Below are 141,437 nucleotides of genomic sequence, written 5' to 3' on the forward strand. Positions count from 1 at the left end.
TTCTTATCACGTCTAAGAGCGATATCAGGTCACCCGTTAGAGTTTTCATTTCTTCTCCTGTGTGTTAATTAAGGTAATGACCGATGTATATAATTATAACGTTTAAAGACTTTGAAAACCCAAGTTAATGTGATAAAATCATTTGCATCCGCTATCTATTGTACGTGATTGTTTAATTTCACGTTTTCTTTATGCATCATTGTTTTTTTTTTTAGATTCGAACAAAGTATAACTTTTGCTGTGAAATCAAAGTAAAATGGTACTTCATTTGTTTGTATTGAACGTGTATTTCTGCAAAACCCTTTTGGGAAACTAACCAAACGTTTATGCTGATACAGAGAGATAAGATAATTAGAACCTTAAAAATAACCAAACAGATTTGTTTAGTTTTGTTTAAATATGTTACATCCCAGTATATTGTACTGTCATGTACATATTAATAAATATTACAGTGACAAAAATTCCAAATAATTATATCTAATTGCATAGGTTTAACCGTGATATGAATGCAACTATTGCGACCGTTGCTTGTATAAAAGACCACAGGAACGATCCTTACAGTTGTCTTAATTGGTACATGTAATTCTTTGTCATTTAATATCTTATTTTGGAGAATTTACACCTGTTTTTAATCAATCGTATTCAGTTGACCATTCATTACATAGACATGTTTGCTATCAATTTTTTTTTCTTTTCTTTCAATTTAAAAAAAAGGATTGGAAGATGTAGTACAAATAAAACATTCGACGTTTTTTTAAGATTCCTTCATCTGCTGTAATATTATTTTCAAAATATGATAACCCTTCAACTTTGATTGAATAAATATTAAGAAATATTTGTCTCGACTTTATCTTTCCTGCTTTCTTAAATGTTCAAAAAAGTATTTTTAAATTGTTCACATATATTTGTTAAATCAAATGCAACAGTAATCTAACAATGTTGAAATATTGTAAAATCTGTTTATGCTAAAATATAATAGTTGTAGACATCTTATAAATTCCAAACTAAACAAGACTGTGTGTGTATACAAGGGTAACGTCTCCAAGTATCCACCATCACCCGGCATAGGACGTGTCAAAATAAAGGAATAGGACGCAAATAGTAAATATTTGTTCGAATAAGGTATGTTTGAATTTGCCGAATGCCATGCATTACTTCAATGTGTAATTTCTGATGAACACGACTTTTTTCTGGATTGCCGTGATCTAGCCTCAAACATATACACACACAACAGGACTGTTGCTGTGACGTATACAGTCACTGGGGAATAGTTAGAATTACTAGCTTCCTTGCACGAGACGTGGGGAAAAATATTATCTAAGGGGGGATATTAGTAGTGTTCCTACTGTTCAGACATCTAAGATTATTTTAGCGAATTATAAATGCAGAAGAATAACCTCAAACGCAAATGATTAAAAATCCAAAACCAAACGTATGGCGCTTTCTGCATTAAAATTTAGAAACTACCAACATGAGTGTTCAATCACCTTGATACAGTACTTAATAACATTAATACAAATAAAATCATCAAAGTTATTCTAAAAGAAGTAATTCTTAAAGAAACAATCTATACCACATAGCAAAACCTACCAAAAACATAAGCAAAATATACGACTTTCTAGAAGAAGTAAAAAGACAGATCAGGAAAATTGAATGGATATCTATGAACGAAATTTAAAAATAGGCTTGGAAGCAAATAATTCCAATCCATTCTGGAAATACATTTAATCCATGGTGAGTGACTACTTCTGAATGTCTCCGTTAAGGTAAGGTAACGAAATGTTCTCACCGACAAAATAGAAAGATGGAAACTGGAACAGGATATTAAAAGAATTGGCATGCCGATTACAAGAACAGGACTGACAGATACTTTTCAAACATCTGAATAAATTGGTTCTCTGTCACTTATTGACTGTCCCTTTGGTATCTTTCACCCCTCTTTTATTGGATAAACGCAAACATGTGATGCGTATTTAAGAAAGTCAATACACATGCTGTCTGGAATAAAAGACCTGTATAAATAACAGCAGTACCATGCAAACTTTTAAAACACATCATAGTTCTCCAAAGCGTCGGATACAGTTCCTCATAGGAAATGACTATCAAATATTAGCTAATATGGATTAAAGAATCAACCAAATAAACAAATGCCTACACATTTTCTTAACAAACAGGATAATGACAGTTGTAGTAAAGGCAAAACAATCAGAAAAAGAAAAAGTTGACAGTGAGCATTACATAAGTTTTAATCTTATGACCGTTACTCTTCATGTGTCACAAAAATGAATTTAAGGTGTTGTCAAATCTTGATCAAGAGATTACGACGATGAGTGACTGTCTACTCTATAGAACCACCAAGCTACAAAAAGATCATGATATTCTCCAAGAAAACCTCAAGAAATGTGTGTTAACAACTAGAAGTTATGTTCAATGCAAAGAAATGCTACATTAAAGGAATGACAAATTTAGAAGTTTTAACATTTAAACGGATCTATTAAAAGATCACTTATACATTCATCAAATGTAATGAAAAGGGGAGTATCAATTTTCTGAGAATAAATTCCAGATACTGTAACAATAATACAAGAACGGGCATAAATTAAGCTTTGGTGGCAGGTACCAGTTTTGGTGTACCAGAACATGTGTCCCACGCAGAAATTTTGTTATAGTTAGGCATTAAGGTATATAATTGCATCATGTGGACTAAAAAAATAAATGAATGTAAATTCTAGGCTAGTGTACTACACAAGTAAGTAGTCGCATACACAGGTTGGGGATTTCCTTCACACATGGGTCCAATCAGATGTCAAAATTATGGTCTCCTCACTGGACGGCATTCAATTAAAGTGGGGAAAATATTCATATTTTTGTAAACAAAAATATCTTTTTTGATGGTAAGGATAGTTTCGGACAAGGCTCTAATTCACTAAATATTCTTTATCTCTTGAATTTTGCCTAAAATTCTTGTCGGCTTTTAGCAGGATTCTGCAGGTGAGCATTGGATTGGTATCTGAGCATCACATTTTTTGCCTTATTTGCAATGCATTTATAAATTTTAAAATCTCCATGCTGGACAGACACCCACATTTAAAGATTTTCTATATATTTACATAAGCACGCACACATCTTAGTTCCTTGAAACCATACATTTTATTTGTATACAAGCTTGAATGAATTTTAAAGAAAATATAATCATAAATTCATGAAATTCTAAAGATTTATTGTAAAATAAGTGGTTTCTGCCACCTTTCCGATCAATAATGAAGTATGAAAATAAGTAAAAGAATGAAAATATCGAACTCCGAGGAAAATACAAAACGGAAAGTCCGTAATCAAATAGCAAAATCAAAAGTTCAACACATCAAAACGAACGGATAACAACCGTCATATTGCTGACTTGATACAGGCATTTTCGCACGAATGGAGCATGTGCATGGGACTCATACACAACAAATAAACAAGCCGGAACGATGCACCAAGACATCAAAGGAGACCAGCAATAAAGAGAAGAATATATCTTGCAAACCTTCAAATGTGACCCTACAAAAACTCCAGACTTCATTATGAAGACAAAACTTATTTGTTTGCACAAAATGTTGACGGATAATTTTCTGCTATAGAACCAAATGAATAACACAAGAAATAACGTTTAAATAGACTGATAACTTCTCAAAACCTTATTTTCGACAGATATTGTGGACTTTTCGAAAATCATTATAGAATTATAAAAAAAACCTAAGAAATGGAAGTGTTTTGACATTCCAACAAGCTAAGCATCACAATATTCGAACTAAATCTTTTGGTAATAGTAAGAAACCGGCCTGAAAACATTACAGTGCACACACAAAATGATGCGATTTAAAAAAAAAAACCATTCGAACGCATAATGAACATATCGACAGCGCTCTCCCAACTATTGTTTTAAAGCAAGTATGTGTTTCAACCACCTGCTTTTGCAGATACAGATATAATATAAAAAGTATTCGTGATCATTTTCAAGTTTTGATATTTCAATATATCGGCGCTGCTTTAAAATCAGACAACATTCCTGTACTCGTGCACACGACCATAGCATGCTTTCAATTACATACCGAGCTAATGCCTATCTTATGATCTACTACTTGGACACTAGATTTAAAGCCTCTCATTAAATTAACTGTGAGCATTTTACTATTCTACCTATTTACTTATTTCTAATTAATATGTTATATAAAGAGTATATGTTCTTTTGGGCCGAAGGATTTGTTTACATTTACTGTTCAGCATCTTATCTTTGGAACAATTTTTAAACCCAACACACAAGGAAACTCACTGAATCTCGTGATTTTTTTTATGAATATTTGTTATTTATAACATCAGTGCTTTGATATTATAGGATTTAAAACAAATCTTCCTCAATTATAGTTTTGTCCTCATTTGACTTTAAATTGCATTTTAAGCTTTATGTGATATGGTCTACGCTCATCTATGAAAATCATGCTGCTGTGTGGTGCATGTAGTTGTTTGTTTCCTTTTATATTATATAAATGGTTTATTGTCTGGGATGAACATCTACATTAAATTTTAAAAACTTTAATGTTTTATTATCTACTCTAAAAGGTCAATATCTTCAATTTTTCACACTTCTAATAAGCGTTTTCCTTATTCTAAATAAAGTATTGTATTTCTTGTCAAGTGTTGCATTACTCATATTGAGTCAATACTTTTCTGATAAATGTGTTATTAACGTCTTTATCCTCTTTTGACGCAACATGTAAATCTAGCGTCTTGTGCATGCCCAATACAAGCAATGTGTCTTGTCTGAAAAAAATACCCACAAAAATATATAAAAAAACAAACTTACCCCAAATTTTATCTTATGAATTTGAAAATTCCACATCAACAAACAATGAAACAGCTAAATTTCTTCATTTTGCTGTGTCACAGTCCAGTCAGACTGTTTGCACTAATTATATAAATTGTGCGAACAACTTATAACATAGTTTCAGTTGATCTCTCAATTAAAATTATTATTTATTGAGCAAAATTTCATCTCGTCTCAATCCATTTTATTTAAATAAATGTAAGTGTCACATTTAGGTGTTACTTGATAACCGGTGGTTACATTTTTTTGTCAGTGAAAATTATGTTTAATATATACTAACTAAATAACTGTGGAATTTGTGATGCATATATTGACGACTTAACTTAAGTAACATTTTTGTAGTGTGCAAATGATTATTTACTTACTTCATTCATTGAATAGGATAAACGTGTGTGATGAAGTAAAAAAAAATAATCTCTAGTTTCAGATCACATTATAAAGTGGACGGTATTAAACGACTTATGAAAAAAGGGTTGCCTACTTTTCAGGTACTTTTTGATAGAATTATGAACCTTCGACTTACTAAACGCCAAGGAATTTTATGGATAACTGCTCTGTACGCGAACTATTGATAGTTTTCTTCCTCCATTTCCTCTAATACTCATAAGCACTTAATTTACTTTCAGTCTAGCGATTGTCAATAACTATTTTTAATTTGTAAGCACTGGTCCATTCATGGGCCAACTATCAATATACGTGTGCAAGTAACAGCAGAACCAACAAAATATCAAATTGTTTAAACCATATGATAGTATCCATACGATTAACAAGTATTTCTACAATAGCCTATAAAGCAATGTGCATATCATATGTTTATGAGCAAAATAATATCACAGAAGAAAGACAAGAAATAAAAAATTGACAAAAACGAAAAATATCAAATAGTATAATACCTCAACAATAATGGCTGGTAGAGTATTATTATTCATAAATAAGAAATATGACATAGCGGACACGTCCAAAGTAAGTTGAGAACGTATGGATTTCCTCAGCTACCGAAGGGCATAAAATGTGATACATGACCATTAACAGGTAAAAACGGATCACTAAACATCCGGGTAAACTAAAAACTTCTTAAGCATTTGCTTCATAACAATGATGAATGAAATCTTACAATAGGTTTTTAAATCCCATTACTATGACCATGTCCAAATTATCATTGTCTTAAAAAATATAGAAATTCATTTTCATTTACTAGTATTGAAAATAAGAAGAATAAAAAAGAATACCCTGTTTCAAATACATATGTATCAATATTCTTTTTACTAAATCCTAGTACCAGAAATGTAACAAGATTTAAATTTAACAAAAAGAAAAAAAAGACATATGTGACGTGATTGATTCATATAAACTGCTGTGAGAATATGGTCAAATAATTGTAGTATAAATGAACTCAATACAAGCAGAATGTTGTTGTATACGCCTTACCGTTATGAAAGAATAAATGTAGAGAGATTTTCTCATATATAATAGTTTGGCCTTTTATACAAGAAAAAGTATCAGTTATTACATTTTTTTTAAAAATTGCTATATATTTTTTTTAATTTAAGTATGTAAATATATAAGCGTGACACGTTTAGATGTTGTGATGAATATGATGATGTCGACGATGACGGTTTATATAAATTTGATGGTAAAAGACTCTCCTATAGTTAATATGATTTACATAATAATGATCGCACAATAATAGCGGAAACGGCACCTTCGCCTACAATATCATTATTTACGAAATAGAAAATTACCCCTTAGTAAGTAAATGAATTCATCGACAAAATAAAACAAAGATCAGTTTCGTGTGGATTTCTAATAATAAAATTAAGAATTGGAACGGGGATTGTGTCAAAGGGAAAATAACCTGACCAAGGAGTAGAAGAAAAACCCAATGCCACCAATGAGATGAGTCTTTAACAAAGTGAGCAAATGCCACACTGGAATGCAGGCCTTAGCATGTCCCTTAAAAGTATGTAATATATCTATTTCCGCGATAATGGACGTATTTACACTGAACTCCAAAACATGTAAATGATTAAAAAAACAACATACAAGAATAACAAAACATTACTAAAACTGCAATGATAATATTAATATACAAAACATAATTGTTTACATCTACAATAACATTTTGCAATATGTAAAAAAAAAACTAAAAAAACAGTCGTAGTTTTTTTAACTTGATTTCTGAAAAATTCTTAGACGTCACGATTTTGTCCATTCTGTTAATCTTCCAAGAAACTAAACTAGATTTAGTGATAATAACATTATTTTAATGGGATTAGCTGTACACGGGATATGTAGTCTCAGAATAGTTATTGAGTTCTATAAAAATCTAAATTACGACAGTGTACTGCCAACCTTAGTATAAAGTAAAATAACAAACATACCAAACTCCGAGGAAAATTCAAAACAAAAAGTCACTATTCAAATGGCAAAATCTAAAGCTCAAACACGTCAAACGGGTGGATTTCAACTATAATATTCCTGACTATGTACAGAATTTTTTATGTAAAAAAAGGTGGATTAAACCTCCTGGTTTTATAGTTAGCCTAACCTCTCACTTGTATAGGATCGCATTTATAGATTCCATTATATTTACAACAATGCGTAAACAAAACGTACAGACATAATTAGATAAGACGTTTTAGATCATCAGGGGATAGTTTGGATTAGAGAGAGTATCTTCTCACATGGACTAGATTTTAGTCCTACTTTTACAAATATCAAAGTCTTCTAAGAAAAACTACTTGCACGACAATACCTTTACTTTTGTTTAAAAATTATTAAACTTAAACATCTCAAAATCTGTTCTTACGTAATAATTCTTTATGTCAGAGATATAAATATCACAAATTATACCTTTTAGCAATGAACCCAAATAAATTAATAATTTGGTGATAATCTGCGTAAATAGAGTTTTGATGAATGGGTAGATTTCAGATGGTTATCAAATACATTCCGTTGATCTTTTTTTCAATTTTGCGAAAAAAAATAAAAAAAATAATTCAACAAAAATCGGTGGTGCCTATAAATTTCTTGATATTTTCAATGTAATACAAAGATATTTTTGTTGTAATTAATGTGAAAGTTGAAAAATGAAATAGCCTACTAGCCAGTGACAGCTATAAATCATAAATATCGTAGTTTTTCATTCGATTAGGTTTAAAGTTACATTTTTAATACCAAAAGTTTTGAAATAGATATAATAATCTGATAATAAGAATTTAAAATTATGTCAAACTATTTATAAAAAAAGAAGAAATAAGTTATGTTATAGTTTACTGGGTATAAATTACTGATTGAAGTCCGTTTATTCTATTCATTTCAAAAAAGCAGGTAATTATAGCACGTGATTAATTTGTTCTTTTCCATTTTCATTGCAAGGTTAAGACCAAACATTAGAACATAAGTCGCCATCAAAAGCATACCAATTCAGATGAAAACAAAACGTGCTAATAACTTGATTGGATGAAAAATGAACATTCAAAATGATTGATAATTCATTTTTACAGCTTTAAGAAGGAACATATTTTTCAACTTCTTATCCATTCAAGTTCTCTTTTTCTCTCAATAATATGATGTACGTAGTTTAAATAACAGTATACGATTTCGGGTGGTCCATTAAACGTGTAAACGAAATTTTAGGTATGATATAACTAATGTGTCGTTTTAATTATAATTATAGGTTTACTGTAGAAAATATATTTATCATTTCGTAAGTAAATTAGACTTAAGGATATTACTTAGGTGTAAAATTTCATTTTTTCTTAAGGTACTGTAAAAGAAAAATTAACCTCGCACAACTATGCCATTATTCTATTTAAACGTCCTCGCAGCTTAATAGTAGTGAAATTCTATCTTTAACCATAATATATATTATAGCCGATATAATAAATGTGAAATCTTAAAGATAGACTGGGATTTGTTTAATTCTTTGATTAACTGCAGTGCATTTAGGCATTGTTCGGTTTGTGCATGAACTAAGTCAACTATAAGGGGAAAACAGTGATAAATTGGGTACACGGGAACGAGAAGTCGTGAAGCGACAGTCAAGGGGGACAGGGACAGAGGGAAGGTATTTAACGATATTTTTTCGGGGGAAGTGGGGCCGGTCGTTTGAACCTAACAGAAATATTAACCGGACTATATATGATCGAGATATATGTATTACGAAATTGAAGATGTCAGTGATCACACTGAATTATCAGCGCATTTGAATGCCACAACTACTATACAAGTTGGCGAAATGTGCAACGACTAGCTAAATCTCTCACTTGTATAACAATTGCATAAAATTCCATTATATTGAAAAACATTTGAGAACAAATCGAACAGACATTGCCTTGAAAGGTCTCACCATTGTGATAGCTTAATCATTATCTCTCACTTGAGTTATTTATTGCATTGACTTTTATTGGCTTTTATCAAACACTTCTAAAATCTCCATATGCTTAACGCCAGTTTAAAGCCATCTAGGCACATATTGGTTATGTCGAAACGTGAGCAAAATTTCCAACATCACAATTGTTCAAATAAGTTATTTTCTTTTAGCTAAGAATATGTCACTATTCGCCATAAACAAAATGAAAACAACACTTTTGGTGCATTCAACGCGCTTTTCTTTGGGGCCCTGTTTGGATATTCAGGATGTAAAAATATGCACCAAAGTCAACAGGGATGAAGACTTTTATATTTTTTTCACGTTGTAAAATATTTTACCAAGAGATCTGAAGGTGACATGTTGCAAGGAAAGTCTTCTGTCCTTAGCCAACATAGTCTCATTTATGTGGCAGTGCAAATTTCCGGCCATTTATTTCGTAGGGCTTACAATGCAGAACTTATCTTTTGTATAATGGTTAAAATGTGTTCTCGTTATGAATATCCTTGAAATACTTACCACCTGACAAAAATAAGTATCAACCAAACATTTTCGTTTTTTGGGGTAAACAAAATTTCACGTTTTCTATATAAATTATATACAGCAGAATATCAATTAAAAGTGATTCAATAAATCATAAATGGTTTTAGATGTGATAACATTCAATGATATACCTGTTATTTTTTTTTATATGAAGTCCTGCTGAAATGATTGGTGTTTGTATTATTGTTCGTCCTCCTTGTGGCCAAACGGCAGAAGTCTTTAGGCTTTAGTTAAGACTGAAATTCTCTTATTTTGTGTACCTTAATGAATTTTCTTATGTAAATCCGATCTTATGTCTGCTTTTTGGTGTAGGTTTTAGAGCTTATGCTCTTCATAGGGAGAAATGTCGCTTTCGAAAGAAAGAATATGAAAAGTCCATGATTAGCTTTGGGAAACAACAATGAGAATGAACATGAAACGGGGTCAATCACCATCATGAAGCGTTTATGCATATGGTTCTGTAAAATTTTCAAAAGCAAATCAAGAGAGTTATCAATACAAAATGGAAATATGAATATGGATTTATCGAACGAATAACTCCTGACCCTACATATTTGTTGCTTTTTAAATCTAGGGTACAAGCAATAATAGAATTAGCTTGACATATATTGTTCAAGACACAGAACACCGTATATTGCCACGAGTTTTTCCGGGAGGGTGGGTAGGGGGTATTGTGTCGTTGGTTGCTGTTTTTATTCACCTACATCCTACATATCTACGGAAGCGTATTAGCGCCACACATTTTTTTTTTCTATGTTTGCGTTATAACGCAAATGTTTGCGTTAAACGCAAAGGTTTGCGTTATAACGCAAAGGTTTGTGTTATAACGCAAAGGTTTGCGTTATAACGCAAACATAAAAAAAAATGTGTGGTGCTAATACGCTTCCGTACATATCATAAAATTCATAATTATGATGATTTCAAATGTAATATGCTTGTCAACATCACTAAAATTTGAGAAATAATGATCAAGGCTCACAGCAATACAAAAAGGTAATATGATCCTTAGATTTGCCAAGGAAACACAAGTGATTTTTTAATCTATTTTGACAAATTATGATGTTTAAAGATTGACAAGACACAACCTTACATATACCAGGTCTTGTTTGTCACCAAATCAACTATAGTAAATAACTAAAGCTGTCGGCCATTTTATGTACAGCGAAGCGACAGTCTCCTATTATACAGCCTTATTATTAGCATGATTTCGCACCTCTTTATGACAAGTTTTATGAATTATTTTTGATAGGTCAAGAAAGGTCACAATTGCAGTTTATTTAGGTACCAAGCACGATATTATTATACTCGCCTTGTGTCAACAGTATGTACTGTTGGGTCAATGGTACTCTCTCGTTAGTCAAATGGTCTTACGAGCTATAAAGCTGTCAAATTACTATACCTGTTAACCATATGGATAAGTATCTTACTACTGTTAACTTGATTCAGATTTTATGTTGAAGGATCAAAATTAAAATGTTATAAAGTTCTATTATATGTTTAATAGTACACTGGAGTTTTCAAATATTCATAATTTTAGTATGGTTACTTAAATGGATTCGTAATTTTAAGTTGCAAATGCTGGCTATGTGTGAATCTTAAAAAAGGAATTCGCTTAATATTTTAAAGTGAAAATTGAAATTTTATTTTCGTTAAATGGATCAACGATATGCTCAATATCAAAGATGAACTGGATTATATCAATAACCTTGTTATGGATGTAAAAATTAGAGAAGATAATTATATCCAGTAATAAGGTCTCTCATAATGTGACGTGGATTTCATCAACATTAATTTTCAGTCGGCATTCTATCTCTATATGTCTGGAGAAATATTCTAGTGAATTGAAAAGCTTATTCATGATTGAATTGGGATTTGTTTGAAAAAATGTCAAATAGAAATTTGATATTTGTAGCTATGAACTTGTGAAACATAAAGACTCTCAACGGGAATAACGATTGTCAATGTTGTTTAATTTGGTTTAAAAAGATGTGAAATTTTGGCACGTAGCGCACTGACCTTACCTTCATATAAAAATATTCTGAATACAATGAACATAAAAATAATAAAGAGAAAGAAATTAACACCTTGTTATGAGAATATCTGAACATTTTAAACAGTATCAATTTAATTGCTTTTAATTTGAATTAGAAAAGAATGTTCAAATAAACTTCAAAATAATGTAAACCGTTATAAACAAATTAAGACTTCAAAATTAAATAGACGACCCCAGAAAAATATCAACGAAACCATTAATTAAGACCGTCACCTACAAAGAATATACAAACGATTACTCAGGAACGTTTCAATTAGTTGCACTCATTTAACACCAGAATCGTGACTTTGATCTATAGATAATAATTATTTTTTTTCAAAAATTCAAAATTTGGAAAAATTCAAAGTAAAATTTGTAACATTGAGTTGTGCACTATCATCCTTGAGAAATTATACTGGCTCTTAAATGCTGACACCAGACTTCCTTTGATCAAGACTTAAAAGATTGTTCTTTTTTCACCGAAGGGGGTGCAAACTGGAGATGTGATAGAAATCGTAATCAATAAGCGGATGTTTAACAGTAGATTAAGTTGACATAAATTAGGCACACCTCTTCTGTTAGTTATATCTTTAATGCAATTGGTATTATCAAACGAATTAATTCAATTCGTCATCTAGAAGTGTTGTATAAATTGTAGATGAATGGTCATTCAATTATATCACTGTTTATCAATATTTACTGGGACGCGATTGTCAACAACGAGGAGGTCTATATTTCGTGATTTTTTGTTATATTATGCATAAACTTCAACTATAGAAAAGGGTCCTGGTTTGAGAACGACATGTTTAAATAAATAAAATTAAGCTGTAACAATTTATCGGTCCCATTTAATGGCGTTTGATTTTTTTTTTTTATCAAAAATCTTGTCAATTATCTTAATCAGTTAATTTGTAGAGTGATACAGTAAAGATATAGGGGGCATTACATTTCATTTAAGTTCTAAAACAGTGTTTCAAACATTTTTATTACGATACAAATCTCTACTAAAACATCTCGATTTACGCCCCAAATGACATATTTAAAATTAATCTTAATATGACCTGGGACTATTATACTATATAAAGTATGATAGCCCCAGATATGTCTTAGGTATAAACTATTTTTTAGTTTTTAATAATTACTTTCATCGCAACTTGTTACAGCGTTAACGTATTACATGTATGATAGTTTTCCTATACGACATTTTCGACCAAATTGTAATTTGATAGAGAATAAACAGTACAAAAGGTTGACGATTATAGTTCATTTTATAAATATTTTACAAGTATATAACACCTTTGGGAAAGAATAAATGTTGCTTTGTTTAAAATAAAACTATTTTCAAAATCTGAAATTTTACACAACAAGATTTTTTTACTTATTGCTACTGGACTCTAAAAGCTTACTTACTTACTTGCCTGCTTTCAGTAATTGCATGCGAGTACTCTCATCCTTTTTTTTTTAATGTTTTTTTTTGTGTGCTTTGTTTCGATCTGATGAGTCCAACCTTAACTTTTTTTCTGATACATTACTGTCTCATGTTAGTGCTTTTCATAGATTATATGTAATTTTGACTGACATTTTAAAATATAATTACTTGTGATACAAACATTTTTTCTTATTGATGGAGGCTTAGGCGAGGCACATTCTGTATGAGCCTGAAACAAGTCATGCACCTGAAATTCAGTGGTTGTCGCTTTTTGTTGTATACCAAACATATATGTTTCTTGTTTTGTTTATGGGTGTATCTAGTTTGTGTTACAGTTTGTTAAGTATGGACATTTTAAAGCTTGCTGAAGGCCTTAAATTTGTAAAATCCAATTTGTCTACTCCATGATTTTATCACTTGTGGATAGCTGTTCCATTGACAATCACTTAATATCTTATTTTTATAATGTTTTTTTCAACTTCATATGTTTAACTCATTCGCCCTCAAGAGATTTTTGGAAAATCAGGCATTTTCGAAAATTTGCAATCATATGAAAATTATATGCAAATTAGCAGACTCTAGATGCTCGAACTGTTGCTCATCTATTAAACTATATATTGAGATTTGGGGGCGGATGTCATGGGTGGGGTGGGAGATGGAAAATTTTCTCGTGGGTTTGAACCCACCCCCACTGAAAACTTGTCATTTTCTGTCTATTTTCCGATTTTAAAACGACCTTGAGAGGTGAACATTGACCAGACTGTGTTTCTCTGTCAATCAAGTCTTACCCTATAGTTACTACAGTCCATTCATGCTTAATGGGAGTATATGGGACTTTAGTGTCTTGCTGGCGAATTATTATTGTCAAGTCAGGTCTGCATTAATGTGTGTTTTTACGGATTTTTGACAAAACGGTGACCTAGATTTTACAGACTAGTTTTCTATTGGCCATATTATGCCTCTTTGTGTTCCTATACCATATATGCATGCATTTACGATAATAGTTTATACCTACAGCGACTACCAGTCACGTAGTGGCAATCAAAAGATGCCCACCCCACCTGATTTTTGGCTTCTTTTCACGTTTTTCCGATTTTTAACTCTTAAACAGCTTTCAAAGTGCCATATTTTCATAAACAGCTTTCAAAGTGCCATATTTCCATAAACAGACATCTGAGAAGAGTTTTTGGACCATGCACTACTTGGTTGAAGTCCCTGCTATCATGACAGTTCAGGTGGGGGCAGTTCCAAAAAGGAATGGAGGGTCATCAAAGAATGGTTGTCGCCATCACGACTACAGGCGGGATTGGGGGTTAAAGGGTTAATGCGTGTTCTTGTAACAAAGTTTGATATGCATTTAATTATGTGTGGGAACAAACTGTGCTACCCTCTTTGCCAACCGATTATCTTTAATCGTATAAAAATAAACTTAGTATGTACATGTTTTTCAAACTATATCTTACCTTTTTTTAACCACAGATCATACATGAAGTCAACAAGAAAACAAGCCAAGAGTGCACACGAATTAAAATGTCTTGAATGATCAAAACTTCATTTATGATGATTGAATTTATATTGATTTTCTGTAATTCATTATGGCTTTACTTCATTATCACATACATTTAACATTCTCAAACAACAATGATCCATATAAACGAGGTCAAGGTCAGATAAACCTTGTCAGACAGTCATGTACACCTGACAAATAGCATAACCCCTAAACTTATTCTATTGCGTATACTATACAAGTAATTAACCAAATTATGATGATTGTTTGATTGATTGCTAGTAGTTAAACTTCCAGTTGAAACTATGCTATGCAAGTTCAGGAGGAGAACACATTAACAATAACTAGGTCATGTAGAAGATGCCATACGGGATAAAATTAGCACTGATAGGGAAATTGTTTATTCGAGAATGACAAACAATTTGCCTTGCAACATAGCCTTCAAAGAGGAAGAGTTTTTTAACATGCAGGAAACTGGACAACATGTTCACATGTCTAGTTTTCTGCATGTTAAAAAACTTTTGTCTTTCCTGTGAAGAAAGTTAGGCATAAGGTCAGATGCAATTAGAAAGACAAACATATACATCTTGAAATTGTTCCAAATATAGTAGCCTTATTGCTTCTGGACCAGAATCAGAGAAATATACCAAGCAGGAATAAACTTAACATTTCCTAATGAACCAATATTATCAGGCCACGGTTAGTTGAAACCTGCCTAACTAACATGTACACCTTGCACCAAATTAGTCCACCTATTGTTCATCATAAATAAGATAGGGTTGGTCCACGACAAACTACATTGAGTACAAATGAATCCTGATGGACGTGTATATCTAAATAAGATCCCATAAACTAAATATAATTTTTCTATTGCTCATGAGTTTTTCATGACAAAACCAGATGCTCCGCAGGGCGTAGCTTTATACGACCGCAGAGGTTGAACCCTGAACGGTTGGGGCAAGTATGGACACAACATTCAAGCTGGATTCAGCTCTAAATTTGGATTGTGATTAAATAGTTGACACAGCATAGGTTTCTGACACAGAATGAATGTGTTCTAATGAACTTAAAAATTTTGTTTTCTCTTAGAGCAATTCACTATGCTGTTGAATATTAATCCTCTCAAAAAAATGTTTGAAGAAATTTTCTTTTTATTTATGAAATTTCAAATGAGCAAAAATTGAACCCAATTTTTTTAATCACATCCCCCTTTCCCTTATTCCAAAACTAATCTCAATTAAAATTTCTAATGGAGTTTGCAACAATAACTACTCATTTAAATACATCATTAAATATTAAGATGTAAAAAAAAAACTGCTTGTTATCACTGAATGGTAAAGATTATTTTAATTTATCAGTTGGTAGTAAAAAGTGAACATACATTGTATATTGTATATAACAAAGATTTAAGTTGATTCTGGACAAAGAAAGATAACTCCAATTAAAAAAAATTATTGTTATTGCACAATATTTTGCAATTAGATATTTCTTGCTTACTATTCTGGACAAAGAAAGATAACTCTAATTAAAAAAAAAATGGCTATTTCACAATATTGTGCAATTAGATATTTCTTGCCATTGTGCAATACTTTGCAATTGAAAAGACTTCCTATTGCACAATACTTAATATAATAATTTTAGATCCTGATTTGGACCAACTTGAAAACTGGGCCCATAATCAAAAATCTAAGTACATGTTTGGATTCAGCATATCAAAGAACCCCAAGATTTCAATTTTTGTTAAAATCAAACTAAGTTTTATTTTGAACCCTTTGGACTTTAATGTAGACCAATTTGAAAACAGGACCAAAAATGAAGAATCTACATACACAGTTAGATTTGGCATATCAAAGAACCCCATTTATTGAATTTTTGATGAAATCAAACAAATTTTAATTTTGGACCCCAATTTGGACCAACTTGAAAACTGGGCCAATAATCAAGAATCTAAGTACATTTTTAGATTCAGCATATAAAAAAACCCAACCAATTCATTTTTTTGTCAAAATCAAACTAAGTTTAATTTTGGACCCTTTGAACCTTAATGTAGACCAATATGAAAACTGGACCAAAAGTTAAGAATCTACATACACAGTTAGAATCGGCATATCAAAGAACCCCGATTATTCAATTTTGATGAAATCAAACAAAGTTTAATTTTGGACCCTTTGGGCCCCTTATTCCTTAACTGTTGGGACCAAAACTCCCAAAATCAATACCAACCTTCCTTTTATGGTCATAAACCTTGAGTTTAAATTTCATAGATTTCTATTTACTTATACTAACGTTATGGTGCGAAAACCAAGAAAAATGCTTATTTGGGTCCCTTTTTGGCCCTTAATTCCTAAACTGTTGGGACCTTAACTCCCAAAATCAATACAAACCTTCCTTTTGTGGTCATAAACATTGTGTTTAATTTTCATTGATTTCTATTTACTTAAACTCAAGTTATTGTGCGAAAACCAAGAATAATGCTTATTTGGGCCCTTTTTTGGCCCCTAATTCCTAAACTGCTGAAACCAAAACTCCCAAAATCAATCCCAACCTTTCTTTTGTGGTCATAAACCTTGTGTCAAAATTTCATAGATTTCTATTAACATAAACTAAAGTTATAGTGCGAAAACCAAGAAAATGCTTATTTGGGCCCTTTTTGGCCCCTAATTCCTAAAATATTGGGACCAAAACTCCCAAAATCAATACCAACCTTCCTTTTGTGGTCATAAACCTTGTGTTAAAATTTCATAGATTTCTATTCACTTTTACTAAAGTTAGAGTGCGAAAACTAAAAGTATTCGGACGCCGACGACGACGCCAACGTGATAGCAATATACGACGAAAAATTTTCAAATTTTGCTGTCGTATAAAAATAATGTTGTCAGAACCAGAACCATGAAAATGAGGTTAAGGATATTATATAATGGACATATTACAGACTGAAACTTTGTAACATAAGGCATCTGTATACTAGTAATGAATTATCCAGGTCATCTACCATATGAAATATAAAGTCTTATACCAAGTTAACGTTGCCACCGGAAAGAACCTGGATCTCTTGTTTTAATCATGTAAAATTCATGGTTTATCCTTGCAGTTTAAGCAACAGAATCCTTATCAAAGCATGTAATTCCTGGCAGTTTTATGACATGGATCAACCTTTCTGGACTTTCCAGATTGTAACAAAATTTTCTAATGTCATGGAAAAACATAACAAACTGAAGCCAGAACAAAGATTACAATATACAAGATTAATTTTCAATACATGATTTCCAGTTAATTATATACAGTAAACTTAAATCCTAGTTATAAATGAAATTCTTAGCACAGACAGTGAATATTTTCCAATAAGCTTAACTGTGTAAAAACACAAAATTTATCTTCTGAACAAGTCAGTTATAAAAAATCATCTTGTTTTTTATACTGTTGTTTTGTAATTTATTTCTGTTCTTTTATGTTGGAATTAAAATTTCTTCAAGTTATATTGAAAGAAAATGTCTTTTCATATGTTTTATCTAAACCATTTTTACTATCTTTTCTTTTGAGTTTCAACCAATCTGAAAGTATTATTTATTGAACAAAATGTTACGTAAACTTAAAACCAGAAATCAAAGACACATCGAGTATTTTTTTCTTATTATCTGTGTCCATATAAATAAGATGTGGTACGAGTGTCCATGAAACAACTGTCATCCAAATCCAACTGTATAAATAATTATAGGTCAAAGTACAGCCTCGACTCACACTCGATAGCAAACTACAAAGGGCATCATAATGAGTAGTGTGAAACAAATTAAACAGGAAAACCAATCTATATAAAGAATGAAAAACAATAAACACTTATGAACCACACCAACAATGACAACCATTAAACAGCAGGCTCCTGACAGGTGAATAAAAATGCAGTGGGTTTAAGTTTTGAAGATGTACTTTTTACGATGATCTTCATCAGGTAGTGTAAAATAACATTACATGACTTCTTAAACAACTTTCAAGTGCTTGTGAAATGTGTATGTGATGGTTTTTTTTAATGTCCAACTAAACATAGCAAACATAGCAAGTTTGAAATTCATGGAACAGTACTGTAAATTCAGAAATCAATGCATAAATTCATAATGCTATAATTGGACAGTAGACACAAATTCCTGTTTAACCTAACACTACAGGGAGATAACTCTGTAAAGTCAGCTAAACTTTTAAATTATGTTTATGTTGTAAAAGGAATATTAAGCTTCTCAATGATCAAAATTGGTGTTTGTCAAACTGCTTTATAACCAGTGTAATTTTTCTGACAAAATGGTTGGTTCAAAATTTTTGATTTTTTTATATTTTGTTAAAGGGTCAAAGTAAGTACTTAGTATAAGTGTTGGGTACCATCAGAGCACCTTAAACAACTTTCAAGTGCATGTGAAATGTGTATGTGATGTTTTTTTTTAAGTCAAATCAAACACGTCATACATAGCAAGATTAAAATTCACGGAGCAGTACTGTAAATTCAGAAATCAATACATATATTCATAATGCTCTAATTGGACAGTAGACAGAAATTCCTGTTTAATTATTGTAATTTTAGAAAAATTTACATAAAACAAATGCTACAGAAATCTAATAATTTGTTTGAACACCTATCTGGTATGGTTTTTTGTTTGTTTGCAATAATGAAAACAATGCAAATATTTCAGAATTGACAGTTACTAAAATAATGCTTGTTATACTGATTCTTTCAAGTGATCTTTATTTCATCTAAAAAAGATCTGTAAATGGTCTTAAATTCACCCAAATGTACATTAAATATAATTCTTGAACAAATTATTCCATAATCATTAATAATTTAGCACTTCATTGAATCTGTCCAATTTCATCTCCATAGTCTGTTAATTAAAATCTATCTGTGATCTTGTGACCTAAAAAATAAAAGAGTCTTAAAAATACTGAACAAATATTTTTTTTAAACATACCACTAAAAACAAGAATGTGTCCCCAAGTACAAGGATGCCCCACTTGCACTATCATTTTCTATGTTCAGTGGACTGTGAAATTGGGGTCATAACTCTTGTTTGGAATTAAAGTAAGAAAGATCATATCATAGGGAACATGCGTCCCAAATTTGAAGTTGTTTGGACTTCCAACATCATCAAAAACTACCTCAACCAAAAACTTTAACCTGAAGCGGGACAGATTGTCTGACAGATGCAAACCAGAAAACAATGCCCAGAAATGTTTTATATTCCTCCATCCTCCAAAAACAACAAGTTGATATATTGTAATGAAGGTTAATAAATGGTAAAGTACTATAATGTAGATTCTCCACATATTTGAAGTCATTTCCAGATGGCAAAAACAATTTGGTATCATCAGCATAAACATTTATGTTGCCATGATTTAAATGAGACTATCATCTTTAAAAAACTACATGGTGATGTTTAGAGAAACAGTATTAAAGGGAAATAACACATTAAAACCATGAGAGAAGGAGTATGGAAATAAATCTAACTAAGGACAGATAATCTGGTCTTGTTATCTCATACTTGCTAATCAAATTAAATTACAGTTCCAAGAACTTTCCTGCTATTATGTGATATTAACTTAACTAACTTATGTCATGAAACAAATGATTAAAGATCATGAAACAGGAATCAGATGGAAATTCACCACCAAACTAGAAGACCTTGATTTTGCTGACGACCTAGCACTACTGTCTTCCAAATTCCAACACATACAACTGAAAACAGATTAGCTACAAGAGAATGCCAGCAAAATAGGACTTAAGATCAACACCTCTAAAACAAATGTAATGCAGATGAACACCACAAATAACGACCCAGTGAAGTTAAATAAGAAAGACCTAGATATTAGGGCCTTAAATGCCGACCAGCATGAAGAGGATAAGTGAGGTGAGGTAATGTTAAAAAGTTTAACTCATATGTTCATCAAACATCTTAAACAAGTTCAAATATTTTTGTTGTCAAACTATGAGTTTATTAACAAGGGCCATTTTCTAAGTCGTTCAATCTTTGCTAAAATTTACTAGATTTATGTAGGCTCTATTACAATTTTTCAATTTTCCTGACTTGTGACCAAATTATAAATGCTTAATGTCAATGACATATTAAAACAGCAATTATGATAGAATTTAGAAAAAAATTAGTTACCATCAAACAAGTGCATAAGAAAAAATTCTTAACCAAAAAAAAACCAAAACTTAAAATTGAGAGTTATTCCTTATATAATCTTTTTAGATTTAAATTAATTTATTTTGGTTAAAAACATTTCCTTCAAACCAAAATTTTAAAAATACATGACATCAGAAAAAGATTATGTACAAATACTTTCTTTTTTCTTTCAAAATGCCTACATTTTATTTTTCTTTCTCATCACCGCTATCATCATCTTCGCTGTCATCGTCATCATCATCGTCACTGTCATCATCATCGTTATCTTCATCTGATTCAAAGGTATCATCAGGAATATCATAAATTCTTATGACAGGCTACAAAATACAATAAAACATTTCATCACTACAAAGATTATTACATACAACAATTAAAATAAGTCATAGAAATTTTTAAATAAACTTTCAAAAGAAACACATATTTTTATCAAATAACATCATAACTGTGTTTGTATAATTTAATTCAGGGATTAGGCAGTAGAAAGTTTCTATAAGTTAGATAATGAACACTTCAGCTTTCAATTCATGAATCTCAGTGGACTGTAAATACAGCAATTTACTAAGGACAGTTCTTTAAATAAATGCAGTTTTAATAAATAATTTGCGATAGCTTAAACATTTCAAACAATAGTTAACATCTTGGATGGTAACAATGATGTGTAGTTTCATATCATCCATTAAAAAGTTAAATGCATATTCAGGACAAACATGAGAAAACTTTACTTGCTTTGTACAACAACAAAATGCCTGATTTTTAATCTTCTAGTTAACAAGGCAACAATCAGCATGAAAAAATGTCATCTTACCCAGCCACATTGAATATGTGCTGACCACTCTTTGCTTACTCCTATTGAATGCTACACGGTGTGCAGAGAAACAGCAAATACAAACTTGAAAGTCTACGGTTTTACTGACCATGGATTGAACCCACAACCATCAGCAATCAAGGCAAGCAAGCTACCAAGAGACCATCTATAAATCGCAACTTGAAATGTTGGGGAATCAAGCAAACATCATGTGGATACCAGTTTTTCCCCCCTGATAAATAATCTCCACTCTGACCTTAAAATTAGCTGAAGTTAAAGGCAAATTTGACAATTGAAATGATCAATTGTATGATTGATGTGTAAAACAAATGACAAAACCAATTGACAAACCTTAGTTTAGAAAATTTTCCTGTAGTCATTAAAGCATATTCTCCTTCTTACCTTGTTTGGATCTTTCATAATGAGATATTTTCCTTGTTTCAGTTTCATACATGTGTCTATGATACATCTTAATATACCCCAAGCATTGTCCATATTCAGATTTATTTGGTTGGCAAATTCTGTAGGTTTAAATTGTTGGGTACCTAAGATTATATGTTTTGATGTATCTCTGACACTTAATCGAGAAACATATCTGAAAAATAAAATAAAATAATTATCAAATGGTAAATCAGTAATAATTTTCAAAAATATAACATTATATCATTTGAAGTGCAGTCTTGTATAAAAATAAAATAAAGAAACATGTCTCTATTAGTCACCAAAACTTTTCTGAGAGATCTTGAATCAAAATAATAAGACTTTTTTTTCATTGGATGCAAATATTGGCACCAAAATAGACTTTTGATGTATGAAATACAACTACAAAAGTATCTACCATGTTCTTGACCATTTAACGTTACATTTATTAATTTTCCAATCTTATCTACCACTTCAACACAAATAGTGTGAGAAATGATAGGATTCAAATATTAATAATGTTTTGTTTATTAATTTAATTTAACATCTTTATAAAATTAAATAAAAAAAAGGTTGAAAGAAAACTGAAACAAAATATCCAATGTGACCTTAAATTATCACAAATAAATTAGACACTAACCCAAATTTAATTTGGTCAGATCCAGCTAACATTGAACACACAGTCCACTTTGCCAGTTTACAGCTGTTATTTTTCAGTTCAGTAGCCAATACAGCACCACGTTGTGTGTCCAACTTACTTCTCCAATCTACTCCTCCACAGTACTGAAATTGACATAATCATTTAGGTCAGTGTTAATAAGGTGCAATATTCCGATTTAGGAAGTAAAAAAATCTGTCCTTTCTTAACAAATAGAGCTTAAATATTATCTACTTGTACAATTTGCAATGTGTGAAAGAGTGAATTTTTTTTTAAGAAAAAAAAGGTATTTTTTTGTTATTTTGTGGTGAGGAATCTAAATTTGTCATCAAATATCTTTACTAATGATACTGTATGTCTCTTTAAAGTACATGTGTGTTTTTGCCCAAAATAAATGTTGATTACTTTAAGGTGGTACCAAACACCTTGACTAAAATAAATTTGGCTAGTTTAATTTTCATAAAATTTTGACAAAAAAAAATGATTTGATTCTTTGACAAAAATATAAAAATTTCAAAAAACATGAACCAATCGCTTTCTTGGAAAAAGGAGTATGTCCGGGTAAGAGCCAATTTTGGCCTCAAATTTCAGGTTAATCTGAGGACAGATATTGGACACTTTTTAATCTCTTGAGTGTCCATTTTAATTGATTCAATTAGTTTATGTGAAAGATTTTAATTGATTCACTCATAAAAAACGCTTAAATATGAAAAACTATTAAATCTGCCAAAAAATGTCTCTTTTCAGATGGTTTTTGTCAAAAATGAAAGTGACTCTATCCGTGTTCATCCTCATCCTTTAAATATGTAACCTATTATCATCAAATACAACTTACATTTCAATATTAAGAATGAACACAAATGCGGCCACTTTCATTTAAGACGGAAACCGTCTAAATTTAACGAAAATGCAATAAATTTGAAAATTTTAGTAATTAAGTATGACTTAATGATGATAGTACTCGATATATGTCAAAAACAGCTCATATTTATGTAGCAGAAGCATTATAATTCCTAATAAATACATAAAAGATTACATTTTAACAATTTTGTAAAACTGATAAATTTTGGGACCAGAAAAGGGTGTTACTGGAACTTCTCCTTTCATTGGATATATAGCAGTTTGACAAATACTAATTTTGATCATTGAGAAGCTTAATACTTCCTTATCAGTACATGTACAACATGATTAAAACTTTCAGCAGATTTTACAGAGTTATCTCCCTGTAGTGTTATGGACCACCTTAATCAATGGGAAACATTTTTTTTATTCAGAAAGAAAGTTGTGTTAGAAATATTCTTTTTATGGTCTAAACATTATACAAAATCTAAATCCTGAAAGGGAAACTTACCCGAGAGTCCCATTCATTAAGAGTTTTTATATTGCAGAATTGTACTTCTCCTGATGTTCCCGTCATCACAGCATCATGTTCACATCGACATATCAACTCTATATCATTTCCTAATTTATAACATCTATACCTAAACATAACAATAAAAAATTAATTAATACCTGTACCTGAAAATAGGTCACAACATATGCGACTGATTTGAACGAAAATAATCATGACAATATTAAAGAAGGTTTAGCTTCATGTATATTGTTTTGGATTACAATGTAATTCAACATTTATAAATATAAAGAACAAATGCAATGACATTAATGTATGAACTGTGAGAAATTACACTGTCCTTAGAATTTTTTGAGAATAATAATTAAATTGTAGCTTCATTTTATGGGTGATTTGGGTAAAAAAATATTATCTCCCATGCATTCTATTTTTACTTTAAAACCTGGCAGTTGTAAAATGTTAATTTTTGCTAGTGAAGAAACCAAATTAGTTTATTATTCACAAGCAAACATTCAGATTAAAACAAATAATTGTAAATTTTTGTCCTTATAAAAAATCTTTTTTCTTTTGAACACTTCAGCATGTTTGGATTCGAGCGTCACTGATGAGTTTTTTGTAGACGAAACGCGCGTCTGGCGTTTACTAAATTTAGTCCTGGTATTTATGAAAGTTTATATTCATCTAGTTTTAATGTGTTAGAGTTTACCTACCTATAACCTACAGATGCTACATTGGCATCTTCATCAGTAGCGAATGGATTGGGATTATCAAATTCATGCTTTTCCTCTCCCTGTTAAAACACAATTATTTCACAAATCAATAAACAGACATGTATGTTTAATAGTTCAATAAGGGCCACTTAAGTAAACTTGTTAAAATTTTACACAACTATTTTATTCTTAACCTGGAGGGGAATACATGGCGATTTAAAATCCAATGAATGATTCGGAAACACAATTTTCAAAGGTATGGTCTATTATATGTGTTCTAATTCTATTTTATCCAATTTGTCATCCTATGAAATTGCTTGTTCTTCTACAAAGCTGAAGATATTTCATAATTCAAATGTATTTAATAGAGAAACCAAACATTTCAGGATTTTTACATCTGTTTTTTCTTCTTCTAGATTTTTAAAGAGAAACCACACATTTCATATCTAACATCCGTTAAATTAGAATTTCTATTTCTAAACACTCACCTGTTTTAAGACTTGTTGAGAAAAGTTATGATTAATAAAAGTAGCTTCTAATGCCAGGTTTCTTGGTGTATTTATACTGTTGCCCTCATCCTGTGGTGGTTCAGTAGCAGTCTCACTCACAGACAATAAGTCAAATTCAGAGTCATCTCTTTTGTCAAAGAAAAGTTTCTTTCCTACTCTCTGTACTATAATATCCCACGAGTATGTAGATCTTGTACAACACATGAGGGTAGCAAGGATAGCATCTGTAGCAAATACATTTCCCTTGGTCTTTGCCAACTGAAATTAAATTATTCACATTAAATACTTGTATGAGCTACCACCAATTCAATTATTTTTGTGAACTCAATTTTTATGGATATTTTATTTCATGGTTTTACCAGTCGTACAAGTCAACCTTGAATAAATTTTGTCTTCCTTTAAAGTTTACATTCGTGGTTAACCTAAAACCATGAACTCCACTTTAATTAGTATCCAACAAATAATAAGGAATCAACAGAATATCAATTTTGTTTACTATTGTATTTTTTTTCTTTTCAAAACTAAACATGTTGATATTCATTTATTTTTTTATCTATTCTTCTGCCAACAACACGCACAACTCTATACTGAGCATAGACATTTAATCTCAACTAAAATGTATTTTTATAAAATAATCTGATTCTGTAGACTCAGTTCAATTATTTAAAAACGTAATTTACAATGTTTAATTTTTGCAGTGAGTTTCTGGCAGTGCTGGAATTTTTACTTTCCAAACAGTTATTTGTTTTTAAGTTATCAACGGCTGTATATTACCTGTCTTATGATTGGATCATCAGTTGTAGTAACTTTATGGAAGATACGATCAACTCGTTTCAATTTCTTCTCATTCTTAGTTGTAACTCTATCGTAAACTTTGTCATAAAATTCCATTTTACCACACTTAACCCTGTAAATATAAAATGGATTAGCCTAAAACAGGAGAAGATAACTAACTGCTTGACTTCACACAATACACAGCAGTTTGGATAAACTTTTTTCTTTACATTTAAATTCAATTGACATAATTCTATAGAAAAATAAAGTATATAATAAATATTACTTAAAATCTAAAAGGACCATGAATTTATTTAAAGTAAAACCTAAATAAATCAATAAATATACCAAAACTCAGCTCAATATTTCCATCAAAAACTGAAAAATTCTAAAGAAATACATGTACTAACAGATCTTCAGGTTCATCCAATGTTGGCAAACTGAGTTTGGTAAGACGTGGGAAGTCCATGTCCTCAACAACAGCCCAATTATCTTTCACTTGGACAGATGCATCTCTGTGTCTGATAGGAGCCTAAAAATAATAACATATGTCTTGACATGATAGAAGAAAGGTTTGATATTATTGGGTCAGTCACTTAGTCAGCCATTAAAAAATAATATTTGAATAAAACGTTCAAAACTTTTGACATATATTTTATGCTAAAATATTAAAATATAATTATTTTTTCATGCTTGAACTGGACAATTAATTTTCTTTCAAATAAACTGAAACATTTCTTCTTTTTCAATACCTTTTGTCTATTTTCTTGTTGTTTACCAAACTGTTTCTGCCATTTCCTCAACAGACGTTGACGATCCCTGTAAAAGTATTATTATTGTCATCATTCAGTTTTACTTGCATATTTAAACATTCAGTGTATATCGAGGAAAGAATATTAAAAAATCCTTTAACATATATCCTAAATTGAAACAAAGCGGCTAGCAAAGTATCTTTTCCTTGAAATGCTTAATTTGCCCCTATTCAAATGCATTGGTATAGAAAGACAAGATGAAGATTTCAGGATACTTTAAATTGTGAATGGCATTTACTCCTTTGTTTTTCCAGTATTTGGTCAGCTGTTTACTTTCTGTTACGTACATAAAATTGAGAATGGAAATGGGTAATGTGTCAAAGAGACAACAACCCGACCATAGAAAAAACAACAACAGCAGAAGGTCACCAACAGGTCTTCAATGTAGCGAGAAATTCCCGCACCCGGAGGCATGTATGTTAGTTTTTAGAACTTGCTGCAAATTATTTTTTGGTTTTAGTTGGTTTACGAAAAATTCCTTTATACATTTATCAATCTATATAATTTCCTCCAATCTTAGTAATTTAATCCGAAGAAAAATCTAATTTTAATTATTAGAAAGAAAGCATTATAGGACAAATAACCCTCAAGTGTAAGCAATATCTGTACCTTTCTCTACTTTTCTGTGTTTTAGACAACACCTGCATACTAGCTTGAGCTTGTTGTTGCCTTCTTTCTCTTTCTTTTCTTTGTTTATTCTGCAAATTCAAATAAAAAAACATATTCATAATTTCAAACTTTGTGCAACAAATTTCAGGTTCTTTCACTGTACAGTATTTAAACAAACTGTGTCAGTGGATTATAATAAAGTATTTGTTTGTTTACTTAGAAGAATATAATCAATACCAGATGGTTTGCAACTTGAAATAAAAGATATGAGGATAAATTTTTATTTGTAGGACTTCAGATAAAAAGTCTGAAGATTGAATATTATCACGATGATGTTACATCATTGAATGACCGTCCACTTATACCGTATTATTGTTGTCTCATAATGATTTCATCATTTTTTTATTTTCAGATTAAACTCAGATAGAATTATTAAGCTATTGATGTCTTAAAAAACACAATGATTAGGACTACATGTGCTCTTTATAACAATGTGAGGAAAAATTTATAAAAAAAACCTCTGCAAATCTGTGACATGACTGCATTATACTGAGGGGTTTTGTTTCAGCAATATTCTTTTAACCTTGTAAGTAAAGCCAAATTTTGTTGTCTGATTCATGATTTGTTTTATAATATAAAAAAGAAGATGTGGAATGATTGCAAATGAGACAACTATCCACAAAAGACCAAAATGACACAGACATTAACAACTAACGGTAACCGTACGGCCTTCAAAAATTAGCAAAGCCCATACCTCATAGTCAGTTATAAAAGGCCCTGATTTAATATGCTTTCATACCTGTTGATAAACTCTTCTTCCTCTCTGGTACACTGGTTTCTGAACCTTTGCTGTATCAACAAGTTGGAAGCTGTTCTCATCCTCTTCATGGTAGTAAGCATACTGGCTTCCTAATCCTCCAAATGCAGAACTGTATTTCCCTGTGCAATACAAATATTTAGAGCTGTTGTTTATACATATCAACATAAATCTGCATTGTCTAAAAGACTTTTAATACACACATCATTCATTGTCATTACTTACATATAGATAAAATATTAGGGCTATTCCAGAAAAAAAATATTGGGGGGGGGGGGGGGGGTCGGAAGGCAAGTTGAATTAATAATACATGGGTGATGGGTATCAGAGCAACTTTTCTCACTATAATCATGATAATGCACTATAATTCTCAATTACAATTGTCTTGGTGGCGGGTGCTGACAAAAACTGCCTTCCAACCCCCCATACATTTTTTTATGGAATAGCCCTTAGTGAAGATGTCGTTTTCTACCTCCATATCAACACAAATAAAACGCGGAGAAGATGGAATCCATTGTAGACTTTACATACAAAAGGAATGTTTGACAAATACAGTTACTGATTCTTCTAAAAAACTGATACTGAACTAAATGCATCAATTGATTTTTACCTAAAAGATTTTACATATAATAATAAAGTAAAGAGAGAAAACCTGAATTTTTAACGATGCCTATAGAAATTCTTCTCTCTACCAAATTAAAGCTTTTATTTCGAAACTACAAATTTGAAAAAATCAACAAATGCTTACCTCAACTTATTGCATGTATATGTTAACCATAGTACTTTGTAATTTTTTTATTATCTGATTATTTAACTGCTACTTATATAGATTCTAATTGAAATTTAGCTGTCAGAACACCTGCACTCCAAATACTGCATTAAAAATAGGTGCAAATCTGATAAATACATGAAGGACGCCTCCGGGTGAGGGAATTTCTCGCTACATTGAAGAACTATTGGTGACCTTCTGCTGCTGTTTTTTCTTTGGTCGGGTTGCTGTCTCTTTGACACATTCCCCATTTACATTCTCAATTTTATGTAGCATTATATAAAACATAACCTTTCTACTAAAATAAATTAATACCTAGATATCTTTTATCTTGATAGGTTGCTCCAGTCCAATCAGAAACCTAAAAATAAAGTACCATGAGAGATTATATTATTCATGTATAATATAATTATTATACAAACTGCAGCTTTAGATATAAATGACATTAGTGACATTACAGAAATTTTGTAACCCACCTTCCTTAATCAGATGATGGAATGTTTAAAGTGACCTCATCATGCACCTTTTTTTCGTGATGTCATATTAGAGAAATTCAAAAACCAAAAATATTTGATGTCATAATTAAATTTCAACCATTTATTTGCAGAGAACGGACATTCAGAAGCAAAGAGAAATATTAATGTCACCAAATCATTCATATTATGTGTATTGTCATTGACAAACTATGCATGGCCTATATTTGCAATAAACAATGTAATTTGTGAGTACTAGTGCCACCTAAACCAAGGTCTCAAATACTGAAGCTTTAAAACAGAGACAAACAACATTACTCTGACTTCCAACTACTGTTTCACCAGACAAGTTTGGGCCATGGGACGTCAGACCTCATCCTATTACAAAAAGTGAATATTTGCCCATCCAAAATATAGGCGCGTCTTTGTCGCTTCTGCTGCTGACTAACAACTTGAATTTATATAAATGTGGTATTAATTTGTTCATTTTTCTCTTCATTTATGTAAGTTTCATATACCCGGCACAACTTTATTTTCTCATATATAGACAGTTTTCAAAGTGGCCCATAAATTCAGGCATTTTTTACTATTTTGAACCACGAAATATCCACATCCACATTTTGATGTGGGAAAAGCTTTGATATCTCACCGCCCCATGACTGGCAAAACAGCTGTTGGACTTCAGAGTAATCTTGGACTATGTTTTAGTTTGCAATTGTCACACCATATCATAATGTGATAAATAACCTTAATTCAAAGGCTCTAGATTGACAAAAGGCCAAGTGATAGTTCTAAACTGATTATTTAACACATCTCCAAAACAGTTCATCAGAGAGACCAAAACTGATCTGCTATTAGATACCCAAAGATTTTTCCTAAATGATTGTACCCTCCACACACACTTGTTTCTATCCACGGGAATATACGTTGATAGTGGGTCTTCCCATCATGGATAGAAACAAGTGCCTGTAGTACCCTCCCCCTTTTTTATAGTTACAATATGTTGACCACTTATTCGTTATTTTACCTTTCCAAGCCGATCTCCCTTTGAAAAGGGCTGATATGGCATGTCCTTAAATTGTTCAGGAATAGCACAAGGGCCCCATCCAACGGGGTTGTCTTGAATTTGTGGGGGATTAAAATATGCCATATTTCTACCGGCAAAACGTGATCGTCTTTCAGCCTCGTTTTCGGAATAAACTAATAACCGAAAATTTCGTTAACAACTATAAACAACAATGGTCCCCAATCAAAATGTCGAGGTTAACAACCAGTTAGTTACCTTCCCTGCAATTTATTATTGTAAAGACACATTTGAGCTATGCAACGACAGAATAGGAAATGGAGAAGCCCAATATTACTCACTAATATATATCTTGACTCAGCACCCCGTGCCGCTTGAAATCATTACCAGGAACATATAAATTATATATACAGTTTACTTGATATATATGTTGTGCCCAGGTGAAATTCTAGGCTGACTGAATGGCTGACCGTCAACATTATTATATCAAAATAATCTTGCAAGAAAAACATCACTATATAGGAAGCTGCTACTGTCCACCTGGCACCCCTTTGTGTAGTTGTATTTGATTCCTTTGTGAAATCTGATTGATGATCATTGAACGTTCAAACTATTCAGCGGGTTTAACCCGAAAGTTAACTATAAGATAGTAGTCTCAGATTTAACTATATGATATATGTTAAAAACATAGTTCTTTTCTTCACACATCATAGTATCATGATGGTCTTGCATTGCTTCAAAATGTTTTCCTTTTTTTAAAGGTTCACTGAGTACCGGCATGATCTCACTGCGTTCTTGTAAACCAATCCTAAGTAATCCTCAAAAAGTTTATGATATTCCGTAACTAAAGAAGAAGAAGAAGAAAAAGAAGTAATACGTGCTATAGCTGAATAAATTGTTTTGGTTTTGAATTTAATGTTATGTGTTGATCAGCAATATTTACAGGTAAATCACAAGGTCTTTAGTTCTTTTGTGCTTGCTTTTTTTTTTTTTTTTAAGTTTTCTGAATTTTCTGGATTTGTCTTTTTCTACTCATAAATATGCCGCAGTTTATTTTTTTGGTTTTTATACGTTTTTGTAATTAATTTTGTTTGTCGCCCAAGCTTAAGGTAATCTGTATTATTTTGATTTTTTTTTCGATTCAGATGTTACTGTAAGGCCTACTCTGAAGTTAGGACAGGCTTTATTTGAATCATAATCGTAATTGCCTGATATCTATAGTGTCATAAGTGTATTTATTCTTCTAAATAATATATCTTTATTTACCAAAGTCGTAACAACTATAGGAATACAACACATAAACTAAACAAAGTATACATAGATAGCAGGTATTTATGTTATCCCAGTTAGCGTTATAAAGTTCAGTGAGAACTTCCCCCTCCCCCGCCCCCGTCTGTGATCATGACCCGTTTGAACCATGATGATGTATCTATTTCTATATTTAGACTTGTCATGGTCTGATTGACCATCTAGTGGTACTGTTGTGATCTTATTTTTTATATTTGTCCGATTTGTAGGGAAAAGGACCTATTGAATTGTGCCTTTACGTGGAGCTATATATGTCAATTGATGTAGGTTGTGATTATTTGTAATGTCTAGTAAATGCCAGTTGATCCCGAAGTTGCCACTGACCCTGATATTTGATGTTGAAGTATTTCTAATTCTATTTAATGATGGATGAATTATATTCAATGATATGTTTAAGTATTCAATAATGGTTTACTTTTTTTAAATTGTTATTTGATTTGGATGGAGAGTTGTCTCACTGGCACTAGCTCACAACACGTCTTCCTATATCTATATAAGAGATATGTCGTCATCAGAAGTAGGACGGACGGTAAACCAATCTAACAAAAATATAAATCCCTAGCTGATTTCGTTATACTATACATGAGCTCATGCCTTATACAATACAGTAAACTTCATCTATAATCTACAACCCTAAAAGGTGTCATTATTCAAGTAGAGAACTTGTGGATAGTTGTCTTATTGGCTATCATGCCACATCTTCTTTTTTATATTGCCAAATCAAAGAAAGCAGTTAATCTCAACTGGAATTTTAACCTTGACAACAAAATGTCAAATTTGGACAACTCTACATTTTAGGAATAATTCACTCAACAACCAAATCAAAATCAGATACACTATAAAATATAGAAAAATTATCACAAAAGCTCACAGAACACCCCACAGTTTACTATCAGCCGGTTTTTATGGGAATAACGGTCTAGATAAAGTAACAGCAATATCAACTTGATATATAAGACATCATCCAATGTTCAATGACGTATATATGCAGACAAAATAATTTTTCGAAAGAAAAACAACTTGCATATAGACAGCTTCTTGTTAAACCAGACAATAGCAATAGTTGGTATATAGCCATCAAGAAATTATTATATAAATAATTTTTTTTTTCTGGTATCATTCAATTCCTTAACATTCCACCGAAAAATATCGACAAACAATGATGATTACAACTGAATTCAGATTTTTTTCATATCGATATAAAGATGCACCTGAGAGACTAGTGCACCTCAAAATCATAACACATGTAGGATAATGTAGGTTTTGCTGTGGTGCTCGGCAATATCTAAATACATCCTTATATGAAATGCTTTGTCTTTCCAAGTACAGTCCAGAATAAGTTAAATGCGTTTACCGTCTATCAGGTTATTTTATTTTTTTTATTATTCATAATGACAGTTTCTGCAAATCCAGTATGTTGTTTTGTAGCTTGTTTTAGTCCGACGCATTTTTTATGAAACAACTACAAGCAGAAACCAGTGACGCGGCATTGTGCACGTCTGTATTGCATACTGAACAAATGGATTCTAAACTCTTTAAAGTTAAATATGTTGGTCTTGATATTGTTTTAGTTTCGATTCAAACGCATCCCAAGTTTTGAATTTTTCACAGAAAACAAATTTGGTAATATGAATTACTTCATCCATTGTTGAAAGTATAGTGACAGTAATAAGGATATGTGTGCAGTTAACTACATATAAGTGAACAATTTCTCAGTCTAAGTTCTCAGTTAAAAACGAATCATTGAACTATATATTTTGCCTCCGGTGCAGTATCTTTACGAACATCAAAACAATTAATACTTAAGGAGGCTCGCGGGTATAAAATTTTCAAAAAAAAATCAAACATTTATTTTTCATTACAAATTTTATTAATTACCTTGAGAAGTTGTTACTTTATCATATGGTACAAAAATCATTCCAAAAAATCAATACGTGTTGGCCCAAGGTGACTTTTAAGATGTAAATATCATTGAAAAAGCTCCAAATTATCTCCCTTTGTTGCAAAAATGCCATTTTTGGAATAAAAATTGAAATATCTTTTCTTAACTCATCGGTGACGTATATTTTTTATTGTTGTTTTCAAATAAGCTGCACATAAACAAAAGAATTGTAAAATTTAAGCGATTTCCGTAATATAAGTTCTTTTTTTATTTCGATATTACCGCTATTTCTCCTATTAGTTCAACAGAAAAAAAGGACATTAACAAAAATGTATGCTTCTTTCGAAGGCAGATTGTGAGCGTAAATGAACGGTGACCCCATTTTTTTATTTCATTTTTCTATTAGGTATAAGATAAAGTTCATTTATAGAAAAAATATAGCGAAATCTTATATTAAATAAAAAAAAAAATGATTTAGACCCGCGAGCCCCCTTAAAAAATGTAAACCCTATTTGTTGAATATATATAATAATATGAGTATGGTTATCTAGTACATATCAAAGAATAATTAAGCAACAAAACTTTAGAAAGTTTAAGTTTAATAAATCTGGCTTACATGTACAATGTACTGTATACGCAATGTAATCGTGGATACAGAGTATTATTATTGTTACATTCGTATCTAATCGTTTTCTTAACCAGCCCTGTATTCAGGCAATTAGACTCCGATGTAAAAATAATTATTTTGTTATTGTTACATTTCCATGATACATGTACCGTAGACAGTGCCTTTGTTTTATTTTAACGCAAATAATATATATCTAAGGGGTAGCTGTGCTCTTTTTATCATCTTTTTATTGTTGGTACTTGTATGCACCTTTTTTATATTACGTCCCTTGAATATACTCTTATGTAATTTTTGGCGCGAAATGGATGAGATCGCCAACTTTGAGGAAAGTGACTGGCAAAAGCTGAAAGATCAATACAAATCTGCACTGAAAGCAAAATCAGAAAGATTGAATGACAAAAAGAAAAAAGATCTGATTCAGCTCGATGTATGGTAAGAGGGGACTTTCAGGAGTGCCCACACAGGCACTTGTTATCCATAATTGGAAGACCCACTATCAACGTATATTTACATAAGAAATGCTATTTACTTCAACGTATATTTACATAAGAAATGATATTTACTCGAATATTTCAGGATATTATTTTCAATGATAATCTGTGAAATTATTTCCCATTATAACACATTATGTAAACAATTAAGCTTTAATTTGAATACACTATTATTATATCAATATATGTCATATATATATATAGTATTTGCTGAGACTACTATAACACAGAGATTGGTCACTACCGATTTATCGTGTAGTGTGAGTCTCCACCTTTTCAGCTACGTTAATATAACGTAGTTTCGTATTCAATCGTAGTTTCGTATTTATCAGTAGCAGACGACAAATTTCATCATCTAATCACCGAGACTACTAATTGTTTATTTCAGTATCGGATATAATTAAAAATAAATCATAAAAAAAATTGAATTAGAGGGAAAAAGAAAATAAATTATTAATATTTTCGTTTAACTATTCATATCTAGATATTTTTAATCAGTTTATAGTTCGTTAATAAATTTTAATTATGCGGCGAAAATGCAAATGTGATTAATCTTATCCATCTTAAAGTTTGGTACATTGTTTTGCTACAGGTCCGTTAATTGTATCTAATAAACAAGTATTTTACCTGTAAAGACAGGTAGTCTCAATAGCATGGGAGGTGAATTTGTTTCACAGCTGGGTGCCCTCAAGATACACGAGGCTCCGTTAATTGCAATAAACTTGTATACTTGTACAAGGTATTTTTACAGCTCACTACGAGTACCCATGTTACATATTTATTGCAGTAAACCTTGTCAATTACCATCGTTGCACTGGAGGTAGGATTCAGGAGGGTATACCTGGGGTTTTATAATATTCAAAAAACATGTAGAGAATGGAGAAAAATGGACCGTCAAATAAAGAATAGAGACTAGAAACTAACTCGGTGTTACAATTTAAAGAATAGAGAATAATTACACAGAAATAATCAAATCAAATATTTTATTATAGTAAATAAAGAAACCCCACCAAGAACCTCATTCAGATTATCTTACGTAAATTTTATTTTTGAACCCATATTTTTTTCGGTTTCAACCCCTTTCTCTTATGTCTTTTTTTTAAATTTTCAGTTTGATAATTAGGTGGTGCGGTTTATTTCTGATCACATATAGCCATTGCTTTCTATTAAAGATTCAGGTAATAAGGATGCCTTTCATAGTCAGTAATAAATGATAAATCAAAGATTCCTTATTCAATCAATTTAGATAAAGATTTTGCAAACAATGTATTTTGCGGCAAATACATTAGAAACACAAAATTTCATTATAAAAGTCAAATGAATAATTTACTTGGGTAATAGATCAGTAAAGAGTTAGAACTTCACATAAGCTAAACTGGACCCCTGCTGTTGTTTCAATCTTCGATCATGTCGAAGTATCAATCAGTATGTGGCCAGTTTACACATAAGCCATAAAAATTAAAATTATGAATAAATGTTCCCCCAAAATCGTCGTCATTTTTATTTTCAAATTCACAATGATTTTTTAGCTCACCTGGCCCGAAGGGCCAAGTGAGCTTTTCTCATCACTTGGCGTCCGGCGTCCGGCGTCCGTCGTCGTCCGTCGTCGTCCGTCGTCCGTCGTCGTCGTCGTCCGTCGTCGTTAACTTTTACAAAAATCTTCTCCTCTGAAACTACTGGGCCAAATCAAACCAAACTTGGCCACAATCATCATTGGGGTATCTAGTTTAAAAAATGTGTGGCGTGACCCGGTCAACCAACCAAGATGGCCGCCACGGCTAAAAATAGAACATAGGGGTAAAATGCAGTTTTTGGCTTATAACTCAAAAACCAAAGCATTTAGAGCAAATCTGACATGGGGTAAAAATGTTTATCAGGTCAAGATCTATCTGCCCTGAAATTTTCAGATGAATCGGTCAATCGGTTGTTGGGTTGCTGCCCCTGAATTGGTAATTTTGAAGAAATTTTGCTGTTTTTGGTTATTATCTTGAATATTATTATAGTTATAGATAAACTGTAAACAGCAATAATGTTCAGCAAAGTAAGATCTACAAATAAGTCAACATGACCAAAATGGTCAGTTGACCCGTTTAGGAGTTATTGCCCTTTATAGTCAATTTTTAACCATTTTTCGTTAATTAAAGTAATCTTTTACAAAAATCTTCTCCTCTGAAACTACTTGGCCAAATTAATCCAAACTTGGCCACAATCATCTTTGGGGTATCTAGTTTAAAAAATGTGTGGCGTGACCTGGTCAACCAACCAAGATGGCCGCCACGGCTAAAAATAGAACAAAGGGGTAAAATGCAGTTTTGGGCTTATAACTCAAAAACCAAAGCATTTTGAGGAAATCTGACATGGGATAAAAATGTTTATCAGGTCAAGATCTATCTGCCTTAAAATTTTCAGATGAATCGGTCAATCGGTTGTTGGGTTGCTGCCCCTGAATTGGTAATTTTGAGGAAATTTGCTGTTTTTGGTTATTATCTTGAATATTATTATAGATAGAGATAAACTGTAAACAGCAATAATGTTCAGCAAAGTAAGATCTACAAATAAGTCAACATGACCAAAATGGTCAGTTGACCCGTTTAGGAGTTATTGCCCTTTATAGTCAATTTTTAACCATTTTTCGTAAATTAAAGTAATCTTTTACAAAAATCTTCTCCTCTGAAACTACTTGGCCACAATCATCTTTGGGATATCTAGTTTAAAAAATGTGTGGCGTGACCTGGTCAACCAACCAAGATGGCCGCCACCGCTAAAAATAGAACATAGGGGTAAAATGCAGTTTTTGGCTTATAACTCAAAAACCAAAGCATTTTGAGGAAATCTGACATGGGATAAAAATGTTTATCAGGTCAAGAACTATCTGCCCTGAAATTTTCAGATGAATCGGTCAATCGGTTGTTGGGTTGCTGCCCCTGAATTCGTAATTTTGAGGAAATTTTGCTGTTTTTGGTTATTATCTTGAATATTATTATAGATAGAGATAAATTGTAAACAGCAATAATGTTCAGCAAAGTAAGATCTACAAATAAGTCAACATGACCAAAATGGTCAGTTGACCCCTTTAGGAGTTATTGCCCTTTATAGTCAATCTTTAACCATTTTTCGTAAATCTAAGTAATCTTTTACAAAATCTCCACTGAAACTACTAGGCCACAATCATCTTTGGGGTATCTAGTTTGAAAAATGTGTCCGATGACCTGGCCATTCAACCAAGATGGCCGCCACGGCTAAAAATAGAACATAGGGGTAAAATGCAGTTTTTTGCTTATAACTATAAAACCAAAGCATCTAGAGCAAATCTGACAAGAAGTTAAATTTTTAATCAAGGCAATATCTATCTGCCCTGAATTTTTCAGATGAATTGGACAACTGGTTGTTGGGTTGCTGCCCTCCAATTGGTAATTTTTAAAGAAATTTTGCCGTTTTTGGTTATCTTGAATACTATTATAGATAGCGATAAACTGTAAACAGCAATAATGTTCAGCAAAGTAAGATCTACAAATAAGTCAACATGACCTAAATGGTCAATTGACCCCTTAAGGAGTTATTGCCCTTTATAGTCAATTTTTAACAATTTTCATTAATTTGGTAAATTTATGTAAATTTTTACCAAATATAGTTCTCTGTTACTAATGGGCAAAGTTCATGATAGATATAATTGTAAGAAGCAAAATCGTTCAGTAAAGTAAGAACTTCAAACACATCACCATCACCAAAATACAATTTTGTCATGAATCCATTTGTGTCCTTTGTTTAATATGCACATAGACCAAGGTGAGCGACACAGGCTCTTTAGAGCCTCTAGTTTTATCTTGGGATGATTGAAATCGATCTCAATTCTTGATCTTTAACGGAGTGATTATACTGCATCAGATATTGAATATGACAGGGATAAAGTTTCTGCTGCAAAGACTGCAAAAAACTACATAAGAAGCAGCAACCGCAGTTGCTTGTCAATCGAAACGACAAGCTATATATCAGTGGCCCGAGTGTGACAATACTTAATGTTGAAGGCCGTACAGTGACCTATAGTGGTATATGTCTGTGTCATTTTGGTCTCTTGTGGTGACAGTTGTCTCATTGGCAATTATACCACATCTTCTTTTTTATATTATTCTTCCGTTTCTGGTTTCCATGGCTATTTAAGAAGAAAAAACATTCTAATCAAGATAAAAGGTAAGTAATAAGTCTCTCCTCAGAGACCAAACAACACAGAAGTAAACTTCAGGAATTCCGAAATCGACCTGCCTAGAACAATGGCCAAAACCAATACCATAATGAACTATATAAATAGATGAAATGGTATATTTTTGTTTCAAAATCTTATGTTTAATGGCGACATTTCCAACGAAATGCTTTTTATTTAACAGGAATTGTCTAGAACAAAAACAACATTTTTGAATTAATAATGAAAATCCTGTTTTCAATTTGATCAGTGAAAAGTATGGTGAAGGATTGTCAAATTTCAATTTCTAAGCTACATGAGAGCACCAGTGGCAAATATTTCTCGAATATGGGGTTTATTGCGTTTTTACAAAATCTTTATGAGATCTTATGACGTACATTATAATTTTTTGTACCCTAGTGATTGAGGTTGTATGAAGTATCTAAAACTCAATTAAATTTGTAATATCACATTGTTTTCGTTGACAATTTCCAAATATTACCACGCCTCAACTGAAGAAGTATTTTTGGTGAATTGTATTTCTTGGTGTAACAAATCTAGTTATATACCATTTAATGTATAGTGCAGTTCCAGGTTTAATGACACAAGATGTTCTATATGAAGAAAGCTTCCAGGTTGCATGACTAAATGATCAAAATATCATACAAATTATATGTGTGAGCAAAAACATTGCAGAATGTATAAAGATGAAGCAGGGTCAGATCTAAACAAGACTATAAAATATGATAGTATATGATGATGTCACTCTTTCTGTCAATCAAAATTCAATTCACAACTCATCTGTCAATGATGAATATTTTATGTACAGTCAGTCTGATGATCCCGCAATGAAACATTTTTCAACATGTTTAAAGTTAGTTCTGATTGTGTTGTTTCACCTATGTCTCAAGTCAGCATACTGTATTTCAGTGGTTGGGTGTGGTTCATGTCTGTCATATCTGATTTTTTGGTAAATTGCTTTGTTAATGTAGACTATTCGTTTTCTCTACTGTAATATACCAACATCTCCTCTTTAAATAGGATTAGTATTGCTTAAAGTCGCTTTCCCTTTAATATATCAAGATGTGTGGTTACTTGTGTGTTTTTTAATTGACCTGTCATTCAGACTAAGCATGTATGTAAATTTCTGCAACTCAGTTGTAGAAATCATCGACATATAAATTAACATGTATATCAAAATTCATAAATATTTATTTCTCCATATACTGAGACAAGCATAACAATATGACAATGAAATTTTAAAATAATAATTATTTTTTTTCACTTTGTCCAGTAGACTTCAACGTTCTTCCAAATCCAATGCATGATTTCTTTCTGGGATAATCCTACAATAAAGAATATATTATCAATGAAAATGTATAGAACCTTTATCATTATAAGATCTCATAATTTAAAAAGAAGATGTGGTATGATTGCCAATGAGACAACTGTTCACAAAAGACCAAAATGACACAGAAATTAACAACTATAGGTCACAGTACGGCTTTCAACAATGAGCAAAGCCCATACCTCGTATCCCAGCCTCGTATTCAGCTAAAAAAAGGCCCCGATAAGACAATGTAAAACAACTCAAACGAGAAAACGAACGGCCTTATTTATGTAAAAAAAAAATGAACGAAAAACAAATTTGTGTAACACATAAACAAACTACAACCACTAAATTACAGGCTCCTGACTTAGCTAGGACAGACACATACATAATTAATTACTCCGAGATTACTCTGACGTCCGACTGCTGTTTTGCAAGACAAGCTGGGGCGGTAGGATGTCAGAGCTCTCCAAATTATCTATTTTGGGTAGGCAAATATCCACTTTTTGATATAATATCAAAAAGTGGATATTTGCCTACCCAAAATAGATGCGCTGCTTCATCGCTTCTGGAGCCGACTGGGGACATTGGAATTTTATAAATAGGGCATCCATCTCTTCATTTTTCATTAATCTCTTCATTTATGTAAGTTCTACCTGCCAACCTTTATTTTTCTATATTTTAAAAGTTTTCATAGTGACCCCTCCATTTCAGCATTTTATATAATGTGGCTGGGTTAAACATGTTTATAGAAGGATCCCAACCCTCCCCCTGCTTTTAAAAGACTGCTTTTATTTTATTAACAGATCCAAATATAAGTCTGAATTTCTTAAACTAACAATATAAATGAACCTTTCATTCGTTATCAGACCTCATGTTGTTTATTCACCTTGTCACTCGAACTTGTCACGTGTGATTCTTAATTATGAATCGGAAATGTCACGATCACAAAAAAACGGTATTTCGTAAAATTACAAATTTTACATGAGTACAAAGGATTATAACCAAGGCTTGTACTTAAATATCAGGGAAACAGATTGTGCATCTGAACTATAAGTGATGATCGAATTTCTCATTGACCCAGTCCCATACACTGGTGAAAAATGGAGATTACCTTCCGATTTAGTCAGTAAATTCAAGTATATAACTGCATTTTTTTTCTATTTTAAGTGATTATAAGCAAGCAATAATGATTATTTCAATGTTATATTCACACTTACCGAAATATAAACCTCTTTAAACATACACATTCGCTAAATAATTATTTTTCTTCAGCAGTCAAAGATGGTGGATTTTTCCATCTTGTCGAACCCATCAAGTCACGTGACTCAGATGTTATCGATGACACAAAAATAATCACGATTTGACTGGTCAGTACAGGAAGTGACCAATCTCTGTGTTATAGTAGTCTCAGGTATTTGTAAAGATTAAAAAAAGAAGATGTGGTATGATTGCCAATGAGACAACTATCCACAAAAGACCAAAATGACACAGACGTTAACAACTACATGTCACCGTGCGGCCTTCAACAATGAGCAAAGCTTAATCGCATAATCAGCTTTAAAAGGCCCTGATAAGACAATGTAAAACAATTCATTAAGTTTTTTTTAATAACTTTTCAATAGTTTGACTATCCAGGCATGCCAGATAGAATTTCATGGCAAAGGAAAAAATATCCTAGGGAAATATTTTTCTCTGGATAAAAAAATAACAACTGCTGTGACATTTTTTCCACCGGATCAAATTTTGCCTGGATATAATTTTGCTTTACATAATTATATGGAAAAAATAAATAAAAAATAAAATTAAAAATAAGAAAAACTATATGACTATTCAACAGATTATCTGCAGAGCATCAGATAAGCTGCGTATTTGCGTGATCATGCAATACAAATAATAAAAAACCCAATGCAATTGCCCATTACAGGGTTCAATAACCCAATTTATTTAAAGGAAAACTCAATTATATGCCAAAACCATGAGTTCTCAACCCTTTTATTGGCTACCGTTTGCGTTATTTACCCTTATCTGTTTACAGTCGTCACGTAAACTATTTTTATAATATTTATAATTGGAAATTTCCTTTTGTTCTAAAAATAGATCCATTTCGATCCTCTCGCCGTTTATCCAATTAGCATGTGTCATGTAGTCATATTTTTTTCGTATTGCTCGGGATTTATCCATAACATACATTGAATTAGAACGAAAGTAAATGTCCGGTAAAAATATTGAATAGATGCATGTTTTCTGCTTCTTTTGAAAAGCAGAGGGAAAGTAATGATGATAACAAGACTCCTCAGCAAGACTCAGCCAGTGCATTTAGGAAGCTTCCATCGAACGCACGGGCGTGTACGCGTACCTTAACGAGAACATTGCTAATAAACACGGGGTTTCGTCAAAAAGGTTATCAGTTCAACAGTTGGAAAAGTGAACGGCAAAATCAATAATGATAAAGCACCAGAAACCAAAAGTCCTAATTAAAGACAACCAAACCCAGATTTATATAAATTGAATATAACAAAATCATTCAAGTATAATTAGAGTTTATATTCTTTTTGTGTTCTTCATTTTACGGTTAATTAATGAATACACACTCAGACACTGGTGTCAGAATTTATATATATAAAGGTATAAGACCTCGAGTATAAGACGAATACACATATCCGTTTTTGTGTGAAAATACAAAACTGGCAGAAGGTTTGAAACGGGACACAAATTAAACCTACAATTGCTCCTCATTGCATAAACCAAATAAAACAGCTTGCAAATAACCATAACCTTAAACCAAATAAAACAGCTTAACAAACATGACAAAGAAAGAAACCTGTTAATTTAAGATGGGAAAAACATCTGGGGTTGATATTGCATAAATGTTCAATATTGTGTTGATGAAAAAACCCAATACATTAAGGAGCTTGGTGGTGTCGTGAAAAACCCAATTTGATATTAACCTGAGGGGTGAATTGGAATTGATAATGCAATTAAAAAACTTTATCACCCAATTATATAAGAAAATGGTGGGTAAAAACCTCAATTTGTGAATTCTTATCTGGAGCTCTGGAATCTGTCAACTGCAAGGAGTTGCTAATCTTTAGTATTATATTTCTCTGCTATTCAAGAATCCTACAAATTGTGAAAATGATTGGCATGATTTGTTCAATGTTCATAATGTCAAGTACATGAATAGCAGTTATAAATAGTCAATAGTAACATGATATCATATAATCATTTTAGGTTTCAGGAAGAACTGCCAAAGAACATACAAGGACGTAAAGAAAAACATATTACACATGAAGAATTGTGTAAACTAATGAAATGGAAATTGACGGTAAGCATATAAGTCTATATATCATATATATATCGACATAAGAAGATGTGATATGTCAGAGTGCCAACCTTCTATCTCATCCAAGTATCAATTTTGTCAAAGTTAACCATTATAGGTCAAAGTACGATCTTCAACACACATTCCACCTGGCTTAAGAAGGCAAATACTAAGAGTAAGACAACTCTGACAGTCCTATTATATGTTGAACAGTTCAGAAAATGAAAATTGAACAAAATGTCACAAAATTAAAAAAATTACACAGGTAATTTAGAAAATAATTTTGTGGTATATTTCTATGCATTTCTTATCAAAGGTTACACATTACAGAAACCAGCAATTGGTTGATGCTATTATCAATTTATGATTTGATGACAATTAGATTTAATTGACTTTCATAATGAATAGAGACATTAAAAATAAAAATAAAAATTCAAAATACACAGTTAAGGCTGTAGACTTTGGACAGACAATTGTAAGAATCTTCCAAATCAAAGTCCTTATACACTGTACTTATTTTTTTTAGATTTTAAAGGTCTTTGTGTAAAGTATTCTACCATTATATTTTCTAGAGGAGAAACACTTTCAAGTGCAGGTATTTTTTTGCAAAGTTTATTTTGTGTATTTCAGAGGGGAAAATTTCGACCACGTCTTGAACAAATGGTGCAGGAAAACTCTGAAGAAGATGTACTGAATGCAAGCAAGAAAGCCTTTAGTTTATTACCTAATGTTTCTGAAGCTATCAAGGCTTTATCAGTTTTAAGGGCTATTGGTCCAGCAACTGCATCAGGTATGTATGTAGAAGCTTGCTGAAGAACTGGCCTGTTTTATAGTATAATTTTTAATATTTGCTGTTGATAAAAAATACTTTAGACATTTTAAAACTCCAATTTCATCAGTCAAAATTGATAATTTAAGCTGAATTAAGCTACTATTTTAAGTGACCTTTAGCTCATAATTATCAAGTAATGAGTCCTTAAGAATTTTGGTAAAAATGTATGACTTTTGAAATATGTTTGGTTTTTAAAAATCAGTAAAGATTGCAAATTATCAGGTGATATTATTTTCTCAAAAAGTAAAACTCAATGCAAGCTGTGTTGTCTTTTAAGGATGTAGATATCATTGTATCTGTTTGCCTAAAATATTTTTTTAAAGCAATCTATTGCTTGAGAAAATTGGACATTTTTGTGACTTATTAACGTCAGGCCAAAAAAAAATATATGTCTTTTTCCTGCTTCCAACGTAAATAAATCAGGGTCGGTAGGTCAGGATATTTTTTTTTTTTTTTTTTTTTTTTTTTTTTTTTGCACTCCCTGTCAGATTTGCATTCTGTTAAATGTCATTTTTGGTTAGAGTCCTGTACCCCAAAATGATTTAATCTCTTTAAAGAAGCTTTAATTGAATAATTCTCGCAGTGCTGACATTTTAAAATCTTAGTTGTAGCACTTTTGTGCTGGGAGCAGCCATTTTGATTGTTTGGGCATTGTAAGATACAGATTGAGATCGTCCGCAAACGATTTTTTTCCGGAATTGAATAAAAAGATCTAGGGTCGGGGGGTTTGAGTTAGGGTCGGTTGGAAACAGGAAACAGACATATATTTTTTTTTGGCCTCATGACATACAATTTTACAAGCAAATTATAGAACACTTTTTAGTAACTGTCCTTTGTTCTTTTTTATTTTCAGCTGTTTTGACAGCAGGTGCACCTAAACATGCAGCATTCATGGCAGATGAGAGTATGCTAGCTCTGCCGGGACTTAAACCTCTGGCATATACACCTGCCTTCTATACCAGGTATATGGACCAAGTAAAGGGCATTGTCACACAGTTAAACAAAGGTATTTATAACTCTAAAAAAAAATATGACATAAAAACTGAACTCTAAAAACTAACAAAATCAAAAGATGCATGTATCAATAAAGGAAACAGGTGAAAGACAATTTCGATATTCTTTACTTGGTACAGGCAAAAAAAAATTCGAGGTATATGCCGAGTTACAATAAATAGGAAAAATCCAACTTGACACAACACAGATATAGCTTAGTTTGTCAAAACAGGATCTGCCATACAAAATAATATCTTATTCTGTTGATTTCCATTTGGAGGAAAAAACAGACAAGGCACACCCTGTCAATAGAATTTCACATTTCTGCATGAAAGAAATTGGAAATTGAAAGGAATGGAAATCAAAAATATATATTTTGCAATAATTAGGGAAAATATACAAACTTTAAAATGAACAATAAACAGTCTCCGGGACAAGTTTGCAATTCCGCTGAGTGCAAAAGTTGTCACCTTAATTTTTGGAGTTTAGTCAAAACAAAGTTGATAACTTGGTTGGAATTGGTTCCCTGATATTTGTCCTAAATTTTTTTGGCTCTAGCACCACTGTTGAAAAAGTTATGCCCCTTTTTTCAACAATTTCCTCAGAGGAAAAGTACTTTTCCTCAAGGGAAATCAAATTTCCCTGCAGGAAAAAAAAATTCCTCAAGGGAAATTGTTATTTCCTCAAGGGAAAAAGATTTCCCTTAGGGAATTTGCTGCATAATTATTTCCTTCGAGGAAATTCTATTTCCTTAAAGGAAATTATTTTTCCTTAGAGGAAATGAGGAAATTTGCAGCTTCAAATTTTCCTTTGAGGAAATTTGCAGCTTCAAATTTTCCTTTGAGGAAATACTTTTTCCTGTGAGGAAATTTATAGTTTCACATTTTCCTTGGAGGAAATACTTTTTCCTGTGAGGAAATTTTTGACAAACACTTTTCCTTGGAGGAAAATTCAAGACAATAAATTTCCTCTAAGGAAATCATTGTTCTTCAAATTTCCTCTAAGGAAATTTTTGAGCATCAAATTTCCCTTAAGGAAATGTTTTCCCTTATTTTTACTTGTTAAACATTTCTTCACTACACCATGTATACAGACAGTATGAATATAATTATAACAAGACTGTTTAATTGATGCAAATAATATTTAAAACTTTAATAAATGTTTGACTCAACATTTTAATGACATTGAAAATAATACAGTCTGACTATTTAGATCTAGGTATTGTTTATACTTTTTATATAAATTTAACTTTAATTTATAATTTTTTTTCTTTGTAATTGTTTCAATGCAATACATTAATAAGCAACCAATTTGAATGTCATTATATCATTTGTGGTGTTCTAAAGAATTTGTTTATATATTTGCAGATTAAATAATAAAATAAACACTTTTCTTGTTATTTTAAATTAGAACTTCTTCTGTTTCAGCTTGTGTACAGTTGTATTCAATCCACTACGTAAGAATTCAGTGAATACATTATTCCATTCACTAAACAATTCCCTTCAATTCTAAGAGAAATCATTTTTGCAAATTGTTCTTCAATGATCTTCTTCTGTATATTTGATATGAGGGAGCGATGTAAATGAGTGGATAAAACTGGTGTTCCTTTTTTCAACTACAAAATAGTATTTGTTCTGCATTCTCCTTTCTTTTGATTAAGATATGTTGTTGCTTTTATGCAATAGTGTTTTTGTGTATCTATGATAGAACTCCATTCTGTTTTATATGGTCATTATCATGTGATAATGTTGAAATTTCCTATTTCTTTTTTGCAGGAAAGCACACATTCCATTTCAAATTAATCCAATTATGCACTATGTAAATAAATTTCAACTTTAAGTTTCCTCTTCAGTAATGACCTATTGATCATGAAAACCAAGATGTCTGATCACCTATAAATACACAAAATAAACAAATAAAATGTTATAAATGGATAAATGGAGAGAGAAACAGCAATAAATGTTTTTCATGTGTATCTTTCCTTATTAAAATACATTAAGTAAACTTGAACTCGAGAAAAATAAATAACTGCGATGTAGAATAGAAAGTATAAAATGCCAAATAAAGTATTCACGAACAATTAGTTGATTTACAGTAGTCAAGTCCATGTTTGCAGGAAATTTACATCATTGGTTGTCTGGTGGAGAGTTGTCTTGTTGGCAATCATACCACATCTTATTTTTATATAACCTTGCCATATTCCTATTGTGCCTGTCCAAAGTTCAGAGCCTGTAGCTTTTGTCAGTTTAGTCTGACACTAAAATTTAGTGGTTGTTGTTTCATACCGGTCATATTTATTTTTTGTAATTTATTTTGTTATAAACTAGGCAATTAGCATGATTAGTTTTACAGTTTGATTGTTTCAATGTTTCATCTTTAGGTCTTTTATAGCTGCCTACTTTGACTATAGTATAGGGTATGGATTTTCTCATTATTGAAGGACGTAACAGGCCTACAAATGCTTTCTCAAAGCCATCATAGTTTTCATATTCAATATACCACATCTTTGAATTTTTATAGTAATCATGATACTAATAATCATCTTTCAAGTTCAATAACTTTTTAAAATTAAAAGGTGCCTTACCATTTAGGTTTAGTTGGCTTCTGCAAATTTTACATTGCCTATCATTTCTGCTGTATATTATTTCTCTGTATCTTCTATAGTTCTTGTCCTATACATAAAAGAGTAAAAGTTGAATGACATATTGCATCAATTTTTTTTTCTGTTTAATGTACATTTATATGTATATTAATGTGTGTTTAATAAAAACCTAAACCATGAGTGCTTGATAAGCTTCTTGTCCTTATAGGTGGTCTTTAAGCTTTAAATGTATTTTATGATCGACTAAAAAACTATGAGCACTGTGCAAATAAGACCCCCGCCCTCCAAAAAAAACAACATGCACAAACAGTGGTATTCATTGACTTAAAACATGTATATAATTTGGCTCAATTTATAGATATCTCAAGTGACTATAAGTTTAAGGCAGCAATTTTTTTAACAAATAGTCAAATACATTTCTAAAACCTTTCAAAGTTTTTGAAAATGGACAAATTTTAAATAACTTTGCAAAACTAAAGTTCCTTAACTCCATGAACTCTGCATCTTATAAAAAAATATACATGATAAATAGGGAATGATACTCAAGCTTGCATATTATTCAAAGTTTTAAAGGAACATAACTGAAGAACGGTAAAAGTTTTACTACCAAAATTTGAAATTGATCTGATTAAAATTGTGATAAAAAGTATTGTTTTAAAGTTTAATAAAATTTGGTTGAGGGAAACTTAAGTTAGAAGGCCAAAACAATTTTTTCCATTTTTAAAGAACATAACTATAGAATTTATTAAAAGAGACACTACCAAAATTCAAACTTAATCTGTATTTTGTGGTGATAAGCATTGTGTATTGATTTCATAACATTTGGTTGAGACAAACTAAAGTTTAGAGAACAGGAAACCAAAAATTCAGCATATTTTCCCCATTTCTAAAGGGGCATAACTCTGATACTCTAGTACAGTAACACTGACATCACCAAAATTCAAACTTGATCTGAGTATTGCGATAACAAGCTTTTGTAAAAGTTTAATTGAATTTGGTTGAGGCAAACTAAAGTACTGTAAGAGAACAAAAAACAACTTTGGGACAGACGGACAAACGATCAAGTGTTAAACATTATGCCCCTCCACTTTGGGTCATAATAATAAAAAGGGTGTTTATGTCAAGATATAAAAACAATTCACCAAATATTCATAAAAATATCTATAATAACTATCCTAATCCCAAGTCGTGATAGTACAATGACATAAATCAGATTTTTTTTTAAATTAAAAAGAATTATCATGTTTATGTTATACAAAAATAATTCACCAAGTTTCATGAAAATTGCTGAAAGCATTATTAATAGTATACATACTGGAAAATCCCCCCTTTTATGAATAAAATCCCTAACTTTTAATTAAAAATTTAAAATCCCTAAAAATAAAAAAGGAGCTTAATTATCATGATTATATCAATAGATAATTCACCAAAGTATTATGAAAATTTTATGATTAATGTATTCTAATTCCAAGACTATCTAAGACATGGTTTGTTTGAATAAAACAAGTTGGAATAAAGTACCTGCTAGAATTCAGGAGAATTAGACCAAATCAGGCTATCTTCTAGATTATCAGACAATTGACTTTAGAAAAGGAATTTCTTTTTTCTTATTTAGCTATTTGCTATCTCTGTCCTTAATATATATACTGAACTAAGCCATTTTTTCACATATTTTTTTTTGTCTTTTCTCTCTTGTGACTTGTTATTTAACATAACAAAAAAACAAAGGCAATGAAAGAGAAACTGACAATGCCAAGGCAAAACATAAGATGCAGAAAAGAAAAACAAAACAAAACACTAAGCAACACCAACATCACCAAAAAACTAGGTGTTGAATTCATGTGCTCAGTCAGTCAGTGAGAGTTTGCAGATCCTGACCTACTACATGTATATCTATGCTTAAAAACCTAAAAATCATATAGTTCTAAACATATTTTGTAAATTTATACTTGATTAGCAAGTGAAACTGTGAGCTACTGCTCACTGATGATACCCCCGCCGCAAGTGGATAATATAAATAGTGTAAAAATATGCAAGTGTTTGGTAAACAGGAAGTTGTCGAGTGATGAATCTGAAAACGCATCACACGGTATAGCTGACTTATATAAATCCTGAAACAAAATTTCAGAAATCTTTGTATTGTAGTTCCTGAGAAAAATGTGACGAAAATTTTCAACTTGGCTATCATGTGTAAAATCATACAAGTGTTTCGGTAAACAGGATGTTGTCAAGTGATCAATCTGAAAATGCATCACATGGTATAAATGACTTAGATAAACCCAGGCTGAAACCAAATTTCAGAAATCCTTGTATTGTAGTTCCTGAGAAAAATGCAACGAAAAATATTCATGGGACGGACTGACTGACGGACGGACGGACGGACTGACAGAAAGAGGTAAAACAGTATAACCCCCTTTTTTGAAAGCGGGGGTATAAAAAGTTGTCATAAATAGCATAGACACCTTTGAGTTTTGAGAACCACATGTGTTAAATGTGCGAGTATAATCATTGATAATCATGCACAAGATTGACTTTTAAAAGCTTATATATATTGAAATTTTCTGAAAATATTGCATGCATTTATTAATGTGACCAATTTCAAGAAATGCACAAAGATGCGAGATGCTTTATATAATTGTAATTTCAGGAATTTACAGTAATTAAAGGCTTTTATCCCCACTGCATTTTGCACTTTTTCTAATTCAGGAGCCAGAAGTTATGGCCTTTGTGACCTTTGTATGATTTTTATTTTAGTTTTTTTTTTTTGTATTGAAGAGTTTAGTATGACGTCCATTATCACTCAACTAGTATACATTTTTGTTTAATGGCAAGCTAAAGCATGCTTCACAGGCACGGATCCCGGGGGCTGAGGGTTGGACATGTATGAACCCCCCTTTCTTTACTGGATGATCAATGCATTTGAATGTGGACATGTAGTTTGACCCCCCCCCCCCCAATTTATCCTGGGTTAGGAACCCCTTTATATGACTCAGGATCCACCCCAGTCTCAGGTTGTGGGATTTTCTCGTTGCAATGAAGACCCATTGGTGACCTATGGCTGTTATCTGCTCTTTGGTCATGTTGTTATCTCTTTGATACATTCCCCATTTCCATTTCAATTTTGTTTTCAGTTCTATTATAAATATTAGAAACGAGTTAGGCGCGTTTACAAAAATATAATTGTCTGTGCTGACAGGGGAGTATGTGTGCATACCAATATTTAAATTTTCTAGGCCTTCCTTTTTGAATATTTTGTGCATTTCTTCATGTTCTTGGTAAAATACTGTCAGACCTCGAGTGCTGTTGTTTTACAAAAACGGTCAAGTAATGTAGGGGAAAGAAACGAGCTAAAAAGACCAAAATAAGCCACAACTAATGGGGGTCTCATTGGGGGTTCTGTTCACGGATCCCGCTTAGTTACTATTTATTTTTTTAGATTCCCGCCTGATGCCATCACGCTTACACTATGTAAGTGAACAATTCTGATATTTTTGTAATATCCCATGTCCCGCTTAACTTCATTTCGCGTTTTCATGGCACAATAATTTGAGGGAGGATATAGGACCTTTATCGGGACTCCGGGATCGGGTGTTTTTAAGCTCTGGATTTCGGGATTGAAACCTTTCGGGATCCGATAATTCTTTTTTCGAATTTCGGGACTTCGGGATTTAGTGTTTTTAAGCCCGGGATTTCGGGATTTCATGTTTTTAAGCTCGGGATTTCGGAATCAGTACTCCTCTTACCCTCCCTCATAATTTGACTTTCATGTGTCACGTTTACTAAAAATATGCCTCGACAATCCCGAGTCCCGCTCAGACCCCCCTTATATGTACATAATGAATAGTTTACTATATGTAGTCAGTAGTCGGGTTAAATACACATGTATATACTTTTAGCCGACCCTAGATTAATTTCACAGCGAAAATACTCATTAATATTGAACATTTTAGATCACTTCACATTTAGATTTTATAACTTTTGAAATTAAGACCATATAGATTTAAGATCATATAATCGAAAGATGATAATTTGTCAATGAGCAACTGTAACCAGGTACTGCATTTTTTTGCATGCGTCAAGAAACCGTTAAAAGTGCCGGGAATAGAAAAGCAAGTGAAACTTCTCATCTGGACTTTTTAATTAGTCTGTATACCGGACCTCTTCTCTATTTTGGGATTGAAAAAAATCTAAAGTTAAAAATGCGGTTTTGAGCCTATTTCTTCTTTTTAATTTGGTAACACGTTAAGCCATTAGTGACAATACTATGGTATATTACCAATAATAAGGCCATATATTTCGGTGTGTAGAAATACCGCAAAAGATTTCTTAGTGCACTAAGAAGAAAGTTTTTGCATTAAGAACACTAAAACGATGTTTTAAGATCACAGCGAGCATGAAAATAAGAGGATATGATTAAAAACCTTGTATCTATAAAGTTAGGTATCAATAGATTTTGTATTTTTGAAGTTAAATGACTTTTTGATAAACGCGTGCTACTCGCCACGTGACCAACAGTTTATTGCAGATTCCCGAATCATCATGTTCAATCAACCTAATCCAATAAACAATTGTCTTTTGATCGTTACTTATTGATTAATCAATGGTTGTTAACCTAACGGTTTAGCGTGGTATAATTATAAGTTTATGAAAGAAAAATAAAAAATAAATTTTGTGTTTTAAAACTTTGCCTTTGTTATATATATTTAGTTTTTAAGGAAATTGCTATGCAAGCTTTTTTTTTTAAATTAACGAATTCTATTTTGAGATACAAAATGAGAAACAAAGGCTTTTGAAATTTCATTTCCTTACTAACAACATACTATCATTGTTACTTGAAAGACATTTGAGAGTATGTGGTGTCCATGGGGTTCTTCAAAATCCGATTACAGAAGTAATATAGAAAAACTCTAAGTGGTAAAATTATTTTACGTTTTAAAAAGAGAATTATAGAATAAATCATAACTGTCTTCTATGAACGATAACTTTAAACTGGTGTCAATGCTTTTTTTTTTTAACAATTCATCTTTATTTCAACAATTGAAGATGAATACCATTTTATTTTATAATGTAATAAGCACTATGGGCAGGCGCGGATCCAGAGCTTGAAGTGGGGGTTTGGGGGGAGGGGTTATGTGAGAAATGTTTAGAACACTAGAGAAGTTGTCTTGTTATACCAGAGACATATAATACAATTGTATTATATGTCTCTTCTCTGGTTATACCAAACCATATGTTTTTCAATAAATGGCACACTTTTTGTTCATCCGGCATATGGTTACCCTAAATAAACTTTTAAGTATTAATTCTATAAGTTTAATTATTTGATTACATATCGTATCTACCCGTTTTGCAATTGTTGTATCACTCTTAAGTGAGGCTAATAAAGATATATATAATAAAATATAGAGATAGCAGCCTTGGATTGTCTTATTTAAATCCTTTGGTCCTCTAATTATCAAGATACCCTCTGGCCAATGCAATTATGACTTGTGTATATTTAAAGAAGTGTAGCGACAACGTGTCACCCTATTCAGTGCTAGATATTCAAATTATAGTAAAGATAACCGGCGTTTTGCATTTGCGCCGATCTGCACTTCATTTGCGCCGATATTTTCTTTCATTTGCGCCGATTTTTTTTACAGGTAAATTACAGGTGAATAGATATAAGAAGATGTGATATGAGTGCCAATGAGAGAACTCTCCATCCAAGTCATGATATTTTTTATTTAACATTATAGACCTCTTCCATTAGCCACTTGTACAAATTTATGAATTGTCAATCATAACATGTATATAACTGTTGTCCCCTGCTCACAGTGGGGAGGTGGAAGAAGGCCTACAAGATACATCTCCAGACATTTTCCCTGACCGTAACCGTAGTTCTTTAGCCTCTGTCTTTCGGACATCTGCCACATATTTATGCTCGATCTGTGTTTTGACAATAAAATCCGTGGTGACTCTGGCTTTACACAGTTGTATAGTACATAAGTAAGATATGTTGTTATATTTCAGGACACTTATCTTCCGATATGTATGGCCCTTGATGATGAAAGAATTGTCTCCTCGGCTCGTTTCAGTGTGCAATATGTCTATCATGTTACAATGAAGTTGCAGAAAAATATGAATCAAAATTATCTTAAACATAAATGAAAAACATGTAGAACCAAATTTCACCAATGGTATAGTACATGTACAAGTATTAATTTACCTGTTAATCTAATTAGGAGCAAATAAAAAATCGGCGCAAATGAAAAAATGAAATCGGCGCAAATGAAAGAATGAAAATTTTCAAAATCTGCGCAAATGTCATACGCATATATATGTTAAAACAAGAAATGGTTAATACAAAAAATATTTTAAGATTTTGAAACGGGGGGGGTGGGCCTCGCTTTAACCCCCTAAATCCGCTAATGATGTGTGAGAACGAAATAATTCAGTTAACTTAATCATATGACTCTTAAGCCCGTTCTGCCATTATTAAGAGACGCAAAAGAACGGAAATGTATGATTTTAAGATTTGGAAATAAATGAAATTGGTGTCACAAATGGTATATAGATATAGGAAGATGTGGTGTGAGTGCCAATGAGACAACTCTCCATCCAAATAACAATTTAAAAAGTAAACCATTATAGGTAAAAGTACGGCCTTCAACACGGAGCGTCTGCTTGTATTTAAAATATTTTAGAAATAGATATAAATAAATGCTCATATACATAATTATAAACGGTTGTTTTACTTCGCTTATTTATAGCATTTAATAAATAACTTCGTATTCTTATTTTCGGCATATCAAATAAAAATAATGGAATAAATATATACAACAAAAAACAAAAATAAGCGAAAGGAGATGTGGTATGGCTGTCAATGAAACACCTATCCACAAAAGTTAAAAATGAAGAAGATGTCAGAAATAAATTGGTCATATTTACAGTCTAATACATCGAAGGGACTAAACATCGACCTATACATATTTATAATTTGTATATAAACATCGAATCAGAAATATGTTCCTTTCCTAAACATGTTTAAAAACATTGCTGTGATAGTTATCAAAAGTACCAGGATTATAATTTAGTACGCCAGGCGCGCGTTTCGTCTACACAAGACTCATCAGTGCCGCTCAAATCGAAATATTGATAAATGGCATAGTTCCTGACATTAGAACAATGAATGAAGTATTGGCAACTGGACGTTAAGCAACCAAATATCAATCCTCACTTTTCCGTGAAGTGTTCATAATTATTTGTCTTTTTAAAATTAAAAGGATGAAAAATTCCCAAACTGAAAAGAGTTGAAAATACGCTAATATTACTTTAGAAGTAAAAAATATAGCAGACAAAATAAATACGACAGAAACAAACAAATGAAAAAATATAGAAAACAATTTGAAATACCATATACTAGTACATGTATGGAACGCGCAAAGCACATTAATAGATAATCGCAGTTTATCGGCGACAATGATAGATTATCGGTCGACCATTATAGATGTACGGCGTAAAGTATACTTTACGGTCGACCATCATAGATGGTCTAATTAATGTGACTCGCGCGCAGACAATGATAGTTACTAATTTGATAATGCATTTACAGTCGACAAGGTGAATTGTTTCGACAATGATAGTTAACCTCGACCGAAGTGAATTAAACACACAAGTCGTAAATTCGATAATTTTAGATAAAACCGGAAATGCTAGCCATATTGTAAAATCTTTTTTGATTGGCGGTCAACTATTTTCTTTGTATTAACTATGATGGTAAAGTGTATCAGACTATTCATGCAACAGAATGGACACAAGAGGAACATATTTTCCAATTTTCAATCCACGAATATTGAAGCTTTTTGAAGAATAAATTGTAAAATTTAAAAGTTTCACACATACAAAAAGTTTTTGTTTCTCTATCGTTTACAAAGTAAAAAACCTTTTACTATCATAATTATACATGTATATTTGTATTTTTTCTCTAAAAGGTTTGATTTTACAGGTAAATGCATATTACAGGTGGCTAGAGTATCACAGATTTACCTGTTATATTGCTAAAAGGTGTCAGAAGTTAAATTTCTATAATGACTGGCCCCAATAAACTTTGACATAACAGGGGTAAAGAAATAAAAGGTTGTTTTGAAGAATGTTATAATCAATAAATTAATTCGCGACTGTTCAACAGTAAGAAACAAATTTTCAACATTCATAAACAAGAAATCTTTAAATATTTATGTTCTATGGTTCTTTTTTTTTGGTGTAATTATTTGGGTTTTTCTAATGTACAGAAATCTATATTATATTTTCATATAATATTATGAAGTTAGTGTCTTAACACTGATTAGGACTCCTAAGTGCACGAAGGAATTATAATACTAGTATGACACTCTTGACACGAAGGAGTACTGTTACATGCAGTAAAAAAAAAAATCATGGTACTATGTTAGAGATTGATATTTAAACTCAAAATAATAAAATAAATTCTAATAAAATTTCTAAACTGATTAAACAGAATAAAAAGTAAATGAAAGATGAAAGTATTTAACAATGTTAAACGTGCCGGTTTTTCTTTGATTTTACCGAAAATTGATGAACCGCAAGACATGGGTCAAATTACATATCTGATAACTCTTTTATCTGAAAAAAAAATTAAAAAAAATAAAATTATTTGCATAAGAAAATATCTCGGACGTTATATATGTTTACCATAGAAAATACTTTGATATTCCGTGATTATTATTTTCAATAAGACATCTATATAGATAAAAGCTTAAGTATACCTTGGTGAATTCAATGTTGTGATGTCACTGTAGATCTGAGAATACAGAAAGTTGTTACTTTTAACGATATTTCTATGAATTGACAAAAAAAAGTTTGTCCCGAGTAACCGCCCCTTCCTCCTCTATGATTTGGTATTGCCGAAGTGGCCATGGGAGGCTAAAGTTTAAAAAAACATGACCTAACCGACTACGGAACAGCAGACAGTGGATACAATATTTGATATGTTTTAAAGACACCGTTGGACACAAAATGATTGCACTGGATAATTTCAACTACCACAGTCATGATACCCTTTGAATTAATTGACATACTTGAACTCGTCTTAGGAATATATTCTCGGTGAACAAAAATTCAGTAAATGTTTACTATACAAACAGACACCAGACAGCAAGTGTTGGATACAATTGTGGCTTTTATTGTTTAATTCATTTTTCATTTTTAAAGCAACATTTGATCGATTGTTGGTGGCTTAACGTCCAGTGGCAAACATTTCATGCATATTCTAGACGAGAAGTAGTTTGCAACTGCCCTTTGTTGTTCAGTTGTTGTCTTTGTTGGTGTATTAGTTCATTCATAAGTGCTTCTCGTTTCTCGTATAGATTAGACCGTTGAGTTTTCAGTTTGAAGGGTTATACACTAGCCTATAAGTAGGCTTAAAATTCGGGTGTTTCCTCTTTTTTTTTATGTAGCAGATCTAGATAACAATTGATCTTGATCTTTAATGTAAAGTGCAAATTTTGAGAGAAGTATGGTGTAATTCAAATGTTTAAGCCTTTTAATGTTTATACAAAAAATTATGTGTTTTATCATAATTACGACTGTAAATTTTTATCAGCTTAAGTGGAGATAACTCAGATAAAGTATTTTTACAATTATAGAAAGTGATGTGAATTTACCTGTAGCAAAAAAAGGTCGGTAACCATATTTCCTTTTCTTATCTGAGAGTATGTTATAAGGAGGCATCAATTTGATTTTCGGGGGGGGGGGAGGGGGGGGGGGGGAAGCTATGGATTTATTTGGAAAAAAAGTTTATTTCCAGTTTGTTGAGAAAAAAATTATTTGTTTTTGAACCTGAGAAAAAAGTGTTAATTTTACCCTCAGCTGATACTATATGTAATTCTAAAATTGAAAGAAATAGATTGTTTTCGCCGAAGGCAAAAAAAAAGTTTATCCAGACCCCCCAAACCCCATCCCGAAATTCAAATGGTTACTGCCTACGAGCTATATACCGTAAATTTGATTACTTTATTCTCACTAATTTTTTTAATAAATTTAGAAAAAATGAATGCAATTTAGAAATAATGAATGCAATTTAGAAAAAAGGAAAATCATTTACATTCTACACTCAAAACAAACTTGTTCATGGCGAGATTTTTGCACTAGTCTTTAAAATTTTACTAGGGAAATCAGAGGACTTTAATTCAACATTCTCTGCAATATTGGACACTGCTAACACACAACGTCAGATTCACCCGAACCCAACAAATTACTTTATTGATCACGAAGCTGTTGTCTAGAAATATACCAGATCAGCCTTTCAAAAAATAAGTACTAGTATTAAAGGTTGTCTCCCAATATTCCCATTGTTTGTGCAATCAACATGACTCTTCAATAACTAAAAAGAAGAACCAGACTTTCATAATAAAAATTAAGAAAATGTTGTATGATCACCAATGATTCAACTCCAAAATAGACCAAATGACACAGAAATTAACAACTGTATGTTACCATACGGCCTTCAATAATGGGCAAAGTCCATACCGCATAGCTATGAAAGGCCCCAAAATGACAAATGTTAAAACAATTTATGCACGAAATCATGACCGGAAAACAAATATGTTTTACAGCAACAAACGACAACCACTTAATAGGTCTTGACTTGGGACAGGCACAAATAGAAGTGGTGGGTTTAACATAAGAATAAACTGTTAAGTTTAGTGGAAAAAATTTCCTATACCATCAGTTGGGAAAAAACAAAAATACATCTAACAAACAAAAAAACACAGAGTGCTATGACAATAGAATATTTATCAAGTGACTACTATGACAATATGATATTCAACAAGTACCTGCTTTGAGTAAGTATATGATATTTATCAAGTACCTGATAAAGCAATAGGATATTCATCATGAATTGCTTTGACAATAAGATAATTATCAAGTAACTGCTTTGAAAATATAATATTCATCAAGTACATGTTTTGTCAATAGGATATCCATCAAGTAACTGCTATGACTATAGGATAGTCATCAAGTACCTGCTATGACAATATGATATTCATGAAGGAACTACTATAACTATCGGCTATTCACAAAGTCCCTGCTTTAACTATAGGATATTCATCAATTCCCTTATTTAAAAAAAAAGATATTCAACAAGTAACTGCTATTACAAAAGGATATTCATTAAGTACATACTATGACAATAGGATATCCATCAAGTAACTGCTATGACTATAGGATATTCATCAAGTACATACTTCGGCAATATGATATCCATCAAGTAACTGCTATGACTATAGGATAGTCATCAAGTACCTGCTATGACAATATAATATTCATCAATGAACTAATATGACATTCGGATATTCACCAAGTCCCTGCTTTAACTATAGGATATTTATCAATTCCCTTATTTAAATATAGGATATTCAACAAGTAACTGCTATGACAATAGGATATTCATCAAGTACATGCTATGACAATAGGATATTCATCAAGTACATGCTATGACAATAGGATATCGATCAAGTAACTGCTAAGAATATAGGATATCCATCCAGTACCTGCTATGACTATAGGATATTCATCAAGTAACTGCTATGACGATAGAACATACAAAAAGAACCTGCTATGCCTACATGATATTCAACAAGTAACTGCTATGACAATAGGATATTCATCAAGTACATGCTATGACAATAGGATATTCATCAAGTACATGTTATGACAATAGGATATCCATCAAGTAACTGCTAAGAATATAGGATATCCATCCAGTACCTGCTATGACTATAGGATATTCATCAAGTAACTGTTATGACGATAGAACATACAAAAAGAACCTGCTATGCCTACATGATAATCAACAAGTAACTGCTTTGACTATAGGATATTCCTCAAGTTTCTGCTATGACAACATGATGTTAAACAAGTACCTGCTTTGACTATCAAATATTCTTCATTAAACTGCTATAACAGTTTGGCAGTCATTAAGTACCTTCTTTGACTATAGGATATTCACAAAGAACCTGCTATGACAATATGATATTTCTCAAGTAACTGCTATCACAATAGGATTTTCATCAAGTAACTAGTTTGATTGCAGGATATTCGTCAAGTAACTGCTATGACTGCAGATTATTCATCTAGTATCTGCGACGAGAATAGGATATCCAATCAAGTAGTTGCTATGACTATAGGATATCCATCCAGTACCTACTATGACTATAGGTTAATCAACAAGTACCTGCTTTGACTATAAAATATTCTTCATTAAACTGCTATGACAATATGATATTCATCAAGTAACTTTTTTGTAAATATAATATTAATCAAGTACATGTTTTGGCAATAGGATACCCATCAAGTAACTGCTATCACTATAGGATAGTCATCAAGTACCTGCTATGACAATAGGATATTCATCAAGGAACTACTATGACTATTGGATATTCACAAAGTCCCTGCTTTGACTATAGGATATTCATCAATTCCCGTATTTAAAATATAGGATATTCAACAAGTAACTGCTATGACAATAGGATATTCATTAAGTACATGCTATGACAATATGATATCCATCAAGTAACTGCTATGACGATATGATATTCATCAAGTAACTGATATGACTACTGTGAATTCATTATTATTCTTTGGATTCCAATTTTCGTGGATTTCGTGTGTAGAGGGGAACCACTAATTCAAATGATCAACGAATTATATAGTTTCAAAAGACTTTGTTTACAGAGATTGGCAAAACCACGAAATTTAATATCCACAAATATGAAAGTTTTCAGCAATCCACGAAAAATTGATACCCACGAAAATAACTATGACTATACGATAGTCCTCAATTACCTGCTATGACAATATGATATTTCTCAAGTAACTGCTATGACTATAGGATAGTCAACAAGTACCTGCTATGACAATAGGATATTCATCAATGAACTAATATGACTATCGGATATTCACCAAGTCCCTGCTTTAACTATAGGATATATATCAATTCCCTTATTTAAATAGAGGATATTCAACAAGTAACTGCTATGACAATATGATATTCATCAAGTAACTGCTATGACTGCAGGATATACATCAAGTAACTGCTATGACTGAAGGATATTCATCTAGTAACTGGTATGACTGCAGGATATATATCAAGTAACTGCTATGACTGCAGGATATTCATCTAGTAACTACTTTGACTGCAGGATATATATCAAGTAACTGCTATGACTGCAGGATATATATCAAGTAACTGCTTGTACTATATAAAATTTAACAAGTACCCTCTATGACAATAGAATATTCATCAAGTAACTACTATGATTTAAGAATATCCATCATGTAACTGTTATGACAAAAAGGATATTCAATAACTACCTAATATGACAATAGGATATTCATCAAGTTACTGCTATGTTTGCAGGATATTCTTTCATGTCACTAGTATGACTATAGGACATTAAACAAGCACCTGATACGAAAATAATATATTCATCAAGTAACTGCTTTTGCTATAGAGCGTTCCTCAAGTTACTGCTATTATAGTATGATATTCATGAAGTGTCCACTGTGACAATAGGATAGTCCTCAATTACCTGCTATGACAATATGATATTTCTCAAGTAACTGCTATGACTATGCGATATTCAGCAAGTACCTGCTATGACAATAGGATATTCATAAATTCTCTAATTTGAATGTAGGGTATTCAAGAAGTAGCTGCTATGAATATACGATATTAATCTTAAAACTGCTATGACTGCAGGATATTCATCTTGTAACTGCTATGACTGCAGGATATATATCAAGTAACTGCTATGACTGCAGGATATTCATCTAGTAACTGCTATGACTGCAGGATATACATCAAGTAACTGTTATGACTGCAGGATATTCATCTAGTTACTGCTATGACTATAGGATAGTCAACAAGTACCTGCTATGACAATAGGATATTCACCAATGAACTAATATGACTATCGGATATTCACCAAGTCCCTGCTTTAACTGTAGGATATTTATCAATTCCCTTATTTAAATATAGGATATTCAACAAGTAACTGCTATGACAATAGGATATTCATCAAGTAACTGCTATGACTGCAGGATATACATCAAGTAACTGCTATGACTGAAGGATATTCATCTAGTTACTGCTATGACTATAGGATAGTCAACAAGTACCTGCTATGACAATAGGATATTCACCAATGAACTAATATGACTATCGGATATTCACCAAGTCCCTGCTTTAACTATAGGATATATATCAATTCCCTTATTTAAATAGAGGATATTCAACAAGTAACTGCTATGACAATATGATATTCATCAAGTAACTGCTATGACTGCAGGATATACATCAAGTAACTGCTATGACTGAAGGATATTCATCTAGTAACTGGTATGACTGCAGGATATATATCAAGTAACTGCTATGACTGCAGGATATTCATCTAGTAACTACTTTGACTGCAGGATATATATCAAGTAACTGCTATGACTGCAGGATATATATCAAGTAACTGCTTGTACTATATAAAATTTAACAAGTACCCTCTATGACAATAGAATATTCATCAAGTAACTACTATGATTTAAGAATATCCATCATGTAACTGTTATGACAAAAAGGATATTCAATAACTACCTAATATGACAATAGGATATTCATCAAGTTACTGCTATGTTTGCAGGATATTCTTTCATGTCACTAGTATGACTATAGGACATTAAACAAGCACCTGATACGAAAATAATATATTCATCAAGTAACTGCTTTTGCTATAGAGCGTTCCTCAAGTTACTGCTATTATAGTATGATATTCATGAAGTGTCCACTGTGACAATAGGATAGTCCTCAATTACCTGCTATGACAATATGATATTTCTCAAGTAACTGCTATGACTATGCGATATTCAGCAAGTACCTGCTATGACAATAGGATATTCATAAATTCTCTAATTTGAATGTAGGGTATTCAAGAAGTAGCTGCTATGAATATACGATATTAATCTTAAAACTGCTATGACTGCAGGATATTCATCTTGTAACTGCTATGACTGCAGGATATATATCAAGTAACTGCTATGACTGCAGGATATTCATCTAGTAACTGCTATGACTGCAGGATATATATCAAGTAACTGCTATGACTGCAGGATATTCATCTAGTAACTGGTATGACTGCAGGATATTCATCAAGTAACTGCTATGACTGCAGGATATTCATCTAGTTACTGCTATGACTATAGGATAGTCAACAAGTACCTGATATGACAATAGGATATTCACCAATGAACTAATATGACTATCGGATATTCACCAAGTCCCTGCTTTAACTGTAGGATATTTATCAATTCCCTTATTTAAATATAGGATATTCAACAAGTAACTGCTATGACAATAGGATATTCATCAAGTAACTGCTATGACTGCAGGATATACATCAAGTAACTGCTATGACTGAAGGATATTCATATGACTGCAGGATCTATATCAAGTAACTGCTATGACTGCAGGATATTCATCTAGTAACTGCTTTTACTGCAGTATATACATCAAGTAACTGCTATGACTGCAGGATATACATGTACATCAAGTTACTGCTTTGACTGAAGGATATTCATCTAGTAACTGGTATGACTGCAGGATATATATCAAGTAACTGCTGTGACTGCAGGATATTCATCAAGTAACTGCTATGACTGCAGGATATATATCAAGTAACTGCTATGACTGCAGGATATATATCAAGTAACTGCTTGTACTATAGAAAATTTAACAAGTACCTTCTATGACAATAGAATATTCCTCAAGTATATGATTTAAGAATATCCATCATGTAACTGTTATGACTATAGGGTATTCAATAACTACCTAATATGACAATAGGATATTCATCAAGTTACTGCTATGTTTGCAGGATATTCTTCATGTCACTAGTATGACTAAAGGACATTAAACAAACACCTGATATGAAAATAATATATTCATCAAGTAATTGCTTTTGCTATAGAGCGTTCCTCAAGTTACTGCTATTATAGTATGATATTCATGAAGTGTCCACTGTGACAATAGGATAGTCCTCAATTACCTGCTATGACAATATGATATTTCTCAAGTAACTGCTATGACTGTGACGTTACGCACGATATAGCATCCCAATTGGTAACGTAAAAATTTGACGTTTTACGTCGGTAATCGAGTATACTTTGTTCGTTTTGTTTGTTATCATTTTTAATCGATATGGATACTTCAAAGTCTTGAATATGTATGAAATATTTGCTACTGGTAGATACGCAAGCAAATGAACTTTTCGGACTTCTGATTCGTCTTGTGTTGTATTTTTCTTTATAATTTATATTCATTGTAACTTTTATTTTTTTTTTGCTCTTTTCTTTTTAGTTTCTTTATCTCTTTACAATATTAAATTCTCTCTGTCTCGGATTTAAAATTCTTCTTTTCTGTAATTATTTTACTTATTTATTGACAAATTACCATATTATTTTTTTTTCATTTTAGATAATTATTCATTTTCTATTTGATTATAACTACTATTATATATTGCAGTTCTTATCGTGGTTTCTATGATTCTATCTATTTTCGAAATTTGTAATTTTGTTATTTTGTTTTGTCCTCTGATCTTAAAACATGAAATCGAACCGTACTTGTTATTTAAAAACAATGAAATATCGTTCAGATATTATATGATAATACGAACTGCTCTCAAATTAGAATGTCAAAATTTAGAACATGACCTTGACTTGACCTTGACCTAATTTTCTAAGTTGGGACCCAATGACCTTCAATAAAGCGACTCTATGTTTATACGGCTTACGGTTTATGAGTTTATATGCAAATGATTATCACTTATATCAAATGCATAAGGGGAAATAACTCTCATATGGACTCAGGAGAACTTTGGTGCAAACCAACTCATCATCTTGAAGATATAGCAAGCACTTTGGTAAAATTAATTTGTCGTAATATTTTACGATTGTGAAGGAGTAGTGGACATAAGATAAACAGTGTTCGGGGAGATAACTCTTACAATGTAAAGTGTAAAGTGTACAGTTTAACAGGGTCAGTTTCAAAAGCGCAATAACTGTGTTCGATATCATATGCGAAAAATGTAAGCGACATCTTGCGAAACCACAATACTACGCAAGAACAAAATGTGGCGGAAGAAAACAAATAAATCTCAGAACAAAACCAAAAGGTCTTTCCACGGAAAAGTTTAAAGAATCTAATAATCAAAACCAAATAAATGGGTCTTTCCACGGAGAGGAAGAAAGACCTAATAATCAGAACAAAATCAATAGGTCTTTCCACGGAAAGGTCGAAAGACATAAGTAAAATGATTGTCAATGAACTATGAAAGTTAGACTATTATTCTAGCAAACAACCTTATGTCATCTCCGTGCCTATATCATCGTCTTAAGAATATATGAAATATTTGCCTCTGAACGTTAATCAACCAATAATCGATAATTAATTAATATGTCAAACCATTGAGGGTAGCATTGAAACTAAGTACAAACTAGTATGATTGTCAATTAACCATTAAACTTATACTATTATACTACCAAACAGCCTTGCGTCATCTCTATAGTATAGCCCTAAAAAAACATGAAATATGTGCCACTAGATGTAAAGCAACCACAATCAAGAATTCATCGCTATATCATTTCAAACCTTATACAGAACATGAAAACTAGTTATAAATCAATATGACTGTCAATGAACTATGGAAGTTATACTAGTATAATACTAGCCAACAACCTTAGCTCATCACTTTATCATCGTCCTACACATAGATGAAATATTTGTCACTGGCATTAAAACAATCACAATCAATAATTCATCGTTATTTTTAGTCAAACCTTAGTTGGAAACATGGAAAATAAATACAAATTAATATGATTGTCGATGAAATATAGATGTTATACTATTATACTAGCAAATAACCTTAGGTCATCACTATATATAACTATATCATCGTCCTTAACATATATGAAATATGTTCCACTGAACTTTTAGCAACCAACAATCAATATTTCATCACTATGTCTAACCATTGAAGGTAACATGGAAACTAGTATGATTGTCAGTGAACTATAAAAGTTTTACTATTATGATAGCAAACAACCTTGGATCATCACTATATCATCATCCTACACATACATGAGATACTTGCCACTGGGCTTTAAGCAACCAGCAATATATAATTATTCGCCAATCGTGTCAAACCTTAGAAGGTAACATGCAACCTGATTATAAATAATATGATTGTCAATCAGCTACCTATAGAAGTAATGCTATTATATTACAGCAGATAGTTGCCTCCCTGGAAATATCTGATATTTCTATATTTGACAATGGCCATAATGATAAACAATAAAATAAAGCAATTTGCAGGAAAGAACGAGAAATGATTTAATATATTCAAAGAAGACGGTGAACAAAATGTACAACTATTTGAATTTAATTCCTTTACAAATTACGAGAATTGTTATAAACAATAGCAACATGTACAAAATTTGTTTCTAAATATATTCGGTCTACAAATATTCATTGGTTATAGTTCTGCCAAATTAAAATATTTTGATGCTTTCGAGTTTAAGTTGTCTGCCTGTGAGGCTTACTTTCTTTAAAAGGGTTTCACCGTCTATATGATTTTTTTTCTTGACAAACTTTATTTAATTATGTACAATTAGATATTCACCAGACAGTACCTGTCAGCCTCTGATGGGGGTTTACCTGGGAATATTCCTGATAGGAACCGAAACATTGCATATTAAATTCTATAGAATTAAGCAGTATAAAGTACGTAGTGTCAGGTCAGAAATATTGATGCCATACCATGAATAAGTGGATTTATAGTCATTTTATACACCAAACAAATAAAATTTAAAAGCTACTTTCTCGGCATTTCTTTTAATTTAAAAATTAAAATCTGGTAATGATCAGTTGATATTGCAAGAAACTTTTCTGTATCGCATTTACTTGCTAAGGTTTGCTTCTTTATTACACAGTGAAATTATGTGTCCGATTTTCCAATAATTAGTTCTGTAGCCAGAGTTGTGACTGGATTTACAGGTGTGCGATTGCGCAATTTATTGCCCTCCAATCACCTGAAATTAAGCTGGAGGTGAAGTTCTAAATGGATTATCACTTGGTAATTGTTTTTACAACTAAACAAACGGAAGCACTGGGCAAAAGTGAACACTATGGTATTCAATCCGGAAAAACAATATATGTGTCTCTGTTGATATAAAAAAGAATGCACGATTTTTTAATATCAAATATTTGATATAAAAAAACTTGTTGTTATATTAAAAATGATAAAAGATGCATTAATATTGATAAATAGAAAGTAAATTATTCTATAACGACTTGCCATGACGTATATGAAATTAGTGCCAGTTATAACTTATTAACTTTGTAAGATTATTATAAATATAATAATTAATATTCCAAGGATTCGTGTCTGTTGATCTCTGTTGCAAACGTAAAAATAATAACTGTACAAACTTGCATGTAATTAATTTCGTCTCAATTTTTACAGATAAACAGTGTTTAATTCTTTTAAAATACTATTTATTCCCGGTTGTTGAGATCTAGCTAGACGATCAATTTGACTTAAATGTGTTGTCATTTGAGTCCATGGATATGATTGGACGAAATTAATTAGCATTGTCGATAACCTATTGTGATTGGGTACATATGAATTGCTATCTAAAGCAGGGCGTAAATGCATTTACGAATCGTCCGTTAAACTGTTATTATCCAATAATGTGGTTCCCGCGTTCCTTTATTATAGATTGTCGACTGTTAATGCATTTATGATCGATAATGATAGATTGTCGACGATAATTTCGTAAATGCATTTACCACCGTAAAGTATACTTTACGCCGTACATCTATAATGGTCGACCGATAATCTATCATTATCCCCGATAAATTGTGATTGTCTCATTTATGTGGTTCCCGCGTGCCATATACATGTTTAATCAGTATACTAGCAGATTATTCACGGTTCAAGGTTGAGCGAACATGAATTTCTACCGATTATACTAAAGTTGACAATCATCTTTTTGAGGCACGTGTCGAGAAAACATTATAGAAAAGATATAATTTAAAATTATGAAAGGAGTAGGTCCGGTAAGGACCGATTTTGGCCTCAAATTTCAGGTTCATCTGACGAAAGATTTTGACCACTTTTGAAACACTTAAGTGTCTATTTTATTTGATTCTGTTAGTGTATGTGGAAGATTTTCTCTGATTTTGTCATTAAAAACGATCCGATTCAAGCTCAAATATGAAAAATCCACCAAATATGCCGGAAAATGTCATTTTCAGATGGTTTTTGACATTTAACATGACTTTATGGTGCTAGTACCCGATATATGTGCCATGTATTGTCAAAAACAGCCCATATTTATGTAGCAGAAGCATTCTACTGTCCAAAAAATAACTAAAAATTTACTTTTAACAATTTTGTAAAACTGCCATATTTTGGGGCCAAAAAGGTGTCTTACCGGACCTTCTCCTTTTACAAAGTCTATTTCTATATGCCATATCCTTTGTGACAGTTGTATCATTCCAGCAGGTCCTTAGTGCACATTTTTGTTCTTAGTGCACTAAGGAGGTCCTTTGCGGTGTTTCTACGGACCCCATATATTTGAAGCTGTTCAAAATTTTATACATTATAGGTACGTGTATCAGATCGGACAATTATTGTCATATATCTAAAAAGAATTACTGTATAAGTTATCTAGTATTAAATATGTCCACTGGACCGACCGTGCAAGTTCTATATATTTATTTGTTGTTGTCCACTGAAAATAAGCTCATAAAAACACGAATCCCCGTTTACTCAATTCCACCTTTATTTGTTAATATTTCTTTATCTTTTTCTTTTGATTTTATCATATCTTTTTTGTGAAATATTTTGTGTGGTCGAACATGAAATTGCCTCCGATGCTACAAAGAAAATTTGTTTAATGTCATCTGTTGCAATATACCGTATATGCTAAGTACTACACGTGGACAGGATGTTCCCCAGAAAATAAGTTATACACACCCCGTAATAACCCCAAGGGCACACGCCACTGTCGTATGGAAAATTACTGGGTCACCTGTAAGATGGTAATCAGCCATGCAACTAATTAGGTTACTGACCATGTCACTTCTATTTAAAAAGTTTATCGTTAGATAACAAAATGATAAATTCATTTTAATTAAAAATTTAAGAACTAAAGGATTTATCATTATTATGTAGTGAAATAATTCAACCAAACTCGTATAAAGATTATTTTTTTAATCTATGCAGGAAAGAATTGAAAAACTGTATTTATAATTTTTTATTTGTTTTATAGAAATCTGTGTAGGTTTCATGAAATGGAACTCACGCATGCCTAATTATGATTTTTAAATTTATTGAAAAATATAACAAAAATTTAGGTTTGATATTAAATTAAAGTTACCTTTCCGCGCTGTAATTTGTTTGATATAACATGAATCGAGCAATTTTTTTGAGGGATATATGGGTTTGTCCATACAACGTATAAAAAAAGAAGTGTATGTTATTAGTATTTCACATGCCTTGTTTTCGCCTTGAAGCTCATTATTCAGAGTGTTTCAGACAAGATGATGAAAATAAAGTGCAAGATACTTTTTTCGATCATCGTGAAGAGACAATTTTAATTCCCATTCCTCCATGCACTCTACCCCTGTTGAATTGTATATTTATTGTTCCTCGTGCTTTTAATTAGCCCCCCCCCCCCCTCTTTTTCGTGGTTACCGTTATGCCAACAAATATCCGGGCTTGATTTACATGTAAAATCATGGGCGGATCTAGCCATGATAAAGGGGGTTCCAACTACATGTCTCCATTAAATAAGGGGTGTCATTGCCGCTGGGTTTCTGTTACCCCACCCTTTTCATATAATTTAGATTTCAAAAGTGTATACCTTATTCATATCTTGTGTAGGTTAAAATGTTATCTTTTCCCATATTGTTTGCGTTTTGATTGGTGTGTAATGCAACAGTGCAATACCTAAGTGTCAAAAGAGAGTTTTTCCCGACCTCTTCACATATTTTTAAGGTTCCTATATTAAAACTTTTCCTAGCTAGCTGATGCACAGGTAACCTATTCCAACGGAACGTCCTTTCACCTTGTATATTAGTCTTGTATTATTTAAATTTCAGTTTCTTGTGTACAATTTGGAAATTAGTATGGCGTTCATTATCACTGAACTAGTATATATTTGTTTAGGGGCCAGCTGAAGGACGCCACCGGGTGCGGGAATTTCTCGCTACATTGAAGACCTGTTGGTGACCTTCTGCTGTTGTGTTTTTTTATTTTGGTCGGGTTGTTGTCTCTTTGACACATTCCCCATTTCCATTCTCAATTTTATATAGGAACTTGAGAGGATTCCCGAGATTATCATTTATGCAATGATTGCTCACAAAAAGCTAGGGGAGTCCAACCCCGGATTCCATCCCCTTCGACCCGCCACAGAATACAGATATAATTGATAATTGTTATTTAAAAGTCATATACTATAGCCACTATATAGTCCTATATATACTAGAACCGAACACCTGTTTTGGGTTATATATGTACATATTTTAGGGCCCTTTATAGCTTGTTGTTCGGTGTGAGCCAAGGCTCCGTGTTGAAGGCCGTACTTTAACCTATAATGGTTTAATTTTTAAATTGTTATTTGGATGGAGAGTTGTCTCATTGGCACCAGAGACATATAATACAATATTATATGTCTCTGTTGGCACTCACACCACATCTTTCTATATCTATACACCACATCTTCCTATGGAAGCTGATTTACCGTAAATAACTGCGAGAAAATGAATAAAACAGAAGTTGATAATTGTCTCTTTTCTGCTAATTTTTATGTGCATGCAATATTCACTCTGATTTACTTGTGAGACCACCGACACTAATAATAATTACCTACAACGAAAATAATCGGTGCTCCTTTACTGGGAAGAACATTTCGGATCCGATCAATTTATTGGTTCCATTCCCCTATTCTACACTTCTCCTAAGAAAAAATGCCTTGCAATGCGTCCTATATTATCTGGACTACTAACTTACTTCCATATAACTTCGAAAACAGACAATAATCTATTTCACTGGATGAGATTGGGCTCACGGATTTTTTAATGGATTGGTAATTTTTATTTATAGCACAAGTTTACCAAGCAAGATCAATCACATTTTTCACCCTACAAATCAAATGGTTGCCTCCTGACTGACTTACACCTACACTGGCTAAAAACATATTCATATGAACATTTGTATCATTTATTTTGTGTGACAACTCTTCACCAATGACCTGAGTGAAAGGTTGACGGGCGGATCCAGAACTTTTCATTTGGGGGGGGTTCAGATGGGGGATGCTTGCCTCAGTCATGTTTCTGTGATTCTCTATATAATCAACAAATGTTTCACACAAAAAGGGGGGCAGGGATTTCTCCTTAATAAGAAATCTCTATTTTCAGCATAAGCTCATATAAATTTGCCTTTTGAAGAACTGAAATTAATATGAGACGGCTAATGATTTTTCAGATGCTTTACATTAAAATACATCCATGTGACATACACTATTATGTATAAATCCAAATGTAAAAAGCTATTTTTTTCAATATTTAAATAATGTAGGATCAAATCTTGCTACTTGTATGTAGTTGAAATTGTTAGCTTTAAACATTAAAAAATGAACACCCAAAATTTAAACATAAGAGTGACCATGTAGTCTTTATTAATGTATGCTATTGCTATGAAACTATGTCATTGTAGGTAAACTGTCAGCTATTCCCTTAAATCTTTGTTCCCAGTCACCCCAAGTTTGATTTAAATTAGTCAAGTATATCTACTCTATTAGCATGATTAGGTCTCTAGTTTGGATAGTTAATAACTTGCAAATTAAAATCATACTACTCCCAAATTTATATTTCTTTAAATATTATGGATGAAATAGCAAGTAAGGGATGAAATTAAATTGGATGAAATGTGGCATTTATTTTTGATAAAGTAGTATGTCTGATGTTGTCAAACTTAATTATAGACCCTTAAGGGGCGGATCCAGTCATTTTAAAAAGGGGTGGGGGTGGGATTCTAACCCAGGACAAAAAAAGAAGGGGGGGGGGGGGTCCAATTACATGTCCCCATTCAACTGCATTGATAATCCAAAAAAAGGGGGGTTCCAATCCCTTGAACCCCCCTCTGGATCCGTGCCTGCCCTTTAAAAATAAAATGATCCTTATTTTGAGTTAAAGCTTAGAGATTTTTCTTTAATGCTTCTCAGGGGTGGATCCAGCCATTTTCAAAGGGGGGTCCCAACCATGAGTAAAGAGGGGTTCCAACTATATCTCCCATTCAAATGCATTTGTCGGTAAAAGAAAAGGATTCCAACCCTCGAATCTATGGTCAGGTTGTTGTCTCTTTGACACATTCCCTTTTTCCATTCTCAATTTTATCATGTAGTGGTCGTTGTCCATGGACATTTAGTTTCCGCTTAATTACTTTAGTACAAGTTAATAGAAATCTGTGAAATTCAAACACAAGGTTGGTGACCAGAGTTTTTGTTCAGAGTTTAGGAATTACATGAATTAGGGGCCAAAAGGGGCCAATATTAAACTTTGTTTGATTTTATAGAAAATTGATTTATTGGAGTTCTTTGATATGCCAAATCTAACTGTGTATTTAGATTCCTGCTTTTTTGGTCCTGTTTAAATTGGTCTACCTTAAGGTCCAAAGGGTCCAAAATTAAATTTATTTTGATTTAAACAATATTTAAATTCTTGGTGTTCAGATTAATATGCTGAATCTGAATATTTACTTAGATTTTTCTATTATGGGCCCAAATTTCAAGTTGGTCCAAATCAGGGTCCAAAATTTTACTTTGTTTGATTTCAACAAAAATTGATTATATGGGGCTCTATGATATGCTGAATCTAACCATTCTTTAAGATTTTTTATATTTTGGTCGTTATCAAATTGGTCCACATTGAGTTCTAAAGGGTCCAAAATTTAACTTTATTTGATTTCATCAAAAAATGAATTATTGGGGTTCTTTGATCATGTTGATATGCTGCATTTAACCATGTATTGAGATTTTGAATATTGGGCCATTTTAGAGGTTGTCAATTTAAATTTTTTTAAGTACTTGGACCACATTCATTCTGTGTCAGAAACCTATGATGCATCAACTATTGAATCACAATAAAAATTTAAAATTCAGAGTTGTATCAAGCTTGAATGTTGTGTCCATACTTGCCCCAACTGTTTTGGGTTCAACCTGTACGTTTGTATCAAGCTGAGCCATGCATAGCATTTTTATTGGTTATTTATATATTAATTTGAAATTTTGACGAGTGAGACACATACAGATTATACTGTTAACAATATTTCAGAGTTTAACGTAGTCAAGCAAAACAAATTATAGAAGAATAGTTGAATCACCATGTCTTTTTTGTCAAATTTATGAAAAATTAGTACGAACACAAAGAAAAAGTATGGGAATGTTTGTTTTTTAAACTATTGACCAGGGTGAAAGTCTTTGAAAGTTATGACTGACAAAAAGTTTGTGAAATGAAATAGCACAAATATTCCATTCTTTTTAAATATAACTGCATATAAAGAAAAACACAAACTGATGTTTAATAATAGTTTTTACCCTTTTTATGTTTTATAGGACAAGAAATATAGAAAAATAATGAAAAATATAAACAGTTACAATAGAAATGAGCGCAAAACAAGATAAACAGAATACAACAAGGCCTAAATGGTAAGACCACTTCTATATACTGTAAATTCAGATTTTTCAGGGAATGGACAACTTATTGTGATTACAAAAAAAATCTGCATAAAGATCTATATAGTTACATGATATATATATTTATATATATGTTTCTGTTATCAAAATATGATTTCTTATTTTTGCGATACTCACCCAGTCACATAATACACATTACTAAAAAGTTTGGATAATTTCTGAATTATAGTAATAAAAGAAATTGCCTTTGAATGATGACTCATATAAAAATAAGAAAATATGGTATGGTAAATGAGTGACTTATCCACCAGAGTTCAATGAAGCGGATGCAAGAAATTAAAGGCCAATCATGGGCCTGCCTTCAATAATGAGAAAACACTTCCTTTATAGGTCATTCATTAAAGATCTCAACATATAAAGATTTAAACAATCCAATTTAGTTCAACATGTTCAAAGGCAATAACAATTAATAAAAAAAAATCAGGCCTAATATAAAATATTGTTTGTTTCTCCAATCCCGACCGAACCTGCAAAAATGGCCATACTCATAAAATTTTATGGTCAAAACTAAGCCAAATATTATTTTATTCATTTCTGATTTTTCGGGCTTGCCGGATCATCCGATAATATTCAGGCTTTTGGGAAAAATAAAATTATTTACCTACCTACCTACCCACACCTGGCTTGTCAGAATAGGGATTAGGGAAACAAACAATATATTAATTTAGGCCTCATGTCTGTGAGCACTCAACCTGACCATAATATAGGACAGTGGTTCAAATATTAACACAACATATGAACATTCTATAACAACTATTGCAAGTGGCTCAACTTTAAATATCACTGCAAGGCACTAAACAAAGAATATTAAATCTTGGACACAAAGCACTGAAATAAGAGAACTCATAAGCATGACAAGTAAGAATATCAAATGAAAGTTTCTCAAAATGTTCATTAAAACATGATAAAATAAACTAGTATATATTTGTTTAGGGGCCAGCTGAAGGACGCCTCCGGGTGCGGGAATTTCTCGCTACATTGAAGACCTGTTGGTGACCTTCTGCTGTTGTGTTTTTTTATTTGGTCGGGTTGTTGTCTCTTTGACACATTCCCCATTTCCATTCTCAATTTTATTATTTATATTGCTGTTTTTTTCTCAATTTATAACATTTTTATTTTTATTTTGTGTATTTATAGGTCAGATATCTTGGTTTTTATGATCATCAACAGGTCCTGCAGGTCTATACTGAAGAGGAATTTTAATTGTTAATACCTTTCTACATAATGTGCTAATTGGATTACTAATGTGAAATGAACTCAACTGTGTGTTGTTCTGGAAAAAGAAATAGAAAAAAATCCTACAAAATTGCTATAAACAAAATGGAGTACTATGATATCAAAGAACACAATTGTGTAAAATGTAACAACCTACATTCATATTCACTGATGGATTCTGGAGAAATTAAGAAAAATAATAGTATCTTTGTCATGTTTGTTGTCGAAATAAACACCTGCTTTATCCATTCATGTATATGGCTACATCATATCAAATATACAAAGAAGATGTTTGAAGAACATGTTGCCAAAATTTATTCAACAAATTGAAGGAAGATGTCTTGTGGATTGAATTATTTATGCACTGAACTGTTATGGTCGAATTCACAGCAGCTGAAACAGAAGACAAGTTAATTTGACATGAAAAGTGTTTATTTTATTTAATATTCAAATATGAGCACAATATTAATAACATCACAAATGGTATGATATTCATAGCGTTTTGCTTATTATTTTATTGTCTTAAACATACTAAACAGTCAGCCTTTTGTTTTTGTATGTTAAATACTCACCTCGAAAATTTGTATTACAGTAATAAAGTTTTAATTATCTTTTGTATCAATAATTCAGTCTAGGAGAAAATATATGAATACTGTTTGTACTGTTATGAGATTTCCATAGAGGAAAAACATTTCCTTAAGGGAAATTTGATGTTCAGAAATTTCCCTAGAGGAAATTTGAAGAACAATGATTTCCTTAGAGGAAATTTGTTGTCTTGAATTTTCCTCCAAGGAAAAGTGTTTGCCAAAAATTTCCTCACAGGAAAAAGTATTTCCTCCAAGGAAAATTTGAAGCTACAAATTTCCTCACAGGAAAAGGTATTTCCTCAAAGGAAAATTTAAAGTTTCAAATTTCCTCGAAGGAAAATTTGAAGCTGCAAATTTCCTCAAAGGAAAAAGAATTTCCTCTAAGGAAAAAGAATTTCCTCTAAGGAAATAGAATTTCCTCGAAGGAAATAATTATGCAGCAAATTCCCTAAGAGAAATCTTTTTCCCTTGAGGAAAAAACAATTTCCCTTGAGGAAAAATCTTTTTCCTTCAGGGAAATTTGATTTCCCTTGAGGAAAAGTACTTTTCCTCTGAGGAAATTGTTGAAAAAAGGGGCATAACTTTTTCAACGGTGGTGCTAGAGCCAAAATTTTTTAGGACAAATATCAGGGAACCAATACCAACCAAGTTATCAACTTTGTTTTGACTTAACTCCAAAAATTAAGGTGACAACTTTTGCACTCAGCGGAATGGCAAACTTGTCCCGGAGACTGTTAATAGATAACCATTTGTATATAAAAAAAATATCTCACAACCAAATATAAAACAATGAGACAAATGTCAGAAAGACAATGAAACACCATATGTAACATTGGCAGATCAAGGTCTGGGGGTTTCATTTGAGTGGGGACATAAAGTTGGAACCCCCCCCCCCCTTTTAAAATGGTTGGATCCGCCCGTGTAACATATATGCACAAACACTGTTGTAACTGACATATCATCAAGAAAGTTGTGAGTTGGAGGAAAAAAGTTTCAAGCAAACAAAATTACTTCTGGTTTGTGAATGTTGCCTCAGAACTTCCCTTCTCTACGATGTTTTAAAAGATGTCATTTTCAAGAAGACTTTGGCAAATGTACTAAGGTTAAAATTTACCAATCAGAGATGTATTATACAGCAATTGATGAATTGTCATTTCCTAGTGACAGAAAACATAAAAGTATATATCACATTGACATTTTCTGTAATACTAGTACTATATTTGTGATGTTCATCTATAAAATCTTTCAGAGGCTGCAGTGAAATGGACCCCACATAATGTAGAGATAGCCCTATGGACCTATTATATTTTGAAAACTTTAGAACCAGATATGCTGAAATCTGCTATTAAAAGAAAAGCTGAAACAGAAGAAAAAAGTGAAGTCAAACAAAGGAGGAGAAAGAAAGAATCTGATTGATAATGTTCATTTGTCATAATTGGAAAATAATTATCAGTAACAGTCATGCAAATGTATGTGATCAGATTAGAAGACCATTAGCTTCTTGTTTACCATAATTGTAATCAAAACTGTTGTTAATGACAAGGAGCCTTGTATTTAATATTGTTAATCAGAAAGAAAGAATAATGCTGCAGGCAGCAGTGAAGAATGACAGTTTGAAAAGCATCCAGTTAAAACCACACAGATCGATCGAAAGTTGGATTTACTTGAACATTTACTTGTTTGTGTTGGATGACTTATAATTACAGTCAGATTTTATAAGAAAAAATAGTCCTGAAGTTAGATCATATGACATATTAAGAATCATTTATTATATCTGCATCAGTTATGAATGAATATGATGTTAGAATTCAAAGCTAAAGATTTGACAAATATAACTTACTCAACTAATTTAATGACTTTATGTTGGTTTTGTTTTGCATTTAGTAATAAAGACATTATGTATTATAAATTTCTTTTTAAAGGAGTTGAAAATGGCAAAGGGAATGTTTCAATGAGACAACAGAGCAACCAAAGAGCAGAAAACAGCCGATGGCCACCAATAGGTTCTCCAACTCACTGAAAAAATCCGTTACTAAGAGGTGGGCTTCAGCTGACCCCTTAACAATAATTTATATGAAACTCTGAAACATATAAATGAAAAAAATTAAGATAACACAAGACTATCAAAGGCTAAAGGTTCCTGACTTGGGATAGAAGCCAAAATGCTGCATGATTTTTAAAACAAGTTTTGTGAGGCCTCAACCCTCCTCTGTCCTCTAGAAAATATGAAATAACCAAACACACCAAAAAGACAACAAACTCACAGTATAACTCGTGAGTCCAATGTAGGAATAGGTAACTGGAGAAAATAAGCAAAATGACAATGCTTTACTGTTAGCTGTTACTAATACACAAACTCCAGACCTCAATTAAGCAAATCAAACGAGTTTGTTTTCATCTATGACAATCAAGCACAATCCCTCCGGTAAAGGTTAAGTGTCATATATACCATTATAAATTATATGAAAAGAAGATAACCTGTATCATGCCAACTACTGGTTATAGATCCAATGCAAAGCTGTGAAAAATGTCTGATGAGTAAATCAATATTATATTGATTTTTAGGAAATTTCATCTTTAATGACCTAACAACAGTATCTTAAATATATATGCCTTGTGAATTAGTCTGTTTAAAGGTATGGTTAGCTTATGAGGTGAATCGGGGCATTATTGAGCTTTGTATAGATTATAACCAAAAAAAAATCGAATGCCAAATACCTCAATGGTTAAGATGTCTGCACATTGATTTATATTTACGAAAGATGTCCTAGGCCTTGTATTGCTGATAAAATGTGAAAGTTTAACTCTGATATTATAATATTTTAATAATACAGAGATTTCTTTTGTATAATTCAAATATATTGTTACATGCACCAGCCAATCAAACAAGTTGAGATATATAACCCATAGGCGGATCAGGGGGGGCCTGGCACCCCCTTTCGTGGGAAAAATTTGGTTGATTATTAAGGGAATCATTGAAGCATGACTGGAGCGGCCCCCCTTAGGAAAAGTTCTGGATCCGCCAGTGTAAACACCAACTCCCAGGTGCCTGTTCCATGTTAGGAGCCTGTAATACAATGGTTCATTGGTATTATTAGCTTGATTTAAAGTTAGTTCAACAAAATAAATTTCTTAAAGGGGCACTAGTGATAAATATTAAAACATTAGAATCTGATATTGTTTAGTTCAATCAATAATAAAAGTGAATAAATGCAATAATAATTGTTTTTATCATCCAATTTGCTACAATTTTGTCAAAATGAGCAAAGAAATATCGCTATTGAATTATTCACTTGCAATGTTCTAATTCTGAGCTGATGATATTTTAGTAATACAGAAACTTCTTTTGAATAATGCAAATATGTTGTTGCAATGTTGTGTTTCTGTTGTGTTCTTGTTCCCTCTCATATTTGATGTGTTTCCCTCAGTTTTAGTTTGTTTTTTCTCCTCTATCGATTTATGACTTTAGAACAGCGGTATACTACTGTTGCCTTTCTTTTTAACTCATAAACAGTTCAATCAAATTTTAATATGTTGTTAAAGAAGAGGGACGATTCACAAAAGATACCAGGACAGTCAAACTCATAAATCGAAAATAAACTGACAGCACCATGGCTGATGACACAATTATAATTCACTGAATTAATGATTTAATTTACGTATATTTAGTGCCATGTTAAACTATTCTGCATATAAAGAAAATAATATCTTGCGTCACTTTTTTGAGGATTGAATATAAACTGGACCTTTTTTCATTATCAAACGAATAAAAGGCTATTCTATCATATATATTTTTAAAGTTGTAACTTTATCTTAAAAATATTCCTATTAGTACAAATTTATTTGAGAGAAATCGTCATGACATTGTAAAAACTCGATTATAACTAAGTTTTGACGGACGTTTTTCTTATTATTTGCAAAAAAATACATCATTTAAAACTGAAAACTACCCCCCCCCCCCTTTTCTGTAAACTTGCATACGTGTGCTCACAAATCTCATTTAATCAAATATTTTATTTTATTGTCATATAAACTTTACAGTTTGTGACCAACATATATTAATACAATAAACACAATAAACAGTCATATATACATAGGAATCTGATGTACAGTAGTTGTCGTTTGTTTATGTAATATATACGTGTTTCTCGTTTCTCGTTTTGTTTATATAGATTAGACCGTTGGTTTTCCCGTTTGAATGGTTTTACACTAGTAATTTTGGAGCCCTTTATAGCTTGTTGTTCGGTGTGAACCAAGGCTCCGTGTTGAAGGCCGTACTTTAACCTATAATGGTTTAATTTTTAAATTGTTATTTGGATGGAGAGTTGTCTCATTGGCACTCACACCACATCTTCCTATATCTATATATTAAACATACAAAATATCAACAGCATTAAAATTTATAACAACAAACAAGTTGTTAAGAGTCCCCTGCCCTCAGTTCTAATGACTTTTTCAAGAAGGATCCTAACTTATTTGTTTGTAAAGGCGATGATGGATTTAGTAAGTAATGAATTTTTTCTTCTTCATTTAATTAAAGTTATTATTTTCTGTACATATGTGATGAAAAAAGTCATTTCTTAGAGAGTTTTATTTTACTCACAATATACTCAGTTATAGTAAAAAATGTTTCTCGTCCTCTAGTATTTTACATTTATGGCAAAGACGTTCCTCTCTTGGGATTTTAAAATATCTCCCCTTTTCAATCAAGAGGAAGTGATCACTTATTCTAAATTTAGTGATTAATCTCCTTATCTTAAAATTAGATGTATTTAGATAAAATTCTAGTTTGTAATCTTTTTTAAGTTTTTTATAGAGAAAAAATTTACTTGTATCATCGATGTTTTGAAATTTATTTTGAATTAAATCTTCAATGTATTTTTCATTTTCAACTTTATATCGTTTTTAGCTCACCGGGCCCGAAGGGCCAAATGAGCTTTTCTCATCACTTGGCGTCCGTCGTCCGTCGTCCGTCGTCCGGCGTTAACTTTTACAAAAATCTTCTCTCTCTGAAATTTAACCAAACTTGGCCATAATCATCATTGATGTATCTAGTTTAAAATTTGTGTTTTTTTACCCGACCAACCAACCAAAGAGGCGCATGCTCGTATAAATGGTGGTGGTTTGAATTTGGGAGAGGAAAATTTTCATTGAACTTGATATTTTAGAAGATATATTGTGACAGGAACATTGCAAATACATCCCATTATTACACATAACACTGGCGGAACACTTTTAAAAAAACTATCTATGTGTTTTATTTGATATTTAAACACTTAAACCAATCCGGCAGTTGTGAGTCCATCCACAAACCGCATGGTCATGGCGGCCATCTCTTAAATTTTTAAAATAGTCTGTATGCACCCATCAATAATCATCTCTCTGCATTAAAGTTTTAATAATATTACATTTTTATAAATATCAGTGAAACTTACTACATTATTCAGGAGGTGAAAATCTCGTTTTATTGTTTTACCGAATTAATTTTTTTTTATCAATTTATGACTGATGTAAATATATAGTCGGCAGATATTATATATCGTCTACAAAGAAAAGTGAATAACATTATTTTATCCATAACCGATTTTTAGCAGTCCGTTGAACTTTGTGTATATAATCTGTGTGGTCTGCCTTCCACATATATCCAGCCTGTTTATATAACCCATACAAAGCTTTGCTTCACTTGTACATGTATATACTCCTGTACGCTTGTGAAATATAATCATTAATTTAGCTAGTAATTTTTGACTGTTGGTAAATTGTTCTATAGGTACTAGCGATCAGGGTGGGAATCTCCACAGGTATCGCTGGTCTTATAGACAATTTTAATACGTGGTAATTTTATAATACAAGATGGCTTTAGTTAAATAAAACAGTTGAAAGCACTCAATGAGTGACAGCAAGCTCTATACTGGAAAAACTTATGAAAATAGTTATGTGTTAAATATTGAAAAATCTTTAAAGAAAAAATATGAGACGACACAGAGATCTGAGATTGAATACTCATTTACAGGCGGGGGTATAACTGCTAAACTAGATACAGTTTCGTTTGAGTTATTCATATTCGCATGTGAAACATACTTTGATACATGTAATAAAAAAACTGCCAAGGACAAAACTGGCAACAAGGTACAATATACCTACCAAATCACTGACTCGACAAACTTAAGCTTCACAATCAACGCTTATTTAACAAAATGTACATTACTGATAAATGGGAAAGACGCTCATCAATTCATACATCAACATGCTCAAGAAATTCACAAAATTATGAGTAACACACAGATAAATGGAGCAAAAATAAATTTAGAAATGTTAAACCAAAATTTGGCAATAAAACTTAAAGAAGCACTAAACTCTTTACAACAGGATAAAGTCACTGGGGAAAATTTAGATACAGAACAAGAGAAGCAAAATGAGCCCAAACAAGATGAAAGATGTTTTAAATGTAGACGTCATTGTCGAACAAGATCTGTCATGTGTAAAAACAATCACTGGGTACATTATAAATGTGACAAGCTTGACGAAAAAGAAATTGAATTAATAGAAAAAAGTGAACATAATTACGTGTGTAAAACTTGCACAAATGCAGCGTTTGACTCAAGAAACAACCTTGAACAATTAGCAATCTTAGATAATAACTGTGCTATTAATAAGTCAGAATTGTCAATAGCTGACATGATGTTACAAGAAGAAATTCAATGTTATGCCTGCAATAATTTTGAACAAAGTGTTGAAAACAGATGTTTAATATGTGATATGCCATTTCATGACAATTGTCTAGATAAATACACTCAAAAATGCTATTCATGCATAGGGTTATCCGAACAGAGAGATCTCAGTGACAAAACCCAACAACAATCACATCAAACAATCCCAAAATCTATAGAAATAGAGACTGAGACAACTAGTTTAAGTGAATCAGAACAGATAAACATATCTTCTGAAACAACTCCAAAAAATATACAACCTGAATCTAGACCTACTGTCGGTATTGGTCAAAGAGCTGAAATACGCCAACCAACTCAAACTGAATCTACAAATCTGATTACTGATGATTCAACATATACTGTTATATCTGATAGAAACAAGCTAGATGAAAATCACAAAATTCGTATGAAGGAGTTGAAACAATTAGAACAAAAGTTGAAAAAAAGAGAAGAACAAATTAAAATGAAAGAAGCCATGATTAATGAAAATATGAAGGAAAAAACAAACATCTTAGATAGACTACATAAATCCGAATTTCGAAATCTAGAACTGGAAAATACAATTAAAACTCTGTACACCAAAATTGAGTCTCTACAGAACAAGCCAAATCAACATCTTCCTGAACACCAAAGCTCTGCTAGCAAGAATACTGATGACCTTGTAACTGGTATACGAGAAAAAGTAACAAAATATGTACTTAGTAAAGTTGATGATGAAATAAATAAACTTCAAAATGAAAATAAAACTACTAACAATGATTCTTTCAATAGACAAAATCAAACATATGATTACCAGCAAACGTATCCTTCAAACCAACAACAACATTTCATACAAAGTAGCTATAGTCAAAACTATGGTGAACCATCAGCAACTAGTCAGTATAGTAGGTATGGAGCACGGTATAGTGAACCCAATCAATACTATTACCGCTCAGAAAATGAAGACAGGAACTATCAGAATTATGATCAAAGAATACCAAGTCATTTCCAAAATCAAGCAGAAATAGAGTCTCGAAACATCTGCAAGGATAACCTAATAGAAGTTGTTCCAAATTGGACAAACCAAGATTATGTCCAAAACCACATTTCTGTTCAAAACAAAACAACACAACATTCAAGAATAAATGATCAAGATATATATCAATTGAAGCATAACCATCAGCCAACATCAGACAATCTGTATAGACTCATACATGAAGGACAAGCATTATACTACCAACCTACAAGACACACAGATAATTTTTTATACCACCCAAGCCTCAACCAGACACCGCACTAGATGCCAATGTGCTTACAAATGTAAATAGTAACTGTACAAATAATGTTTTAGATTTTAATGATTGTGAGCAGAAAAATATGAACATTCTGAGTTTTAATTGTAAAAATATTTTAACTTGTGGACCATTCTTCATGGAGATGAAGGAAGATGTTGATATTTATTTACTACAGGAACATTGGTTGTTTGACTGTCAACTAAACATGTTGAATGAAATTCACTCTAAATATATAGGAATTGGAAAATCGGTGGACACTGATGACCCTTTGCCGCCAATTCAAATGCCGAGATGATATGGCGGAGTGGCAATATTATGGCGAAAAGAACTAGACCACCTTATATCAACTGTGAAAGCAGGAAATAGTAGAATCCAATGGATTGAAATAGAAGGTGATCCCAACATCATCATTATATCTCTATATCTACCATGCAAAGGACCCACTAATAGTACACAAGAGTTACTAGAATGTATAGACCAACTGAATGAAATTGTATGTACATACTCAAATACTCATCAGATAATTATAGGAGGAGATTTTAATGAAGACATAATTAATGGTGCTTCTTCTCAAAGAAAAAAGTGTATCAATGACTTTATGCAAGATCATGAGCTATCTTCAAAAGAAACTGGACTTACCTTTGTACATTCAAATGGAAAAGATTCTACGGCCATTGACTTTATTCTTTATCAAAACAAATATTCAGAGAACATTATAGATATAAAGAAACTAAACGTAACTTCAAATGTCTCGGACCATTACCCTATATTATTGTCTGTTTTACATCATCAGAAAAAGCTCAATACTTCGGGAAAATCGAAAATTTCAACAAAAACATTTAACAAAAGAATTAAATGGGACAAAATTGATACAGGAAAATATGCAAGTCTCATCTCGACAGAAATTGGCTCAAAAAGAAGCAAAATACAAAACCGTGAAGACATTGAGAGTGGATTTAGCACTTTAAATAACATCATAAGTAAAGCTTCAAAAGTTTTTGCTCCTAAATCAAATAAAGGAAAAAAGAAGCCAAAATTACAAGTGATGAATGAGGAAATCCGCAAAGCTATCAGTAACAAGAAAATTGCATTCTATAACTGGAAAAATAACGGAAGTATTAATGATCAGCACAACTACTATCTGAAGCAAAAGAAACTAACAACTTACGAACTGAGGAAGCAATGTCGTTTAGAAATAGCACTTCGAAGAATAAACGAGAGGCAAAAACTAATTGAATCTAAAGTTTCCGATACCAAAACATTTTTTTAGAATGATCAGAAATCAAAGAGGAAAAATGTCCAAACATATAGATGAGCTCAATGTTGATGGTCAAATTTATAACAGCGACAATCAAATAATTAACGGCTGGCACATACATTTTGAAGAACTAGCTAAAAAGTCTGTCAATACAAAGTTTGATCATAAACACTTAGAAAATGTCGAAAAAGAAGTTAAAGTTATATCTGATATTTGCCAAGAAAGATATATTCATATGCAAGTGACTAATATAGAAGTAGAAAAAGCAATATCAAGCTTGAACAAAAATAAAGCAGCAGATATTTATGGGATCACAGCAGAAAACATTATATATGGTGGTGAAGATCTGAGAGCTTATATATGTGAACTCATAAATATGTCCTTTAAATACTGCTATGTTCCAGACCTACTAAAAATAGGCACATTATATCCAATATTCAAAAACAAAGGAAATATTAAGGATGCTATTAACTATCGTGGAATAACTGTCACTCCAACCTTATCGAAAATAATAGAAAAGATTCTGAAATTGAGAGAAAATGTAAAAATTATAGAATCTCAAAACCCATTACAAAGTGGATTCACAGAGGATACCACCCCATTAATGTGTGAACTCATCATAGAGGAATTTGAGAGAGAAAATAAAGACCTAAAAAGACCAACTTATTTAGCTATGCTTGATGGGAAATCAGCCTTTGATGTTGTGGTACATGCAAATCTCATTAGAAGACTATACCAAATTGGAATATCCGACCAATCTCTACTAATGATACAAAATCTATACCATAATGCTGCTACATGCATTAAATGGAATGGTCATCTTTCAGAACCTTTTCTAGTAGAACAAGGAGTACGTCAAGGTGGAGCTATATCTGCTGACTTATATAAAGTATATGTTAACCCTTTATTGAACCTTCTGTGTGAAACAGGACTAGGCGGAAAAATTGGTAACATAAACTGCTGTGCACCTACCTGCGCTGATGATGTCGCTATTATAGCAACTAATCCTCTTGAGATACAGTCTTTGGTCGATATTGCAGTTGATTTCAGTAGAAGAGAAGGATATCTCTTACAACCAACGAAGAGCGTCATACTGCCAGTAAGAACAACCACAAAAACAATAGAAACTGAAGAAGGATTCTGGAATATGGACGATAAACCAATGCCAGTAGTTAAAACTGCAAAACATATCGGAATACATAAATCAGAAAAAAACTCAGTCCTTTTAACAGTTGAGGAAAACATCAAAAAAGCAAGGCGCACTTTATATAGTTTAATGGGATCAGGTCTACATGGGACCAATGGATTAGACCCAGAAACAATACTCACACTAGTTAAAACTTATGTACTACCAATTTTAACTTATGGACTAGAAATTTTGATCCCAAAAGGAAAATCTCTAACTATTTTAAATCTATACCACAAGAAATTATTAAAACAACTATTATCATTATCTACAAATACAGCAGACCCGGCCATTTATATACTCTCTGGCATGATACCAATTGAAGCTGAGTTGCACCTCAAAATTTTGACTGAATTTGGAACCATCTCTAGATCAGAAAAAACTTCAAATGAGTGGCGAATAGCAGAAAGACAACTTAAATTGAAATCCTTTAATAGTAACAGCTGGTTCATTGATATAAAAAAAATCTGCTTGTTATATAATATAGAAAATATAGAGAAATATCTGGACAATCCACTTACAAAATCAAAATGGAAATCATTTATAGACAATAAAGTGCAAAGCTACTGGACTAATAAAATTCTTGACGACTCTAAGATGTTCTCAACTCTTCAATATATGAACTGTCAATATACTATCGGGAAAATACACCTACTGATTACTACAAAAACAGCAAATAATAGAGATATTGTAAGGATTCCTTCAAGAACTAAAATTGCTACAGGAACTTATATATTTCAATCAAATCGAGCATCATTCAATAAAAACAAAGTCAATCCAACATGTAAACTTTGTAATAAGAGTCCTGAAACTTTGTCACATTTTCTTTTGACATGTGAGTCACTTGAAATAGCCAGGAAAAGATCGGTGGATATTATAATTGATATGGGAAGTGAACTTTTAGCAAAATCTTACTTTGTAGAGGAAGTAGACTTAATTCAACTTATTGTTAATCCCTTCTACTATACTGTGAATAAATGTAACAATGAAATTGTTCAAAATGTTGCTGGACAACTAGAAAGAGTGTGTAGACAGCTTATTTATAACCTGCATATGAAGCGATATGATCTGCTAATTAAACAACAAAATGTGAAAAGAAAAACAATCTTTTGTGAGGAGTGTATATTAGATAACATGTGACATTATGCTGATGATCAGGGTGGGAATCTCCACAGGTATCATTCAGTTGCAATCAAATCAAATAGACAGTTAAATAAACCGTAATAAATTTTGGTTATTATATATGGGTGCATACAGATCAAAATTAAGATAAATTTTTATCTTTTTATTTGTCAAATTATATATTAAATGTACATAACGGTGGCATTATAGTAAAGTCACTTTTTACCGATATTTTAACTGTGTATTCGTAATTGGATTTGACATTCATTGTGTATTATAACATTGTGTGGTGGAGGATTACATATTCAACTCCATTGGAGGTGTGCCTACATTGGCAGAATTTATATTGATACAGATACAGATACAGATACAGATGGCCGCCATGGCCAAAAATAGAACATAGGGGTAAAATGCAGTTTTTGGCTTATAACTCAAAAACCAAAGCATTTAGAGCAAATCTGACGTGGGGTAAAATTGTTTATCAGGTCAAGATCTATCTGTCCTGAAATTTTCAGATGAATCAGACAATCCATTGTTGGGTTGCTGCCCCTAAATTGGTAATTTTAAGGAAATTTTACTGTTTTTGGTTATTATCTTGAATATTATTATAGATGGAGATAAACTGTGAACAGCAGTAATGTTCAGCAAAGTAAGATTTACAAATAAGTCAATATGACCAAAATGGTCAGTTGACCACTTTAGGAGTTATTGCCCTTTATAGTAAATTTTTAACCATTTTTCATATATCTCCATGATCTTTTACAACAATCTTCTCCTCTAAAACTACCGGGCCAAATTAATCCAATCTTGGCCACAGTCATCATTGATGTATCTAGTTTAAAATTTGTGTTTTTTGACCCAGCCAACCAATCAAAATGGCCGCCACGGCTAAAAATAGAACATGGAGGTTAAATGCAGTTTTTGGTTATTACTCAAAAACCAAAGCATTTAGAGCAAATCTGACAAGGGGTAAAATTGTTTATCTGGTCAAGATCCATCTGCCCTGAAATTTTAAGGTGAATGGGAGAACCCGTTGTTAGGTTGCTGTCCCTGAATTGGTAATTTTAAGGAAATTTTGCTGTTTTGGGATATTATCTTGAATATTATTATGGATAGAGATAAACTGTAAACAGCAAAAATGTTCAGCAAAGTAAGATTTACAAATAAGTCAACAGGACCAAAATGGTCAGTTGACCCCTTTAGGAGTTATTGCCCTTTATAGTCAATTTTTATCCATTTTTCGTAAATCTTAGTTAACTTTTACAAAAATCTTTTCCTCTGAAACTACTGGGCCAAATTTTACCAAACTCAGCCAGAATCATTATTAGGCTATATAGTTTAAAATTTGTGTTTTGTGACCGGGCAAACCAACCAAGACTTCCGCCATGGCTAAAAATAGAACATAAGGGTAAAACGCAGTTTGTGGCTTATAACTCAAAAAACAAAGCATTTAGAGCAAATCTGACAGGGGGGTTAAATTGTTCATCAGGTCAAGTTTTATCTGCCCTGAAATTTTCAGATGAAACAGAGAACCCGTTGTTGGGTTGCTGTCCCTGAATTGGTAATTTTAAGAAAACTTTGCTGTTTTTGGTTATTATCTTGAATATTATTATAGATTCTGATACATAATCTTTATATTTAAAAGATGATTTAGTATTTAAGTAATGTTGTTTTATAACTCTATAAAAAGACATGCCAACTCCCATTTTACATAATTTATAAAGTAAAGCAGTTCTCCATACTGAATCAAAAGCCTTTTTCAGATCTATGAAGCAGGCATAAATCTTTTTTTTCTCTTTATGTAAATATTTATTAATCAAGGACTTTAATAAAAAGATGCTATCAGCTGTTCTGTGATTTTCTCTGAAACCAAACTGACAATCACTTAATTGTTTATTTAATGATTGGTTTCATCTTTTTTTATGAAAAAATGATCAAGGGAGAAAATAAATTCACGTTTTCAATCATTTTACTTTAAAAAGGTTATTTAAATTGGAGTTAGATATTCTTTTTTTGTTTTTCGTTTAAAACGACGTGACATTTGATCAAGATTTCTATAAAAAAAAAAAAAAGGCACCACATTTTCTTTTGACAACCAGAAGAATCTCAAAGTACACATATTTCAGAATCAGATGATATATGATAGCCGTGTACCATTTTTGACAATTACAATTTCATAATTCCGGCTTTAGCCACCAGCCTATATGTTCGATTCCTTTATAATGAATTAGCAATACAATATGTTTTGTCTAATCCAGCGGCACCGACTCGGTGGTAGTAGTGTAACCATCTGATATTAATACATGTTTCTCAAGTACCACAGGAAAAAAATATCGGGAAGCTACCGGATACATACGACAATACTGAGATTAAGACAGTATGCTTCACTGGGGTTTTTCATTTACAATGACTTATTAAGATTGTCATAAATACACAAGATGAATAGATAATCTTTAAATCATCGATAAAAAAATCTGAATTGCGTATTTTGTGGTTTGTATAAAGTATACCAAAAGCATCGAAACAAGCTAAGGTAATAACAATAAGAATAAACACAATGAAATAAAGCATATGAAACCTCAAACAATTTACATTATACCCCCACACTAAGCATTGCTCATTTTCTCATACAGCAACAAACAAAGAAACGAGAACGGTTCACATTTCATTTATTAGTTTATTATGTTTTAAGCTATACTTCATTTCCCGAATCATAAATGTAAAATGATATTTAGTGTCTAATTAGTGAAATTTTTAACAACTTCTATGTTTTCTGCTACAGTGGTGGCTTGGATTCAAATTTCCATGGTCTGTAAGAATAACGCTAAAACGGTGATAATATGAACTTAATGACGAATACTCAGCCAGCCTCGTACTAAATTCACAAGCCTGTTCCATGACCTAAAAAAAAGAAACCGTTGTAGAGGACTAAACAATATTTCAAATATAAAAGATAATATAATGTAAGCAGGCTTTTGAAGGAAAGGAGTATGTTCGATAAGGTCCTAAAATAGCCCCCTGTTTTAGCGTACATTTCAAATTCGGATTTATCGACCAATATCACGAAAAATCATAGCTAATACATTGACTAGCTAGGATATAAACCATTTTGTTAGAAATTTTATGTTTCTGCCTGTCATTATGACGTCACAATTTGCACTCATAATGATTTTTCACGAAAAAATCAATGAAAATGGGTAAATTTCCATAGATAACTGGACAGGAAATGTAGAGCGCATACGTCGACAACTAAGATCTTTTAAAATAGTGTTTGTGAAGACATTTCACATGTCTTATTTGAATCTTTAGCTTGTCGACGCCTGCTCTCTATGTTTCCTGGTCCTTTATTTGGTTGAAATCTAGCTGATTTTGTCAAATTTTACCAAAATCCCTTATCTTGACCTTTTTTGGATGTAAAAATCAACGTGTTAGAATTAAACTTTGACAAAAACAGTTCTGTTTAACTTTCTAACATGTCTTTAAGGCAAGTTAAAACATTTATTGTCTTTTAACTATGAACTTTATAATTGGGGCCAAATATGGCCCTTACCGAACTTACTCCTTTACCAAAATTATCCGTCAAAGAAATATGTAAATATATTTCTTTCTGTCTTTTGTGTTGTTTATACTTATCTTTGGTCTTATTCAATTTACTATCTACACGAGTCTACTTAAAATGTCAATTTTACATAACGATCATTTCCAAACTATACGAATACATCAATGTTGATACATATAAAAATATTGCAATTAACGGTATGTCATTTTATTTCTTTAATATTGCGATTATTTGCTTTTATTTGAAATTAAAATAAAAGAAGACAAAAGTTGCATTAATAAGTAACATACTTGAAATTTTCCATGTCCACTGCATCTCAAGAATACCGCCGTATGATCTGTCCACCTGTTATTGTAGGTACCATGTTCGAATGTTGCTATAGCGGTCCCCGCTGCTACATGTCCTGTACCATGCTGACAGTATGCGGCCACCTTTAATCATATAAAATTGGTATTTTTAATCAAGGTTATATGCTGATAGAAGGTATACTAGTCATTGAAATCAATTATAATTTTCAAGTTTTAATTTAGAAAACCTTAATGACAAATACTCAGCCAGCCTTGTACTATATTCACAAGCAAGACTAGGAAGTATTTCAATACTACACATGTATATTCCTTTGATAAGAGGATAACAAAGTGTAATAGAACTGTGATTGAAAATTTCAAGACATAATCAAGACACTGACAAAAATTTATAAAAAAACGACGCTTCAGAAAACAACAAACACAATGAGAGGCAATACGGTCTGACCACACAAATTGAACACGAGTTCAATAGTTTCTTCAATTGAACATTATTGATAAAACCTATTTCTTCTTCAAAAATTGAATATCTGATTGCTTGTAATGCTCTCTATATATTTACTAGTCCAAAATTCAGTAAAAATCTACGACAATATTATTGCAAACACTGTAAAAGGTAAATACATGTAGTAACTAAAAATCTATTATTGATTAATGTTCATAGATGCAAGTCAATTTTTTGGTGGTCGACGAAACTATACGTGTACGCTGTATACGTACCTCGAAATCGTAAATTTATGAAATGACATATTTTCAGTAAACAAAGTCATTTTTTATTTTGCATCGCGACTGCGACTGCTAAGAGATTTGAAAGTCATTTTTTCAACATTGATTCGTCGTCGTCACCATTTTTTTTTTATGCACATTAAATAAAGTTGGTATGCATATTTTCTATTTTTCTGCTTATATTGACACTAAACTCAGTCATCATAGTTACAAGGATTTATTTTTTAATTTGCACCAGACGCACGTTTCATCTATAAAAGACTCATCAGTGACGGTCGAATAAAATAAAGGTTTAAAGGTCCAAAATGGTACAAAGTTGAAGAGCATTGAGGAGCACAAATTACTAAAAATTTGACAAAATACAGCTCAGGTAATCTATTGCGGAGGTAGAAAAGTCCAAGTATTTCTAAAATTTAAAAGTTTTTGTAAACAGTTAATTATAAGTACATGAGTATATGATGATTTATCTTTACCAGTTGTTATCATGCATAACAGATTGATTTTTGTCACACGATACACACCGCTACCGTATTACAAAAAAAAACCGGTTTAAAGTTTGAAAATATGGAAAATTATTTCAGAATCAATGAGTTTGAAATTATATTGCATAACACGGGGCTATTTTTGGTTAAATTGCTGATCCATTAACATAAAGATAGATTTCTCCATTTTACATGAAGTTATTGCACTTGAACGCCCAAAGTAGACACTGGACGAAAGATTCAATTAGTGGGTGTAAAATCAAATTGTCCTGCTATGTTTAAAGCTAATTAAACCTAATATTTACGTTATTTCCAGGAGACCACAATCCTGTATACGGAGCTCCACATGCGCATTTTACTAGTGCAACACACTGGCCTCCACAAGACGAAGCAGAGCAGTCATACTTAGAGACTTCATCGTATCTGTGATGAACATCGCCATGCCATGCGGTGTACGTTTTTTTGTGACAGACAACTGGTACTTTCGCGTCAGTTTCTATTGTTGCAAGAACTGCAAAATAGTTGTAAGTTGTGTTTTAATCTAATGTTATTTACTAGGCATAAACAAAGAAGTAATTGTTTGTGATTGCGTCATTCGAAAGGAATAAATAATGAATATACAATGCCTGAATAATGAAAAATTACTAGAAAATCATCAAATATAATACTGTGGATTCACTTATTTTCATGGGTACCAATTTTCGTGAATTGCGGAAATCTTGGAAACAATGTGTGTGATTACGTGGTTGTGCCAACGTCTGCATACAACCTAATAAAGTTTGAATTCGTGGTTCACCTTTAGCCACCTTAATTGGTATCCAATGAATAATAATGAGTCCACAGTAGGCTTGTAACACACTATTAGGTCTATAAACCGTACAAGATAAGTACAAACATAACTTATGACGTCCAATTTCGATGAACTAGTATACCATTTTATTTTCAGGCCAGCTGAAGCCCGCCTCTGTGTTTAGTATTTCTTCGCTGTGTTAAAGACTCATTTGTGGTATTTGTATTCTTCGCGTTGGTCGGTTTGTTTTCTCTATGACACATTCCTCGTTTCCATTCTCAATGTTATACCTATCGTGTAAATCATATACTTACCAACGCTACAGAATATGAACGCCCAATGCTGCATAATGGATCTTAATATACTAAAAAAGAAAGAAAAAAAGATTAATTTAATTTGTGTAATACCCTTAATTACAAGATTAAAATATTTAAATACATGCTTTCGTCGAAAAAAAATTCAATTCATCCTGTCAGAAAAGATATATAAAACTATATTTAAGTTATACTATTCTGGGAGAAGTGTAACAATTTGATATTCTTATAAATATGAATAATTATGTTCCTAGGCAAAAGTAATTTTTGTTCATTCAAAGCAATGGTTATTTTGAAATGTTTGATGCGATAGGAAGAAAAAGATAACGCTCAACTTAATGAAGGAAAAAGTTAATCCCGAACTTTTTCGATTCACATATTACTCGATTTATTTCACTTGACTTGGCGGAGTTTAACCGGTTCGCTCATAATAAACTAGTCCATTTTTAGATAGGTGTTTTAAGATAAACTCATCAATGAAGTGTTCAGTAATTGTTTTGTAAATTCCTTTGATGACACTGGTATGTGATTAGAAATCAGTAATAATTATAACAGCAATCATCCTTATCACACACATCTTCTAATAGACTGTCATTCCATATTTAAACGAAAGCTCCGCCCGATCAGTTGAAAAAAACATTGGTAATAACCATAGTTTTACCAAATGTCGTGTACGAAGTTATAGTTAAAATCTAAATATATGATATTATTAACATTAACAAAAAAGTCGTTATTTTTTATCATGATGAAAATCAACTAAATATGTATAAGTCATTCAGAAGTAATATATATTATTCCTACCTCAACTATTTTTAAAGTAGTGTCAAATCAGACTGCAATACAGATGTATCATTTAAGTATTTATAAGATTTTCTTATCTTATACAAGGAAGTTGAACATAATAATATTAGGAATACATGACTCTAATTGGGCTTTTATTATCTTCTACAAGGAAATGGACAATCAATTCATACCTGACACAATATCTGCTCCAGTTCTAGTTAGAGTGCAAATATACCAAATTGTGATTGAACTCTTGCTAATGTACGATCTTCCGATTTTGCATAAGGTGTTTAAGAGACTAACAATTCGTAATTTTATCAATTATCACTAAATATTTTTGAAGTTCCACAAAATGGTCTATCATCTACCTATAGACGAAGCTTGAAATGAACGAATAGTAAAATTTACGGAAACGTGGGATGCGATATCTGCAGGCCAAAAAATTAATATAGGTCACAGACATTCATTTCATACAAAATAAATAATACGCATTACTCGATTGTCTGCATGGTCATATGATTTTTTTATGTTTACCACCACCTTCGGCAGTGTTGTGGCTGTTCGTATTTTGTTGGTGGAAGAAGCTGAAGTGACCGGAGAAAACCATAATTATGTTCTAATTCGTAACCTCAACAGAACATAACACATTTATCAATATAATACAAAACTCTCACATGGGAGTAGCCACTTGCAAAAGTCAAGTGCATTTTATTCAGGTAATAAGTACACGTAATTCATTTTATATCAATGAAAATTATGAAAATTGTCTTTCTCTAACTAGCACTGCAACATCAATATTTCCGACTCTTCTTGGACTATCAACCTGTAAATAAATAATTTTCAAAATTATTTATTTGGAAAAAAGCATCTAGAGCACTTGACTGCAATGACTCGAATGACTTTAACTACTATCAAACCACCCGTGCATAAAAAATTTTCCGCATACTTTATGTATCCAATCAAACAGACCTTTCTATAAATATCATAAACACATGTTCCTTACCAAACAAAACAAACTGTATCGATATATGTACAACTTTGATAAATATAATAAGCATCGAAACCTCTTTCAAAAAAAAAAAAATCCTCAACTTTTAAAATTTTATATTTAATATAGAATTAATAATTTTTCAACTTTGAATTTAAACTCCATCATCTTTTACCCAAAGTCAGTTTTAGCACTTGAGTTCCAATTACAAAAAATCATCATTTTTAACCCCATCTGTAGTAGAATTAGTTTAAAATATCATGAGTTACCCTGTAAGTATAACTTTTAATAACGAATGTTCTTATTTTACTATTAGGTTGACGTAGTGCGTTGTTACTTGGACTTTGGATGGAAAGGAACATGTGATTCAATGTTAAAGTCATAAGAAACCTCAAATCAAAAAAAATAATGCATATGTTTTTTTATAACTTAATGGATAGTTTTCATTATAAAACTTATGTACATATACTTTTTTCTGAAGAAAATTCTTTAATATAATATATTCATATTTAGAAGAAGTTTACTTTATTTTAATTGCTTCCTTCCAAAAAATATATTAATATATTCATATTAAAAGAAGTTTACTTTATTTTAATTGCTTCCTTCCACATGATCCAGGAAGCAAATGAAGGAAGCAATTTCCCCGACATATTTTCCGTATGCAAAGTGACCTCAGTGTGACCTATCTCGTAAAAATCCGGTGATCACAATACGCATGGCTGTCCTATTATTTGAATTTACATGTTGAACACATGCTCCGTGCTTTTTTGTAGATTTTTTGTCGATTGTTGACAAACAGGTGACAACCGTTAAACATCGGCTTCAAAACACGAACTTCAATTGCCTGCCATATTTTCACAACAACAATGAGCGATTGAAAAAAAAAATGAGGATTTACGAATTATACACGAAAAAATGATAAATTCGTGCACAAAAGACTAAGTTTTTGATGTTTGTATGCATTGGTTCAAGAATTGGAAGACCATTATTATTCACCGGTCACTCGTTTCTTATGACTTTAATATAATTAATGACTTTCTTTATATTATTAATCATACCAAATTGGATAAGTGACTGATTTGAACATTTTTAAGTTATATTTCTCAATTCTAGAATTTAAAAAGCATATTTTAGGTTTACCATTCTACTTCGTACAAAAAAAAAGGTATAACCCAATAATTTGAAAGTACTGGAACCACCATTTCATTACCCACTTTACACTTACAGATATATTACCTTGACTATGTTTTTTTTACTTCCGATTTATATCCCATTGGTTTTATATAAGTTTATATCACGTCTTGCTATCTCGGCATAGAATTGTAATATTTGGAGGGATGCATTTAAAGAGGAAGGCGATCCATCTTATTAACGTGATGTGTCATCTGCTTATTGATACAATATAAACCATCTATCTACTATTCTTATACTCTTTATCTCATTATTATTTCTAAATAGAATGTCAAATATTTCTTTACATAGCGAGACATTGTAATGTGACTAAAGGACAATGGGGTAATTTTTCTAGAGCATCTTTCTACACGAAAAAAAGTCTGACAGACAACACTTTTGAGTGACTGCTAATGAAATTAATATTATCTTAAATGTGTTTTTCTCATATCATGATATTATCCTTGATTAAGATACTCAACTGCTTCAAATAGAATGACTTTGAGATAAAGTCGAATGCTTTCCAAAATAAGCAAGGAGTAATAATTATGCCAGTAATGTAATTTTACCTCTGTGAAACGTAAAATACATAATGATGCAGCTCATCTTGAGATAAAGACTATCCTGTCATAATTAATTAGTTTTTTTATGTACTGACTCTCTGGTATACAACGAAAAGCTAATTTATATGTTGAATTCAAAAGCATAATGGGACGTCATTTTCTAAAACTAAACTGCTTTGATAAACCTGCACTCGGTTTACATGTGATAATTCCCTGCTCTGTATGACAGACATTTCTTCTATGAGGTACGCATCATTTATTGATCAGAAGACAAATTTCCGATGTCTTTCCAAAACACTTTGTAAAATTCTGCAGTGAAGCCATTTGAACCAGGACTTTTATGAGTTTTCACCCTTTTCAATGCTAATGTAAGTTCAGTAAATGTCATGTAATGATTCTTTTTCATTACCTTTTAATTTAGCTGAGTGAAATTATATTTTCCTTCATAAATTGATTTCTCATAAAATATTTTTGTTTGCTACAATATTTCTTTTTGATTTATGACTACTGTTACAGTGTTATCATCTAAAATAACTTTTTCATAGTTTTATTTTCAAACCTGTGGGTAACTATATTACACGAATAGTTACTTGGTATCTCCTTCTTCAATCCACTATGTTCACCGAACAAATCGAAACTTGAACCTTTTTTTGCCTCAAAATTCTAAGTTCAAACATTGATTCATCTCTATAACATGATCATTGTCCTAAGTTTTTTGAATTTGGTTCTAGTTTTTGTATTTCTCTTGAAAATTTTGTTTTTGTTTTACCCTTTATCTCTTTATATATGTTGAATATGCAATAATCTTACCTCTGATCTCATTGAAAAGGCTCTCCAAATTTTACACAACAGCATTGCAGCAGCACTTAAACGTGGTGTTCGCTTATCGGTGGTGTCAGCACGGGTTCCTCAGCCACAATCTCTATCACATTCTTTAGAAACAATTTGTCGTGACACTTTGACTATATATAGAGCAACTCGGCGGATGCTTTTACTGGAAAACGAACCGCACCCAATTTAACCCCCAAAAGATGGGGTATGTGTTATTCAATTTTTAGTTTGTCTGTGAAGTTTATTGTAAGAGTTTGTTTTGTCGAACTACTTTTCATTGTGTTGTGTTTGTATTGTCCCTTTATAGTATGTTCTCCTTATTTCAATAACTTTAGTATCAGAACAAAGATGACATACTGATGCAATGAGACGTTCTGTTTCCCATTTATGAAAAGAATTACATGCCTTATACACTTCAAGGTAATTAAATTTGTCATCCAAGAACATTATGTTATCAACGCTACAAATGAGGACTTCAGATAGCTATGTTTAGATTCAGAATATATATATATTTGATTTTTATGTATATCAATATATCATTTCCAAAATTATGAATGTCAAACAAAAATGCACATTGTCTTTGAAATGTTTAACAACCACTGTATTTCCATGAGCAGTGGTGACCTGGATTCAAATTTCCCCGGTCTGTAAGGATGACGCTAAACCGGTGGTAATATGAGCTGTATGACGAATACTCAGCCAGCCTGCAACTGAATTCACAAGCCTGTTCCATAACCTGAAAATGGAAACCGATGTATAATTTTATTTCATGAATGGATTTAGACGGCTTTTATGAGGCACTTTTATCTGTTGATGTAACAAGTGGTTATTGACAAAAAAGTTGATTTGTTTTTCTTTTGTTGCGTCGTTAAAATACTTATTTGAGTTTTTATATATTTAGTATTTAGCTATCAAAATATGATATCTTGTACTATACGAATGATGACATATAATTTAATTTTTTTTTAAATGTTTTGAAATTAATACATATGTTGCATTTATAACTAACATACTAGAAATTTTCAACGTGGATACATATAGAAATATTAAATTAACGGGATGTCATTTTATTTCTTTACTATTGCAACTATTTGTTTTTATTTGAAAAAAAATAATGCTGCAAGTATAGCATTCTTGAAATTTTCCATTTCCACTGCATCGCAAGAATACCGCAGTATGATCTGTCCACCTGTTATTGTATGTTCCATGCTCAAATGTTGCTATAGCTGTCCCCGCTGCCACATGTCCTGTACCATGTTGACAGTATGCGGCCACCTTTTATCAAATAAAACTAGTATTGTTACTCAAGGTAATTTAAGGATTTATTTATCGAAATCGATTTCATGGTCAAAGTAAAAGTTGAAAATACTGTTTTCCTTTTAATTTGAAAATAACAAAGTGTATACAAAACTTTGATTGAGTATTAAATCAAAACAATACCATGGCCTCAATAAAAAGAGATGAAAAAAATAAAAAAATGAAGAAAACAACAAACACAATAATGATGAAGCTACACCAACCAAACAAACAAAAACAAAACTCGATTTAAAAAAGTATATTCAATAAGAAATAGTTATTAAACCTGTTTTTTTTCTCAATTTCTTTGTGCTTTTTCACATTTCTTGTTCGGTGTGAGAAAATATTTTCTCTTCACTAGTGACAAATCTGTTCTCGGCAAATGGTTAGTCGAAATTTAATACTGACGTCAGACTTTCTTGGTTTCTTCTGAATTTCCTATTGTGACGTCATAAAAAAAGGCGAGCATGCCTGATGACATCGTATAGAAAGAGCAGAACTTTCTACAAACCTTTAGAAAGGAAGGATAAAAATCATAAGAGAAAAAGACTCTACCACTATAACTCCTGTATTACCATATTCCTCCACTCTCAACAGTTAAATTTTGATTATTTTAAAAACTCGGCTAGCCTCGCGCTTTAAATATTGAAATTTAACTGTCTTGAGTGGAACATATTGTAACACACTTGTTGCACTGATGAAATGATTTTTCAACACAATTTATCAATATGTTATCCTTAGCATGTGCTCTATATTTCCCAGTTCAAAACTTTTCACTAAACAAATATTACAATCTATCATCGGACAATCTCTTGATAGTTTACATTCACTGAAAAATCTACTATAAATAAACTGCAAACATGCATGACGTCTTGCCCAAAGTATTTTAATTATGTATTATAAAACATTTTTATATCGTTTAAAACCAACCTTTTATAGGGTTATCTCTTTTGCAATAGACTTTCGATCCAGATAAGTGTATAATGTAAAATTAACTCATCAATGATACTATGCATACAATTTTGTATGCCCGACGCGTGTTTTATCAATATAGGACACATCAGTGAAACTCAAATCAAGAGACATGAAATGCTACTTTTTAAACGTCATTTTTTTTAAAATAAGGTCCGACTGTATCTGTAATTCAATTTAATTATAGGATTTCCATTATTATCAAACTTTAAAAAGATTTAAAGAAATTTCACCGAAATTTAAAGAATCGTTTGAGATGCTTAGTTCCAATAAAAAACCAGTATGGAGTATGGTACATTACTTTTAAAAGCTTATAGTACAGATGCGTAGGATTTTATCATCCCGGCCCTGTAAGAGTTATATCCCCTTGAAACAATTTCGTTTTTGTAAACAGTTAATTCATAATTATGAACATAGCAATAACAACTCAAGTCAACACAGAAGTGATGACTACTAGGCTGGTGATACCCTCGAGGAATTAGAACTCCACCAGCAGTGGCATCGACCCAGTGGTTGTAAATTAACTCATCATAGATAACAGTATTACATTTTTATAATTACGCCAAACACGCGTTTCGTCTACAAAAGTCTCACCAGTGACGCTCGAATAAGAAAAATTGTAAAAAGCCAAATAAAGTTCGAAGCTGAAGAGCACTCACTACCATTCAGTTGAAAAGCATTCAAACGCAATGTCATTAAGTCTTCATTACAAATATTATACTTCCGATCTCGAAACATAAGGTGGATAGGATCACGTGTGAAGAGTGAAAAATGTAAGAAAGAATGTTTGTGGCAATTCAAATCAAAGGTCTCAAGCAGTGCAAATATCACACTTTTATGGATTTAAAAGCAATTGAGATATTAGAGTGACCTGGAAATTTCAAAATATATTTAAAATCTTTTTGAAATTTAAAATTAATCTAATAGAAAATATCAAATGTTTATAGAATCATCACAACTAAATTGCAATAAATATGTAAGGTGATATTTTTGTTCTGTTACATTTAATGACAATTAAAACATAATACTTACGTTATAACCAGGAGACCACAATCCCGTATACGGAGCTCCACAACCACATTTCACAAGTGCAACACACTGGCCACCACAAGACGACGAAGGACAGTCGTACTGAGATACTTCATCAAATCTGTGATGAAGATCAAATCTCCATTGCTCATACGTTTTTTCGTCGCAGATAACCGGTACTTTTGCGTAAGTTTGTATTGTAAAAAGGACTGCAAAATATCATTAAGTTGTGTTTAAATTTATCATTCAATTCACGAATAAATTTTATATTTGTTCTATTTCTTCATGTATAAGACACAGATAAAAACAAAAGGATTTGATCGTTCGTGTATCTTTAAAAAGGAACACAAATACGATGCAATCTCAGAATAGAATAGACCACATCTGGCTTATGCAAACTGACAAGCATTATGCCTTATTCTATGTAAATTTACCAATAGTATACAACATGACATTGTGGAAGGAAATTGAGAATGTGTCAAAGCGACATCAATCCGACCGTAGAGCAGAAAACAGCCGAAGGCCACCACTGGGTCTTCAATGTAGTGAGAAACTCCCGCCCCCGGAGACTTCCTTCAGCTGGCCCCTAAATAAATATGTATACTAGTTCAGTGATAATGGACGTCATATTAGTATACTAAACTCCGAATTATACACAAGAAATTAAATTTAAAAATCATACAAGACTAACAAAGGCCAGAGGCTCCTGACTTGGAACAGGCGCAAAATTGCGTTTGATTAGTGCAAACATATACCGATCGTGTAAATGATTTATTAACAGTGTAAAGTTACCAACACCACAGAATATGACTCCCCAATACTGCATATTGGATCTTAAGAATTTATGAAATAGAAAGAAAGAATACAATCACACATTTGATAATTCTTAATAAGAAAAAAGATACAAAGAGTTGTAAAAAGCAATCTATAAATCCTTTTAGATGAAAATACATAAATTGTCATTTTTACATAATAGTATTAGGTAATTACAGTTTTTATGTTCTAAAAAACGAACGAACCTTGAAAAGTCAAGGCAACGGTCATAATTGTTGGATTTGAATGAAAAATCAAATAGTGAATAATGCCGACATTGTGTGATTTGGTGACACATAGTTAAACGTCACTTTTGACACACAGATAGTTATATAGGTCTAATCAATGAGTCGACAAACATGGCCTTTAGGAACAGTGTAATTTATATCAGGCAGGTGGGGTCCGGTGAGAGATCTGGTTATGACAAAATAGTGAATTTCCTATACTGATTTAGGCTTCAAAAACTCAATGTGCATGCAGTGAAAAAGTATTGTATTAAGGTAGATCATAAGTAAATGTTTTTTGAGACAGAATTTTCTTTAAATTTGCCAAAATGAAGATTTAACTATGCTTTTTTAAAAAATATAATAAAAAGTATGGGTCACCGTGCTATTTATCACGCTATGTGTCATTGAAAATTACCTAATTTTGGTTAGTTTGTTCATGAAAAAACACATAAGAGTGCTTAAAAAAAATTCTGTGAGATAGAATTTTGAAATAAAATCTGAAAAGATAGGTTTCATAATATGTTTTAAGAAAATAAAAAGAAAACATGGTGTCACCGAATTTGTTTTCTTGCCACAAGTAAAAATAAAAAAAATCCCTATTAGCCTAGTACAAATTTTGTACTAAAAGAGTTATCTCCTCTTAAATGGCTTATTAGAAAAAAATGATTTTAAAAACCACAAAGGTATATATTTGTTAAAATATTTTTGAATAATACAATAAATCAACAAGTTTTCTTTACATTAATAAACAGTCTAACCATTAAATTGCAAATATGTTTCCAAATTTGCTTCTTTGGGAAAATAACTAGACCGATTTTGTACTGTGATTGTACAATCCAAGATGGCGGTATACCATGAATCTACCTTAATTTAATCTGAATTAAGTAAGCCCTTATAGATATGATGTCCTTAATGGTGGTTGTTTTTCCTTTGGTAATGAATGAAAAGTATTTTTTAGGAAAACTGTTGTTATAACTAGGAACATGATCAATAATACAATAATATAGACATTTAATTGTACTCAAATGAAAGTTCAAGAATCTGGAATGTAAAAATCATACTTTAAATTTGAACAGCATAATTTATTCGTTACAGATAAGCTTAACATTTGATAGAATATGGAAGTCCGGTACGAAATATGTGATGTTTCAAGCTTTTGGAAAATGTAACCTATATTACCGTTTGCTTTATCTGGGCGTGGAGTCATAAGTAAAGAAATCAAGGTTCTGTTTTAAGTTTGTCAAAAGACATCCGATAAAATATATGTATACATTGCTCAACTTTGTCTATTTACCTTGAAAAATGATTATTTATTAAACTTATCCATTTGATATGATTATTACTTGCATTTCAATATGAAAACATCATATGTTTCCGTGATAATATACTTAAACTAATTATATTTAAGTAAAAAAAAATAAGAGCAGGTATGTCAAATTTGTACAAAGATAAAGTTTTGTGTATTTCCTATGATAAATCATATCTATATTGAGAAAAAAAATAGTTTTGCAACATATGATCTTTACATTACTCTTACTTAAGATATTTAAAAAAAAAACCTATACTTTAACATATTACAAATCAATAAATAGAAGTTCACATTGTTTTTGTAGATATAACCAATTATATAAATTGTTCAAATGTTTCTTGTTTGGTCATTTAGTTAATCATTTGTTTATTTTTGATAGCAATAGTTTGAACTAATCTTCATGTCGTAAGTAACCAAAAGTGAAAAAAGTGGAGACCCTTTGCCTGAAGAGAAAGATTTTTCTTTTTGTTTAACTTTGGTTTGCTATGATCCTACCTGCTTGATAAATATTGCACGGTGACATGTTAAATTGAAAAAAAAAAGAAATAATAAAAATCTCATCAAGACTGTTATTTAACCAACTGATGTGTTTGTTATGAAACTTACACTTAAAATATACCGTTTGTTGGTAAAAACTACACATATATTATATGACAAACATAAACAAAATATTTTATTTCAAAATTATCAAATTAAATAGATATACGTATGTTTAACATTGTCCTTTCTTTTAAACGTTATGTATATTATTCCTACCTCAATTATTCTCAAAGTAGTTTCAGATCAGTATGTATATTCTTAGATGCCCCATGTATGCATTTATATGGTTTACTTATCTCCTACAAGGAAATGGAACAACAAATATGAATAGAACTTTGTGCTGTCTGCAGGGGGGTTCTTATCATCTACAAGGAAATGCACAAAATCAACCCTACATGGTATCGTTTCAAATTCTAGCTGGGTGAAGTTCAAAAACTTGTACTTAACAGATGAAATGGAAAAAAAATCATGTCTTTATATATGTTTGTGAACTTTTAAACACTTTTAATATAAGTCATGTCTAAAAATATAATCAGTCTAATGAAATTAAAGTAGCTTTGAGAGGACATTGAATGTTATTTTATAACAGTTTAGTAATCAAGTTAAATATTTCTTTTCCCTACCATTTTGAACATATTTCCTTATATGTTCATGAAATTAGTAGACGTTTCGACAATGATAAGCTATGTTTAATATTTCAACCAAATCCGATTTGGTGTAGTGTCGTCCATGATTGACTGTAGTTAAACTGTGAACATCATTTTGTCTCCATCAATCTAATCGTAAATAACAAGTAAATTCCTTTAAATTAACAGAAATCAGGGGGCTCTTTGGTCAAGTGTTCTCAGTAGTTCAATTAGCCCGAGGTTATGAGCTCGAAACCGGTACGTGACCGATGCACTCGATATATATTGACCAGGATTGTCACATTTTCTGCAGAAGGTCGATAAATCTCTACGAGCAATCCGGCTTCCTCCCCAAATTTTTAACTGATCGTCATGAATAGCAAATAGTACTGAAAGTGGCATTAAACACCATTCAATCAATCAATCAATCAATAAAAGATATCAAGATTAAAAAAGGATTCTGTTGTACCTTTAACCTTTTCGTTTTTTCTTCGTTGAAGATATTTTTCCTGAATCCATACTTAACTATCTATTAACTATCTTCCTGTATCTATTAACCTCTAATCAGTAAAACATGTTGAGTTGTCATATCATCAAGATTAGGCAATGCAAATCTGAATCAAATCATAAGAATGCTGGGTCAAGAATTAGTCAACATGATGTTAATATACAATTTAACATAAGAATTTTCTCTTCCAGGCCGTACAGGATTTATAAATGACCACAAAAGACAAGATGGTCATTTCTGAAAATCTTTTTCAGAAACATGTGATTGTGCCTTACTTTTATAAGTGCTTTGTTGTACAAAAAGAATGTTATGAATGAGACATAAATCTAATCAGATGTGAAAAACTAAACTAAAAACATTCCCACTAAAACTGGTCGACTTCTCTGTCAATCATGTAGACATTTGTGACAAACAGTCATTACCTTTATCGACGATGCATCCATTAAAATTTAAACCCGGAAGAAAAATTGTAATAATTCCTATGAAAACAATATAAAATGACATGATTGAAGAATGTGTGTAATTTAGTTTTTACCAAATACTTTTAATCCGTTTATGTTTTAAAATTGAATTCATGGTATAAGCTTACTTTTCATCCAATATAAATGCTATGTGAATAGTCATTAAAAGCTGCACGGAAATAGTTTTCACGTTTTTCACAAAAAAAAATTTTTGGCGGAATCATTTTTCCAAAACATTAGTTCTGCAACAAATACAGATTTTTTTATGCATTAAACTCATTCAGAACTGTTTGAAATTCCAGGTTTAACATAATTTTCTGTATAATATGTTTTACTTGCTGTAAAAATTAATTTTAGGGAATGATCGGAATAGAAGACAAGACAAAGCTTGAATAACGTTTGCAGTACAGATCTTATCTAGTCTTAATTTTGAAAGTTAATAACGTAAGTTCAATTTTAAACAATAAACGGATAAAGGTATTTGGAAAGACCCAAATTATACACAGACTACAGTTATGTCATTTTACATTGTTTTTAATGGAAGTGTTGCAATACTTTTTTTAAGTAGTAAATGAGTAATTAAACTTAATTATTTCCAACTTATATTTATCTCGTTCCACTTTGCGGGTGAGAATTCTGCCTTGTATCGGTATAAGCCTGCTCTTTTTCGAAATCTACAATAGTGTCTTTTACGTGCAAGATATATGGCAGTCTCTTAACACGGGTAAGCCATTTATCGTCCCTTCTTACGGACTACCATCGGTTTCTCCAGACCATACACATAAATGGTGTCAAGGGATATGTACATTTCAGAATAGATTCTTATAAGGAAACTTTAGAAAGGTGCGTGATCGATCGAAATAAACGTTTTTTAAAGTTTTTTTTTGTATTAAATGATTCTAAAGAGCGACATACAAACTGTAAGCGATATACGCTTTTTTTTGTAGAAAGATGTACTTCGTAATATCATGTTTCAATATCTAGATTTTTTTTCCTTTAGTTTGTTGTCTATGTACAATCGGAAACTATAATTTTGATAACGGATGAGCCAGGAACATTTAAATAACAACCAATTACAAGACATGAACATTAAGGGGTATAAAAACCCAAAAGGATAATCGGACAAAAAAACAAAACAAATTTAAGGTAAATTTTACCCAAGAGAGAGTTGCAATCTTAATTTAGACTCAAATAATTGATTTGTTAAATGAATATTAACCAAACCAAATTATATAGTGTCTACGTACATACATGTCGTGCATGTAGAGTTTTGTAATATTAGTTATTATTTAACCAACTTCCTGAGGGACCATACCTCAACTCATATCTAGTGATATTTTGTTTTATTCAGTAGCTAATTAAATATCATATCACAAAATCACAATAACAGTCAATTCCTGAATAATTTTCAGGAAATTGCTTTAAAAAAATGGCATCATATACCAGATGATATAAGTTTGTGTTTAAAATTGATCTATTTGATGATTACTTACAAATTTATACACTTCAACCTAAAATTAAAGCCTGTCCGTATTCTCATGCAGCTACAAATAAGAAAATTATTAAGGTTTAGATTCCACATTACTTTTTTTTATTTCTTTTTTAAACATAGCTCATATCCAGAGTTATACATGTTAAACGATATTTTATCTAAATCTTGTCTTCGATATTTTAACAACCTCTGTTTTTCCATGTGCAGTGATGACCTGGAAATAAATTTCCCTGGACAGTAAAAATAACACTAAATCTGTATTTATATGAATAGTATGACGAAAACTCAGCCAGACTCGCATTGAATTCACAACCCTGTTCCATTACCTGAAAAGTGGAAACTTTTTTTTGAAGACTGAACAATGTTTCATATTTAAGATAAGAAATACAGCTTTTCAACCTTTTTGAAATAGTCTGTTTTGACACAAGTGGTAATTTATAAGAACTGTACATATATGATAAAGTTTTCCATTTTTTGTGTTGTTAATACTTATTTTGGTAATTGTGTTTTTAGTAAGTATCTAGTTCCAGATGCTGCATTTTTCGCTGTGTTGAAGACCCGTTGATAAAATTGTGCTATTTTGTACTCTTTGGTCGGATTGTTGTCTCTTTGATACACTTACCGTTTTCTCTCTATTAATTGCAATATCACATCTTATCGACTAAACAAATGATTAAACACATTGTAAGTTTCTCTAAACTTTTAAATTAATATATTCTGCATTTATTAGTAACATACTTGAAATTTTCCATTTCCACTGCATCGCAAGAATACGTATTATCTGTTCATCTGTTATGGTATCTGCCATGCTCGAATGTTGCTATATCTGTCCCGTGTGCTACATATCCTATACCATACTGACAGTATGCGACAACCTTTAATCATACACAATTGGTATTTTCACTAATTTTTTAAAGCTAATAGAAGGGATTCTGTTCATTGGAATCAATTATGAGGTAAAGGTATGAATTTTGAAATACGGAAAAAAAAAAGTGTAATACAACTATGAATGAAAGTTTTAAGAAAAAACATTTAAAAAAAAACGACGCTTCAGAAAAAGCAAAAAGAACGAGGGGCAACACTCACTACACAAATTGAACAAGTGCTGATTGCTAGCATGCTCTCTATATTGACTAGTTCAAAACTATGCATTACAAATCTACGATAATACCATTGCAAAATCTCTAGAAAGTAAAACGTTCCTGAAAATCTATTATTGATCAACATGATCAACGTTCTTAGATGCAAGCCAATGAAGCCGATTTCGCCATCATCTTTGGTGGTCGAAGAAACAAAACGTGTACACTGTATACATACCTCGAAACCATAAAACAACGAAATGACATATTTTCAGTAAACCTTATTTTTTTTTGCAGAGTCATTCCTGAGATATTTGAAAGCAAAACTTTATTCGACATAAGTTCGTCAAAAAGATATTAAGAAAAAGGGAAATATCACTTCTAATCCACGACATCTATTAGAACCATTGGTGTTGTATTCTTTTTATTTTGAATTACAAGCAGATAAAACAGTGATGCTATGAGCTGATCAATAAATTACATAAGTACTATAGCCACCTTTCACTAATAACATAGTTGTTTAAGGAGGTAGACCTAGGTTAAGGAAAATAACTCTTTAAATCATCAGTACGTTTGTGTCAACCATTTTCATAAATATATTCTAAGCTTCTATGTTACATAGATTATTTTTAATCTGTTTCAGGTAAATGCTTAAAATACGTTGATGAAACTTGACTTTTACACACACATTACTGATTTAAAGAGTTATCTCCCTGAACCAAGGTCTACCACCTTAAAGTAACTACTGACTCTTTGGATAGTAATTCTAAGTTCTTCAATATAATATAAAGGGAGGTAATGAAATAATTTCTGCGTATCTTGCGTATATGTATATCGCATTTTTGCGTCCAATGCCAATTTCGGCATTTTTCCTATGAAACTATATCTACATTCAGTCGTTATGATGACTTGTCTATCTGCAATAAAACTCCAATATTTCAGAATGCGCTTTCAGTTTTAGATTATGGAAGGAAATATTCAATAATTTGAAGAACATTAATGTGATCACATCCAGTTACTAAATTCGTGTATGAATGTTATACACGTGAGAGCTTTATAATTAAACCAGGTTTTCTACATAAGAAATGTCTGTACCAAGTCAGGAATAAGATAATTGTTTTCCATTCGTTTCATGTATTTCATCTTTTGATTTGGTCATTTGATAAGAGCATTTCCGATATGAATTGTCATTGAAGATCAACATTTATGTTCTTCTATTTGTATTCATTTATGTGTTATTGCTCGAAGCACATCATTTTTCATTTACTACAAATATACGAATGATTTCATTAGTAAAACAAGACAATTTTCAATTTCTGAGCACACTTTTCAGGTTTTCAACACAAAAGACTGTCAAATATATCAGAGATAATAATGATTTTTTTTTACGTAAACATTCAGGTATGAAATATAAGATATACCAAAAAAGCACTTCGAATGTATTCCTTTGAACAAGTACAAAATAATTAAGGTAATAATAACGGGAAAATGTCACGAAGAAAAGACGAAATAGGTTGTAATGTAAAAAAACAACCCAGCTATAACAATGCAGGCTAAATATGAAAAATATATATAATTACATTTTTTTTATAATATATCTTTGAATACATTTGGAGATCTACTTTTCTAACAAATTTCAGCATTCCTGTGGGAACACATCGTGTGTCTCTTTTTGCCGACCTCTTCTTATTTTCATATGAGTAGGAGTCCCTTCAGACACTTGTAAATACAAGTACATAAAATACATAAAAAAAACCCAGATTATTTATTTTTTCTATTTATACTTTTCTTATTGGGTTTTTAATAATATATTCTCCTGAACTAGCAATTTAAGAAATACAAGACACGATATTCTCCACATCATATTTAGACTTGTACATCGCGTTGTTCATAAGCGATCATCTTGCACGTATACTACTAGTATTGTAGTGGTATAAATTTGAAGAGTTGAAAACGTACCTTAATAATTCATATCACAGATTGTATTAGTTGCACTAAATGGTTATGCTAAGGAGATTTGTGGTATGATAACCAGTGAGACACAAATTTTATAAAAGATCTAAGGGCATCGATGCAATATATTACCTTCAGGGACGCGATAAACCCAAATAGAAAGTATAATCACAAAAATACAAAACTCCGAGGAAAATGTGAAACGGAAAGTCCTTAATCAAATGGCATATTCGAATGATAATTCACATCAAACGAATGTCATATTCCTGACTTGGTACAGGCTTTTTCAAATGTAGAAAATGGCGGATTTAACCTGGTTTTATAGCGCTAAACGTCTCACTTGTATGACAGTCGCATCAAATTCCGTTATATTATATGTCTGGTTGGGGAAGAACTACAAAGTTTAAACCGTTTTGGCCATTGCGTTGTCAGTTTATTTTTTCGATTTATGAGTTTGACTGTCCCTCTGGTATCTCTTCGTCGCTCTTTTTTAACCGTTTTGTTTATCAGTAAACAGTTATCAAATTCAAAGTTTTAATTTCAAAACTGAATCGACAATAGTCTTTTCTTAATTTGATTAATATACAATCGCCATCGGGTTTAAACATAAAATTTGGACACTCAAAGTGCAGATGAGTCCTGCGGTGCGAATTATACACGAAAGCTTTTCTACCCTTTTATTTATATTTACCTAACTTTTCACTCTATTGAGAATGTGTAATATAGTAAATGTTACATTCTAAAAAAACGAATATTGACATTCTATTCATTCACCAATTGTTAGAGTTTTCATTTTAGTCCTAGACATGATTAATTGTCACGTAATCTTCCTTTTGTTTAACAACTAAGCTTTTAAACGCATTGATCTATTACAATTCAATTCAATTCAATAATTTATTCACGTCTCCCCTTGTGTACAAAGATAACACAATACATTTATAAAAGATACATTTTGTATTCACAAGCCAATCTGTACAGATTTATGATAGATGATAATCAACTAAAACAATATGTATGTACATAATAGATATTAAACATGAATGATAAAGTTATACAATATAATTATTCAATTATTATTTACAATACAAAACTTCTAATGAACTTTGAATTAAAAAAAAGATTGTCTGTTATGACACATACATTTAATAGTTGTGTGTAGTCAGGTTTTATAATCAAAAGAAACTATATTTTTTGAAAATAATAAAAAAATAATAAGTTTCACTTTATTGTTTTTTTTGCAAGTTTTTAATGATTGTTACTTAACATATTAAACCCGCCACTTTCTTTGTTTCCTTGTGTGAAGGACAGTATATTGTAATCCAGTAGTTGTATTTTAGTTGTTTCGGCTAATTTGTTTCGTTCATTGTTGTAATATGAATCGGACGTCAGTTTGTTCTCTTAAAACTGCTTCAGTTTTGCGAGGATCGGTATTTATACGTTCTTGTCTAAAAATACTTTAAGCTTCCTTGGTAGAGGTAAACCTTTAAAAGCACTTTGAACGTATACGATTTATAAACTTTGACGAAAATATCACTAGCAGGAAATGCGTACCCTACTCGCATACTTGTATCGGATATCAGTACTTTAGACACAACAGGTAACATGAATCACTGCTCTACATTCCAAGATAGGCATATTGTATGGCAATCAGACTGACAGACACAATTCTGATGTATAACACAGAAAAACATCGGCGAAAAAGATCCTATTGTATCTTCTGTCAACAAACACGGCAATATGACGTCCCTAGTCTCAGTCTGTTCCAATTCTATTTAGTCAATGTCATGTCTGTTTATAACTATGCTTGATATCGATATATTTATAACTATGATTGAATATCGGTATATTTATATCAAACCACTCACCGCATTGGAATAAATTCAAAATCGACTTGGTGCATATATTTAAATAACCCTTTTGTTTATTATACATGTAATGTGAAATATTTGTAAGTCTATTCTACACAACAAAATGTCTTCACATAGCAGCAGTTATATTTTCACACCTGAAACGTTTGATTTACCATATATATCGATACCTGATAGACTGAAGGAATTGGCAGAGGAACATCCTGACAGAGATGCAATAATATGCTGGTCAACAGACGGACAAAGAAGATCGATAAAGTATTCAGAACTTTACACCAGATCTGAATTGTTCGCCAAAGGCTTAGCAAAAATTGGAATTAAGAGAAATAGCATAATAGCTATGAGTAATGCAAACAGTACAGAATGGCTTATTTGCACATTTGGGTCACAAATGGCAGGACTCACACCTTTACATATCTCATTGGCTAATTTCAGTGCTGGAGAAATTGTCAGTCTCCTAAACGGAATTGGAAGTTGTACTGCAATAGTAATGGAGCCTTCAAACATAGAGGTATGTAATGAATTTATTGAAACTTTTAACAAAAGGACTGAATCCTCGATTAGCACTCAAGTACCAACATTACGACATATATTCTTTATGAATTCTACCGATGAAAAGTATATGACGACGCAAGAAATCTGCAACATCGGATCATTGTCACGGTTACCTTTGCCTCAAATTTCCCCTGATGACATCTGTGGCATTTTCCTTACTTCTGGAAGTACTGGGATGGCGAAAACAGTTCCACATACACATTTAAAAATGATCCATGATGGGTATGGCTGGGGAAAAAATCTTGAAATTCAGTCAGGGGAGAAGTTTTACAACAACATGCCATTTAGTTGGCAAGGAAGTTATCCATCAGTTTTTTTGGCAATGAAGCCTACACATGTCACTATTTCAGACATAATGACTATGACATGTGTGACTGAAATAACAGATTTTACTTTGCGTGTGTTGAAAGAGGAACACTGTACATCTGCTTTCTTCATTTCGCCAGTTATATCTGAATTGGTAAAAAGAGAAACACGTGATCTGGACATTTTCCCTTTGAGGGTTATTAGTACAGCAGGCCTTCCAGTGGACGCTCAATGCGCAAATGTAATTGGAAAATTTGCAAATAAATTTGGCGTGCTATACGGATGTACGGAGATAGGAATGATCTCTCAGTTATTGGTTAGAAAAACTGAGGATTATGACAATTATTCATGTGGATACCCGGCAAATGGCACAGAAATCAAAGTCGTTAATGACAATGGCAGTTTAATTCCGTTAGGACATACAGGGGAAATATATATCAGACAAAGACACCGCTTCCTCGGTTATATGAATGCTAGGGAGAAAAATGACCTTTGCTGTGAACAGTCTGGTTGGTACAAAGCTGATGATGTAGGGTTCATAAAGCAGGATGGTAGTCTTACTGTTTCTGGTCGGAAATCAGATATTATGATACTTGGAGGCGAATTGGTGTCATCGTCTTATCTTGAAGGCCTATTGAAAAAACACATATGCGTAGCTGATGCGTATATCTATCCTATGCGTCACGCACAAACATTTCAGAAAGCATGTGCTGCGATAGTTGTTAGAAAGAACAAAACCGTGAGAGAAGATGAATTGAAGGACTTTTTGATAAAACAGAAAGAGACATACGGAGACAGCTTTTTGGCAAATCGGTTCATTCCTGAAATATTCATGTTTTTCGAGTCATTTCCAAGAACACACAGTAGGAAATTAGATAGAAAACGATTAGGTGAAGATATCCAAAAAAGATTGTCTACTCTTTGATTAGATTGTTAAATACTTACATTCAGATACGAAATTATACGCAAACTAAAGCTATATCAGCATGATCAGAATTAAAATTTACTAGTGAGGACAAAAATTGGTAACGGTGTTGTGTTAATCAAAATATTGAAACCTATTATATTTAATATTACTTCCTAGTACCTACTAGGCTTACATATATACCTATACTTTTATTCCATAAAATAACATGCGCTCTATATTTACTTGTCCATAAAAAATCAGTTACAAATTACGACAATTCATTATTGCACATTTTCCTTGTTCCTAAATTAGTTTTGGCTGTCGTAAAAAATGTTGATAGTTCAATAAAAAGTATATAGTATAATGTTTCTTTTGCAATACTCTTTTGACCAGCTGTGATTGTCAGTCAGTGAGTCAGTAGGAAGTAAGGAATAAAAATAACCCCTTTGACACATTCCCCATTTCCATTCTAGATTTTATACCTTATATTATACCTTGTGATTTAAATTAGGTATATTTGTATATGTAACACTGACAGCAGTATACAGCTGTTAGAAAATCATAAATAGATTAAGAAAAAAAACAAATCCGGATTACAAAATAAAATCTAGGGAAGCACATCAACTATAAGAGGAAAACAACGAAACAACAGAAACACTGAAGTGCAGCAAAAACAAACGACAATGCAACACACAAAGAAACGAGCTATGAAATAATAACTGCCCTTTTCTGGACTTGGTACAGGAAAATATAAGATAGAAGGGTTGGATGAACCTGGTTGCGTGGCTAACCAAATCTCGCACTATTATGAATATGTTGAATATAACACTAAAATGATAATGTTACAAGACAGGAATAAAGTACACATAAATGCAAGAACCATCAAAACAACGGTCATTTTTGGTGAGATAGGACAAAACAATGTATGATGAAACATAAAGTTAATCTAAATAAAGGAAATACACCCGAAAGAAAAAAAATGTATTATTCCGACATTAATTTGACTCAATGACGCACAGTTAAATGTCTGTATTGTCATACATATAATCTTAAAGGTATACAAATTAGTTGACATACACTGTCTGTCATGCTTAATCGTTAAAAAATTATTATATCATTGGGACTGTGCTTTGACCTAATGTTGTAAATGCAATGGCACTAAGAACATGAAGAATAAAGATAAAGTGACTACGTCTGAAAAGCTTGTGAAGAAAACATACAAACAATGACTGATGTGTTATATGACAAAAATTAACCAATTACTATTTTTTTTACCATTATGAGTATTTAACTATATTTAACACTTTCGTTTCCTTAAAAAATGCAGTTATTTCATTTCACCTTTATTCTATCAGTAGTTTCAGATCTGACTAAATAAGGAGATGTGGCGTGATTGGTATGATTGCCAATGAGGCAACTATCCATCAAAGTACAAACGAAGTGGATGTAAGCAATTAAACATGTTAAAGGCAACCATGAGCTTCAACAATGAAAATAACTCATATCGTATAGTGGGCTACAAAAGGCCTCGACACGAAATTATGAAACAATTCAATTGAGAATAATAACTCCTCATTTAAAAAAAAACAATCAAGGGAAAACAAATATGGCAGATAACAATGAGCAAAGCCAATAGCGCATAGTCAGCTATAAAAGGCTCCGAAATGACAATGTTAAACAATTCAAACGAGAAAACTAACGGCATTATTTATATAAAAAATGAACAAAACACAAATTTGTAACACATAACATACTGACTTGAGACAGACACATACATACATAATGTGGAGAGTTGTCTCATTGGCAATCATGCCACATCTTCTTGTTTATTATTATCCAATACTAACTACTGAACTACAGGCTTCTAACTAGGCACAACTAGAACAAATCCAATAACAAGTTATAAAAAAAATCATGAATCTTAAACTCAAATATCAATCAGAGCACAAAAAATTGTGAAGAAGTCATTCAAAGTCAGAGAAACTTGTGACCTTGTGAAAAAATATAGATATTGAAAAATTGAAGTACCGTTAAAGTGCATATGTGTATAATAATAAGTCAGAATGCATGCAGATAATTGATAACAAAATAAATATTTATAACAATAAACAATATTAAAAGATCTATTTACAGTGTTACATTTGTAACCGTTTAGAATAAATTTATTGATAGGATCTCGGATAGGATTGATAAGTTAACCAAGCTCGTATATAATTTTCCGCGTTTGTAAACAATGCTGCCAAAAATAAGTATGTGCTATCTATATTATTTTGGGTTTAAAGCACCTATATGCACAGGTTTTATTTTTAGAAGGAAAATCGTCATGGTTACAAAATACAAAAGAAATAACACTATTACAATTTATCATTATTTCATATTCCTGTACGTGTCTTTAGATAAAACAAATCAATTTTATTTGATGAAACTTACCTTTATTAATATAACCGTCACACAAACACGGCATCTTTTGTGATGATGGTCAATTCATGATGCGCACAGTTTATACTTTGTTTGTGGTGTCCTGGTATGATCTTAGAAATTCATGGGAGGTATACGTTGTTTTCCTTCTGTTTATATGTTTATATGTAGAGTTATCAATTGCAAATATCAATCTAAGCGTTATTTTGTTGTTGTCTTTTGCAGTTCAGCGTTTCGGTTTTCCTTCACTTTTAGTTTTTATACCGGATTTGTTTTCACTTAAGAAGGTTCGCTACTCAGTTTCAAAATAACAAGCTTTTCACAAGATTAGTATATATTGAAAGGAAATTAGTAAAAGAACGAAAAGTGCCAAAAATATATATATTTCCGTGTTCTTGTTTTTGCGATATTAGCCATAAGAAATGTGACTGCGAAATATTCTCTCTTGATTTTTTCATAGCTTTATTATTGTCATGTTAAAGTTCTTATTAAACTAAATTATTCAAACTATTAAAAAATAACATAGATTTTATAAGACTTTTACAGATGGCTTATAGTTATACATGTAAAAGATTTATTAAAAGAAAATTTTGGGTTAGTGGGCAATTTTTTAAAGGTATTAAAATGGCTAAAACCAGAGGATTACGAAATCTGACAGAAATTCAAAACATGGCAAGCGAACATCATTTATCAATTTATGACTATTGGAGAACGTTATTCGTCTGTTGTCTTTATATGTGCCGTTTGTTATAAATTTTCCCAAGGCACTGCAATATTTGCAAGCATAATATTTTGTCTATGGGAGAACCTAACAAAAGATTTAGGTAATTTGTGGTAACGAAATCCCTGACTTTAAAAAATGCAAGTGATATATAGATTGCGCTCACAGTATCTCAAACGTTACAGCAGATACGGGGATAGCAAACGAGTTGAGATATATAAACAACGTAAAACAGTGTAAAGGGAACATCACCGTCAAACAAATAAAATGAACCCGCCACATTATTTATGAATGTGCCTGTCCCAAGTCAGGAGCCTGTATATTCAGTGGTTGTCGTTTTTTTGTGTGTTACATATTTGCTTTTTGTTAATTTTTTTACTTAATAAGGCCGTTTGTTTTCTCGTTTGAATTGTTAAACATTGTCTTATTGGAGCCCTTAATAGGTTACTACGCGGTATGGGCTTTGCTCATTGTTGAAGGTCGTACGGTGACCTATCGTTGTTAATGTCTGTGTCATTTTTGGTCTTTGTGGATAGTTGTTTCAATGGCAATCATACCACATCTTCTTTTTTTATATTAATAGCAGGGAGAAATATTAATCCTTTTGTGATAAATGTTTGTGTAGAGTTTTTTGGGTAAAACAGAAATAACTAAATATAGGAAATGACAGTTATTACTGTTAATATTTGATGTAATTAAAGTAGGTTCCTTGGGTAAATTAAGGCAGTGTATTAAGAGAAATTGGGATTATTTAATGAAAAGATAGCATCAAGCCGGTAAATGATGTTAAATATATCACTCAAATGGTGTTTACTGAGTTTGACCATTAACTGTGATTATAATCTGTACGTACAGGAATACGTTTTCATATATAGAGGTATAATTGGTGACCAGAGTGATAACTAGAACTTTTTGGTAAACTTTTTGTAAATACGGCCATATTATCTGAAAGGTTATGATGAATAAATAAAGGCAACAGTAGTTCATCGCTTTTCGAAATTCATAAATAACAAATCCAAGTTACAAACTAAAACTGAGGAAAACACATCAAATATAAGAGGAGAACTACGACATAACAAAAACACAACATTAAAATATAACACACTCAGAAACGAACTTTAATATAAGAATGACAATTTTCCTGACATGTACAGGACATTTTTAGAAACAAAATGGTGGATTGAACCTGGTTTTGTGGCTAGCCAAACCTCCCGCTTTTATGGCAATGTAAATATAACACTTAAATGACAACATTTCATGACAGGCTTCAATACAAATAAATGGGAGAACATATAGGACAGAGAAACATTCGAATAATAGCTAACACAATTTTTCAGGTTTTAAATGTAATATAAGCATTACAGAACTACGTCATTTTATAATCTTAAGGAATTAATTTCTCGTTACATTGAAGACCTGTTAGTGACCTTCTTTTGTTGTTCTTTCTATGGTCAGGTTGTTGTCTCTTTGATACATTCCCCATATCCATTTTCAATTTTAATATATGGTCCTGAACTTTACATACTTTTTATTTGTGTTTTTTTTATCTAAGATATTCGTTTATAACTGTCTTTTGAAGTAAGCAACTTCCCTGTTTGACATAGTTCTTTAAAAATACTGTTTTCATAATGCATATCCATATGTTACCCTGAGTTTTAAAGTGATATGCAAACTAACTTAGATCGTTCAAACTTTAATCATTGTATCCATATTATTTTATATTATTCCTGATAGCTTTCAAAACTGTTTGCTTTTATTTTGTTTATTCAAAATTCAAGCAAAATACATATTTCGGTCTTATTAGATGGACAAAGGGAGATTAATTTACTTTTTGCCGTATTATTGAATGACTAATTACAAAAGGTTTTCAGTCTGTCTAGTAAGACATTCTTTATTTTTTTACTTTTCTTTTAAAATATATCTTTGTATGCATTAATTCAAGATGTTTTTATAATTGTCGAAAATAAAGATTTATATCCAAGACCAAAGGTTGTGAATGTTATGAGACTCAGAAGAAATAGTGAATCTTTCTTAAAAGCTTGCTGAGAAAAATTTCAAAGTATTATTTGACAAACATTAACCAAATACTGAAAACTAAACATACATTACCTGCAATCCCCCCTAGTTTTTGGCGGGGTTCGTGTTGTTTATTCTTTAGTTTTCTATGTTGTTTCATGTGTTCTATTGTTTTTCTATTTGTCTTTTTTTATTTTTAGCCATTGCGTTGTCAGTTTGTTTTAGATTTATGAGTTTGACTTTCCCTTTGGTATCTTTCGTCCCTCTTTTTTGTCTTCTACTACTCTTATAATTCCAAAACCATAGAGTTGTAAACGTTAACTTTCTTGTACAGTGGAACAACAATTTTGAATGGTCTTCTAAATATAATTCAATTAAAAAATCAGTATCATGATTTAAGAACAACTACAAATCCTTGTACTTTCTACATTTGAAAATGTCTGTACCAAGTCAGGAATATGACAATTCTTGTCCATTCGTTTTTGATGGGTTTTATTATTTGATTTTCCAATGTGATTATGCACTTTCCTAATTGATTTTCCTCTGAGTTCAGTATTTTTGATATTTTACTTTTTAATGTTACCATGATATTTGTCCTGTAATACACATAACATAACTCTAGTCATGTGATTCCTGAGCTTTCTGTATTCAATGAGAAAAACAAAAGCATACACACATGACCAGAGTTATTTAAATGAGTAAATTCATATGGTACAATGAAACAGGTTTAGAGCACATGTCTAATGTTTTTGTTTTGAATGGAAGGCTGTTACACTACTCATACGTACTCCATTGGGTTCTTGATATTAAAATAAATTGAAGTAACATAGAGACCTAATGAATAACTTTTTTGATTATAGGTTTAAAATTATGATATTCATAGTCAGAGTTCGTATATATCATACATTAACATACATGAAGAAAAAAAATATTTATCTTTAAAAATGAAATTTTAAGAATTATTTTTTGAAGATTTATAGAAGTCAAACGGACTATACCATCGGAAGGAATATTTAAAAAGTAAATCGGTATTACTACGTAAATTAGTATGAATTATGATTATATAATTCATTGAAGTAGGACATGTTGGATCCTTTTTTATGACTGTGTAAAACTCAGTGTTATATATATTGGTCGTTAGGTAGTCTCCTATCAAATATTAGATTATGATATTTTTATGTAGTAGGTGGCAGGTCGGTTGGTCCGTGGTGAAATGGTAAAATAAAATGACACGCATTTATCTTCGTGATCTGAATAAGGTAAATAAGTGATAAGGTGAATAAGTGATGCCAAGTCCGTTTCTTGGCCTCTAAAATATTTCCTGTATGTTTGATAAAAAGCTTATTTAGATTATACGTTAATTGAAGTAATCATCACAAATAATTTTCAATAATGCCAATAAAAACATAATATTTACGTTGTTACTGGGAGACCACAATCCCGTATACGGAGCTCCGCATGCACATTTCACTAGTGCAACACATTGGCCTCCACAAGAAGACGAAGGACAGTCGTACTGAGAGACTTCATCAAATCTGTGATGAACAACTACTTGCCATTCATTGAACGTTTTCTTGGCGCAGACAACCGGCACTTTGGCATCAGCTTCAATTGTCAAAAGAACTGCAAAATACGATTAAAAAGTTTTGATAAACAACAGATTTCTGAGGTAGATTCAAACAGGGGATGTCCACAAAACTAGAAAAATCAAAATTTGGTCTATAGTCAGAAGACACATCGATTGGCATATTCATGACTTGGTACAGGTATTTGTCAAAACAATTGATGAGTTAAACCTAGTGTTATAATTAGCGAACGCAAACACGTATCATTATATTTATTGTTTATAAGTTCGTTAAAATGAAAAAAAATGGGCAATCAACCTGAATAGTTACTCATCTATAATCTTGTTTATAAAGTGGATTTAAACAAAACAAATATCAGCGACTTTATTTTATCTTTTACAAAGCACACGTAAAAATATAACATTGTTAAGTTTGTGTGTGTGTATAATGTGAAGGGCATACGATCATTCATCATGCAACACAAAACAATGCCTGGTTAGTTCAAAATTATTGTTGGAAAAACAAGTACAATATGCCTGTCCATAGTAAATGTCCAAGCAGTAAAAAAAGGCAACAGTAGTAAACCGCTGTTCGAAAATCATAAATCGATTGAGAACAAAACAAAAAGTAAGGAAGTAAGGAAGTAAGTAATTAAGTAAATAATTTGTTATAGTGACATGTGAAAATATATAACAGATTATAAACATATAATATATGATATCTATTAATATTCCCGGTCCAATGAGCATGTAATTCACATGTTAGAAATGTAATTAAAAATTATAAAACACTAAGCCGTATGTTTTTTATTAGTGGAAACTTACTGATCGTGTAAACTGATGTTCTATCAGTGGAAACTTACCAACAGTGCACATTGAGAAAATCCAAAGCTGCATATTTGGTCTAAATAAACAAAAAAAAGACCATAAGATAGAATCACTTACTTTTATTTTTCACAAAAAGAACACAAGAGTCGAGTAAATAATTCAGTGGGAAAATATAGCTGTATAGCATTCAGAAGAAGATATATATTTCATTATGCTTAGAGCGTATCGTTGGGAGGAAGTTACAATTGGATGTTCTCATAAAAGGGCATATGTGTTAAAAGACAAAAGAGATTTGATCAGTCAAGGCAATGGTAATTTTAGTAAGTTAAACTTGAAGACACAACGTTTTACCTTAAAAGAGGGAGAAACACGAAATGTTTGAATTAAAAAGATGTGATCCGTTCTTACCTTAATTATTCTCAAAGTAGTTTCAGATCGGAATATTTTAAGATGCATCGTATATGCATTTATAGGGTTTCTTTATCTCCTACAAGGAAATTGGACAAAATTATTGCAGGAATACGTGACATTGGATTGTGTTTCTTATCTTCCACAAGGAAATGAACAAACGTATGCATATTTTATTCCCTTTGCAGTTAAAACTGGGTTAAATTCAAATAGATAAAAAGTGAGACGGAACACATGGCTAACGTAACCGTAATACTATAAGAATTGTACCGATCAAACATAAAACGCGAACAATAAGATTGAGAATGGAAATGGGGAATGTATCAAACAGACAACAACCCGACCATAGAAAAAACAGCAGCAGAAGGTCACCAACAGGTCTTCAATGTAACGAGAAAATCCCGCACCCGGAGGCGTCCTTCAGTTGGCCCCTTAATAGTTTATATGTTTGCTACAAGACTATACAATTCGTGCTTCTATCCTTTTTCATTATGCACGCCTTTCAACATGGCAAATATTTTTAAAGAGACACAACAAAAAGGTCACATTATGTATACAGAAGATGAGGTCCAAAGAGAAAGTTGAAATTGCGTAAAGTAAAGTCACAAACGAACTGATTTTCGACGAAAATTCAAAAGGCAAAATCAAAACCTGAAACAAATCAAACGAATATTCAACAACTGTCATATTCAAGATTTGGTACCTGCATTTTCTTATAAGGAAAATGATGGATCAAACCTGGTTTTATAGCTAGCTTAAACACTCACTTGGACGATAGCTGTATAAAATTCCTTAACATTGACAACGATGTGCGAACAAAACAGACAAAATAGGTAAAAATGTCAAATAGCAGTACAACAGTCAAAATTGTGTTATAATTGTAATCACTAAAGAAAGAAAAATACGTAACAAAGAAAACAAAAGGGCGTAAAGACAAAGCACATAAACAAATAAGCGAACATGAAAGACAAACAAAAATCTTACCATAGCACAATAATGCAATGACGGGATGTACAAGTACTGAGCCACGTCAAATGGATATCACAAAAACAATTCACTAACTATTAAACTTAATATTCAAAAAGACAAATAAAGAAATACTATTACACGTTTTAAAATAAGATGATAAACAACCTCAGTACCTAGAATCTATACGACATTTACTAAAAGGCCAACAAATTAAACTTAGTCACATACCTTTATTGGTCACAGCACAGAACAAGCATGGAATATTTCAGTAGTCTCGTCAGCCCAAAATAGAAGGGCGCCGCGCCCTGTGAGCACTTAGACGCACCCTGGGTGCCCTCAGCCGCGACTACCTGCCCTGACGCCCTTTTGAAAACCTTGTACCGTTTTGGCAATTTGCCTTTTGTATAATCTATTTCTAATCAGAAAGTCAAATTTCATTTATGACACCTGCTGATTGCTCCGGGGTTAATCATCAAAGGTGTTGAGAACTAGATAATTAAGACAATGTACTTTGTTGTCACAAGGATTTGCATTGTAGCAGACTCTATAAGACGTTGAAAGTCAGAAGAATAATTAAGTTAAACCTTTGTCGTTCTAATTATAATTAACAAGTTAATTTTTTTTGAAATAAAATCAATAAAAATCTGGACGGTACTAGTATCTAGACAAGACAAGACAAGACACTATTTCATTTAAGTCTCACCTCTTCATTATATAAAACATACAAACAGTTGATAAAACAAAATCATAAAATATACAAGAGCCACTATAAAAAGAGTTATGAGAGACTATCTAAAAAGTATATACAGTATTTACATTAAAATTAGCTATATAAAATACATTTTCTCTTCAATAAAATGTCATTGCAGATTTTGGTAATATAAAAGTACATATTTTCATCAGTGAATAAAAATATAAATTTATCGTCATCAGACAATTGCATAAAATTAACATTAAAAAGTGATGCTTGATAAAACAAATATTAACGCAAATCTTCATACAAAGGACACTTCATTAAAACATGTTTCTCATCTTCAATTAAAAGATTTTCATTACAAATACTGTTAAAACAAATTCTATTTTCAACTAAAAGACCTTCATACCTTCCAGTCTCAATTTTCAGTGGAGCAGTACCACTTCTAAATTTAGCAAAGGCACTCCTTTATTTACCAGGTATAGTTTTTAATAAATAATTTTCTTCACCAAATTCATTTTTGAACAGTCTGTAAGTACGTAGTTTACTACGCTCGTTTGACATTAAATCAATATACCATTGCTCTTTAAATCTATTGAAACAGATATTCTCAATATTTTGTATAACATGTTTATCAATAATCAAATTAGTATTACAAAAATGTTCCATGTCAAGTTCTTTAAACTTTGTGTGTACTCTGAAATTCCAATTTTTCAGTCTATTATTGCATATATTATTTGCCCATATAAAAACTGTTTTTGTTTATTCTATTATCACACATTTTCGTAAATCTACTATAAGTTCTAAAAACACATGTCCATTGTTTTACAATACATGGCATCCAGCCCATATCACCATAAAGGGCTAAATTAGGTGTGTACTTTCCAACACCAATGAAAAAACGCATTGCCCTATTTTTTACAGCATTTATGAAAGAGTATTCTTTACTTCCCCGTATCGCAGCACCATATTCAATTACAGACATAACAAGAGTGTCAAAAAGTTTAGTAAAAGTAGAAAATTCAAAACCACCATTTGCTGTACAGTTAGCAATTAGTATCCTAGTGATCTAGAAATTAAAAAAAGTTTCAAACTTGTTTTTAGCCAATCAGAACTAATTATTAAGCCATTTCGAGACAAGATTGATATGAAGAAATTTGTATATGTTTTGACATAATGAAGTTCAAACTTGTGAGTAAGTGTTCATATTATTTACCGTCAACCCTAGATTTATTGTGTTCCTTTTCTACTCTAATTAAAATTGTTTATCGTATGCTAAAAACGTTGAAAAAGTAATGATACGGAACTCCGAGGAAAATTCAAAATGGAAATACACTAATCAAATGCCAATATCAAAAGCTCAAACACATTAAAGGTAGATGAACTTTTCACTTCTATGACGGTCGCATACAATTCCATTATAATTTTTAAGTGAATTACAAGATGTTCTGCTAGAGCTTTGCTGCGGTCCAAAGATATAATTTTAGCGATATTTAAGAGTAGAGAAGAACTAAATGAGAACATCATTCGTTCGCTTATCTTCTTATATAAACAAAGTTCATTAATCCTTCAATAATTCTACTAACGCTTTTATCTTCTGCTGTTGTCAATCGTTATTTTCCAATCTCTTCTCATAACAACGCATTGTGTTGCGGTTATAATCGTCTGTTTCGTTTGTAAACAGAACAGCTTCAGAAGATTTCACTAAGTTATAAATTGTAAGGAGACATTTTTAACAAAACATTTTAGAATAGAGATCTAGTCACTGTTCATTACAATTACCAGTGAACCAGTGTTCAGCCGAAAACAGTTTATGTGCAACAACTTATCAACCGTGCAACCAATCCTTTTCAAATTTTAAATGTTGTTACTGGTGACAAAGTTAAGGGTATGCTTGTCATCCATATTTGGTAATGTCCTTTTTAGCTTGACTTGGTATTTATACCTTGTCTCGATAAATAAAGGCACCAGTGGTATATCGCTGTTCGAAAGTTATTAATCGATTGAGACAAAACCAAATCCTGGTTACAAACATAAACTAAAGGAAACACACCAACTATAAGAGGAAAACAATGAAACAACAGAAACACTGTTGTGAACAAATACAAAAGACACTGCAACACACACAGAAACGAACTATAAGATAACACCCGCGATTTTCCTGAATAAGTACAGAGCATTGTCAGAACAAATGGTGGGTTGAACCTAGTTCTGTGGCTAGCCAAATTTCACACTTGTATTGCAATGTTAAATGTTACACTAAAAAAACATCATTACATGACAGGAATACCATACAAATAAATACAAGAACATTAAAGGGATAATTCGCGATTTTTCACTTTTCATCTTATTATGTTCATAATACCATAAAAAACATATTCACCAAGTTTAATTTTGATATGAAATCTATATGAAAATTGGGAAAAATTAATTTATTTTTTTTGAAACTTCCTGACTTATGTGACGTAGTTTAAGTCTTTGATGCATGCCGGGAGTGAAAATATCTCATTTAAGTCTTGTTCGTTAACCATCTTATAACGCGATTTAAAGCGCATCGACGACTTTTGGTGTAGCTATTAACCAACGAAAAATAAGTGATAGCCATGCAACTTTTAAAATTAGATCGTGTGGATTTTTTCAAACGAATTTAATAATAAAAGTAAATCATACCAAAGAACATGTTTATGATTATTTTTTTCTAAAAATGCTTTAAAAAACATATGAAACTGACATGATCGATAGTGTATTAAAAATACATGTTTGTATTCTGACCTTTTTGCTTCATTTCATCAATGATTTTCACTTGCTTGTACGGTGGAAACAATAAAATGTGTATTGCTTTGTGACACCTAAAGAATGAGGAATGCGTAGTTTAACTCAAGGTAATTAAAAGATTAGCATTATGTAATTCTAATCTTTTGATCCTCGTTCAGTGAAATCTAGGCGTCACAGTTCACTGGCATTTCAGGTGTGAACAACATTTTTCGTATCAATTGAAAAAGGGTGTCATACAAAGTTTCAGACACATGTATGTAAACAAATAATAATCAAAATTAATTAACGGGAATAATAAGATCGCACAATAACTGGATAGCTGTTGTATATTTTTATATTTTGCATAAGATCACTTTTAATGAATTATGACTTTTGATTACTTTAGTAACGATAAAATACTGAATTATTTTAATTGAAGTATTTATAAATAAAAATAGCCTTCTAAACACGAGTTTATGAACTAAAAATTGTACTATTTCAAATTAGGATCGGCAGCCTTAAATATTTCAAACAGATCATAAACAATTGCAATTATATATTTTAGTCCATCCAAAGTGATCTTTAATTACCTATTTATATTTAGGAATTAATGTGCTCATCAAAATATTTTAAAACTCACAACACATGAATACTTTAGATATTTGAAAAAAGATGTTTTAAAAAATTGACAGGAAATTAAAGGATCTAATTGGAATGGAGTCAACAAATTACGAACAGATATGCTTTTCAAGTGTGAAAAACATCAACAAAATTTATAAATAATTGGGAATGTCCTTCTTAAAATACTCTTCGTCTCACATCGTAACTATATATGATACTTCAGCTATTTGACCAACGATGTATTTAAAAAAAATTAACGAATTAATTGTCATCTTTCCCTATTTTTTAATGTAATTATAAGTCTGTTTCAACTGGCAAGAAGACCACTAAAAAGTAAAATCACAAAAATACTGAACTCAGAGGAAAATCAATTTGGAAAGTCCATAATCACATGGCAAAATCAAAAAACAAAACGCATTAAAAACGAATGGACAAGAACTGTCATATTCCTGACTTGGCGGACAAGCAGACAAGTGGGCAAGCAGTTTATTCTTTAAATTGCTGTCATTGAATATCAAGAGAGAAAATAAATCCCGAAATTGATTTGAAACTTTGATACTCTATAGTTTTCTTGGAAAATATTTACATCCCTCGGTATTAGTGTACTTCCAGTTGCGTATATATTACATGCATGTCGGAACAATTGTGATGATGACGAATTTCTTCCTTTTTTCGAGAACAATCTAATTGATATATAAATGTCCATAGTTTCGATGAGCCAAATAAAGTGATATATCGACCTGTATTTTAATCTCTTCTTCTTCTTCTTCTTCTTCTTCTTCTTCTTCTTCTTCTTCTTCTTCTTCTTCTTCTTCTTCTTCTTCTTCTTCTTGGTATACAATAGTCTATCGACATTTGATGATAACATACTGTTGGCATACGTGGACTTGTCATTTTACAAAACTTTTACCCAAATTTACGCAAAATGTATGTTTCTTTCTTATGTTCTATGTATAAATGTATATATTTTAATTTGCGCTATAGTTCCGTAACTTATAATCCAGGCGTATATACGAATGGTCGACAAGTGCTTACATTTTTTTAAATCAATATTTCTGGCCTTCACCATTGACAACGAGTATATATTACATTTTACCAAATTTACCCTTGGAAAAAATACGTATATAGATTTTTATTTCATCAAATCTGTTGGTTTTTTTTTTTGGTATTATTTATATTTTTATAAATAATTATCTTTTCACCAGACATGTTATTCATAAACAAGCGTATGAGTTTAGTAATATCACTTTCGGACACGCAAGATAGAGAGGTATATTATACACCTAATAGTTCAAAATGGAAAGTTATAAGTGCTCGGCCGTGTACACTTATCAATACTCTAAGAAGTGAAACGATGCATGAATTTGCAAACTCGACTGGAAATCGCTTGAATACCTGGACGTGTCACCTCACATCCCCTACAATACCTTTGGGAGTAATTCATTTAGCCATGCGGGTGATCAGTGGAGCGAAGATCCTAATTTATTTGAATAAAGTTTATTACATAAAAGAATTCTGAACTAATTAGATTTCCGAAAACAATTCAAGTTTCACGGAAGACTTATTTATGATTTAAAATTTTGACTTTTTCACTAATTCCTATATTATCAGTCTAAAAATTACAGATCATGGCATAAAAAAAAATCGTATCAAGTTAGTTAACTAGTCGGATAAAACAACCGTACGATTGACGAGATATCGACACGCAATTACGACTACATCGGGTTACTGTAGTTTTGGTCCTTAGACATATCGTGACTGCAAATCGGAGAAGGTGACAAAATGGCCGACCGCAGAGAATTGATACTCTAAATTTAAAATTGATGGTGATCTCTTATCTAGCAGAATAAAACTTTAATATCTATGAATTTGAGCATTTTTATACAGAATCAACATAATATCAATTTTTGATTTTTTTGCGAAGTTTCCCTCTAAGGACAGACAAAAAAAGCACAATTAAACATTTTGAGCTAATTTGTTTTGTATTCTTTTCTTTTATTTGGGCCGTTGTTTGTGCTATATCTATAAAGGGAGTACATGCCATTTTTTTTCTTTTGAAAGATGTGCGTTTATATAGTGATTAAGATTGTAACACAATGTTGACCGTTGTACCCTTTTTTTGACATATTTACCTATCATGTCTGTTAGTTTTGCTCAAACATTGTTTTCAATAAAATGGGATTTTATGCGATTGTTATACAAGTGAAAGGTTTAGCTAGCTGTTAAATCAGATTTTATCAACAATTTTCTTAATACACAATGGCTGTACCACGTCAGGAATATGAACGTAATTTTCCATTTGTTTGATGTGTTTGAGCTTTTGATTTTGTAAATTTCGTTTTGATATTGCTTGGATTTCTTTCTTTTTGGGGGATATTGATTATTTTCTCTTGTATCGCTCAGGATCGTTTCCTTTTAATTTTTTAGGTAAAACACAAAGGAGAGAATTTGTTATTTTCTAAAATCTCAATGTTCGCTGATGGTGTAGGTCATATTTGAGATACCCATTTTCTGAGTTATCGTGATACGTAGATTGGGAAATGACACTATATGTATTTTCAGTGCAGTACTGTATGTACCATTAAAACATGCATTCAAGGTAAATATTGCCAAAATGGAGGTCGAGTTTGACTCTGATAACTTTCAATTTTATGATGATTGTCTTTGATATATCGGATTATACACGCAATGTCTGTTTCGTACAATATCTTAAGAACCGTTAACCTTATATTTCTTTTTTAATCGTAAAATGTTGTTACTGAAACCAGAATGCAGATCAAGTTTGGTATTGCCTATTTTCATTTGTACTGTTCAAGACATATGCTCTTTGATAGATTACAAAATAAGCAAAAAACAAGCCTTAAAATATCATAAATTATAATGCATCAATTTGAATCGTGTTAGATGCCCTCTTAATTTCAACAATGGTTACATATAGAATACTGAAAATCCCATTGTCTCTCTATTCGACACCTCATTTTTTTGTTTCAGTATTCTTTGGTCGCAAAAATAGAATAAAAATATCAGTAGAATGTCTCATGCTAAAACCGTTTCTTTCCCAAAATGTTGCAGTTTATTTTTTCCACACATTTTATATATTCAAATACTTAGTACTATAGTTACATCGTAAGTGTGATTGTGTGTGTGGGACATTGTGTAATTTTTAATACCAAAAATCTGCACATCAGGTCTTCAGAGATGTTCTCAACATCAAATTATGAGTAGATTAAAATTATTTATGTACTTAAAAAAATAAGCCAATATACATATATATTTTTTGTATTTAGCAGAACATGTATAGATCTGCAAATTTGATGAAACAAATTTTTGCTCTTCCCTCAGCGGTATTTTAATCCAGTTATCTATTACACCATGACAACAGGTCCTAAACTGTGTTTATCGCCGCAGACAACTAGGACTAATAAACATACATTGAATTCGTCTGAAAAGCCCTCAACGGATTTTCAAACACTTTTCAGCAATGCATAGATAGTATTGTAAGATTGTGTAAACAATTCATTTTTTTTACTTAAATGGCGGTATCTCGTAAACTACATTCATCCACATAATTAGTTCACCAACTTTATGTCTATCAGCTCATAGACATATTTGTTAATTTAAATGTGACGTCATCAACGTTATTTTATTTCCTCCATTAAATCATAAGAAACGATTGTTATAGTTTTGAAATAACTTTTTTTAAAATATAGCGGGTACCACATTTTTCTGTTTTGTTGTCTTCAAAGACAGAAAACATAGACTAGATAAAAAATATTTCCATTCATAAAACATAGGCTGTTACATTGACTTTCAAAAACGTATTAAAATGCGACTTTGCACCGTTACGTCGTTTGTTTTGTCATTTTGAAGCTTTTTAACTCTATATATACGTAGCACTTATTGAAAACAATTAAAAAACTACAATGAAAAGAGATAACTCTAAATATCAACAAAGATTTACATTAAGGTAAGCGCCGTATGAAGCGTTCTGGAATCGTTTATGGAAGTATTCACCGTAAATGATATTAGAATCTCTTTTTTTTGTTTCTAAGAATTTGTTTTTTGGATTGCCAGTATTTATCAAAGGTACCAGGCTTATAATTTTTTACGTAGGACGCGCGTTTTGTCTACATAAGACTCATCAGTGACGCTCATATCAAAATAGTTATAAAGCCAAACAAGTAGAAAGTTGAAGAGCATTGGTTACCCAAAATTTCAAAACGTTGTGCCAAATAGAGCTTAGCTAATGTCTTCATGTACTGCACTATGAATGATGCTGTTGTATAAAATCTGCTTTGAAGTGCTGATATAGTTCAAGCTCAATATTTAGACATATCATTGTTCAATTGTTTCTCCTTTCATTGTCTAATATTTTTCGTTTTGTAATCTTTTTTTATTTAGTTGATAAGTTATTCTCACGGATACATTAATGTATCTTACAAGTTTCGCCTTTCCAACCTTATTTGAATATAAAAAGAAAGATGTGGTATGATTGACAACTGTCCCCAAGAGACCAAAATGACACAGATATTTACAATCATAGGTCACCGTACGGCCTTCAACAATGCACAAAGCCCATACTGCATAGTCAGCTAAACTGTTCCTTTCTGTTTATAGATTTAAATAAACATTTAAAACTTTCTCATCGTCTTATGATTGGAAAAAGAAGAGTAAAAAAGAAAAAAGAAGACGATTAGTTTTTCAAAATTTATCAGTGATTAGGAAGTGGACTCTCAATTACAAATTATACTAGGGGAAATAACCGAGATACATCGACATTTTGTTGTCATGATGCAAAGCATTTTACAGTGAGTTGCCTATAGGTGTTACTGTAAAAGTTTAGCTATAGCTCAACCTGTTTTTAAAATTGTCAACACAATAGGGACATTTAAATTGACCAGTTGGTATTGTTAGATTTAAATCTACCTTGATGCTACCTGTAAAAAAAATTATTCACCAAACCCAAAGTTTCAGCATGCTTCAGCATGCTTTTTTCCTGAACTTTTTCTTACCTAGGATAATTCTATTGAGAGATTTTTATTTTACTGTCATTCAAAATATTAGGAGTGATCAAGCCAAACAAGAATGACTATATCATATATGATATTTTCTTGCAGTTTGTTTAAAATTGCATGGCCTTAAATGCACTACATTTCATCTTAATGTTTGTATAGTCTAAATAATCCAGTCGTAATATTTCACTCACTTTATGAAACATCAAAATCATATTTGAATAAACAATTTTATTTATTTTTTAACACTAATATTTGAAATCTCATCCAGAATTCCAAAGATTTTAAATAATTCCCAATTTTATTCTTTTTTCACTACTTCACTAGATTTTTTTCTAAATCCATAGTATAAATTCTGATTAACTTCCCATGATATACAACCTAATTTAACAGGTGCAGAATCTTGTTATTTTGTTATCAATTCCATTACTATATTCCAAATAGATATCCTCACTTTACAAATATTTTGTAATATTTTATTTATATTTTTACTATATATCACTTGATTTTACTATATCCACAGTAAACATTTTATTTCTTTTCCTATGATAAATTTCCAAATCAAACAATATTTGATCCAGAATTTTATAATTACTATTTCCAATTTCACATGAATCACTTAAAACATTTCCTCACGTTAGGAATATTATATTTTACTTTCATTTTTCACTTTATCACTAGATAAGACTATATCCACTGCATTAATTCAACATTTTATTTCATTTCCGAGATCCCATTTAAATGGTAAATCATCTTAAGTTTGTAATAGATCCCAAAACTAATAATGAATGTTTTTAAAATCACGTTTAAAGCCACAGAAACATGTTGGATGAACTCGCACTATATCTCTTACTTGAATTCCAGTTTTGAATTTGTTTAATCTTTAACATAACTAAATACCATCGTATGAAAATTTGAATTTCCTTGATTGAACACAGAATTTTATGCACAAAAGTCCCACTGATATTATAATAGATTTCAAAGAAAAAACACAGCAAGGTATACTCCAAAATTATTTTCTAATTTTACATGTACAACAATATATGTAAGCCCCACAAAACAGTTTGAATGAATTATTTCCTCCTTGATGTCCTTCATGACAATAACATCTTGAAAAAAACACATCACATTTTAAGAAGCAAAATTGCCATAAAAAATCTAAGAAGTGAATTCAAATGAAATAAATCCAATATTGTATGCACAATGACACCAAAAGATTTCAAACATTGCAAATAATAATCCAAAATGAGAATCTTGAAGGGTCATGTGAAGAAATGAACAACATATCCCTCTGAAAATTTAAACTGTAAACACCTGAACAGCTATTTCTTGTTTCACTGGCAGCTGGACAATACTATGTATAAGGGTTAGAATTTTAAAGAAGCATTTAGTGTGTAAATAAAGTTTAAATTTTCAAACATAGTAATACATATTTAATTTAATCTTTTAGTGATTTAGAATTTTAGGTAAAAATTTGATAAATCATAAATATCAGGGATTTAAAACAATTAAAACCAAAAACTATTTTCTTCCCTATCAATTTTTTAATAGAACAATCCTAGGTAAGAAAAAGTTCAGGAAAAAAGCATGCTGAAACTTTGGGTTAGGTGAATGAAAATCTTTACAGGTAGCATCAAGGTAGATTTAAATCTAACAATACCAACTGGTCAATTTAAATGTCCCTATTGTGTTGACAATTTTAAAAACAGGTTGAGCTATAGGTAAACTTTTACAGTAACACCTATAGGCAACTCACTGTAATTAAACTATGAATAAAAATTTATGACAACATTCACTATTGTCCAGTTGACTGATTACATCTTTATCTAGTCGTTTGTTCATTTACGTTACATTGAATTAAGACATTTATTGATGAAAATGGTGACTCAAGAACTTCATAATTCTTAACATAATTTGCAATCATAATCGTCCAGACATTAGTTATTTAAAAGAAAATAATTTCCACAGAATATGAAATGTTTAAAAAAAAAAAAAGGGAGAGGAACGCATTTTATATGATTACCGATTTAACTACGCAGTGTAACAATTTAAATAACTATTAAATGTATAAAAAAGAAATGACAACCTTTTGAAAAAACGTTTATACGGTTGATTGAACTACATGCACTCAATTGAGATGACATTAATATATCTACATACATGCACTTTTGTATTATATTTCGACATTCCTTAACGCAAACCAACATATCAAATTTCACTGTAAGTTCAGCTTCAAGATCAAATGTATTGGCATTTGGAGTAGTAAGTACATAATCACCCACAATTGTATAAAAAGATAATGCATTTCCAAATACATAATAAGCGACAAATTCGGAAAAGACTTGAAGGTCCAGATGATAGTTAATCCATGTATCAGTAAACATTTTTGGTACACTTTGTTTTTATCAATTGGTATATCTTTGGTTATTTCAACAGTAAACTTGATTGTTGACCATATCACGATCGTTACATAGTACAGTTCTGAAATGAAGGAAAAGTGGTGGTAAAATTGCACTATAAGTCGTTCCGGTTTGACTGATTTACATTACTTGTAAACAAAGATCATAATAATATTTTGAAATAGCATGTTTAAAGTAAAATAAACTTTAAATATGTACTCATTTGTAAAGAGATTTTGTCATTTGATACGATATATGTCTATCTGCAACAGTTGTAATCAAAACACTCAATTGTAATGAAAACATCCAGTGCGTTTAATTTTGTGTGAAAAAAAAATAAGGCGTTTCAAATAAATAAAATACCAACAAATAAAGGAGAGGCTTTTTTATTCAAGTTATACTAATAGTTCATCAAGTTATAAGGAAAATATTTCCTATATTTCATTTTTACCATTTGATTTATTTCGTTTTTTTGTTGTTGTAAAAATTAAGTTGCATTTGCATTTTTTTTTAAATGTTTCTGATAATGAATTTGATTGAGCCAAATACCTCAACACCATCGTAGATAGTTCCTCTTTATCGAGATGACCAAAACGAGTCATAAGAATTTAACGGCATGACGTTTAAATTGATACCACTAGAGTTTTACAGAACATGGATTTTTAACTATTTAACATGAACCTTCTATTATAATATTCAAAATACAGAATTGGATATCAAAGGTAGAAAATTAGAATACTTAAAGCCAACGGGCAAGGCAAATTTTGAAAGGAATAGAGCAAGCCACCCTAATAAACGGCCCGGTAAACGTGTTTTTTTTCAATTTTTAATTAACAAAGTCAATATAAGGATATGAACTGTATGATATTTGAAAGAACATTCAGAAAAAAAATGCATATCTGCTTCATATTTATGTATTAGCCTAAAATAGGAAAACATTTCATTTTCGCGCACTTTCTTTGAAATTTTCAACTGTTTTTCACATATTTCATTATTTAAATGTGGCGACACGACACCCCTTGCTCATTAACATTTTTTTATTAAAACGTAAAGAATATAGGACAAAAACAAATATTTCAGCAAAAAAAAAGCTGTCGGCGAAGGGTGGTGCAACTGTTATTCAGAAATCTGTCATAAATTTTGCAGAATTCAGCAAAAATTCAAATTTTACGAAATTCATCTTCTTAATGACGTAACAAATACGTCTCTAATGAAAAAAATAGTGAAATCTGTTTGAGTTTCGAAACTATTGCAAATGTTTCAAACAAATCACCGTAAATAGATATAGGAAGATGTGGTGTGCAAGTAAGTCTTCATATTACATTTAGAGATATTATCTTAAATATGCATATTAATTTTCCGCTGGATGTCAGTAACCATCCAACATCATCTTCAAAGTACAGAGGTGGATATAAAAGATAAAACTTAAAAATACCGAACATATGCTTTGTTTTTGTAGCATTTCAGTGTTTTTGTTGTTCCATTGTTTTTATTTTTTTTCAAAGTTTTTGTGTTTCCTTTTGAATTTTCCTCGGTGTTCTGTATTTTTGTGATTTTACTTTTTCCTTCGGTTTTGGTTCATCAACTAGATTAATTTTCGCTTAATCATACTTCTGTTTACTGTTATTATCAAACAAGAAATCTACAACGATGATGATGATTTTCAGTTTCAGATAATTTTTGGGCAAATAACGATTTATTCCTTCATGTGACAAGATACAATATTTTCTTTGACTTATTGAAGGGTTATGCAAGCATTGGAATACATAGTCTGTTAATGGTGGATGTCATTTCTGAGACTATCACGCAACCATGTGCAGTGACAGTGCTTTGATACTGGTTTGCTAAAATATATATGCACATTTGATTTTCGCAAGCAGTTTTTAAATAGAGGCTAACGATACCAAAGAGACCTGTCCAACTCATAAGTAAAAAACAAAACGACAACGCTATGGCTAGAAAAGAAAAAGACCAACAGATTTCAACAGAACCCAAAACACAACATAGAAATATTAAGACTGAAGAACACGAACCCCAACCAAACTAGGGATGATCTTATGTGCTCTGGAAAGGTTAGCAGATCATGCTCCACATGTGGCACCCGTCATGTAGCTAAGTTATTACAAACACGGCAACTTGTAAAATATATCAGTGTTAAAAAAACTAAGTTGCATTTCATATAGTAAAAACTTATGTTTGAGGTATTGATTGTTTTGATAAGGCCCTGCTTTGATTTTCTAACCGTTTATACATTTGGCTATTCGGCTTTTGCAGTATAAGCAACATTTTTTCATAAATTATAAAAGGTGCAATCATTGTTCATAAATTTAGCCGGACAAATTATCTACATATGTTGCTTATTATTGTTATTTATCTGGAATATGACAGGTGTGATCCATTCGTTTGATGTGTTTGAGCTATTGATTTTGCTATTTGATTTGGGACTTTCCTTTTTGAGTTTTCCTCAGAGTTCAGTTTTTTTGTGTTTTTACTTTTTTCCAACAAACTGCTGTAAATCATGATTGACACTTAAATCACATAAGCAACACGACGGGTGCCGCATGTGGAGCAGGATCTGCTTACCCTTCCGGAGCACCTGAGATCACCCCTAGTTTTTGGTGGGGTTCGTGTTGTTTATTCTTTAGTTTTCTATGTTGTGTCATGTGTACTATTGTTTTTCTGTTTGTCTTTTTCATTTTCAGCCATGGCGTTGTCAGTTTGTTTTAGATTTACGAGTTTGACTGTCCCTTTGGTGTCTTTCGTCCCTCTTTTAAACAATTTCATTTAATGTAGAGCAATATCTGAAACTTTGATCGTCCTTTTCTAGTGGAGAAAAGTACGAGCATTTGTTATATTAACAGTTTGTTATTTTTTTAAATGATACTTTTATGATATCAATATACTATAAGAACAAGCTTTCCAATAATATCAGATGCGCAAAATAATATAATGGTATCATTTATTTTTTGCTGACGGTGCTTTCCCTTTTCTGTAAGAGCTGCTAAAAATAAATTAAAGTTAATTTTTTTGTCGTTTAACGAATTAATGAACCGTAAACCGTCGCATTTAAACCAAACATGAAATTATTTCATCTTTCATTATTATGTATCTCTTTGTGGGTTTAAATTCATATTTATTTTGATTCATGAAAAGAATTTAGTTTAGCAGCTGTTAAAAGGTAAGTACTTATTACAAAAAAACATTTATTTTTAGGCTACACGGGTGTGATGCTTTGACGTGATTGAATGTGTCAATACGTTTATACGAAAATACCCTGCCATTTTAAAGGTTGAAAACCATTTCGCTACAAAAAGTGCCGATGTAGCCCGAACCCCCTTAAACACATGTACTTTACTAGTATAAAAGTAGCCGTCGTTAACAGCCGGCGTTACAATTTATAATGCCAGAATGCAATAATATTCATTACATGTAGTTGTAAGAAACTATTATAATGATGAAACAACTTTTTTGTTAATATCTAATATTGTTTCAAACAGGCAAGTCAATGGGTGTCTTTTTCGAGGTACTTAATCAATTTAAAAAAAAACCCTATTAATCTTCTGCAACGTCTGCGTCTTTTAACAACATTTAAAAGGAACGTAAAGATAAAAGTTTAAAGATTCCATAAACATAGAAACATTGCTAGAAAAATCGTTTTAAAGAAATAATCCACAATGATTTTCAATATACAAATGGTAGCATACGTTATACATTTATTACTGTCCGATACAATACGACATATTATATTAATAGTACATTAAAAGGTAGACGATGATACAAAGAGGACCAAGTGTTCAGAGTTACTTATTGGCTACATATTTGTTGAATTGAAGTAGACTCTTTCAACAAATTGTCGATATTCCTATAGGAACTTACTGTGCGCCTCTCCTTATCGACTTTTTTTTTTATTTTCGTATGAGTTATTTCAGTCACTTGTAAAAACAAGCAGATTAAAAAAGCCATTTCATTCAATTTCAAATGAAGATATATTGGTGATATTCTTTCTATTCACAGTCCAAACTTTTCTGATTGGGTTCCATTAATATACTCCAGAACTAGAAATAGAAGAAAAAACTTTTTCTGCCTTTGTTTAAGACTCGAATTGTACACAAGCGGTCATCACAGTGCCAACATCTATGACAGACAAAACCATTTAAATTTTGAAATACCAATCCCCCATTCCCACTCATACCAACTTCATCTGCATATTTGATAAAAAAAAATCCAAACTCATTCGGTATTCCAGAACTTTTAGCTGCTACTCAGACTTTATAAAACGTCACTGTTTTGTCAAAGAACGTCCCGGATACTAGTTCTAATAAATATCATCGGAAGATACCAATGCCTTGTTAATAATTTTTCCGTATCAACTACATTAATAATACATTATGAAATGAAATATAAGTTCTAGGTACTTATGTTGTTTTTCATCTAAATAACGTTTTAAAATGTTCTTTTATTTGTCTTTGAAAAATATTAACTGTTATTGCTTAGCCCATTCTTTGTAATATTCTGTTGAAGATGCCCGATATTCATGCATCCGACAATTGTGTTATCGTGCTATGTTCGTATTTTGTATTCTTGTCTTTCATTTTTGCTTATGTGCTTTGTCTATCTGTCATTTTGTATTTTCTTGTTTGTTTGGTTTTATTTGTGATGAAGATTTTTTGTTTACTTTTTATAGAACCAAGAATTGACTCAACAATACTACAAACAGCAAATTCAATCTTTTGTATTTCAGATTAAACAGACGGGACAAGCTTAAACATTAAAAATAAAATTTTCGGAAAACATAAAAGCAGTTCATTTGTTTCAGGTTCTCTTTAAGATGTTTTGCCAGTTTCCTTTTTTTTCTATTTCCTTTTTCTAGGCAACGGTAATTTTACCTTGCCGTCTAGAATAAAACTACGTTTTTCTTTTAAACATTTTCAAGGGAGTTCGCTTCTCAGTTTCAAAGTAATTAACTTTTCAAAACACTAAGTTATATAGATAGGGGATTAATAAAGGAATCTAAAGAGCAAAAAAATATATAGAGGTCACCGTGCTTGTTTTTGAGATATTAGCCATTGACATTTTGGCAGGAAAATGTTCTCTCTTGACTTTTCATAGCTTTATCATTGACAAGTTGAAGTTCTTTAAAAAAACTGTTAAAAAGTAATTAATATTTTATACGACTTTTACATATGGCTTATCATTATACATGTTAAAGATTTACAAAAAGTAAAATGGGGGTCACCGGTCAAATTGTTTCAAGGCATTCAAATTGATAAAACTAGAGGATTCCGAAAATCTGACATAAAAATCTAAAACATGACAAGCCAGCTTCCTTAATTACACGTTCATTATTCAGGAAAAATAATTTTAAATTATGCTTGGGTTCTTTGTTGTTGTCTTAGATTTCATTCAACAACAGACATTACCAAAATGCTATCATGTGATATCTTATTATTGGATTTTTTTCTCAACAAATTATTTGAAAAAAATAGTAATACGACGTGTGTCACTTGTTGATAAAAAGCTGATACCTCTTCCTCGACACTTCAGCTCCATTTTTCTTGTGCTATCTAATACTTTTTTTTAAAATAGCTCTGTACCTGTCTGTTCGTCAATTTAAGTTTAGGAAAATGAGTTGTATCTTCTTTTTTTACTCAGCTTTTCACTTTCCTTGTTATGTCTTTTTCCCTGTTGTCCTCCCTTTTCTGTAGAAATAACAGTGATAAACTTTATTTTGTTCAAGTTCAAGTGATAGGAAAATATTTAGTCTACATTGTTCAATTCAACGTTTGATTCGACTGAAATTTCATTTATCAGCTGTTTAAAATCTGCTGAAGAAAACGACTAATTCATTTACATATGATTTATCAGACCAATTTTGATCATAAACTAGTAACAATAACAATATTTTAGGAACTCGTGTGTATTTCAGTTTGAAGTCAATATGACAGCAATCAAAACGAATTATGCTGTCCTTGTAATATGTATATTAAGTTTCCTAAATACTGCCAATCGAGTAAATGTAAGTATATTGTCAATAGAGTTTGCGCTTTGTTACAATCTAGGCTAAACATTATTAAAGCAAATGTTGCTCGTATGCATTTGTTTGGAGGCTCAAAATAAGTGCTGCAATATCTTATTACATGCGATCTGTTTTCAATAAATATAATCGTTCATACTTTCTTACTTAAAAATTTTGACCTTTTGTATTTAATTGTTCGAAAGAAGAAATCTAGATGATGTACAATGTACCAAAACATCAAAGGTTTGGACGGCCAACATATCACAATTGTAATTCGGTTGACCCTTTACAAAACTGTGTACAGAAGTTTATTAAACTAATTAGAAATTCTATTTGGCGTATTCATCATTTCTGTATCTTCATAAAATATATTCGCAAAATTGTAAAAAAATCGTAAAGATTTCAAACAATGTTTCAAATTGAAGAAAACTGTTGATGTATTTTCGTATCTAGGTTAATATTGTTGACAATTTCACTTTAATCCTTCCCTGTATTTTTTCATTGTTTTTTTCTGCGGTGGTTCAAAACACAATAATCTCAAATCTTTTTTTACATCGGTTTAGGAACAAGTTAAGTTCAAATTTTAATCACGTTTTTGGATTTTGATGTATATATCTTTATTCGAAATGGAAACGATATTTTTAAATTTATTGTTCGGAAAGTTTCTAAGGATTATATTTTTCATTTAATGAAAAAAAACTTACTTTCAATGCAAATTTTAGTCAATAACTTATAGGAGTCACATCACCAGATATAACACACATTATTCTTATTAATGCAACAAGATGTTATAAGATATAAAAAGATGTGGTATAAGTGCCAATGAGATAACTCTCCATCCAAGTCATAATTTGTAAAAATAATCCATTATAGGTCAATGTACGGTCTTCTACATATGGATTTATCACATGTTTACGCACATGACAAATGTTTAATGTCGTTATGTGTAGGGTTTTTCTAAAGACAGTACTTGTGGTAGGACACATGGATGCTGGGGAGACTGTGATGGAGGTTGCTCCTTTTTACTGACGTGGACGCCTGCAGGTTCCGGTGTAACTTTCACAATGAAAGTCGCATTATCATCAGATGACGACCAATGGGCAGGTTTCGGACTTTCGGCATCCTCATCAATGG

The 141,437-nt window shown here is 31.5% G+C and overlaps 5 protein-coding genes and 3 long non-coding RNA genes across 9 annotated transcripts; 3 read left to right on the forward strand and 5 right to left on the reverse strand.

The window, feature by feature from the left end:
• Positions 1–19,459: 19,459 nt before the first annotated feature.
• Positions 19,460–30,816, reverse strand: LOC134724874 (eukaryotic translation initiation factor 3 subunit D-like). The gene is made up of 14 exons (XM_063588183.1): positions 30,649–30,816; positions 29,464–29,509; positions 28,362–28,501; positions 27,563–27,651; positions 26,894–26,960; positions 26,552–26,673; positions 26,142–26,274; positions 25,347–25,625; positions 24,859–24,938; positions 24,149–24,278; positions 22,780–22,922; positions 22,122–22,314; positions 21,097–21,231; positions 19,460–19,645 (listed from the first exon to the last, which is right to left on the reverse strand). The coding sequence occupies exons 1-13, from the start codon at positions 30,769–30,771 to the stop codon at positions 21,100–21,102; spliced, it is 1,677 nt and encodes a 558-aa protein (XP_063444253.1). The 5' UTR covers positions 30,772–30,816; the 3' UTR covers positions 19,460–19,645; positions 21,097–21,099.
• Positions 30,817–34,721: 3,905 nt separating this feature from the next.
• LOC134724885 (uncharacterized) lies at positions 34,722–77,753 on the forward strand. Its single transcript, XM_063588207.1, has 5 exons — positions 34,722–34,895; positions 43,696–43,789; positions 44,417–44,576; positions 45,472–45,624; positions 77,131–77,753. Exons 1-5 carry the CDS (start codon positions 34,765–34,767, stop codon positions 77,295–77,297), a joined length of 705 nt encoding a protein of 234 aa, XP_063444277.1. The 5' UTR covers positions 34,722–34,764; the 3' UTR covers positions 77,298–77,753.
• On the reverse strand, positions 40,326–41,847 carry LOC134726939 (uncharacterized). The gene is made up of 2 exons (XR_010108682.1): positions 41,682–41,847; positions 40,326–40,477 (listed from the first exon to the last, which is right to left on the reverse strand). It is a non-coding gene; the product is annotated as an uncharacterized LOC134726939 (long non-coding RNA).
• LOC134724886 (uncharacterized) lies at positions 46,936–51,549 on the reverse strand. The gene is made up of 3 exons (XR_010108501.1): positions 51,428–51,549; positions 48,196–48,283; positions 46,936–47,503 (listed from the first exon to the last, which is right to left on the reverse strand). It is a non-coding gene; the product is annotated as an uncharacterized LOC134724886 (long non-coding RNA).
• LOC134724887 (uncharacterized) lies at positions 71,315–75,780 on the forward strand. The gene is made up of 3 exons (XR_010108502.1): positions 71,315–71,412; positions 73,939–74,031; positions 75,217–75,780. It is a non-coding gene; the product is annotated as an uncharacterized LOC134724887 (long non-coding RNA).
• Positions 77,754–90,142: 12,389 nt separating the features above from the next.
• LOC134726940 (uncharacterized) lies at positions 90,143–94,449 on the reverse strand. Of its 2 annotated transcripts, XM_063591335.1 has the most exons (5): positions 94,409–94,449; positions 93,608–93,657; positions 92,809–93,014; positions 91,281–91,421; positions 90,143–90,332 (listed from the first exon to the last, which is right to left on the reverse strand). In XM_063591335.1, exons 2-5 carry the CDS (start codon positions 93,639–93,641, stop codon positions 90,186–90,188), a joined length of 528 nt encoding a protein of 175 aa, XP_063447405.1. In that variant the 5' UTR covers positions 93,642–93,657; positions 94,409–94,449; the 3' UTR covers positions 90,143–90,185. The 2 variants fall into 2 exon arrangements, with proteins under 2 accessions (XP_063447405.1, XP_063447407.1); XM_063591337.1 differs by lacking the exon at positions 94,409–94,449 and having other exon boundaries at positions 93,608–93,670.
• Positions 94,450–98,426: 3,977 nt separating this feature from the next.
• Positions 98,427–101,694, reverse strand: LOC134726320 (uncharacterized). Its single transcript, XM_063590722.1, has 4 exons — positions 101,685–101,694; positions 101,243–101,448; positions 99,076–99,217; positions 98,427–98,677 (listed from the first exon to the last, which is right to left on the reverse strand). Exons 1-4 carry the CDS (start codon positions 101,692–101,694, stop codon positions 98,532–98,534), a joined length of 504 nt encoding a protein of 167 aa, XP_063446792.1. The 3' UTR covers positions 98,427–98,531.
• Positions 101,695–112,218: 10,524 nt separating this feature from the next.
• Positions 112,219–113,901, forward strand: LOC134726321 (uncharacterized). Its single transcript, XM_063590723.1, has one exon. It carries the CDS (start codon positions 112,219–112,221, stop codon positions 113,899–113,901), a length of 1,683 nt encoding a protein of 560 aa, XP_063446793.1.
• The last annotated feature ends 27,536 nt before the right edge of the window (positions 113,902–141,437 follow it).

The sequence above is a fragment of the Mytilus trossulus genome, chromosome 7, assembly GCF_036588685.1.
Source record: "Mytilus trossulus isolate FHL-02 chromosome 7, PNRI_Mtr1.1.1.hap1, whole genome shotgun sequence".
In the NCBI taxonomy this organism is placed as follows: domain Eukaryota; kingdom Metazoa; phylum Mollusca; class Bivalvia; order Mytilida; family Mytilidae; genus Mytilus; species Mytilus trossulus.

Coding starts and splice junctions, on each gene's coding strand:
- LOC134724885 (XM_063588207.1), top strand. CDS start 34,765: ATGGATGAGATCGCCAACTTTGAGGAAAGTGACTGGCAAAAGCTGAAA. Junction 43,790..44,416: donor TAATGAAATGGAAATTGACG/GTAAGCATATAA, acceptor TGTGTATTTCAG/AGGGGAAAATTTCGACCACG. Junction 44,577..45,471: donor TGGTCCAGCAACTGCATCAG/GTATGTATGTAG, acceptor TTTTATTTTCAG/CTGTTTTGACAGCAGGTGCA.
- LOC134726321 (XM_063590723.1), top strand. CDS start 112,219: ATGTCTTCACATAGCAGCAGTTATATTTTCACACCTGAAACGTTTGAT.
- LOC134726320 (XM_063590722.1), bottom strand. Junction 99,218..101,242: donor TGTGGTCTCCTGGTTATAAC/GTAAGTATTATG, acceptor ATTTGATAAAAG/GTGGCCGCATACTGTCAACA. Junction 98,678..99,075: donor TGGAAATGGAAAATTTCAAG/AATGCTATACTT, acceptor TCCATTTTCAGG/TTATGGAACAGGCTTGTGAA.
- LOC134724874 (XM_063588183.1), bottom strand. CDS start 30,771: ATGGCATATTTTAATCCCCCACAAATTCAAGACAACCCCGTTGGATGG. Junction 27,652..28,361: donor GAAGAAGAGTTTATCAACAG/GTATGAAAGCAT, acceptor TTGAATTTGCAG/AATAAACAAAGAAAAGAAAG. Junction 21,232..22,121: donor TTATGAAAGATCCAAACAAG/GTAAGAAGGAGA, acceptor TGTATTTTGTAG/CCTGTCATAAGAATTTATGA.
- LOC134726940 (XM_063591335.1), bottom strand. CDS start 93,641: ATGCAGCATTGGGCGTTCATATTCTGTAGCGTTG. Junction 93,015..93,607: donor GTTCATATTCTGTAGCGTTG/GTAAGTATATGA, acceptor ACTATTTTGCAG/TTCTTGCAACAATAGAAACT. Junction 91,422..92,808: donor TGTGGTCTCCTGGAAATAAC/GTAAATATTAGG, acceptor ATATGATTAAAG/GTGGCCGCATACTGTCAGCA.